This window comes from Antechinus flavipes, chromosome 1 (genome assembly GCF_016432865.1).
Source record: "Antechinus flavipes isolate AdamAnt ecotype Samford, QLD, Australia chromosome 1, AdamAnt_v2, whole genome shotgun sequence".
NCBI classification, from domain to species: domain Eukaryota; kingdom Metazoa; phylum Chordata; class Mammalia; order Dasyuromorphia; family Dasyuridae; genus Antechinus; species Antechinus flavipes.
The window spans coordinates 717,869,635-717,984,931 of NC_067398.1; the positions used below are offsets into that span (position 1 = coordinate 717,869,635).

Here is a 115,297-nt window from a genome sequence, read left to right on the forward strand (position 1 = left end):
CCATGTTCTCAGTGTCCTCTCCTATATTCTGTGTTTCAAGGGCCCTCCCTGTGAAAGTCCAAGTTCTAGGTGTCCTCCATATTGCATGTTCTAAGCATCCTCCCCACGTTCCATGTTCCAAGCCTGTCCTTCCAGCATTCTATTTCTAAGGGACCTCCTCCAACCCTTGGCATCCCATGTTCTAAGGGTCCTCCACAGACACCGCTGACATTCCCTATTCTAAAGGCCCCTCCCAACTTTGGCATTCTTTGTTCTAAGGGTCCTGCCCCCATATTCTCTGTTCTTAGGCTCCTTCTCCCATGATGTCATGCTCGGTTCCAAAGCCCCTCCCAGCGCCGACATCCCCTGGTCTAAGGGGGATCTCAGTCCCATCTCCATCACTCCCCACACTCTGTCATCTCTGTCTTTCCTCTCAGCTGCACCATTGCCCATTCCAGGTCCCTTTACCTCAGTATCCCCACAACCCCAGATTTCAGGGCACAGGAGTGTCTGATGGAGGCAAAGTGAGCAGAGACCCCCCTTTCCTCCCTCTTCCCCCCCACCTTCTTGATGGCCAGCACAGCCCCTTCCCACGGTCTCCCCATCCTTTAACTCCTGCACTGGGAGCCAGAGACTTCTTAAGAGGGTAGGATCCAGAGGGGAAGGAACCTTCTGAAATTATCCCAGCCCTCCCTTAATCTTCCATTTGGTGATACTGAGGCACAGAGAGAAGGCAAGTGCAGAGCTCCATACTCGTGCTCAGAAACCTTCAAAGGCTCCCTGCTGGCTGTGGAATAAGGTCACGGGGTCCCAGAAAATAGAAATAGAAATGACATTTCACACCCCAAAGCACCGGAGACATGCTAAGGGGAGGGGGGAGAGGAGCTAGAGGTGTCTGAGTGCCAAGAGTCCCAGGCTGGAGTCCCCAAGACTTGAGATTTGAACTCAGTTCAACCTATTTGCTGTGTGGCCCTGAACAAACCCTTAGCTGCTATCTGACTCAGTTTCCGGAGTGGGAGGCAGTATGGGACCAGAATCAGACATGGACAGACCTTCGCGACCGTGGGAGGAGGGGGAGACTTTATGATATATAGGAAGGAGGAAGGAGGGCGGGATAGTGGAGCTCCCCTCCTAACCCGGAGCCACTTTGCATCCCCTGGCTCGCCGGTGGGCCGAGGGCTTCTGGGAACGGTTCTGGCCAGAACAGGCTGAGCCTTTAACCGACCAGACTAAAACTTTCTCTTTTCTGCTGGGCCCAGAGGGTGCCAATTACAACCTGCCCACAGCACTGAAGCCACGACTCCGAGAAGGGTCTGGCTCTCCTCAGCATCGGGTGTTTGCAGTGATGCCCCATGACACCCGAAGGGCAAGCCTCGGCCCCCCGGGAGCCAGGACTCCAGGTGAATGCCAGCCAGCCCAGCAGAGAGCCCTGGAGAGCCCGGGAGGTGCCAGGGAAGCAAGCCCGGATGGGGTTTGGACAAAGTGGACTGTCTTTTATAGGAACTGAACTAAATGAAGTCAATCCCCTTCCCCTCTCCCAAGGGGGCTAGAGGGAAAATGGCGCAAGGGGGAGGAGCACTCCTGTGAATTAGACCATAAAAGCTCATCCAACTGCTCATGGCCAAATGGAAGTGGGGCTCAAGGAATTCCGCCCCCTAAACTCGGGTAAACCCCAAAAGTGGGGGCTGGAGCCATTGGCAAAGAACTATACAGCCCCTAACTCTTTTTGGAGGGGGAGGAGTAACATGAAACCATAGGTTAGTGAGGGCCAGTGTGACTGTGTTATAGCCGTGAGAGGGGGGGAGGAGGAGATTGAAACTTGGGAGAAGAAATTGAAATCCAGGACCCCACATCCAGTTTAAGCCAAAGCCCAAGGTATTGGTTCTCGCCCCCCCCCCCCCCTTAGTAGTCTTGCATCCTGCCATTTGAATTAGTCTATGGCTCAGTCACTCCCACCTAAGGAAAGTAACTAAAGGTGAGCCCTTTACCGCTGACCAACCCTTTTGTATCAAATGATAGAATCAGTCAAGGATCAAGGGCCTCCACATCCAGAATCCTCTGCTCCTCAGCTTCCCTCCCTCCCTCCCTTCCTCCTTTTTTTCTTCCTTCCTTCCTTCTTTCCTTCTTTTTTTTTCCTTCCTTCTTTCCCTCTCTCCGTTTTTCTTTCTTTCCTTTCCTTCCTTCCTTTTTTTTTTGTCTTGCTTTTTTTTGGTCTATTTTCTCTTTCATAAACCTGATACTTAGTAGGTTCCTAATTGGATCATTAACTTGAGCCATTAGATAACATGAAATGAGGCTACATGGGAAGTTTTCTGAGATTGGCTGATGGGACTAAATGGTGCCCTTGGTCTCTCATGTAAAAGACCAAACCAGTTCAGAATCTCAGTATCTCAGTGAGAGGCCTTCTTAGAGCAGTTTCATCTCAGTCTCTGTGAGGAAATTACTTTGAATTAAGGAGGAAAGAAAGCCTCGATCTCCTTTTCCTACAGGATCCCAGTTTGGGAACTTTGAAAGGCCAAGTACTTTGGCCTTCTATGGCTGTCCTAGCATCCGTAGAGGCTGATAACAGAAGGCTGGGATCAGGAACAAGGCAGACCAGCCATCCCAAGGAAAGGCAATGCCCAGGCTCTGTAAGAGGCCCAGCAGAAAGCTCTACGTATCATGAGGATTCCAGGAAGGGCGGAGGATTTCTGGCAAACAGGAGCTGGGAATTACCCCTTGGCTCACTATTTCCTCTAAGTTTCAGCTCCCTTTCCTTGGAGCAAGGGAGTGTGTTTTCAATTTGAGGGTATGGTTGGTACCAAGAAAACATTTTGCTTTTGTAAATACCCATTTCTACAAGCTAATTAAGTCACACTTACTCATTGATACTCAAAAGAAGGAGTATACCAGTAATGACTCATGAGTATAATTAGTATGAGAAACTGCTCCCAGCCCTTCAGGATTATCCAATTAAGTTCTAGGGACTTAACTTGGCTGCGTGAATGGGAGTAGGGGACAGTAAGCCCTTAAATCTTCTTTGTCTCCTGACTGCTGCTGAGTTTCTCCTGAGCTGCCTAAGAGTTTGGTCAAGAGGAACAAAAAGATCAAGAATTTCTAGGAATGAATGATAAGGTGTGGGAAGGGACCAAACCTTGGAAATCTCAGATCTCAAATTATACTGCGATTGTAAACATCATTAAAACAACCTGAGACTGGGGAACAACTGGAGAGGTTGACCAGTGATTAGGTGAGCAATATACAGAAGTAAATGAGCACCCGGGTCTGGTGCTAGATTAAGACAAAGATTCCATATTATTGTTTTCTATAAGAAACGACTAGTTGGATGATTTCAGAGAGGCCTGGAGAGACTTACAGGAACTGATGCTGAGGGAAATGAGAAGGACCAGGAGATCATTATACACAGCAACAAGACTATACGATGATCAATTTTGATGAATGTGGCTCTTTTCAACAATGAGATGATTGAAGCCAGTTCGAATACTGTTGTGATCAAAAGAGCCATCTACCCAGAGAGAGGACTGAGGGAACGGAATGTGGAACACAATATAACATTCTCACTCTTTTTGTTGTTCATTTGCAATTTGTTTTTTACTCGTTTTCTTTCCTTTTTGATCTCTTTCTTGTGCAGGAAGAGAATTGTACAAATATGTTTACACATATTGGATTTAACATATTTTTAACATGTTTAACATATATTGAATGTCTTGCCATCTAGAAGAGGGGGTGGGAGAAGGAGGGGAAAATTTGGAACACAAGGATTTGCAAGGTTCAATGTTGAAAAATTATCCATGCATATGTCTTGAAAATAAAAAGTTTTAATTGAAAAAAAAGACACCCAACAATCACAACCACAAAAAAGACAAAGATTCCAGCTATTGAGGAGCAAGAATTCACTATTCCATAAATACTACTGGGAAACCTGGAAGGCAGTCTTGCAGAAACTAGACGTAGACTAACATCTCACACCATCTACCAAGATGAACTAAAAATGGGTACATGATTTATATTAATGGATGAAATCATAAATCAGATCTATGGATAGAAAAAAAAATTTCTGACTAAACAGTGACAGGGTTCACAAGAGCTAAAATGGATATTTTTGTGAAGATTTCTCCATTCAGTTAAATGATCAGTTTTTATTAGAACATAGTAGAGCTGCAGTGATTTTTTTTTTTAAATAGGGTTATAAGACTGAAAATGGGAAGAGATGATGTACTCCAGGGCCTTCACTTTCCAGTTGACAACAGTGACAGCCAGAAAATGCCTTCCCTTGTGCCAGGGAACTAGCACATGTACCAAATGCCACTGTAGCTACTCTCCATGTCGAAGTGAGGGAGCCTGCTTCTGGGAGGGTTGTGATAGCTTGTAATAGAAGAGCAGTGGAGAAATTCTGGAGCAAGCTGAGATGTTTTGTCAATGGTTCTGACCAGATAACATAACGGAAAGTTACCTTTTGATTGGCTGGTGTTTCAGAGTAGGAACTTGGAGAATCTTCAAAGGAGGCAGGAGTCATTTAGGGACACTGATCAATGTAATGGCCAGCCAGGACTCCTGAGAGCTCGTTTGATAGATGCTGCCCACCTCCTGACAGACAAGGGAGGATTCAGAGTGCCCACTGAGACATAGAATTTTTGGACATCACCAATAAAGGGATTTTATTTTGCTTGACTGTGTAATGGGAATTTTATTTTTCTTCCTTCTCAATGTAGGGATGAAGTGGGATGGGGTGGGGAGGATGAGAAGGAGAGAAGACAGATTTTCATTTATTGAAAAACATGAAATTTAATTTTTTAAAAACAGGCCTTAATTAGCCTCCATCCTTCTGTTCAGATTCTCTGTCTTGGTTTTGACTCTTTAAATAAAAAATAAACAAATAAATAAATAAAGGAATGAATGAATGAATGAATGATTAAATAAGTAAATAAATAAAAGTTCTATTGAGAACCTTCTTTCCATTAGAGTCAGGTGCCTCAAAACGGATCCATGTTCTATATTTTAACATATTTAACATGTATGGGACTATCTGCCATGTAGGGGAGTGGAGGGAAGGAGGAGAAAAGCTGGGACAGAAGTTTTTGCAAGGATCAGTGTTGAAAAATTCCCCATGCATATGTTTTGTATATAAAAAGCTATAATTAAAAAAATAGATCCATGTTCATTCCCTGTCTGCTTTGGATCTTGTTTTACATTTTAGGTGAAGGGATAGGAGACTCTGCTCTTATACGTTTTAAAAAGGCCAGGAGACAAAGCCCTTAGGATTTGAGGTGGCTGAGCCCCGGCCTGATTTTTCAGCTAGCCTAACATCAATGTCCTGAGAACAAAGAGTGACCTTTGAGACCCAAGCCACTGGCAGCTGAGATGAGACGATCCGACACTCATGGCACATCTGGATATGAACTAAGTGGGACAAGTGTTATGTGGAAAATGTGCTCTGTCCCTAAGGTATTAGGAGGAAATATTTTTTCCTTCTATTCTTGTTGTGGTTTAGAAGTTAATAACCATTTGTAAAAGCCAATTGGTTTTAAAGAGTTAAAAGATATTAGCAAATAATGCCCCAAAACCACACAGTGGGGAAAAAGAAATATCCCTAGAACCCTAAGGGGCAGCAATGTAGCCAAGCTGGCTGTGGCATAGTGGGCTATCCCACATAAAGTGGCGTGGCTGGCCAGCCGAGACAAGCTTCAACCAAACCCCTGACAGAGGATAACTTGCTGTTTTTATGCCATTGACTGATATGGAAGGGAACTTAGAAATTGCCCATCATTGAACCCTGTGATTTTACAGATGAGGAAAGTCAGTTGCCCAATGCCTTTGTGTTTGGCAGACTTGAACCAATCCAATATTGCACACACTTAACAACCACCTACTATGTGCAAGGTTAGCCACTAGGAATATAAACAATGGATGAAATGCATTTATTAAGTGCTTACAGTGTGCTAAAGAAAAAATAAAATGAAGAACAGGCCCTGCTGTAAGCCCAAGAGATTACTTCCCACTCCAGGACACAGCATGTAAGCAAACAAGGCCATACATGACAAGTGAAAGAGAGAATAATGCAACCATCTAAGGCATTGGGGTCAAACTCAAATAGAAGAGGCCCTCCAAGGGAATATAAGGATCCCCTGGGGACATGTGCACTTAGAAAACCACACAGCAAAAAAAAAGAAAAAAAGAAAGCTATAAAGTAATATTAGCTATGTCTTACTGTATTTTTATTTATTTTGCCAAATGATTCCCAGTTATCCCAGTCTTGCTCAGGCTGCACTCAGGATCGCTGTGGGCTAAATGTGGCTCCTTTGACATCTCTGATCTCGGGAATCACGCCCTAGGTCTCCATATTCCAAATATGGTGCTCTTTTATCAGAAAAGTCTATGATCCTCATTTTCTTTCTTCTTTTTTAATTTTTAAAATATATATGTATATATTTTAATTAAAGCTTTTTATTTTCAAAATATATACATGGATAATTTTCAATATTCCCCCTTCCAAAACCTTGTTTTCTAATTTTTCCCCTCCCTTTTCCCCACCTGCTTCTCTATTTGGCAAGTGATGCAATATATGTTAAACATGTGCAATTTTTCTATACCAATTTCTGCAATTATCTTGCTACACAAGAAAAATCAAATAAAAAAGAAAACAATGAGAAAGAAAACAAAATGCAATCAAACAAGAAAAAAAGAATGAAAATGCTATGTTGTGATCCACATTTAGTCCCCATAATTATCTCTCTGGTGCAGATGGCTCTCTCCATCATAAGACCATTGCAACTGGCCTGAATCATTGTTGATGAGAGCTACCGCCAGCAGAATTGATCATCTTGCTGTTGCCATGTTGTGATCTTGATTCTCATAAGCTTCGTTCTGCATTTTTTGACCAAAGTAAAAGAACATCAGCTGAGGTTAGGGAGCTCACAAGGTAGATGAGATGAAAAGAGAGCTGAGGGCTGCTGGAATTGAGACTGGAGAGTGTCGGGAGGTAGGATGGGTAGCCCCGGGCACACGGGTGGTAAAGCCAGTGCTGGGGGGACTTTCAGGGAAGACTTGGGCCTTCCCCAGAAGCATCTGCTGGATCCTTTGTGAAGTCTGAATCCCCGGGCAAATTCTACATCTTTCTGAGGCCCACAGAACTTAGTTCTGGCTCTCCGTGAAGAAACATTGTGCTTTACAGTTATTTCTCTTTATCTTATCTTCCCACCAGCCTGTGGGCTGTAAGTAGCAACCCAAATCTTATCTCAACCCCGTGGATCCCCCAGAGTTCTGAGCTCACATATGTTTGCCAAAAGAGATTTGCACCTGTTTCTGCCATCAGCCTGAATTTCAGGTGCTTCAGGATCAGTCAAGATGGCATCTTGGCTTGCGGGGGTGAGGAAGGGGACCCAGCTGGGACAAGATCCTTACTCAGAGCAGCACTGGCTGGGGAGGTTCAGGCGGAGAGAGCCAGCTTTGCCGCTCGTGTTTAGGACAAGACCTGGAGACAGGGGCAGGAAGGGAGGGAAGGATGGATGACAGAGATGGCACAATTCTCTGAGCCTTGATAGCCTTGAGGGTTGGGCCGGGAGAGGTGGCCCTTTTTAGGTGAAATGTCATATCTTATTTGAAAGTTTTCTAAAAAGCAAACACAAAAAGCCCACATTTTTTAATATTAAAAAAAAATAAAAAGCAATACAATTATTTCAATACCATCTCTCCATTGCCCCCAATTCTGGTAGAAGATCTTGGTCTCTTTCATGAGTGGCTCTGGCCAAAGAATTCGTCCACCTGTAGCTGACCTACAAGGTCTGGTTGTCAGACAGCAGAGGTATCCAACCTGTGACCAGCCAGTCCTTTGGGAAGGACTTGCTGGAGCTTGGACTCGATGGCATACGAATTTTCCAGGGGCTTCATCCAAGGATAAAGAAGCAGATCAGGATGTGATTAGAATATGGGTTGTGTAAGGAACTCCCCACCAGCACAACCGCAAACCTTTTCCCAAAGCAGATCAGTAATGCCTTTGTGAGGCTTTCAATGAAAAAAACATTTAAAACAGAGGACCAAGCTTGGGCCTAAATGTCAATTTTCCTAATTGCACATTCTGAGCAATTGTAATTGTGTTGCTGACTTTTTGGTAATATAAACTCCACAAAGCCTTAGAGGAGGAGAACAAATGGACCTAAGGGAGCGTCAAATTTCCCTCAGATTAGAAAAAGATGACCTCATGGTTGTAGTCAGACTCTCCCTGATTTCATGGCACCCCAGACCTCTACCATCTCTGATTCTGACCATGCTCATGTTCATTACTTCCACAACATTACTAAACCACCTCGTTATCTGCCATCCCCCAGCAAAAGAACTCTGGGAAATGAGTATGAACCACTACATAGAATTCCCAATCCCTCTATTTTTGTCTGCCTGCATTTTTTATTTTCTTTACAGGTTAATTGTACACTATTTCAAAGTCCGATTCTTCTTGTGCAGCAAAATAACTGTGTGGACATGTATACGTATATTGTATTTAACTTATACTTTAACATATTTAACATGTATGGGACTACCTGCCATTGGGGGAGGGGATGGGAGGAAGAAGGGAACAAATTGGAACAAAAGGTTTTGCAACTGTCAATACTGAAAAATTACCCACGCATATATCTTGTAAATAAAAAGCTATAAAAAAGAAAGTTATCTTTGTATATATTTGGAAAACCAAAAAGTATTAAAATTGAAAAAAAATATTGACTGATTTGACCTCCTGGCTGTCTAAGGGACTCTCAAAAGTCCTCCAGCACCACAATTTGAAAGTTTTGATTCTATAGTACTCAGCTTTCGGTATAGTGCAGCTCTCATAGCCATACATCGCTAATGGAAAAACCAAAGGTCTAACAATCCTGACCTTTATTAACAAGATGATGTCCCTGCTTTTTAGTATGCTGTTCAGTTTGCTGTGGCTTTCCTTCCAAGGAGCAAATGTCTTAATTTCATGACCACAGTTGCTGTCTGTAGTGATCTTTGAGCTCAAAGATATAAAATCTGGTCTTCCTTCCATTTCTTCTCCTTCTATTAGCCAGGAAGCGATGGGACCAGTCGCCAGGATCTTAAGTTTTTTGACTATAAGCTTTAAGCCAATTTTTACACCTTCCTCTTTCACCATCATCAAGAAGCTTCTTAATTCTTCCCACTTTCTGCCATGAGAGGTATCATCTGTACGTCTCAGATTGCTGATGTTTCTTCCAACAAATTTGATTCCAGCATGTGATTGATCCAGCTTGCCATTTGGCATGCTGTACTCTGCATATTCTTGTTAACTGGTTGTAATTTGTCAAATCTCCAGAGACAAAAAGGGTAGGAAGGAAAAAGTGGAAAACATTGTCCTTGGTCCTCTTTAGTCTCTAAACAAATACTATTATTCCCATTTTATAGATAAAGAAAACTGAGGAGAGCAGGAACTGAATTTTACCCCATACATATTATGGGCACCCTTTACACCTGTATTACAGCAGAGAATTGGCAAGGATTGCAGAAGCCACTGAGCCCAACCTGCATCTTTTACAGATGAGAAAACTGAGACTCAACTTCAATAACTTGCCCAGGATTGCCCAGCTGCTAAGAGTCTGAGGTAGAGCTGATTTTTGGTCTTGACTAATATCAAGGGTCCTGTTCAATCTTCTATCTCGTAGTATCCTAAATCAATGACAGGGGGCCGGCTTGTCACTGACACAGAAACTAAGACCAGAATGAGGACCAAAACGTGGGATGACATCCGCAATAGAGAGGGCATGGTCTTGTGCAGAACGGTAGTGACCACAAAAACAATCAGAGACTCTCAGAGTAAGAAAAAGCAAAAAAGGAGTTTATTACGATCTCTGAGAAAGGGCATCTCCCATCTGACAAGGTGTTTGTCAGTAAAAGGAATGCAAAATACAAGATTAAATACCCTGAACCAGCCGCCATCCCCCTGCTTGGCCTTTTCTCCCATTGTTAAGGAGAGTCTCATATTTTAATCAGAAATCAATCAAACCCAGAAACAAAAGAATAAATTTCCTTTAACAGAGATATTTGAATGCTAATTAAGAGATGGTGGGAAACAGGAGAGGATGAACACCTGCAACTTTTTTAGTTATACCTCTGCTTGTTATTATAAGTCTCAAGTCACAATTAAGGTATAGTTTAAGGCTCTATCCCCATGAGGCCGCCCTCACTCAGTTAATTCCACACAGTTGGCAGGCTGGACCAGAGCAGAGAAGTCATGGTTGCTTAGCTGCATCAATAACAGAAAGATAGGAAGGGCCACCTTGGGATTCAATAAAAATACTTTTCAAAAAGTGAATTTACCAATGCTACTGAACACTGTGTAATTATAATGATCAAGTTTGGGCTTGGAAGAACACGGTCAATGTGAAGCTGAGGTGGAGGACTATGGGACAGAGTATAAACTATGCTTGATAAAAGTTGGACATTGATTAGTTTTGCTAAATTTCTTTTTCTTCTCTCTTCTTATTCTTTATAACAAGGGAAGGTTGGGGTGAGAAGAAAGGCACCTGTTGGGAAATGTGGGTGATGCAATAGCAATAAAATGGAAAAAAAAAAAAAAAGAAAGAAAGAAAATTATTCACAACCCCTTTCTGCCTTGGTTTCTTCCTTTATAAAGTGAGGGGTTGGACTAACTATACTCTAAGGGTCCTTCCCATGACTTTTCCATGCTGGGTCCTGAATCAAGACTGACCCTGCATTTGGACAAGGACCAATTTCCCAGCATACAGAGGAGTTGATCTGTTTGCAGTTGAACCAATCTCTCTCTGCATGGAGACCCCAGTAGAGCAGACAGATGGGTAATTAAGGGAATGAGTAATTTTTAGGCAACACCAAAAGTACTTTTTCTGTCACAAGTTGAGAGTCTTTGATTCATTTATTCATTCAGCAAATGTTGATTAAACATTTACTATGGGTGGAATTCTGTATGAGGCCCTGAGGGAGATTAAAAGTTTCAATAAGATCCTTGTCCTCGGCCTAATGGAGTATGTAGTCCAACCTGGAAATAAGAAACAGACATATATTACCAAAATGCTCTAAATTACACTATAAATGTCTTAGGCAAAGCTCTAATAGAATGGATCATCCCAGGAAGATTTCATAGAGGAAGGTATTTGGGATGATAAGAAAGGTAATGAATGTTTCTGGGCTGCACAAAATGGAGAATGGGAAGAATCCAAAAAAACTTGGGAAAACTGGTATAACCTGAGACAGAATAAAGGAAGAAGAATCAGGAACACATATCCACATTGATTATAATTTTAATGGAAAGAACAAAAGCAGCAAAACTACTTTTTTATTAAAGCTTTTTATTTACAAAACATACACATGGATAATTGCAAAACTTTCTATTTCAAATTTTCCCCTTCTTTCTCCCACCCCCTCCCCTAGATGGCAGGTAGTCCAATACATGTTAAATATGTTAAAATATATGTTAAATCCAATATATCTGTACATATTTATACAGTTATCTAAGCAACAAAATTATTGAAAGTAAATGTTTTGCAATTGTAACGTTGTTACCCCAAAGAAGAATATGAGAAGCTACTTCCCCTTACTTCCTTGTAGAGGTTGGGGGTAGGAAATACTGTATACAGTGTTTTTACATCTACTAGTGATGCTGAACTATATTCTTTCTCTTCTTTTTTAATTCTTTGTTATCAAGGATTGCTGAGAGGAGGAATACATTGGAAAATGCAGGTGGTGTAAAAGCAAAATATATCAGTAAAATATATTTTTTTTAAAAAGCAACACCCTTTCACCCCTACTCCCCACTCCCAAAAGAACTGGTGGGAATTCCACATGTAAAGAGAGGGAAGAGGGGCATTTTGGCACAGAGCAAAGCGGAAGAGACAGGTGAAAAGACAGTTTTAGGGACAGCAGTGACTCATTTAGATATTTTGAGCAAATGCTTCCCTCTAAAGAGGGGATTATCATGGAAAGTCATAAAGGTGAGATGAAATGGAAAAGGGGGCAGGACTAGGTAAGAGATTGGGCAGAGTCCAAAATACCAGGCAAAGGGGTTTAAACTGGTGAAGTGGGGAGAATGCTGGATTGCCAATAGCGGTTTTGTTTTTTTTCTTGCAGAGAAAACTTCATGGAAAGTTTCTTTCTTTCTTTTTTTAAATAATACTTTATGGTTCCCCCCCCCCATTATATGTTAAAGACAATGTTTAATATTCATTTAAAATTGTGGGAGGTGTATTCTAAGATGGTAGAGTAGGTTGGTGAATTTTAAGTTCTCCAGACGTCCTCTGTTATGGGCCAGAACTCTGAACTTGAAACAAAGGATTCTTACAAGGAGCTAAGTCAGTGGAATTGATAGAGACAATAATTATCTACTTTAGTATGGTTCAATATGATTGACTTAATCCTACAAGGAGATGTTATGGGCCAGAACTTGAAACAAGGTACTGAGTGGAATCGAGGAGACAATGGTTAAATCTAGTTTAGCATTGATTTAATCCTACAACCAATAATGGTTTCCTAGTGATATAATGATTGGTTTGTACTCAGTATGGGACATATAAGCTAGAAGCTCTCAGGGCCAAAAGGACAAGTGCACTGGAAGCTCTCAGAGGCTGAGACAGATTCATTCCATCTTTAACCTTTGTGATGGCTGGAGGCTGACGCACAAACCCGTGGGAGTGGGGGAGATTCAAAAGCCAGAGAAGGAGGCAGGAACTCAAGTTCTTGGAACCAAGGAGAGAGATAGGCCTCCAGAAAAACTACTTGAGCCCCAAGTGAAGGAGACAAGACTTTGAAGGAGACAATAAAGGATTTGGACTTTAACCCCGGCTGCACTTGTGGTGATTACTGAACTGAAACTAAGGCTGCCCCCAGAGACCCCAAGAAAATGTCAACAAGAGAAGATTATATTTTAGAGAAGAATATTATAGTCCCCCACAAATAAAACAAATTTATACCTCAGGGTGAATACAGAGTAGTGAAAAATCAAGATTTGGGGCAAAACTGGGGTCCTACAAGTACAATCAGAGAGGATCTGAAGAAAGACCCTGGCTGGGGATTAAACTGTCTGACGTGCAAACACCTCCTCGATAGCTCTTCTGAAATAGGGAGCCTTGGGGGTGAGCTGGGTTTAGCTGGAGCCTCAGCAAGAACTACAGAGACTTTTATCTCCAGGACTCTTTGTGGAGTCAGGGGTCTGAGTCCCAGAAGACTGAGGGAACCTTGATTGATTGGGAATACCCGGCCCAGCTGTGTTGCTGAGATACAGCCTAGGGTGAGAAGGAACCAGCACACTGGAAGTGTGCGGACAGTGGGGCAGGGACATTGCTGGCTGCAGGCACTTACAAGAGCAGAGAGTTTTTCTTTTGGAGTTCCTGGTCAGAAGGGAGAGCTGAAGTGCAGGCAGAGGCACCATCCCCCACCCTACTTAGAGATGCTTATCCAAAAACTTCTTATTAAAAAAAATGATGACAGAGAAGAAAGACCCCCACCATAGAAACTTAGTATAAGAACATGGAAGACCAGGATTCATCTTCAGAGGAGGACACTGAAGTAAGAAAAAAAGCTTCTACCCCAAAGAGTACCATGAAATAGCTCCCCACCTAGACAGAATTTATAAAAGAACTCAAAAAAGAATTTAAAAATCAAATGATAGACATTAAAGAAAAACTAAAAATATAAATAAATAAAAACTATCCAAGAAAAACAAAAAGATGATGAAAAAAAAGTTAAGAAACTAGAAAAGAAGGTACAGAGTCTCAAAGATGAAAATAACTCTTTGAAAATTATAATTGGGCAAGAGAAAGCTAGTGAAGTTATGAGAGACCAAAAAATAACAACAGATTATAAAGTATAAAAAAATAGAACAGAATATGAAATATTTTATAAGAAAAACAACATCTGGAGAGTAGAGCAAGAAGAGAAAATATAAGAATAATTGGGCTACCTGTAAGTTGTGTTCAAAAAGAAAACCTTGACACAATAATGCAGGAAATAATCCAAGAAAATTGTCCTGGAGTGATAGAACATGAGTGGAAAGTAGAAAGAGAAAAAATCCACTGATCACCACTTCAAAGAGATCCTTTGTAGAAAACACACAGGAATATTATTGCCAAATTTCAAAATCTCTTGATCAAAAAGAAAATTTTGCAAGAAACAAGGAAAAAATAATTCAAATATGTTGGAGCTACAATTAGAATCGTATGATATTTATCACAGCCACAATAAAAGACCACAGGTCCTAGAATCATATCTACCAACAATCAAAAGAACTAAGCCTGTGGTCAAAAATATCATACCCAGCAAAATTATCTATAATTCTGAATGAGAAAAAAATGGACATTCAACAAACTTGCAGATTTTCAGAACTTTGTATCAACCAAATCTGAAATTAACAGAAAATTTAATATATAAAAGTCAATATCAAAGGTCAATTTTAATAAACTGTTTAAACATGGAAAAATTGATCATTTTTTTACATGGGAAATGTATATTATATGTTTAAGATTCACAACCACAATAGGGCAGCTCAAAAGAAAGATTGGTAACGATAAGGTAAAAATAGTAATAATGTTATACAAATGAACTGCAGAGGAAAAATAGACACAGAGGCATGGGGGAGGGGGAGAAAGGCTTGTAATTCTGAAAGCCTATTCACATCAGGAATGGGTGCAATAGACAACACTACATATATACCATGAAGAGTATAGCACTCTCCAAAATCTATAAAGAAATAATGAGGGAGGGATAGGCAGAGGGGGAAGCAAAGGGTGAAGGAAAAAGATAAGGGAGGGATCCCTGGGTAGGAGGAGATTATAGCAAGGCAAATTATGCAGCAGAATATAATTAAAGAGGCAGCAGGGATAGGAAAGACATATGTGTGTATGTAGGGGTGTGTGTGTATATATGTATATTTATATACACATATATATTTACATATGTATACATAAATATATCTTTTCTTAACTGTAGCTTGCTTGGAGGGTGAGGAGAAAGCAGAGGGAAAAAAAGAACAAAATAAATAAGGTGACCAGCAGAGAACCAAAGAACAATTTACATGGAAGTAAAGAAAAAGTGGACATTTATAAATTATATTCATGAATTTTATATATATATATTGTTTTTTCTTGATCTGGTAATTCCTTATGTATTTTGAATCCTTTGTGATGTTCTGCAGGGCACATGACAATGTTTTCTTTGTTTTGTATTCCTTTTCTGTTTTTCTTTTCTCTCTCTCTCTTTTTTTTTACTATTTTTCAAATAAGATAAATTTAAAAAATTTTTTTTGAGTTCTAAATTCTCTCTTTTCTCCTACCCACCCCCTCCTTAGACAGTAAGCAATTTGGTAGAAGTTGCACATGTGCAATCTTGCAAAACATATTTCCATGTTAGTCATGTTATGAAAAAAAAGAACAGACCAAAAGAAAGAAAAACAAGTGAAAATAGTAATTTAGAGCATTTTTCTTTTTTAAAATAGTATTTTATTTTTCCAAATAAAGTTAATTTTCAACATACATCTTTGCGAAAACGTGTGTTCCAAAATTTTTTCCTTCTCCTTCTCTCTCTCCCCTCTCCAAGACAGCAAGTAATCCGATATGTTAAACATGTGCAATTCTTCTAAACACATGTCCATATTCATCACGCTGCACAAGAAAAATCAGATCAAAAAGGGAAAAAAGCAAGAAAAAAGTAAACAAACAACAACAAAGGTAAAAATTGCTGGCAAAGTAAACAAATAACAACAAAAATACTATACTATGATCCACATTCAGTCTCCATTGTTCTCCCTCTGGATACAGATGGCTCTCTCCATCACAAGTCTATAGGAATTGCCTTGAATCACCTCATTGTTGAGAAACGTCAGTTGATCATGGTTTAATCTGTACATTGTCCTCTTGATTCCTCATACTTCACTCAGCATCAGTTCATACAAGTCTTTCCAGGCTTTTCTGAAATCAGCCTGTAGAACATTTATTCATATGACTATAGATGGTTTTAACTTCTTCATGTAAAAATTGTCTGTTCACATTCTTTGACCATTTATCAATTGGGAAATAACTTTAATCCTTATAAATCTGATTCAGTTCTTCATATATTTGAGAAAAGAGATCTTTATTGGAAACATTTGCTGTAAAGATTGTTTCCTAGTTTTCTGCTTTTCATCTGTTCTTGGTTGCTGGTTTGGTTTGGGCAAAACCTTTTTTTATTTCCCTGAGGCAATTGGGGTTAAGTGACCTGCCTAGGGCCGTACAGCTAGGAAGTGTTAAGTATCTTAGTTCAAATTGGAACTCAGGTCCTCCTGACTTCAGAGCTGGTGCTCCATCCACTATAGTGCCCCCTAGCTGCCCCTGGGCAAAACCTTGTTAATTCAGTGTGGTCAAAACTATTCATTTCCTACTTGTCATATTCTCTATCTCTTGTATGGTATAAAGTTTGGTTCTCAAACTTTTGTTCTCAATATCTTCATGTTGTTAAAAAAAACTATTGAGAATCTGTTCAAAGAGTTTTTGTTCACATGGGTTATATTTGTAGCTATTTACTATATTAGAAATAAAAAATAATTTTGAATTTGTAGACCCTCTGAAAGGGTTTCAGAGACCCCAACAATTCTTTGGACCACACTTTGAGGACCACTATTTAACTCTTCTTCTCTGCAGATCTGACAAAGAGGATATTCCTTGTTTTCGGTATCACCCTTTTATATCTAAACCAAATGACCTTATCTTGGCAGATGGCATGAGATGGCCCACCCAGTATGTCACTCCAAGCCTATGGCATATTTGCTGCTACCCTGTTGTGTTTTTCTCAAAAAGTTTTCATTATAGACAGACGATGTATATCTTACTGCTACCCCTTTGTTTGCAGGGAGGAGGTCGTTGCCTGACAGGTGCATTCTCCGTGATGGAAAGTCTCGTTGGTGCAGCAGGAAACCACAGGAAAACCCAGCCTGGCATCCCATGGTTAACAACGGAAACCCTCCTCAGAGGCGCTATCTCAGAACTTGTCATCCAGCTCGTCGAAGTGGGGCTCGGAGAGAGGACAGTCATGAAAGAAATGCGGGACTGTGGAAAGCGGCCCAGACTCCATTCTCTTCAGGTCCCAGTTTCCTCACACATAACACCAGATGGCCTTGAAGCTCCTGTCCAGGAAGCTTTCTATGAAACGCTTTTGTAGGACTATTGAAATGCAATCTTTTTACATTTCATTTTACATTTCTTTTTCACCCAATAAGTTCGTTGCTAGAGACTTTGCTGTTGTTCAGTCAGTTCAGTTGTACCTGATTCTGAGTGACCTCATTTGGGGTTTTCTTGGCAGAGATACTAGAGGTTTTGCCATTTTTTTTTCTTCAGATCATTTTACAGATGAGCAAACTGTGGCAGATAGGGTAAGGGGGCTTGGCCAGGATTACCCAGCTAAGAAGTATCTGAGGCTGGATTTGAACTCGGGAAAATGAGCCTTCCAGCCTCCAGCTTGTGCTCTCCCACTGTGCCACCTTGCCAGGCCCAGGGGTGCAAGTGCAAAGAATGGAGCTGTGTCCCTCCCCCACTTCCTTAGTCTTCTCAGTGTGAATGTGCCCAAATCCTCCAATGGATCTTCCCCACCCAGGCTGCCTCCTCTGGGCACGCCCCAGCTTATCAAAGTCCATCTTAAACCCTGGCTCCCAGTGCTCCAAGATGAGACCTGCCGAGGGCAGAGGACGCGGGACTATCATCTCCCTGTTCCAGGAAACACTGCTCCTCCCAACAAAGAGCACGCTGGACGCCTTTTAAGTTCCTGCAGCAAACCCAGCACTCGATCTTAACCGATATTCCCCAACAAACTGCTGGCAAACTGAGGCAAGCAGATGGGGAGCCACTTGCCCAGGATCCCAGGACGCAAAACTATCCCCTCCACTCTCCAACCATGGTTAGGATGAATTTTTTAATCCAAGTATAAAACCTAGATTGACATCGTCCCCCACCCCCCGAATTTCAGCCTGTGAAATTCAGCCAACACGTTAGCTGGCTGTTGTTCAATCATGTAAGCTGAATTTATTGCATCTGAAAAATGTGATAAGCAGGAAGCCAGATGGGTGAGTTACTTCACCTTGTTCAGCCTCAATTTCCTCAACTGTAAAATGGGGATAATTATGGCACACCCACTTAGGATCAAATGAGATAATTATAATTCTAGAGCTTCGTGAACCTTAAAATGCTACATAAATGCTAGTCGTTATTCTTATACACAAATATTTCTATGTACACGGTGTCCTAAACATCTTTGTGTAGTTTTAAACTCCAAAAGGAAAGTAGAAAGAAAGGTTACATAGGAAAGTGCATCTCTTCAGGGAGATTAAGTTTTCAACATGGTAGCCCCCCAGCAGGGGTCCCCAGCCTTAGCGTGATGAGGAGTGACTTTGGTTTGCACAGTGGTCACTGCCGTGGGCAGAGGGAAAATGCCGGGATGGGAGACAGAAACTCGCGGAGAGTGGAAAGATGGGAAAGGACTGCTAAATTCAATCCCACCTTCTATCACTTAGTAAAGCGAGAAGTAATCTTCGGCCTGGATCAGGCACCTTTCCCCCCCCCCCCCCCCAGAAGACTTGGATGAACTGGGGATGAGGGATGGAGGGTAGGGTTATAATAACTGCCCGCTGGGATTGAGGAGGTGGGGGAGGAAGGACTGGTTTTGACTCTTATAGCCACTCCCCCAGCCATTCGGTGACTGGCCCCCATGGAAATGACCCAGGGTCAGACTTGGCTGCAGCACCCTGACATGTCCAGCTTCAGGAAAAGCTCCATCAGCCATCCACATCCAGAAGGCAGGAAAGAATCATGGGAATGAGAGTTTTACAGCTAAAAAGGGCCCAGAGAAAGGGACCTTCCTTGTGAGATCCTGGAAAGGAAAAAGCCCTGCTTTCCCTCCATTCTGCAGAACAGGACTGGAGCAGGCTCTTAAAGGAGCTGGAGGATGGACTCTGGGCAGAGGGGAAAGCACACATTGTGTACACACTGAGCTAAGAAGGAGAGAAGAGATGGAAGACAATCCCTAGTGGGCACAGTCAACTCTAAGAAGGGCTTTTTCTTTTCTTTTCTTTTCTTTTTTGGCCAGACAATTGGGATGGAGTGACTTGCCCGAGATCACATAGTATGTGTCAAGTGTCTGAGACTAGATATGAACTCGGGTCTGTATTCTAGCCCCTAGAAAGGACTTCCTTCCTCCTTCCCTCCCTGTTTCCCTCTCTGCCTCCCTTCCTTCCTCCCTCCCTTTCTTCCTTCATTTTTTCCTTCCTTCCTCCCTCCCTCTCTTCCTTCATTTTTTCCTTCCTTCCTTCCTTCCTTCCTTCCTTCCTTCCTTCTTCCTTCCTTCCTTCCTTCCTTTCTTTCTTCTTTCTTTTCTTTTTTCTTTCTTTCTCTCTTCCTTTCTTCCTTCCTTTTTTCTTCTTCTTTCTTTCTTTCTTTTTTTCTCTCTTCCTTTCTTCCTTTTTTCTCTTTCTTTCTTTCTTTCTTTCTTTCTTTTCTTCCTCTTTTTCTCTGTCTATCTGTCTGTCTTTTTTTTCCTTTGATGGCATTTTAATGGAGTCTTGAGGGAAGATGGTAGGGGCAATCTTCTGGAGAAGACAGGAAGGGGTGGTATCAAACATAGGTGGGAAGGGTTTAGCAAGCAGAAAGGACACCAGATCATCTGACACTGAAAGGAAGGAGGAATGGGGAGGCTGGGAGGGAGCATCAAGTCAAAGACACACCAGATAAGGGGGAAATGAGGAAAGCCATAAGCCACTTTTATGGGAATCCATTTCTTTTTTTTTTCCCCTAATTAGTCAATTTATTTTTAATACACATTGCTTTCTGAATCATGCTGGGAGAAAAAATCAGAACAAAAAGGAAAAACCACAGGGAAAGGAAAAAAAAAACAGAAAAAAAGAAGTGAACATAGAATTTGTAGATTTAATCCAATTTCCATAGTTCTTTTTCTGGATGCAGATGGTGTTTTCTATCCAAAGTTTATTGGGATTGCCTGGAATGGGAACCCATTTTTTGTCCACAAGGAGGAGTTAATTTCACCCAATTACAGAAAAGCAAATGAGTTGATTTTTCACAAAAGGGAAAAGAGTGGTATCTGCAATGGTGAACTGTGAGTTTGGCTTGGGTTTCAGAGAAAATTGTCGAAGGAAGCGTGACAGAGATAGTTAATAAATACTTAAAGAAGAGAGCAGGGATTACAGACCTAGTTGTTGCCATTGTTCAGCTGTCTCTAGCATGTCTGACTCTTTGGGGATCCCACTTGGGGTTTTCTTGGCAAAGATGCGGGAATGGCTTCAAGCACGAATTAACAAAGACAATGGATGGACTTCATGTCTTTTCTGGACAGGATCAATAGCTGGGTGGGTAGAGGGGGGAAGGATGTCACAATAGGAGATGCTACTCTCATTTGAGTCAAGTATTTGACATGGTGTCTTGTGGTCTTCTTGTGGACCAGATAGAAGGGTAGAGCAGTTTGCCCTCGCCCTCACCTTTCCTCTAGCTTCCTAACCATCCTCACTATCTCTGTTTTCTTCCCACTCCACCAATCCTCCCACAGCCGCCAAATGAATATTCCCCAAATCTTCTGGTACAAAATATAAAATCCTTAATTTGACCAGGAAAGTCATGGTAAGCAGGTTTGACCAGAATGTCAAGTATGTGAGGGGGAGTAAAATATAAAGAGAATGGGAAGACAGTCTGGAATTATCTGGGAAGTGTTTTATATGCTAAGTGGGACTTTGTGTTTTATCCTAACTTAACCAACTAATCAACAAATATGAATGTGCTACGGCAACAACAAGATTATACGATGATCAAGTCTGATGGACTGGGCTCTTTTCAACAATGAGATGATTCAGGCCAGTTCCAATTGTTCAGGGATGAAAAGAGACATATATATCCAGAAAGCGAATGGTGGGAACTGAGTGTGGACCACAACATAGTATTTTCACTCTTGTTGTTTGCTTGCATTTTATTTTCTTTCTCTTTTTTTTCCTTTTTGATTTGATTTTTCTTGTGCAGCAAAATAATTATATAAATATGTATACATATACTGGATATAACATATATATAAAGCCATGTTTAATATCTATTGGATTACTTGCCATCTAGGGGAAGGAGAAGGGGAGGGGGGGAAATTGGAACAAGAGGTTTTGCAAGGGTTAATGTTGAAAAATTATCCATGAATATGTTTTGAAAATAAAAAGCTTTAATTAAAAAAAAAAGACTGAAACATAAATGTGCTAAAGGAAGTAAGGAGCCAATGAGGGTTTCAGAGAAGGGAAATGTCACTGACCAGTATTTTGGGAATACAAGTGTGAGGGGGATGGATTTGGAGGAAAAAGAGAGATGCAGGACAACTAATTAGGAGGCCATAGGCAATGACCTGAGTATGATCTGAATGGAGAGAAAAGAACAGAACAAGAAATATTGAGAAGGTGCAATGTACAAGACTTGGCTGTGATTGGATAGGTGGGAAGGGAGAGCTGGGAGTTGAGGATGATTGGCATTTTGGGGCCTTAGTAATGGAAAACATGGTGGTGGTACCCTCTCCAAAACTGAAGAGTCAGGAGGAGGCATGCATTTAGGAGTATCAATGGCAGTTCTTAAAGCATCCTCAGATATTTAAACACATGAAAACTGCTTGACCTGTTGGGGGATCATTATGGAGTACAGGTCCATAAATAAGGTTCCTGTTGACCTGGAGACTCTAAGTAATGGGCTTAATCCCTTGAATGCATGTTCCTCTGATCCTGAAGGAAGAAACATCAAAATTGCCTGTTCGTACCCTTTGATCACTTATCAACTGGGGAACAACATTTTAGAGATCTATCAATAATCATGTAAACAAAATTTCCAAATCACTAATGATCGGCAAAATGAAAATTAAGGCAGTTCCAAACTTCTACCTCACGTGCATCGGTTTGGCTAAGCTGACAAAAATGGCAAATGACAGATATTAGAGGGACTGTGGGAAAACAGGCACATTAATGTGACATAGTAATGTTACTGGAGATATGGTAAGATCTGGAAAGTTGTTTGAACTAACCCCCATGGGGGCTACTAAACTGTACATGCCCTTTGACCGCAATGTCAATATTACAAAGAGATTAAAGAAAGAGGAAAAGGACCCATATTTAAGCAAATATTTAGAAATGTTCTTTTAGTGTTAGCAAAGGACTATAAACTACAGGAGTCTCTATTGTTAGAAATAATACTCTTGACACTGAAAATCAGATATCAAGGAAATTTTATTAAAGAAGAATCTTAAAAGGAATCATCTTAACGTTTTTGGCCAGAAGTGGGCCCCCCTCCTCTTCCGGAAGAGGGAGCACTGAGTAAGAGGGGGAACCTTTATACTTGCTCCTGGGCCGTAGCTCCTCCCTTCAGAGAAGGGATTGGTTCATTTTATCCGGGTTACAGTCTTTCTGATATGCTCACTACATGCTTCCCCTTAATATGTATAAAACATGCGCCCCCCCCATCATACATCCCATGTTCAAAAATGGCGGAAACTCCTCCTCTGAATTGTGTTGTTACATGTTCAATCAGCCTATTATGCAGGCAAAGTTGTGATCTGGTCAAGTCAGGTCACTGACCCCAACTAGTTGGGGCTGGATCACCTGTATCTTAAGTTTGTGGTTTCCTCAAAACCACAAGTCTTTCTGATTGGCTGAATCCACCTGTGCCTTCCGAGCCTCCCACTTTCTTGTTTGCTCAAGACTTCTTTTGATGGGTTAATTGTTCTGTGGAGTCTTAACCTTCCTTAATTCTCACATTCTGAAAAGCTCTTGGTTCGGGGTATTCACTATTCCACACTGCCTCAAAGCGTGCAACGTTCTGGAGACCCAACTTCTCAGTATTTCTCACACCATCAACTGGGAGATTACTGAACAGCTTATGGTACACGAATGTGATTAAATATGTGTTGTAAAAAAGGATGAAGGGGAGACTTGCATGAGCTGATACAGAGTGAAGAAAGTTTCTGTGGTAACAATGATCATATAAAACAGCTCGGAAAGACCAGATCTCTGATGAATGCAGAGACTCCCAAGGAGTCGCTTGTAATGAAACTTTCTATCCCACCTCCTGGAAGAGAAGAGAAAGACTCAAGGTACCCAATGAAACAGAATATTTTTGAACAGGACTAACACAAGCGTTATTCTTGTTTGATTAAGCCTATTTGTTATAAGAATTTTTTGTTTTTATTTTTCCCAATGTGGGGGGCAGGTGGGAAGGAGAGAAAATAAAGTTTTGTTAATTAAAAAAGTTGAATAAAAAATGCACAGAAGGATGTGCAAAAATGTTTGTGGCAGCCCTTTTCATAGTGGCTAGAAACTGGAAACTGAGCGGATGCCCATTGGTTGGAGAATGGCTGAATAAATTGTGGCCTATGAATGTTATGGAACATTATTGTTCTGTAAGAAACGACCAGCAGGAGGATTTCAGAGAGGCTTGGAGAGACTGACAGGAACTGATGCTGAGTGAAATGAGAAGAACCAGGAGATCATTCTACACTTCAACAATGATACTGTATGAGGATGTATTCTGATGGAAGTGGATTTTTTCGACAAAGAGAAGATCCAATTCAGTTCCAATTGACCATTGATGACCAGAACCAGCTGCACCCAGAGAAAGAACACTGGGAAATGAATGTGGACTACTTGCATTTTTTTTTTCTTCCCAGGTTATTTTTACCTTCTGAATCTGATTCTCTCTGTGCAACAAGAGAACTGAACAGTTCTACACACATATATTGTATGTAGGATATACTTTAACATATTTAACATGTATGGGATGTCTGCCATGTAGGGGAGGGGGTACAGGGAGGGAGGGGAAAAGTCAGAACAGGAGTGAGTGCAAGGGACAACTCTGAAAAATTACCTATGCACATGTTCTGTCGATAAAAAGCTATAATTAAAAATGTACAGAAGGAAATATGGACAAGCAGCACAGCACTGAAAATGGCATGTTGAAACAAGAATCAGGAAAACATTGTGCACAGCAGCAAGATTGTACGGTGATCAACTACGATTGGTGGTTCAGTGACCCAAGGAAATCCCAATAAATTTTGAATGGAAATCAACATCTGCATCCAGAGAGAAGACTGAATGAAAATCAACACATGTTCACTTTTTTTCTTATGTTTTTCCCTTTTATTCTGATTCTTCTCTCCCAGCGATTTATATGGAAATATGTAAAAAAAAAAAAAAAGAAAGAATGTGCATGGATAACTAACAAATGTTGTTTTACATGTATCTAGGGAAAATAAAAATAAAAAAAAAGAAAATGATGTTGAATTTATTATATACTTGCAGAGATTTGTGGTTCTAGAAATTTTTAAAAAGAACTTTTTTGGGGGGAAATGTTTTGTTTTGTTGCAGTTGCATGGCTTTATGCAGGTGGTTCCTTTGGAACTAGAAAAAGAAATTCGGGCCGGGTCCATATGGGACTTTAAAAACTAACCGGAGATTTGCTCTGATCCAAGGGGCAGCAGGTGATGGACTAGGGGGAGTGGTGAAGTCCAAACCGGATTTATGCCAAAATGACTGGCAGTGTGAGTAGGATTTGTGCCATGTGGACTTTTCTCAGGCTTTGGAGCCCGAGTTACTTGGGAAGGCACTTGGACAGACCAGGCTTGAGCTTCTCCTAAGACATCCCAAGAGTTTTGGGGATTAGGGGTTTAAATAATGGGTTTTAAACATGGCTCTTTTGCTAAGGACAGAAGTATAATGAGGGCTGCCTGGCTTCTGAGGCCAGACTTTGAAGTTTGCCCCGGGGTTCTCTGGTTAGTTTCAGTCTAAATAACCATGTGGAACCTTGAAAGGAGAGGATTTTGGGTTATGATGATGAAGAGTCTTCTGATTGGTTGTGGAGCTGGAAGACCTGATGACTCATGGGTTGCTAGCCAGATTTAGGCAGGTAGTGAAAAGCCATGACCTTTCCCTTCGTGTCTTAGCTTTGAACTTTCCAGTGCAGCAAAACGGCTTTAAGGTGGTTCTAAGAATTAGGTGAAGGAGGGACATCGGCCCTTTCTTCTTTTTAAAAAGTTAACATTTTATCCCCACCTCTTCCCCTGCCAATTACCTATAAAAACTTTTTTTTTTCCCCCTGAGGCAGTTGGGGTTAAGTGACTTGCCCAGGATCACACAGCTAGCAAGTGTGAAGTGTCTGAGATCACATTTGAACTCAGGTCCTCCTGACTTCAGGGCTGGTACTCTATCCACTGCGCCCCCTAGCTGCCCCTAAAAACACTTGAAAATTTTTTTTTTAATTTAGAGTTCCAACTTCTCTCCCTCCTTTCCCTTCCCTACATTAAAGCAAGTGACATGTGGTGTATCCCCCAAGGAAACACCCTCCCTCCCCCCCAAGAAAAATCTTTGATTTGCAAAGTAAGAAGACTATTTGAAAATACTGGTGGACAATGCACTGGATAGAATTCTGGGCTTGGAACCAGCAAAACTTGAATTCAAACCCTCCTGCAAGTGCTTACCAAGTGTGTGGTTGAGGCAAGTTACTGTACCTCTGGCTGTCTCAGTTTCCTCATCTGTAAAATGGGGATAATAATAGCACCTGCCTCCCAAGATTGATGTGAGGAGAAAGCGAGACCATATTTGTAAAGTATTTTATAAACCTTAAAGGATTACATAAATGCTTTCAGTCATGAACGCAGCTTCATGACCCCATTGGAGGGCTCGGCCATTTCCTTCTCCTGCCCATTTTACAGAGGAGGAAACTGAGGCAGACGGGGGAAGTGACTTGCCCAAGGTTATACAGCTGAGGTCACATTTGAATTCAGGTTTTCCTGACTCCAGTCCCAATGCTGGATCTATTGTGGCGCCACCTGGCGGCCCACATAAATGCTAATAGTTATTATTGTGACAAGTGAGCCCCGGGTTTCTTTTTGTTTTTCCCTTATTGCATCAAATGATATTTCTAGAGCCACAAATTTCTTCCTTCACACCAGACATGCATGCGGGGCTGCTTGGGCCGTGGGTCCCTGGATCCAAACGGCTCTCACCCCGGCTCCCAGGAGCCGCCCCCCTGTAAATGGGGTCCGCTCCAGGGCGAAGATAACCGAGGGGTCTCCCCTCCATCAGTGAGTAGGGACCGAGCCTTTGGGACACACCAGAAACCAGCTGATCCTTGGAACAAAACCAGACAGAGCTGGACAACAAACATACATGATTCATCCCCCCCACTTCAGGCAATCGGAGTTAAGTGACTTGCCCAGGGTCACATAAATGCACGTGATTTATATTATAGATGGGAAAGCTCTACCAGCTTATCAGCTAGCAATGAAGGTGGGAGATGGGAGGGAGAGGAAAGGGCTTAAATTCACCAGATCCCAGTAGATTCTCCCCCCCCCATAATAGCTCTTCATTTCCCAAAATACATGCAAAGAGAGCCCTCAACATCCACCCCTGCAAAACTCTGTGCTCCAGATCCCTCCTCCTCCCTCCTTCCCCCTCCCGGGACAGCAAGCAATCCAATATGGGTCAAACAGGCGCAACTCCTCCGGCCAGCCCCACATCCACCGAGCTGCCCAAGAAAACCAGCAGGTTGGGGACTGGTAAAAGGCCTGTAAGTGGCCAGAGCGGGCCTCAGGTGCCTTGAGCAGGCCTCGGGCGCCTTGAGCAGGTCTCGGGCGCCTTGAGCAGGCCTCCTGCCGCTATGAGCGGGCCTCGGGCGCCTTGAGCAGGTCTCAGGCGCCTTGAGCAGGCCTCGGGCGCCTTGAGCAGGCCTCGGGCGCCTTGAGCAGGCCTCGGGCGCCTTGAGCAGGCTCGGGCGCCTTGAGCAGGCCTCCTGCCGCTATGAGCGGGCCTTGGGCGCCTTGAGCAGGCCAGCGCCATATTCCGTTCAATAGTGGCTGGTCCAATGGAGTCTGGAACCGGAACATGTTTGCGCTCCCGGCCCTCTCTCCCAAAGCTCTGTTTTCTCTCCATGCCAACCCCCCCATTCCCATGATTCCTCCTTCCTGCTAAGATTCCACAGCCCAGGAATCCTTCAGTCCCTCCTGCAAGCTGGGGAAAACCATTATCCTCCCCTTTCCTAATAAGGGCTATGAGCAAAAATGAAATAAAAAAAGAAAGGAAATGCATGATTTCTCACTTAAATATAGCAAATACCCAGATTAACAGGACATAAAGTTAATTATACAATAGCTAGCATTTATCCAGCTCTTCAAGCTTTACAAAATGCTTTCCCGTTATCACCTATTTTATCTTCAAAATGACCGGGGGGTGGGGGTGGGTGCTTTTGTTATCCCTGTTTTACAGATGGGGAAACCGAGGCACAGAGAAACTCCAGACTTGCCCAGGCCGGCACAGTCGGGGTGTGAAACAGGAGTGAGTTCAAATGTCACCCAAACACAAGCTTGATAAATAACTTGACCTAATCTTAGAAAATGAAATTAAACAAGCCGTAAGGAACAACCCCCTCTCCGAGACTTGTAGATAATTGAATTAAATGTTTAGAAAGCAATGCGTGGATAGTGATGCTCCACACAAATTGTTCCAAGAATTCGTGTTACCAGATAATATGTTGCAAATGTCTAAACCAGGGAGAAATAGAGAAAGACTACAGAGCTCGTACCGCTAGGTTTGGCCCCGGTGGAGACACAACCCTCTGGGACTCAGTGGCCTCGCTTGTAAAATGGGCCCCCGGCAGCCACCCGGGGCTCGGGAGATCGAATGAGACATTTGCGAAGTGATTCCCACGGTGCAGGTATACAGTAGGCGCTTAATCGATGCCTATTCTCTCCCCTTCCCTTCCCTGGGCTTCAATAAATTCGAACGCAGAAAGGCAAAGCTCGCAAAGGCCCGGGGATCTGCTGCCCAGACCGGGGCTCCCTGCCCTGAGGCCGGAAAGGGGGCCCCGGACGCCGGACCCCAACATTGTCTCCACCCCCCGGAGCCGGTGGGAGCCGGGCTGGGCCCGCAGACGTGGCAGGGCGGCGGGACCGAGACAGCCCCGAGGCGGCTCCGCCAGAGGCGGGCTACGGAGCGGCTGCAGGCCGAGAGGCCCCGCCCCCCGCACCCAGGCCCCGCCCCGCACCCAGGCCCCGCCCCGCATCCCTACGGACGCCCTGGGCCGGGCGGAACGCGAGCGGCGCGGCCTCGAAGCCGGCGGAGCGGGATGCGTGGGACACCGGGTCTCCTGGCGCGTGCGCAGAGCAGAGGAAGATCAGGCAAAGTCTTCCGTGGCGGCGGCGGCGGGAGCCGGATCTGCCGGAGCCGGAGCCGGAGCCGGGACCTCGGCCATGGCCGCGCTGGGGCTCGCGGCCCGCGTGCTTGCTCGGCAGGGCCGCCCGGTGGGGTCCCGGGCTTGGTGAGTCCGCCCGGGCCGGGGAGGCTCCACGTGGGAGCCGCAGCCCCTCCCCCGGGTGACCTTGGTTGGCTGTCCCCGCCCCGCCCCCGCGGCCGCGCCTCAGTTTCTCCCTCTGGCTCCGTTTGCGTGAGGGGAGAGGGAGGGACTGCCGAGTCCGAGGCGGGCGGGGAGACGCTGGGCAGGGGGTTACCCGCGAACAGACCCAGCTGTGCCTCAGGACAGGCCCCTCCCCCCTCCTCATGGGTCCCTCCCTCTGGGCCTGCCCCACCCCCGGGGCCTCCTCTCTGCACTGAGGCCGGCAGGTTGAAGCGTCTTGTCAGTGTCCCTGGGCTAGTGTTGGAGGTGGGATTGGAACTCGGGTCTTCCCCCCTCGGGGTCTGAGGCTCGCTGCCGCGGGGGATCCCTCCCAGCCCGGGCGCCCAGGGTCCACGTCTCCGGCCCGGGTGGGCATCTTGGCCCTTGGGGACTCCTCAAATTGGGCTTGTCTCCTGCAGCCTCGGGCCGGTCCGGGAGAACCACCAGACGTCCCTGCTGTGGCTGCGGGCCGCCCTCCCGGTGAGGTAAGTCCCGCGGGGCGGGGGCACCACCGCCCGGGAGCCCTCAGAGGCAAGACCCCATCTGGTGGGAGGCCGCGAGCCCGAGATCCGCCCCCCTTGTCATGCATTTCGGGCTTCCCTCATTTTTACCGTCACTGGCTTGACTGGCCAGTGCTCCGTGAGGTGTGGCCCCGGAGGGGGCAGGGCTGAGGACCCCCCCCCCCCCATTTTTGGTACCTCAGCCTGGGCCCAGCAGGCTTAGCGCCGGGCTTTGGGGTCTCCCTATATTTATGGCTCTTCAGCGAGAGGGCGCTCAGCCCCCATTGGCACAGGCCCAGCTCCCCCAGCCCGCCGATGTTCTGCGGGTCTCCCCCATCTCATGCTCCCTTTCCCTGCTAGAGGAGAGCCCCTGAAGAAGAAGAAGAAGGTGGATCCTAAGAAAGAGCAGGCCGCCAAGGAGCGGCTGAAGAAGAGAATTAAGAGGCTGGAGAAGGCCACTCAGGAGCTGATCCCCATCGAAGACTTCGTCACCCCTGTGAAGTACCTGGCGGAGGAGAGGTAGGAAGGGGCGGGGCCTGCCTCCCCCTGCCCTCAGAAGCACCGAGAGGTGCCCGCTCTGTGCTGGGCGTCGTGCCGAGGCTTAGGGAGACAGCCTCCTAAAGAGCCAAGGTGCCCACTTTGTGCCAGCCCCCGGGCAGGGCATGCAGCTGGACAAGCGGGATGGCGCCTGTCCTCCAACAGCTTCCTCTGGGGGGAGATTGAATCAAAACAAAGCTCAGGGAAGGCACAAGGGTGTCCATTCCAGGCCATGAGCGAAGGCGGTGAGGGGCGGGGAGGCGCCCGGCCCCCCTCCCATCGCTGTTGTGTCCCCCCAGGCAGCGCCCGCAGCTGGAGCTCCCCTCGGAGGACAGCGAAAGGAGGATCTTCCTCATGAAGAGGTGGGCCTTCTACAAGCAGCAGGAGCAGGAAGCCGAGCGGGAGAAGATTGCCTCCATGCTGGAGGCCCAGCAGGAAGCCCTGCGGGAGCTGCGCCTCGAGTCCGAGCAGCTCTACCAGGCGGCCGCCCGGCGAGACCAGGGCTTGTTTCCCTTTGAAAAGGAGGGCCCGAGCTACACGCCAGCCACCCCCGGCTACCAGGCGCCCGAGGGCAAATACAACGATGTCACCAAAGTCTACGTGCAGGGGGAGAAGAGATAGGTCCCAGGGCCACCGCCGGGGTCAGGGCTGACCGTGTCCTTCGTCACGTCCCCTGAAGGGGCACCCGTCCTGCGGTCTCTGGGCCTCGGACCTCCCCCCGTGGCCGCCGCAGCGCTTCGAGAAAAGGCCAAGACGGCCCCTGCCACACGGAGCTCCCCTTCCTGCGTAGCTTAGAGATGGGGAGGTTCCAGGGGGCGGAGGAGCCGAGTTCTGGGGCTTGGGGGTCTCTGCCCTTCATACCAACGTAAATTGCTTTTAACAAACGAACAGTGATTTTAAATACTTTTAGCTACCGGAACGAGTTTTTATTATGGAGAAAATAAATGGAAAAATTGCTTTAAGGACCCCAACCTTAGCGAGCTGCTGCCCTGTCCGGGGTTACTTGGGGAGAATCTGGGCCTGGGGTGAGTTCAGGCCTCTTGACTGTAACACCTTCCCCGGGGGGTCCTGAGGATTGAGATGGCGAGTGGGGGGTGGGGCTGCCTCCCTGTGGTTTACCAGGTGTGAGCCAGTCTGGCACTCAGGCCCCTGGCCCCGGCAGAAGCGGGGTTTCTGGGGGCTTGCCATTGAGCCAACATTGGCTGCTTGTACTCTGGGCCAGTTGGTCTGAGCTGATTCAGATCAGAGTTGGGCCAAACTCTCAAAAGGCACAGCGTGGTCAAGGTGGATCCTGCCTGACCCCGGGACTGGTCCTGATCCCGAACCTGGCCTGGCACCTGCCCAGAGGAGCCGGGGCCCACATCAGGGCTCCAGGACCTTCCCTCCTCCCCTAGGGCCCCGTTGCTGGACATGAGTGGGACGACTTGTCACTATTGTGGGTGGAGGCAGGGGAAGGCCTTCCCAGGAGGGCGGGAGACCCACGGAAGTCTGGAGCCTGTCTGGGTGGCTGCCCGTTTATTTTCCATCATGGCCGCACATCTACAAAAGCAAATGATTTTTCAGCCCGAGGGCAGCAGTAAAGCAGGAAGATGGGAGGGAGGATGGGTTTCCATTTCTCTTCTAACTCTGATGGCGAGGGTCCTCGTCCGGCACACGCCGTGTGCTTCTGGTGGGGGCGGGCGCCAGCAAAGCGAGGCACTCCGGTCTTGCCTCCCGTGTGCCAGGGTGCCAGAGCTGGTGGGCAGGGCAGGCAGGGCTCGGTTGGGTGTCCCCGCTCTGGGCAGGCTGAAGGGCACCGTGGCAAGGGGAGACGGGCTCTTAGGGGAGGCACCTTCGGGATGACTCCAGGTCCTTGCCTTTCACAAACGTGAGGGGGGGAGCACCCTGACGTCCCCGAGCCAGGCACTCTGGTATTCTGGATGCCCTTTTCCTGGGGAAGTGGCCGGCTGAAGGAGGTGCTGGGGTTTGGGGCCCACCCTGCCAAGCTTAACTGAGGCGAGGGGGCCGGCAGGATGGGGAGCTGGCTTCCGTCCCCCTTGCGCTAAGCTGCTGCTTGACTTCAGCCCGTCTCCACAGTCACATGGCTCTCACTTGGATTTCCCCTCCCCAGGCAGAGGCAGGTGCCAGTCCCCGGGGGGGCTCTGTCTCATGGTCCACACCGGGGTGTGCTTCTGCTTGGCCAGGATCCGGGCTTGCTCGCTCCTGCAGAGGAATTGCTGTACAAACGAGAGGCCGGTTATGAGCCAGGGCTGAAAGGCCCAGCACCCCCCAGAATCCCTAAACCCCGCCAGGGGCCCTCGTGGGCCTGGGTCTTCTGGGTGGGTCCAGAAGCGCTGTGTGGCAGCCATCTGCTGAGCCCGGCTCCTGCAGCACCTTCACCTCCTGTTCAGAAAGGTGCTGGACAGGCAGCTGCTTCTCAGCCAACCCGCATCTATTTTCCCAATTTTCCTCCCTCTTCCGCTGCAGCACAAAGCTGTGGACTCTCCCCTGGCCCCCAAGTCCTGCCCCCTCTGCTGCCCCGTCTGGGCTCTGGACTCTCGGTGAGGTCGGCCTGCCTCCATTGCTTTTCCTATTCCCCACCTGCGCTCCATTCAGGGCATGTGACTGTTTCAGAGCCCAGAGCAGAGACACGCGCTCTTCCCTTTCATGTGAATCGGGGGACTTTACGCACCAACCAGTCAGATGTGGAGACCCCCAGCCGCCTGCTGGCAGGTCCCTCTTCACTCCAAGATTCCCGAGTGCTGCAGAGCCTTCCTGGCCCCAGCCCGCAGAAGGGCACCCAATGCTGCAGCTGTGGGGGGACCTCCTCCAGCTGATCCCACTCCTCTAGAGCCCTTGGACACACCAGCCTCTTCCCTGGGGATTATCTGCTCCCATGGCCCCCTACTCTGTGCAACACGAGGGTCCCCGCCCCCCATCACTAATTTCCATTGGCCCATCTCCGGCCCTTATCTGGGTCACCCCACTTTCTGCAGGAGAGCTTGGGGGACTTCCTTTCTGGGTAGCTCCAAGCCAGAACCCAGACTCGGGCCCCGGTTACCTTGGCTTCGGGACTCCCACTCTCCTCCCACTGCTGACAGTTTCGGTAGTCTCTCTTCCACTGGTCACAGGATGGGATCTCCCCGTAGATGTAGTAATGATGGAGGAAGTTGCGGATGGTCCGGCAGTGCTTCCATTCGGCCCAGTAATCCTCACAGCTGCGGGGAGGCTGCGGAGGCAGAGAGACGGACCCGAGGGACGGCTCAGAAAGAGGGCTGCGGCCCAGGGGATGCCCGGGCTGTGGGGCAGGGGCGAGCTGAGGGCTCTGGGTGTGAATGTGGGCTACAAAACATCAGGAGCGCAACTGAAAGCAGGTTACTTAGGATATCTGAGTCTTGGCTTTCTTATCTCTAAAATGGACATGATCTCCTCACAGACTTTGTTAAGAAAACCATCCCCCTATCTCAAATAGGTGATAATTCCTTAAGGTCATACAGGCCTTAAGGACATTTCAGCTTTTTTCCCCTGCTCCAGCAGCATCTGGCACATAGTAGGTCCTTAATAAATGTTTGCTGAATCATTAGTCCACAATAAGGACAGCCAGATATTCTACGGCAGTTAAAGACCGGCAACACGCTTTGCCAATATTCTCACTGATCCACACACTAACTGGAAGATGGCAGCCATTATGATCCCCTATTCCAGTTATGAAGAATCTTTGGTCAGATTTGAATTCAGTTCTTCCCGACTCCAGGCTCAGCTCTTAATCCATTTTGACACCGAATTTATCCACTTAAAAATCATCTTTTGGGCAGCTGGGTGTCTTGATAGAGCTCGAGGCTGGGAGAAGGGAAAACTCATTTTCCTGCGTTCAAATCCAGCCTCAGCCTTCCTAGTGACACTGGGCAAGTCCTGCCTCAGTTTCTTCATCTGTAATAAATCAGCTGGAGAGGGAAATGGCAAATCACTTGAGCACCTCTACCAAGAAAACCCCGAATAAGTTGACGTGACTGAAAAATGACAACTTCTAGTTTTAATATTCTCTGACTTTCCAAGGTTTTGAAACTTACCTTTTCCTCTCCCATTGCTTGACTATTTTCATCTTTCTTTTAAAAAAGACCCTTTTTTCTTAAAAATATTTGTCTAGGGGAGAAGTTGGGGGAAATTGGAAGACCAAAGTTTTGCAAAGATTAATGTTGACTAATTATCCATGCAAGGTTCTTGCCCATTCAAGAAACCAACTGTCAGTTTTCCCTTGGCCCCGCCCCCTTAACGGTCAGTTTTCTCTCTCGGCCCGCCCCCTTTAAAAACCCAACTGTCATTTTCTATCTCGGCCCGCCTCCCAGCCTCAGACCTGGTCCCCAGCATAGACCAATGCCCACGTCACCCCTAAGTCCAATTTTTGAGTTCCTCGGCCTCATGGGAAGTTCCCATGTCAATCAAGTTCGTCAACGCCGGCCCCTCAAGCTTAGCCACGCCCCTTCGTCTTCCTAGCTCTGCCGCTTACACCTACACTACGCCTCTCCTACACTCAAGAGTTTGGCGCCCTCTTTAGGCCCTTGCTTCTCCTAGTCCCCGGGGGCCTTTTTCCTCTCAACTGTCAGCCCCTACTCCTGGCGCGTAGCCACACCCCCTCCCGCTAGACCCGCCCCCTAGCTCCTTGTCCCTCCCGCCCACAGCCTCTAACAAAATCCCGCCCCATCCTTAGGCTCCACCCTCAGCCTGCAGCCCTAGACCCAGTTTCTTCCCTAGATTTGCCAGGCCTAGGAATGCCCACTGGCCCTCCTCCCGCCCCTCGCCGCGACCCCAGTCCGGACGTCGTTCCCGACTCCTCTCGGCCCCTCAAGCCGTCCCCGTATCCCCTCACGTACCCTCCAGAAGCTCTCGTCAACGTCCGCCATTTTGCAGCCTTGGCCCTCGGCGTCCCGCCTCTTTAACATATCAGCCTACGGGGGTGGGGAAAGGAGGGCTCAGACTCAGGATTGGCAGCCCTCCGAACCAATGAATTTCCAGTAACAAATCAGCCAATCGTGTCTTGTCGGTGAGGCGGGACTTGAGGCACCGCCTCCTGAGGGGAGCCCTTTCTCTGTAGTTCTGCGGCCGAGCACCGGCCTGCGAGCTGAGACAGTTCAGAGGGCTGAGGAGCCTCGTCCCTGCGCGAGAATCCCGCGTGACTTTGCCCTTGCCTCTGCTTGAAGGCCGTGTCTGATGGGGAACTCACTATCTTCTCGGGCACCGAACAGAGCTGGGAACCTGGAGAGAAAGCCCTCGAGGGGCCGGTAGAGACCCCGGAACTTTGCGGGGGACTCCAAATCCCTTTTTTTCAGTGACGGGATGTGGCGCCCCTTCCCTTCTCCTAGGCTTTGCATAGGCTGTCTCAGACACCAAGGGGGGTGGGGGGTGTCCTCACCTCTTCCCATCTGAACCCCTGGGGCCTTTTCCGACTCTGAGCTCGTACTGACCCCCCTCCCCCCCCACCTCACTCACTCTCCATATTTACCTGATTTGTGCACAAAAAGGACGTCCAGCTTCAAGCACCTACTGTGTGCAGTCAGTCCAGCAGCCTAGAGCACCTACTGTGTGCAGTCAGTCCAGCAGCATAGAGCGCCTCCTATGACAGCCTAAGGCCAGGCCCTCCCCTCGAGGTGCTCCTGAAGACTGAACAAGGACTCCGGGTCTGCCCCAAGTACACCCAATGTCTTCCAGCTCCGGCCCGCCAAGAGGAAATGCTCCTAAAGCAGTTGGCGCCGTGTGCGGGGGAGCCTGCAAGTTCTCCTGCCTCAGCCTCTCCTCCGGAGCTCTGTCGGTCCGGTGGCCATCTGGATCGCTGCCTGGAGATGGCCCCGATGCAGTGGGAGGCCTTGGCCTGGTGCCCTAAGGTCTTCCCCAGGCGATGCAGAAAAATGGCTAGTTCCCTTCCCTCCCGCCAAATGACCACGTGGGACGTGGCAGGGAGGGCCGGGGCGGCTCCAGGCCCCAGGGGCCCTCCCTTCAACCAATTTACAGGCAAGTCCCGGTCTCTGTCCTGGCCTCCTGGTCTCCGAGACTGAGCACACACTGCCACGCCTTTCAGGAGAGCCTTTGTGGGGCGGGGGCAGCTGGGGCTGGGGTCCAGCTTCTTTTCTCTGTTCCTCCTTCTGTCCCTTCCCTTCCCTGCCAGCGCTCTGCCCAAATGGGAGTTTTGGTCACTGAGACCTCCCAGCATTCTTTGGGTTTGCCGGCTAGGGCCCAACCTTCAAGCCAAATTGCTCTGGCTCTCAGTGGCACACAGCAGGCACTTAATAAATACCTGTCCCCTTCCTCTTTTGTCCGACCCACACAGATTAGATCCCTGTTCCGGGCAGGCTCCTGGCCAGACATCTCAGGAGGGAGGCCCAGCCTTCCCACTCAGTGCCAGGGGCCAGTCTGGGGCATGGGGCATGGCAGGGGCTCCCATGGTTCTGAATCCAGCTCCGGGGTCTTGGAGGGCCCAGGGGGTGTTCTGTGCATGGCTTCCCAACAGTTCAGTCCAAAGCAGGGGCTTGAGATCAGATGACCTCCCACCTCCAGATAACAAAAGCAGGCCCTGGAAGGCCTGGAATCCACAGCTGGCCTCTGCCCTTACTAGCTGGAAGTCCTTTAACTCTTTTTTTTTTGGGGGGGGGCTAGATAATTGGGGTTAAGTGACTTGCCTAGGGTCACATGGTAAATGTCTGAGGCCACATTGGAACTCGGGTCCTCCTGCCTTTAGGGGTGTTCTATCCACTATACCAATCAGCTGCAATAAACTGGGTTTATTTCAGCACCTCCCTCCCAGGAGGATTTTTTTTCTTTTTTGCTGAGGCAGTTGGGGTTAAGTGACTTGCCCAGGGTCACACAGCCAGGAAGTGTTAAGGGTCTGAGGTCCTATTTGAACTTGGGTCCTCCTAACTTCAGGGCTGGTGCTATATGCACTGCGCCACCTAGCCTCTGGGCCTCAGTGATCATGGGAATGGAATCTAGGATACTTGGCTGAAGACAATGCTGGGAATTCCTGTTTAGAAAAGGGGGGACCCCAGCAAGCACCTCCAGCAATTGGAGGCCGGTATCCATCCAGGACCAGACAGACCATCCATGAGCCATTGAACAGAGCTGATGGGACCCAGCGGCAAAGCAAGACGCAGATGTTACTTCTCGGACGTGGCTAATTTTTACCCGGCTGCCCTCTGTGATGGGGTCTTTGCCAAATCTTTGTGATTCCATTTGGGGTTTTCTTGGGGCTCACTTTACAGATGAGGAAACTGAGGCAAACAGGATCTCACACCGGGTCACAAAGCTAGAAAGAAGTCTTCCTGACGCCGGTATTGGCACTCTAACCACTGCACAGCTTAGCTGCTCCTCCATTAAAAGTTTTTTCCAAAAAGCTGTTTCTAATAGTGTCTATCGGAAGCCATATTTGAAAGCACTCGTGACATGGGCTTGTCAAGGCTTATCAAAGCTTTTTTAACTCTAAATTGGCTGGTTTGGGCAAGTCTGGATCGTAGGAGGACGTGCAGGCCCTACGCTAGCCTAGGAACCAACAACGGCATTTTCACAAGTTGCTGATATAGAAGCACATTTAGACTTGTTAAGGCCACAGAAGGAACGCATCCTGAGGAACGATCCCTCGGACGCAGGCGACCCCATTAACATTTGGACGATTTCTGCACTCGGTAGGTCCCGCGGCTGGGCCACTCTACCCAAAAGAATCCTGTTCCTAACAACCTCTGCCTTTCTATTGCAATCGTTCATATTCCTGACTGCAGTTTAGAGCTAGGATGATAGCTAGCATATGAGCATCCTTGCCCCCTGACCCTAACTGCCAAGTAGTCGGCCCGGCTCTTTGGTTGCCCGCTTTGGTAAAAGGCGGCTGTGACCGACAAGGAATCCTGTGTATGTCGTCACTTCGACTGAGCCACGTGTTCTCCCCAGCACGGATAGTTCCCATTTTAAGGATGAGGAAGAGGAGGGCGGGGATAAAACAGAAGCATTAAGTCAGGAGGGGTGCTGGCAATCATTTTCCAGGCAGGGAAATTTAGGCTAAGGGGTGGGGAGGCACCAGCAGGGCCATGCCAGTTGGGACCCCTTCTCCAGGAAGACACGTGGCACTCTCTCCCACTCCAGTCCCTTGGCTCTCTAGTGAGCGGCTGGGACTCCAAGAGAGGAGCACGAATCAGTCCGATGCTAAGGTAACGTCCTTTATTGTCTATTTAACCCTATGTGCAAATGAGTACTGCTCACCTATGACCTGTGTCAAATTACTTGCTTCTCTATGAAGGGGGTGGGAGGGGGAGAATTTTGAATCCCAAATTTGAGAAAAAATAGAATGTTAAAATTGTTTTTACATGTAATTGGGGAAAAACATTACATTAAAAAAAAAAGGCAAAAAAAAGCTCAAGAGCCATGTCCAGACAAACCAGGGTTAAATCAAGAGCAGAACTGGAGGATCTAGAATCGGGTGGTGTCCAGAATGTTTGCGTCACGCCGACGAGGCCGAGCCGGTCGTGATGACGGGGCCCGGGGGGCCATCTCCGACGTGTGGGTTCTCAAGGCTTTACAAGCATGGAGGCAGGCGCTACAGAACAAGTTTATTAAGGGGACACGACGAGTGCCACCGTCAGTCTCAACAATTATGGATTTGCCAATTATTAGCTGCTTTCTGCGGGATTTGTGGCTTGGCCGTGTCAACAGAAAACACCACGAGCAAAGCCTTTAACTTGAGTGTGTCTCTAAGGGTGACCACTGTGGGCAACGGCATGGAGTCAATCACATGACATTTTTAGGAGGAAATAAAGAACCAATCAAGAGAGGATACCTGGATCCTCCCGGTGTGGACCATGCTGTCCTTTCTGACAAGCGAGTCAAAGAGAAAGGACCCATGGCCCAGAACGAGCCAGCGGAGAGCCCCCAGCCGTTTGCCTGTGGCCTTGGTGCTGTGGAGACAGTCCAGTCCTGTGGTCTTTTCCCAAATCAAGCACACGACCACCAAGTCCTGAAGTTTCCCGGGCCAGGCAGAGGAGGGATTTCTTACGAAACGCTAAATGAAATGAAGGGCAGGTCATGAAGTATCCTCTGCTGATCATCTTCTGTCCCTGACAAATCCATTAACTAAAGCCAAGAGGTTGCAATAGATTATTTTATTTTCTAATTAGCCAGGGCCCAAATTCAAGGTTTTCTTCCTTTTTTGCGTAAAGACTGTCCTTCTCCTGAAAAGGCAATGAATCGGCCTCCAGCTTCATCCTAAATGGGAAGAGAAAGGTTCGATGCTGGAATGAATCCCCAGCTTCCTCCAACATCCCGAGGGGGTCCTTCCTCATCTAGCTCACCCCAAGCTCCAGGGATCCCCCTACCCAAGGCCGGCCGCTGCTGGCCCTCTGGATGAGCCGGGGGTGAGGTACCCCCTGGAGCTGACCCAGAGAGCCCAGCCTGGGAGGGGTGAGGGGGAACTGCGGGCACAAACTGGCAGAGAAGCTCAACTGTGTCCCTAGCTTTGTTTCCACAGGGTTGTACATTCGGTGGGTGCTGATCTAGGGGAAGGGGACACAGATAATAAAAAGTGTCACAGACCCGGCCCTCGAGCAGTTTAGAATCTACAGTAATCGTACACAGACACACATAATACAAGGTGTGTGGGGAGGGTAAAGGAGAAGACTGAAGCATTCTGGGAGAGCCGACACGCTGGGGGATCAGGGAAGTCTTCGCGGACCTGGCAGCTGAGGGGGCTTGAAGGAAGAGAAAGCTCAGGAGAGCGGGGGCTAAGCAGGGCCTGCAGCCCGGGCCAGGTGGGAGCTGGGAGGTGGCCCTTCGGGGGGAAAGCCTGCGCTCTGACTGGAACGAGGGGGAGGGGCGGGGGAGGGCCTTAACACCAAGGCAAGCAACCTGCAGCACATTCCTCCTGAAATCATTCGATCCAGAAGAGTGTCTGCTACTGCAGATCCTGAGGGAGATGACAAGAAAGGGGCCGTCACCCCAGACCACCACCGCCTGTGTACAACCACGGGACGCCTCCAGAATGAGGAGGCCACGGGTGGAGGCCCGGCAGCCTCTGCTCTGAGCACGCCCACGGCCTCTGACCCAGGGCTACCGTTTGGGTGGATCGGAGCCAGAGCGCGGCGGGGAGACTGTCTACACGTGGGCTCTGACAAAGGCCTTCGTGCTTATCTTGTGGACAAGGAGAGACACGGGCTGGTGACCGATCACGGGGACTAGGAACCGATCAATGGCCGAACCGAGGAAGGACGGCTCGGGGAGGCCTTGCCCTTGGAGGGGCTCCCGGCCGGCTCCTTTCTCAATGCCATGGATCAGAGGCACAGGGGCACCTTTATCATCCGAGCAGGCGACCCCCAGCTAAGTCAGACACCGGAATCAGACCTGGAATCCGGAGCTGAATCTAGAGGGAATTCCCTCTGGGGGGATTAAATTTAATACTAAATTAATCATTAATTAAATTAAGCAGGGCTGAATGGAAAGCCTGACCTGGGTTCAGAACATCCCCTTCACAAGCACAGGGGGAAGAGGAGGGTCTGGACAGCACTTTGTTTGGAAAAGACCCAGAGGTTACATGGATACACAAAAGCAAGACAGTCTGGGCCTGCATCACAGGAGGAGGAAGCGGCCATGCCATCCATACGGCAGACTACTTGTGGAACATTTAGTTATGGCCTCCAAGTTTAAAAAACACGTATTTCTGCCCCAATGAATGAAAATCTATTTTCTCTCTCTTTCCCATCTCCCCTCGAAGTCAGAATAAATGCACGCCAGGACCACGTCCAGCCCTCCTCCTTCCCCCTGCACGCCTGTCTTAGGAATGACTGGTAAGTTTTGGAGCAGCCGAGGAGGCGGGCAAGGCAGTGGGAGGCCCTGGCAGGCCATCTCACAAGACAGGCGGAGAGGGTGGGGGAGGTCTTGGATGAGGACGAGGCCGCTCCTTTCACAGCACTGGAGGGACAAGATGGGACGGAGAGGTGGCGATGGAGGCAGACCAGTCTGGGGTCACAACCTTCCTCCATTTACTGCTTGACCCCAAGTGGGAACGGGCTCTGCTCGAACCCTGGATTTCTCTTCACTAGAGAGATTTGGGGGGGTTCACTTGTCATTAAGGAAGTCCTGTTCAGGCACCAGCCATAGCAGACTCTTGGGATTCTGGGATTCTCTTCCCCCAGTGCCAGAGCCCCACGGCCCTCCATGCAGCAGAGGAGGAAGGAGTCTGACGACCCACAAAACTTCTTCCCAAATTTAAGGCAGTGTCAACTCTCTGGCAGCCTGGGTCAGAACGGGGCAGGCCGGAACCCCGAGGGAGGCCGCCGTCATGCCGGAGGGCTAGATGGAACTTTTCCAAATGAAGCTCTTAAGTTGAGGACAATGCACTCCAAGGACGGGGTGGGGATGCTCATGTCCAGAAATCCAGATGGCCAGCGGACATTTGTCTCGGCCAGACTCCCCCCGACCCCAACAAACACAACACTGGCCCTCAGATGCCCCGCCTGCTTTTAGAAACACTGCAGGACCCAGCTTTAAAAGGGATTATTCGTTCTGATCACTCCCTCCACAAGGGATTCTTGTGGCCACAGCGGTATGGAACACCCCTCCTCCCCCCTCCCCAGGGGTCAGGCAGCTTCTGGCACCCAGCAAGTTCCCTATCAGGGAACAATTCCTAGCTCATGGAAAGGTCTGGATCATCCTGGTCTAGACTGATCTACGGACTTGGGCCCTCCTTTTTTACAAGCGCAGCAGGGCTGGGCTACACGCCGCGGGTGCTACTGGGGGTGAAGTGGCCAAGCTTCAGGGCCCCAGGTTCTAGCCTCCAGGTGCAGCCCGACCTGGCGCCCCCCGCCCCGAGGCGAGGACGCCCAGAGACGCCGAGGGGCACCTGGGCAGAGACTCGCTAAGGAGAGGTGCTGGGCCCTGTGGGGCCACGGGGTAGCCATCTACTCTGCGGGGAGGCCTCAGGCTGGCTTTTTCCTCTCTCCTGGCCCCGGCTCGGACAACCGAGCAAACCCCGTAGTCACTAAGAACCCGAGAGAAGCCCGAGAACTCACCTCTTCCACTTTTTTGACCATTGGACGTGAATTTCGAATGAAAGTGATCTTACCAAGTTTAAAGTCATAATTAGGAATTCCTCTGAAGAGAGAAGGAGGAAGCAGCATTAATGGAAGAAAAACAACCCTGACCCCTCCCCTGTAGGCAAGCCCTCCTCCCCCCCATTTGCTGGCCAGCAGAGGACCAAGACCCCTGCTCTGAGGTACGAGAAACGGCTTCCCTGGCCCCAGAGCACACTGGGTAGGAATCCCACCCCAGTGTGGGCGGTGGGCTCATTGCATGCTCTCTACTGGAGAATCCTGCGGGGAGCCGGAGTCGGGGGGCCCGGCTTCAGATCCTGGTTCTGATGCCTCCTGGCTGTGTCGTTTTGGCTTAGTCACTTCACTTCATTTTATACCAGGGAGGACAGCCCCCGAGTCTCCCCTCCCAGGGCTGCTCTCCTAGGCCCTGGGCTGGGCCGCAGTCTGGGAGCCAGGCCAGCTCCCGACCAGACCCGAGGCCCAGGGAAGGCAAGGGGGCTTCCTCGAGGGGCAGGGGTGGGGGCCAATGCTCAGGGGCCGCAGGCACACACTCACCTTTTAATGTCTCCAGGCTTAATTGGGGAAGGGCTAGGTTCGATGCCTTTCTTCTTCCCATCTAATCTGTTCCCAGAACCGGAGAAGGCCTAGGAAAGCAAAGGGCAGTGAGACGCCCATAAGCGCATGCTGCCCGAGTGGCCACCTCAGGCCAGCCCAGGCAAACACTGGCAGAGGGGGGAGGAGGGCAAACCTTTCAGGCCTGGAGGGGGAGCAAGAGGAACAGTCCGGAGGCCTGTGCGGCCAGTTCAGGGGAGGCCAAAGGGAGCCACCCGGGCTGGAAGGGTCGCCTGGAGCTGGGCGGGGGGAGCTTTAAATGCTGGGCATTTGTACCTGGTCCCAGAGGGGATGGGGAGCACGCACATATGCATCAGCTGTGGGAAGGGCCTGGATGCAGGAGGGGATGGGAGCCCTAGGCTGGTGGGACCAAAGGGAAAGGCTTGTCGCCAGGCGCTGGCGCTCAGGAAGGTGAGTCTCAGGCCAGCTCTGGGCCCCGAGGGTTTCCTCGTGCAAAGGCCCAGATGAAGCCGCATGTGAAGGACACGAGGCAGTGCCGTGGCCGGAGCCCAGAGCTCAAATCGGGCTTCTGACCTGGAGGTCACTTGCACTCACCTAGCCTTAGTTTGCTCATCTAGGAAGTGGGCACAGAGGGAGCACCGACCTCTCAGGGCTGTGAGGATGATTAATGTAACTTCCCAACGAACCAGAAAGCACTATTTATATGCTAATGAGCCATAACACACAAAATCACTGCAGGTCTTTTTTCTTTAGTCATGTCCTACTCTCTCAGACTCCATTTGGGGTTTTCTTAGCAGAGATCCTGGAGGGGTTTGTCATTTCCTTCAAGAGCCCATTTCACAGAAGAGGAAACTGAGGCTAGGAAGAGGCTGAGATTGTGCTATGGCGCCCCCTAGCAGTTCCAAGGGTAACCACAAACTTCCTGAACTTGCGGGCAATGGCAGAGGCAGAGTGGTCACTATGGGCCTGGCAGTGATTGTGTGGGTCCCAGCCGGCCCTTTCTCCACGAGCCCCGCCCCGCACCCACAGGCCAAAGGGCCCTGGACCTGAAGAGAGGGCGCAGGAGGGCCAGGAGCACATCTCCTGCCCTGGTGCAGGCCCTTCCCGCTGGGGCCGCCCTTGCATTTCCCAGCCTATGAGCCGGTCCGAGGCCTCCGAGGCCCAGAGCGACCTCTGGTTGCCTCCCAGTCTTGGCTTCCACAAAGGCCCCTCTGCACACGCGGTTTGCCGGCCACATCTCTCCCCTCTGGGCCTGGCCAGATGACCCGGCCCCCCCTCCCCCGCACCCCTCGGCCACAAAGGAGCTGGGATTTTCCTCCCCCAAGTTCCTAGTCCTCTGCTGCACAAATGGCTTCACTTCTCGTGCCCCTGAGGAGCTAAAGATGGGCCAGGACGGAGTTCCCAGCGCTAGGGGACTGGCAGGGCCCGAGGGACTCGTGAGGAGCTCTTTGGGGCAGGTCCAGACATGGCCCAAGAGCGGACTTGCTCGGGGACCCAGCGGTTGTACCGCTTTAAGACCAGAAGGACGCGGGACTTACCCGGAATCCGAGCTCTCCCACGTAGCCGCTGTGGTCGGCTTCCACGTCCTGGGAGACAAAGGAAAACCAAAGTGACTCAGCTGCAGTGGCGCATCCCCCACCCCGAGGCCCTCCCTTGGAGACAAGACAAGGTCCGGGGGCTTGGGGAGAGTCCCCAGCAGCGAGCAGACAGAGGGTCGGCCGCCCCCCACCCAAGAGGCGCGGCCCCCCACCCCACTCACCGCCGTCTCCTCGTGCTGAGCCTGTCGCTCCGGCTCCTTGTAGCCCAGGGGGGCGTCAAAGTCCACCTGGAGGTCCAAAGAGAGACACCCTGAGGGGCAGGTCCGAGTCCCCCAGCCAGCTCTTCTTCAGATGGGTCGTCCCACAGCACCAGCACCGGGCACTGGCTTTTAGTGACGGGAAGAGCGTTCAGGACCGAGCCCGGGGCAGACAGGTGGAAGGCGGAGGACGTGACCTTTCTGCCCATCTCTGCTGGTTGGATTCTCACCTGGTTTTGCAGCTGCCGCCACCTGCACCATCAAGAATTCCTGGACACCCACCCCTCCCCTCTTTATACCCGGTGCCCTTGGCCTCCAATCCAATTTCGACAGGAGCCGACAGAGGGAGGCAGTGCCATGGGCCAGGGAGTGCCCAGGCCTCCGGGCCAACGCGCCCCCCTGGGAGGGGAACCCACGGCTCTGGTACTGCCTGGGAGGAAGGGGTGCGCGCAAGCTGAGCCCTTGCTAAGATCCGGATGATCTCCTCTCATTAAATGTATCTAGAAAGTCATTCCTTTCTACACAGGCCAGAGTACGGCTGCTCAGGGTCATCCGGGACCCCAGAGGGGAGTGTTTCTGGGAGGGGAGCCTTGCCTGGAGCCAGAACTAAACTTGAATGACAAAGACAAGCTCCATCTATTGGGCTGAGTGAGACCACCAGTTGAAGACCCGAGGTTGAGAGCCTTCCCTCCTGCGGGCTGACTGCTGCAAGACCATTTGGCAAGAGATGGGCCCTCGCCCCAAACGTGCCATCTGGTGGGGCGGGGCATTCCCTTCCTCCAGGAGCCACCACCAAAGGGCACCTGGGAGAAGGCGTTTTGACCCAAGCCTTTGCACATCATAGAACGTATGTAACAAGAGACTCGCTGGTCTAGGATGCAGGGTCACACTGGGCGGCTTCTAAAGACAAGGGAGCCAGTGCCAAAGACGAGGCCCAGAAACAGCTTGTGGTGTCCCCCTCCCCATGGCTCCTGACACAAATTTCCATCTCTTCTCCCCAAAAAGGCCTCCTGCAGACCCCGTGTAGTTCTTCTCTGGGACCCAGCACTTACATTCATGTCACATTCTATGATAGACACGGCTTTATCCGGCTTTGTCTCCATCACTCGAAGCTCATAGATCTGCGTGAGAGTAGAAATGTCATTGGGAGGGCAGTCAGAAAGCCACAGGGAGGCCTACAATGAGAGCTGGCAGGGGACCCTTTAGTAAACTGAGACCCACAGGCCACGGTCACACAAGAAATGTTTCTGGTGCTGGAACTGGAGCCCCATCCTCGAACTCCAGATCCTGCCCATGGTGAAAACTGGTATTAATCTCCCATTTTTTCCACATCCTTTCCAACACCTATCATTTCCTCTTCTATCATTCTGGCCAATCTGACAAGTGTGAGATGATACCGCAGAACTGTTTAGTTTGTGTTTCTCTAATCAAAAATGATTTAGAGCTTTTTTTCATATGACCAAGCATAACAGATTTCTTCACTGAAAAATTTCCATTCATATCCTTTGCCCATTTATCAATCAGGGAAGGATTTAAATTCATAAAAATTGTGCAAAGTTCTTTATATATCTGAGATATGAGACCGAGAAACCATGTATAAATCCCCCCCAACTCTCTGCTCTCCCTCTAATCTTATTTACGTTGATTTTACTTGTAGAAAACATTAAGTTACTGAAATCAAAATTATCCATTTTACATCCCACAATGTTCTTTGTCTTGTTCCTCTCTATATCCCATGCTCTTCTAATTTGCTTATGAGTAAATTATATCCCTTCCTAACTAGATCAGGTATCCCTTTTGATCTCATCTTGATAAACTGTGATGACCGAGTTAGCTCCCTGGATACCTTAGAATCAACCGGTCTTTATTCTTGGTCTTTAGAGGTAGGATTGGACTGGATGGACGCAGAATCTCCGCGACCTTCCTTCTCCTCGTCTACCGCCAAAGTGACCCTGGCTACTCTTACTCCACCCCCTAGTCCCTCCTACAATTCTCTGTATACACCAATTATCGAGTCAGCACAGAATAGTGGGAAGGGCCATTTTCCAAGCATATGCTCAGAGTATTGTCCAATTGGTAATTGGCCTTAAGTGCTCGGTTGTCCGACTTCAGTGCATAAACTCAAGAGTTTCAGCCTTCTACAGTAAATGGTGTAAAATACTGATCTATAGCCCAATTCTGCCAGATTGTTGGTTTTTTTCCTATAATGAATTCTTTTCCCACAATCCTTAAATCTTTATACTTGTCCGACACAAAGTTATTATAATCATTTACTACTATACACTGTATTTCTACTCATTTACTGATCTGGCTTTCTATTTCTTAAGCCAGTACCAAAGTTTTGATAATTACTGTGTTATAATCCAGCTTGAGATCTGATACTATTAAGCCTCTTTCCTTTACATTTTTCCTCCCATTAATTCCTTTGGTATTCTTTCAAATGAATTCAAGACTTTTTTTTTTTTTTGGTTGAGGCAATTGGGGTTAAGTGACTTGCCCAGGGTCACACAACTAGGAGGTGGTTAAGTGTCTGAGACCAGATTTGAACCCAGGCCTCCTGACTTTAGGGCAGGTCCTCTCTCCCCTGAGCCACCTAGCTGCTCCACTTTCAAGTATTTTTAAGAGCAGCGAGTGTTGTATTTGTCAAAAGTTTTTTCTGCATCTATTTTATTAAAAAAAAATGTAAGTAACTACATTTCAATAAACTTAGTGTCCTTTGTAATCCGATGTATTTTGTGTATCTGAAAACGCGATCCTGAGAAGGGCTCCATCATCCCAAACCGCTCAAGGGGTCCTGCTCCCAAACTAGACTAAACATTCTCTTTTTACTGAGGAAGAAACCGTACCAGTTTCACGATCAGAGAGTCGGCAAAGGCACGATGGAACCCCGGCTCTGACCTCTGCTCTAGCTACACAAGCCAATGCGGAGTTCAACCTCCCAATCGGGGAGTACATCTTGGATTTTTGTAGTGTAGTCGTTGAATAAGTGCCTGGTGTGGTAGTAATTTTCAAATGGGAAGGGAAAAAACATTTATTAAGCACTCCCTAACCCTCTGATCCTCACAATCACCTTGGGAGGTGGGTGCCATTACCAGCCCCGTTTTACAGTGGGGGAAACTGAGGCAGAGGTGAAATGACTTGCTCATGGTCAAGTAGCTACTAAGCATGTGAGGTCATATGGCCCAGGTCTTCCTGACTCTAGGTCTATCCATAGTAGCCAAGCTGTCTCCAAATAACTGCATTTTTAAAACTCTTTAGGAAGACTAGAGTAGCAGATAGGGTACCGGGCCATAGTGCTGGAAGCCCAGTCCAGAGGCCCGGGGTGCCACCGAGACTCACTTTTTCATTGTAGTTGATCGCAATCACATCGCCAGTAGTCAGACAGGCAAAGTTTCTCAAAGCATTTTCCAATCTGTAGACAAAGTGTCAAGGAGCAGAAACAACCGAAAGGACTGGAAGTCCCGGGACCGCATTTCCCGTCGGGCCCACCGAGCCTCACCCGCGAGCCGAGGGCCGACAATGACCGGACTCGGGGACCGCAGGAGAACCAGCCCGGCCTTTTCTGACCTTCCCACCCCAGACATAAAGCAGTAAACTCCAAATGAGTTACTCGGCAAATCGAAAGGTAAGCAGAAGGTCATTAAATAAACTCGAGGCCTTGTCCCAAGGGAGGAGGGGCCAGAGGCCCAGACAGCGAGCTCCCAGGACAGAGTGGGAGGATGGGGAGGAGAGAGGCCCTGAAGGCAGGTATGGGTGGCGGGTGAGAAGCAGTTCTGAGCATGGGAGAGGGCGCAGGGGACTGGGCGTGCTCCAGTCTGGCTGAAGGGGAATGATGGGAGAAGAGTCACTAAAGCCACCATCGAGTTACAGGCCCTTCATGGCCCCATGAAGCCTTTGGTCCTCAAGTGCCAATGAACCTGGGGCCAGTTTTTCCTGACATTTGACTCTATGTCCAATACAGGCCCTGGGGGCACGGCTCCCCCGGCTGCTGGCTGACCTCCCCTTCTGACCATCACCCCTCTCGCACACTGCAGACCCCCCGGCCAGCATCAGAGAGGCAGATTTCAGTGTCACTACTTGGGGATCATGGTGCTGGGCCTAGAGCTCCAGGCCTAGAGTCACATGGCTTGTCCCTCTTCCTCATTCTTTCTGGCCCACCAGGCCTGACTCCGAGGCTCTGTGCACGAGGAGCAAGTGCGTAAGAAAGGTTTCTTGGCTGAGGCCCCACGTCTTCCCCAGCTCACTCCAGCCAGGGGCAGCACCCACAACGGCTCAAGGAAGGAGGCAGGCGTGTGAGGGCCCTGGCCGAGGCTCAGTATCCCCACGGGCCTGCAGTAATGTGTCAACGCCCTCCCTGCACAGCTGACTTGGCTACGCTCGGGAGAACTGAAGCCAGTGACCGGCCCTTCCCGCTGAGGGTCATCACTTTTATTCTGTTATGAGAGAAGGAAGGTGCTGGGGAAACAAGTGGGCTATAAAAGGAGCAATAGAAACAGATGGATGCGCAGCTCACGGAGCCCCCACCCACCAGGCCCCCAAAGGATACACGGCCTTCGGGTTGGTGATATCCAGGAAATCTGGGCTCTGGGGCTGGAATTTGGAGTAAGTCGCCACCTGCAGGTTGACGCTCTCCACTTGCACCAGGCCTCCCTCCTCCAGAAGCAGATTCTGCATCATCTACCAAAGGAATCACAAGCAGGAGTGGCCCCTGGGCCCCCACAGCTGCCGCCATACTGGGACCCTCCCTTCACACCCCACCCAGGTTCCAGGGTTCTTCCAGCTGAGAGTCGCCACAGCCTGGGGAAAAGTCCTGCCTCCACCCTTGCCAGCTGCGTGACCCCGGACAAGGCCCGTCCCTCTGAGCCTCCGAGGTGTAGAGAAGGCACCGACCCTCACTGGGGGAGGCCGGGACCCCACTGACATCTCCAGGTCAGTCTCTGGCCTGACACCCTTGAAGGCAACAGAGCCTCCTGCAGCCAAAAGACTGGGTCTGGGTCCAAGCCAAGCTCTGCTCCATGCTCCCCAAGCCAAGCCACTGAGCCAGTTTCTCATCTGCAGAGAGGGCCGCACGAAGGCCCGGGGAGCCCAAAGCTCCCTTTGCTCTCATGCTTAGGGTTTTAGGGCTGACACAATACCCATTTTATAGAGGAGAAAACTGACACTTCCTTTGTGAGGTTAAAGTCACCCTTGGATGATGAAAAAGGCTCTGCATCTCCAGAGAAAGAACTGAAGGAGTGTGAACCATAGAAGCAGACGGTTTTTACTTAATTATGGTTTTCTGGCCTGCGTTTGCTTTTGCATCATGGCTAAAATGGAGACATTTTGCCTAATCACACATTTAAGGGTGAGGAGGGGAATAGGGGAGAGAATCTGGAACTCAAAAAAAAAGTCACAAATATGTTTGTTTACATGGAATTGAGGAGAAAATAAACTAAAAAAGAAATGTCCCCTCAGGGCCCCAAGTCTGGCACCCCACTCTGAGGCCCTGGAAGGGCTGGGATGTGCAGCACTGGCAGAAGCTGGGATTAGCAAGATCACGGTGGAGGGGAGGGGGAGTTTGCTTCCCCTCAGGCCTGGCCAGAACCCTGGGGCTCCCCTTGGCACAGACATCCACCGCGTGGCTGAGAGGCCCCTGACAGCAAGGGGCGGCTGTGGCCCCCGGCCCTGAAGCCGAGCTCAGTAGGGGAGGGGCGCTATCTAGGCGGCACGGGCTGAGCTAGGAGTTGAGGGCCTGGCACGGAGCCATGGTATTTGTGCCCCCCCGAGGCCAACCACAGCCTCTGGGCTGCAATCAGAGACATGATGCCGTGTGCATGGAGCCCGCCCACATCTCTGCCCTCCTCAGACCGACCGTTTCCTGCTCCCCCAAGTGGAGCCCTCCCCAAAGGGAGATCCAGGACCCAAAATGCTGCGAGTGGTGGGAGGCTTCTGTGACCTGAGACCACCCACCAGAGGCCACGAGGCGTTTCAGATCGGGGCCGCTGGCTGGGAAGCGGAGCACTGTGGGAGGGCTGGCTCAGGGGCAGCAGCCTCCCTGGTTTATGGGGGCCTCCTTTTCAGTCCTCAACAGAAAGAACGCTCAGGGGATCACTCACCCAGTGGGGAAGATAACAAATGCCCTCGTCTGCCACAAACTCCAACACGCCACAGTGAGTCATCCTGTCTGAGTTCTTATTGGTCAGTTTGAACAACATGGGATAGGTGATATTAAGTCGACCTAGGAGAAAAGAAGATGGCGTAAGATACAGACCCTGGGGGCAGCAGAGGTCCCTAGGAAACGTTCTCGGTCATTCCCCTCACCCCACCACTGCTCGTTTTCCTATACAGGAGGCAGAAGAGAGAACAACAGGCCATTTCCAAGCCCACTCACCCCACTCTCCCTCCCTGCCTGCCATCCCCAGGGCCAACGCCCCGCTGGGAGCGGATCATTCTGGAGCTCTGGGCAGCCTCACAAGAGTGGCTCCTGCTGGGGCCAAGGAGCCTCGGCCGGGCCTGCCTCTTCCCCAACCACCACCTGGTACCACTTCTGGTTCCCAGACAGAGCAATCTGAGGCAATGGGCTGGGGGAGGTGGGGCTGGGCGGAAGATGGTAAAGGAACAAGTCACCAGATCAAGGATCAGAGGGCTTGGGTTCAAATCTGACACTACTCACTACTGTCAGGTAAGATATTCCCATCTCAGGGCCTCAGTCTCCACATCTCTAACTGTGGGCTTCCGATCCCTAAGGCTTCTCTAGCCCAAAGGGGCGGGCCTCCGGGAAGCCCCCCCCACAGCTGACCCCCACTGACACTGAGGCAAGGACCACCCATTCTCCCAGAGTCGGTGCAGATCCTGGGCCCGACACCACCTCCTGACATCTGGGCTGTGTGCTGGAGAGGCCCACAACCATTCTGTACCCCCAAGGTAACACTCCTGGGCCTGCTTCCTCATTCGTAGAATGGGTGTGATCACACAGGCACCAGGCTGCTCTGGGGGGCCGGGATGCCCCACCTGGGCCAATGCTTTTGGGGCTCTCGAGGTGGAGCTGGGGCTGAGGAAGAGGCTGATGAAGCAGAGCAACTCCCAGGGGAGGCCAGGAATGAGGCTGTGTCTGTTATTTGAGTCCCGGCCTACTTAGGTGTGGAGAGGCCCATCAGTGAAGGGTCCCCTCGGAGGATTTCTCAGCCACAGCAATTCTCTCTTCTCCCAGACTATCAACTCAGCTGGAGGGGCAGCACCTGCGCAAGGGGAGCGGGCAGCCAGCCCGAGAAAAGCCCCATTCCTCCAAGTCCGGCCAATCCCTGCTTCGAGGGTGACCGTGGACAAAGACAAGAGGAGTTCCCGACTCTCTGGCCACCTTTTTCACAGCCCTGCCCATCTTATTTTCCTCACTAGCCCCCCTCACGGCCCTCACTATTCTGGAACCAGGAGCCCCTGACCAAATCAGCACTTGGCTGCTCGTGGGCTGATCCCAGACATCGATCTGCTCTCCTGGCACCACCCCCAGCCCACCGTGTGCGCCCCTCTCCTGGCCCCCCACTCCTTTGTCTTCAGACACTGGCGGTGCTATGGGCAGGGCCGTATATACTTGTGTTTGTATTCCCAGGATCTGGCAGAGCTTAACTGCTAGCTCCCTCGCTCATTCATAGGGTTCATTTGGTAATTTTGGTCTGGACAGACTCCATCAGCGATGTCCCATGTGTCCGGGTGACTTCTACAGCTTCTCCCATTTATACCAAATCTTGCAACCAGTTTCTTTTGCAATTACACGTGTACCTCCCAAAATGGAGTTGAGCACAGTCACCGATACAGAGGATTTCCTGGCCCCTCTAAGCGTTACAAGCCCTGGGTGAGGGAGAAGACAGAGCTCTGGCCAACACCAAGGTGGCAAGCCCTCTCCTGCTCTGCTTCAGCTGGTCCCCCACCCTGACACAAGGGGGCTTCCCTTCCCCCAGTCAGCTCCAACACGCTAAACCCCTTTGTCCCATGATCCTCTTCCTTCTCTAAACTTCTCCAGCACCGAGCGTGGGCGCCACAAGTTCGCCCACTATTCTATTCCGGGTTTTCCCCACAAGGCTGAGCTCCAGGAATGGCTATGAGACCCCATCCTTCCCTGGGGCCCTGAGATGAGAAAGGACAAAAATCAAAGGGCTGACATCCTGCCACAATATTATGGGCAAAGAGAGAAGAGGGCACTCATGGAAGCTGAAACTTTACCAAGCCCTGAGCCTGCCCGAATCCTGACCTCCGCTCTGGGAAGCAGGATAAATAGCTGCTCCCACCCCAAGCCTCTGACTTGGGCCTTGTGCAGAACCCTGATGCCAATCAAGCTGCCCTTCTGGCGGATCTTGCTTGGATCCCAAATCATGGACCAGACTTGCAAGCTAGAAAGGCTCTTAGTCCCGTGACCTGATTTTAGAGATGGCGAAGGCCCAGAGAGAAGGTCTTGACCATGGCAGAGGGCTCTGCACACAAACGCTCTGCATATACTATAGGTCCCATCACAGTCCCTGTGGGCGAGGCAAGACAGAAGGATCATGGGCATTCTTCAGTCACACAGATTGGAGCTGGCCCCTGCCACAAGGCACCTTCCTAAATCTCAGGAGGCAGCAGTGGCTCGTCGGGACACAGGCTCTGGAACTCCTGGGCTATGAAGTTTCCTTTGGAAACTTCTGCATCTTGGACTCATTAGCCCACGAGTATATGAACGCCCTATGTCCAGCACAAGACTGGCACAAGCAGCGATGGACAATGCATGCTGGAAGGCACCCTGGAGATGCCAGTTACTGTTATCATGGGCATTGCTGCCCATTTTCCTTTGCCTTCCTTATGCTCAGCCAGCATCTTTCAGGCATTCAGTACCCTCATCCCCCTGCCCACCAGGGCGGCTGCCCATGGCAGAGAAGACCCAGTTGCTTAAACATGACCTCGCTGTGCAGATGATGCCCCCGGAGAAAATGTTCTGCACCCACATGGTGGTGGGAAGGGAGACCTCAATCTGACTTCAAGCATTGCCCCAAGTGATCTTGGGAAAGGCTCTTCTTTCCTTTGAAGGTGAATTTCCTTTAGGAACTAGATGAGCTTGAAGGCTCTTCTACCCTTGACCTGCTGTTTGTTTCCAAGGGACCCAAAGGCTAAACTCCCCAGACATTCAGGCTGCTCCAGGAAACCCATCAGGTGCAGGAAAGACAACTTCCCTACGGGGTCCTGGCTCCAGAAGCCTTCTGCCAGCTCCAGGTTCTAAGTTCTTTCAGGGCACTGGCAGCTGGGCCACGAAGGGTTATTTTTAGCAGCTTTGGATCTCCCGCTAGCAGGAACACTCATGCGGGGCCCACTTATTTATAACTGCCTTGACTGCCTGGGGCAGAGTGGCTCAATGGAGAGTGTGTGAGCTGAAGTGTGAAATGACTATTTTTCTCTCTTATATTTAATCACTTTTGTTGAATTAGAACCCAAGTTTCCCTCCTTTTTACTTCCTCATCCAGAAACCAAGCAGTATAGGAAATCTTAAAAGTGTTACCCAGGCCAGATCTACTCAGGTAAAAGGAACCTCAGGTTTGAGCCGATGGGTGGATTGCTGCTCTTTGTGTTTGCGCAGCCAGGAGAAAGGCTGATCTTTTCGTTCGAGACAGGCGATGGCCAAACTGATGTCTCTTTGACCAAGATCTAGATGACACAGGTCATGTATCCCAAGCCCCTCATTTTAATATAACTCACCTTCCACTGTGTTATCCAATCAGAGCTGACTGTTACCCTGGGGACCACCTATTCTTTGAAGGCTACATGAACTGTGAACCCACCACGATTATCTTTGGTCCAACAGAGACAGCCATGTAACCAGATTTTCATTAATACTGTGCTGGCCTTATTAATATAGATGATTACATTACCCAGAAACTAAATATCTTGGAAATTTTTAATCACCATATCATCGAAAGTCCCCTGTAACATGTGAATATTCATGTCATACCATCTCCCCCCACCTCAGTTTTGCTGAAGATAGAACGGGCTTTATTTCCATTCTACCACCCTAAAGCTGCGGGTAAGAGCTTAAGCATCCTATAGAAAATAAAACTACTGGGATGCTCAGAGTCACAGTTTCAAAGCCAAGGGCCAGGGAGGTAATCACTGAGTTGCTCATTTTACATGTGAGGAACCAAACCGGGGGAAGGAAACGACACGGGCCAGAGCCCGAATATGGAGCCAATGCCTCTGATCCCACCCAGGGCTCCCAACGCATGTACCCACTGCAGGGCGGGCAATGGTTCTTACTAAACGAACAGATAATTTAGAAAATACTTACTAAGTTGATCCAGGGCCGAGGGTGGCATAATTACTGCAGAGAGAACAGGATAAAGATTTTTTTAAAAGGACAACATTAAAAAAAAGGAAGATTCCTATTTGTTACACTAAACTTTATTTTAAAAACAATTTCCGATGGCAGACAGAATTTCCGTCTCCAGGATTTTTATCGTACATGGTTTACTCTGGGGAGGTGCTTAGTCTATTGGCCAAAATGCGAAGTCCAAGTCTGTGGTCTGGTCAGAAATTTATGACCGCACTGTTCATAAACTGAGGCAACAAACGTTTTTCTTTGTAACTCGTGGTGCAGGTACCCAGATGTACAACAGGTACTTTTTGGAAGTTACTACAATTATTAATTTACGGGTCAGAAAAAGTTATTAGTCAAAATAAAAACAAGCACATACTCTTCCCTCCTTTCTCCACATCTGACCTGTCATTAGGTCCTGCAAGCATGGACACAGAGAAACACCGGTACTGGGTGGAGAAGCGGTTCTGGAACACGCGGGGGATGGGATGATCAAACATATTGAAAGAGAACTGGAGAAAAAAAAAGACACAGGCATATAAGCTCAGCACAAACTTCAAATCAACATTCTACTCAATTGGCGGCGGTTGGATTCACAACAGTAGCTGAAAAATCAGAACTGTGAGAACTGGATTAACTTATTGCTCAGGGTTGACCTGTCTGAGCTAAACGTATTTTCGGGGTGACTCCAGAAGCCCATCTTGCTGAGAGGCTCAGCCCACCTAGAGCAGCCAGGCCATGGCAGAGCTTGGGCCTGCGTGGCCTCTATGGCCTGGAAGGCGGGGGTGGGGGATGGCGCATCTGGGATGACAATTCCCCTGTGGTTTGCTTTTAGGGGGCATTCCTAGCAATCTGTACCAACTAAGTGAAGTGCAGAAGGCCTCGGGGAAGGGAGAGACACGGAGTGAATATTATCTCCAAGCTGAGGCTTTGCTACTTTCTAACTCAGGGCATATGAAACCTCCAAGAGCTTCAAGGTTTCCCCTCCCCCCAACACTGCAAGGAAAATAAGGGCACGCCTGGTCTCTGCCCTCCCGGAGGCAGCGCGGTGCCCAGTGACCACCCAGAGGGAGATGAAGCAAGCTTGGACTATGTCAGACCTACTGGATACGGCCCGACCTTAGAAAGCCCCGCGGGCAAACAGCCTCCACACGGCTGCCCAAACACTCGGTCTCTGGAGGCCCCCATCTGTGCCCTCTCTCTGCCCCTCTGGCTGTCAGGCCACCATTTGCCCTGATTTCCTCTTTGTGACAACTGGTACTCATTGTACTTAGCCCATTTCTAGGCACACAGTGAGAGCCCATTAAATGGCTACTGATTGGATTAGGATGCGAAGGATTGCCCAAAGGAAAAACAGGAGGGCCAAAAGAGGGGGGCTGCTTTTCTGTGAGACAGATGCTGTAAAACTAGCTAGTCGCCATATTGGATCACGGAAACTCAGAAGGGAAGCAGAGGTTCTTGGAGCCAGGGCATTTCACCTGGGGTCTGTGGGCAGACTGGGGGAGGGGTTGTCTGTGAGCTCTGATGGGAAAAAATCCCTGCAGTTTTTCCTGCCCTCTAGCTCCAATCCAGAGACCCGGGGGCCTGTCTGAGGTCATCATGCTCGTGAGCAGAGGGCTGACCCTCTGCCTCTTCTCCTCGGGCTCCATTAGCAGAAATGCCCATTTCCATGCCCTCACCAGGAGAGCAGGCTCATTCTAAATAATTAGGCAGCTCAGCCCCACCCTCCCCAGCTGACCTTTTCCTAGGGAGGCCATTGACCAAGAAAACATTCCTCATCTTGTGCTATATAAGAAGTCTGGGAGACTGCATCGTTTTGGGCTAATTAACTATGCTAGTATATAGTTAATAGAAGGGGTCAGTGCCATTCCGAATGCCAGGGACCCGTCGTGGAGCCCACTGAAGGCTTCAAAGTCCTCAGAACAGGGGTGTCCCAGAGGGTGGCAGTCAACTGGGATGGGTTAACAAGGAATGATGGAGAAGGAACTTATAAGAGGAGTTGGGGGATTCAGATCGATTCCTTTTCTTCCAGATCATCCCCACTGCGCAATGTAGGTCAGGGAGCTCCCCAATAGGTTATTTTATCCTCATTTCTCTCAGTGAATGCCACGCATATGTCCAGGGCAGCATTTTCCCTGGGTCACTCCTGGGCCATCACAGCTGGAAGGCTTACAAAGTGCTTTCCTCACAAGCGCCCGAGGGGCTGCATCTAAGACCACCCCATCCTACAGATGGGGTTGGATGACTTGGGAAAGCCGCAAAGGGGGGCCTGGAAGCTGATGACTCCGGGGCTGACCTAGTGCTGCCCAGGACGAACTCTCTTCCCATCATTCACCACCAGAAAAGCCCCTGGGAGTCTGGGAGGGGTTGGCTGGGCAGGGGAGAGTGAGCTGCACGGGGCCCAGAAAGAGATCCAGGGCCCGCCTCGGATCCAGGCCCCATCAGTGACCTGAGGCAAAGGTGCTGACTGGTCTTGGGCCAGGCACCAGGACCCGGGGCCCTTGGGTCAGAGCTGGGCCATCGCCATTCTTAGGCTGGCCAGTCTGCACACCAGAACTCTCTCTCCCAGGGCAGTTCAGTTCCATCTTCCGAACTTCTGGCTTTTCACCTCTGGGTGTTCTCCCTGTGTGACCCCCTCCCCCCCCCCTTTTCGTGTGGGCGAGTTTCCAGGGTCCCTCCTCATTGGGAATCCCGGCTCCTTGGTCACCTCCCAGCATTCCCTGCTGATCCCACATGCTCCACGGGGCACTTCAGGCTCCATCTTTTCTATGCCTGGAGCACCTTCTCGCCCAGTGTTCAATCCCAACCCAACCAGGACAGCTCGGTGGCTCCGGCACCAGGCCGGAGTCAGGACTTCCTAGCTGTGTCCCTGGGCGAGTCACTTCCCCCGTGTGCCTCAGTTTCCTCATCTGAGAAGGAGATGGCAACCCCCCCATTTCTGCCAAGAAAATCCACAAACAGGGTCACAGGGAGTCGGGCACACCTGAAACACCTGAACGAGAACAATCCTTCAAACCCAAGCCAATGGCCACCTCTTCAAAGAAGCAGGAAAAGAAACTTCTCTCTCTTCTCCTGGACTGCTGTCCTGTTAGAGCCAAGCTCCTGAGGGCTTCTCTTTGTGCCCCCGGAATTTAGTACAGGGCCTGGCACACAGAGCAGAACTCCCTGACTGCTTCTCACACACAAACGCAGGTTCGTGTTACCCACAATTCCCCTGTCCCCAAGGGCCCCAGCACTGACCCACTGTGGTCAGAGAAGGATGCTCCTCCTGGGCAGGACATGGAAATCCGGGCCAAAGGGAGGAGAAAAGTGGTCTTGAGAGGGCAGAGCTCGGTTGCACCCATTAAAGTGCGGCCATCACATTTCCTTCTCCCAGAGGGGCCGGAGGGGTCTGGGGACTGCCAGATAGCAAAGTGCCCAGACAGCAGGGGTCACCTAACGGATCCCTTTCTCTGACCCTTGGACTCAAAGACCAGGAGGCCTGAGGTCTGGAAGGTGCCCAGAGCTGGGGAGGAGTGATGTCAGTCCTCCCCATGGCCAGCAGAGTGCTCCCCTGAGCCCACCCTGCGCCTGGACACAAGGAGACCAAGCAGAGCCCCTGCTGCCAGGGACCTCACTCATGTCACCCTTGGGCAGTAGAGGCTCAGAAGCAACATCTGGAGCCCGGGATGTGGGTCCCCATTCCGCTCCAGGCAGTGACTAGCACGTGACTGCGGGCAGTGCCGGTTTGGGGAGGGGGCACCCCGTGCGTGCTGTCTCCACCCCCCAAGGGGCGGGAGGACCCCACAGCCCCCTCACACGGTCTCACAGTTTCTTTCTCTGCTAGCATTAACGTGACGCCTGCTGTGTACTCCAGCCTGGGCTGATAAATGAGCGCCTTTGATTCCCACAACAAGCCGGGAGGGGGGCGGGTCCCTGTTTTACAGACGTGGAATAGAAGCCTTCACCAGGAGGCTTTGGTGTGACACGGGGGCGGGGAGGGGGAAGGCATCGTTGAAGGGCGGCCCATCGTGACCAGGTGTCTCCTGGTCTTCTAGGTCCTCAATTAATGCGATGACCCCCATTTCGCAGAGGAGTAAACTGAGGCGGGCGGTGGAGAAGGGACTTGTCCAGGGTCTCGCAGCCAGGCCGTCTGCAGCTTGATTTGGACCCTGGGCCTGGCCCGCTCCCGCCGGGGCTCGACCAGTCAGCCCCACAGCGCTTCAGAGGGCCCCGCCCACCACCGGAGCTCACAGACAGGGGAGCCTGAGGCGGGCGCGGCTGCTTTCTCTTCTATGAGGGTTTCGGCCCTCAGAGAGCAAGGCCTGCGGGCCGGGGCAGCCTCCCGAGAGCCGGCAGGGTCTGGATGACCGAGTCCGGCTAAGGCCGCGGCTCCGGCTCCCCGAAGGGGCAGCCCCCGGTCTCGGCGGCCTGGTGCTCCGAGCCGCGAGCCCGAGCGCCTTGGTCGGGCCCCGGGAGCAGGGGTAGTGGCAGGGCGCTTACCATGGCGGGAGACGGTCCCGGGAGCTTGCGGTTCCTGAAGAGAAAACTACAGTCGAGCTAGCTAGTCTGCGAGCCAGCGAGCGACCAGCCGGAAGAGCCTCGGGCCGAGTCGCGCCTGCGCAGAGCTCGCCGGAAGGCAGTCATCTGGGCCCCGGGAGGGGAGGGGAAGGAGGAATTCGAGAATAAGGGGGAAAGACCTAGCGAAGAGTATCCCCATCCCCTCTGACTAATTGATGGATAATGGTTCCTTCATTGGGCATCCAGTAAAGATAGAAATTTTGCTTAGAGCCAAGATTTGAATTTTAATTAAACAACATTTCCCCCTACAAAAAATGCTATGGTAGTTCCCATTCTCCCACTGAAGACTACATTACCCAGAAGGCTAAGCACCCTACTTCTTCTCAACTGTGAACTTAAGCGGAAGTGAAGGGGGCCAGTACTTGCGAAAACATCATAGAGGTGACAGAACAGAAGAAGTCGGAGAAAGTTTTGACGACACGATTGCAGTGGCTTATTGATTTTTACCGAATAGGGCGTTGTTCCAAGTATGGTTTCTTCTATGGCAGCGTGCCGAGAAAGAGAAATCAGATTGTTTGCCCAGAACAAAGATGGCGTCTAAACTTCCGGCATGACAGTGAACTTCCGGCATGACAATCCACACAGCAAAACAAGGACCCAGAAGAAAAGTTGTTTCCTGAAGGGGCGTGGTCGCCGGCAACAACAGGAAGGAGGTTCTAAAGGGCTATTGGCTCGACGCTAAGGAACGACCCCCTCACCCTTTTCCAATCACAATTAAAGAAGGTCTGCGGTTCCGGCCGCGATTGGTGAGCGGCCTGCAGCCAATGGAAGGAGGTCGATTTTGGCGCGAGTGTGCTGTAGGTTCCGGGCTCCGTGCCTTTGCTCCCAGCCTAGGTCAGGGTCCGGGACCGGGTCCGAGTCTGAGTCCGGTTCTGATTCTGGGCTGGGCCGGGCTAGAGCCCACGGCCCCCCGCCCGCGCCATGTTCGTGACTGACTTTCGCCGAGATTTCTACGACGTGATTCAGACAGAGGTGAGTGAGGGGAAAGGGAGGGCGCCCGGGCACCCAGAACATGGATTGGTGATAGGCAGGGGGAGGGTTTAGAACCTAGAGCAGGGGCTATCCGAGTTCGGAGGGGCCTCAGAACTGGAGATATCGGAGGTGGAAGGGGGCTTAGAACAGAGAATGGGGGAGGCCCTAGAACAGGGGGTGTCAGAGCTGGGGGAGGGGGCCTTAGAACAGGGGGTTAGGGCTGGGGGAGGGGGCCTTAGAACAGGGGGTGTCAGAGCTGGGGGAGGGGGCCTTGGAACAGGGGGTGTCAGAGCTGGGGGAGGGGGCCTTGGAACAGGGGGTGTCAGAGCTGGGAGGGGGCTTAGAACAGGGGGTGTCAGGGCTGGGGGAGGGGGCTTAGAACAGGGGATGTCAGGGCTGGGAGGGGGCTTAGAACAGGGGGTTAGGGCTGGGGGAGGGGGCTTAGAACAGGGGATGTCAGGGCTGGGAGGGGGCTTAGAACGGGATGTCAGGGCTGGGAGGGGGCTTAGAACAGGGAATGTCAGGGCTGGGAGGGGGCTTAGAACAGGGAATGTCAGGGCTGGGAGGGGGCTTAGAACAGGAATGTCAGGGCTGGGAGGGGGCTTAGAACGCGGGATGTCAGGGCCGGGGGAGGGGGCCTTAGAACAGGGGATGTCAGGGCTGGGGAGGGGGCCTTAGAACAGGGGATGTCAGGGCTGGGGGAGGGGGCCTTAGAACAGGGGATGTCAGGGCTGGGGAGGGGGCTTAGAACAGGGAATGTCAGGGCTGGGAGGGGGCTTAGAACGCGGGATGTCAGGGCCGGGGGAGGGGGCTTAGAACAGGGGATGTCAGGGCCGGGGGAGGGGGCCTTAGAACAGGGGATGTCAGGGCTGGGGGAGGGGGCCTTAGAACAGGAATGTCAGGGCTGGGAGGGGGCTTAGAACGCGGGATGTCAGGGCTGGAGGGGGCTTAGAACAGGGGATGTCAGGGCTGGGAGGGGGCTTAGAACAGAGAATGTCAGGGCTGGGAGGGGGCTTAGAACAGGGAATGTCAGGGCTGGAGGGGGCTTAGAACAGGGAATGTCAGGGCTGGGAGGGGGCCTTAGAACAGGGGATGTCAGGGCTGGGAGGGGGCTTAGAACGCGGGATGTCAGGGCTGGGAGGGGGCTTAGAACGGGGAATGTCAGGGCTGGGAGGGGGCTTAGAACAGGGAATGTCAGGGCTGGGAGGGGGCTTAGAACAGGGAATGTCAGGGCTGGGAGGGGGGGCCTTAGAACAGGGGTAGCAGAACTGGGCGCCCTTAGAACGGGATGTCACAACCTGGGCTAGAAGCTCTCAAGCAGAGACTGTCCAGCCGGGAGCTCAGGGGTCGTCTCCACTGTCCCGAGTGCTCCTTCAATAGAGCTTTCAGGCCTGGGGCAAAGTCTGCAGCTGAGGGCTGAGGGAGGCTGCCTGGTTCTAAGGAGGCCGCCGTGCTCTAGAATTGGTCCAACAGCTGGGTGGGGAGTGGGTGGGACTCCCAGTGAGGAGCCTCCCTCCCTTGTGCAGAGCCTTTGCCCGCTGTCTGGGGCCCTGAGATGCTCATCCACCTTCCCAGCCTTTTACCAGTGAAGATAACACGGGGAGAATTTGAATTCGGCTCTTTGGGTCCCCGGGCCGGCCTGCCCTTTGCGGCTTCATCCCTGGCCTGGGACAGCAGTGCGCGCACTTTTCAGGGTGGGGTCCCAGGAGGCTCCTCGGCCTCAGGAGAGAAAGGGCTCCCCTGCCTTGTGCCAGAGAAGCTCGGGCCACTATGAGCCTATGCTCTTCTCTCAGAGGTGACTGGTTGATCGCCCCCACCCCCAGGGACCCTCCCTGGTGTCAGAGAGCACTTCTGGTGGCCTCAGCCAAGAAGCCTCTGCCTCTGGGATCGAGGTCTCAGCCCAGGGAGCCTTGCCCTGCCCCGCGGGACCCCCGAAAGCCTCTGGGGGATCGCCCCCCAGCAGCCCTGAGAGAGGGCGTCCTTTTTCCCAGTGAGCACACTGAGCAGGCAGCCAGGTTCGGGGGCTCGGGTGCCCAGACTCTGCAGACGCGGAGCCCCCCGCTGCCCGGCCAACCCTCTGGGCCGCCCCCTGCCGGAGTAGTTTTCCTTTCGTGGTGCATGTGTTTGTCACGCTCTGGCGCGAACTTGGGGAGGACGGCCCCCCTCCCACTTAGCCCCAGCCGGGCCTGGTGCTGCCTGGGGGAACCTGGGGTGCAGAGACAGAAGGTCCCAGCCCCTGCCCTCGAGGGGGTTCCAGAGGGCGCAGCATGGCCGAAGGCCTTGTCCTGCGGGGGACTCCTCTCCACTAGAGGCAGAGAAGGGTTTGGATGGGCCAGGACTCAGGAAGCCCTGAGTTCAAATGTTGCTCAGTTTGCTTTTCTGTAAAATACGCCTGAACCCCAGAGTTGTGAGGGTAAAATATCTGTGAAGAGCCTTTCAAACCCGCTGGTGCCCTGTGAGGGGCAGTTATCACAGTAGGAGAAAGAGCGACAGTGATAAACGACGGACCGGAGCCATCCCGGTGGAAGCGGCGTGGTCCTGGGGCCGGATCTCTGCACCTGCTGCCCCCGGAGCAGACAAAGCCTATGCCGGGCCTGCAGGGAGGCCTTGTGCGTACAACAAAGTCCCGTTAGCCCGGGAGGAAGAGGCCTCCCCAGGCCCCCTGGATGGCGAAGACTTCGTGGGGAGGCAGCCGGGGCCCGGTGGATGCCAGCCCTGTTCTCAGCCGTGTGCCTTTGCTCCAGCTCCAGGGGGAAGATGCTGCCTCCTCCATAGCTATAATGGATGCTCCCGGGTGTCAGGTCGGCCTCCGCCGGGCTCTCGCTGCTGCCCTCCCTACCTCACTCTCTTGCCCTCCAGAGTGGCTTTCCGAGCCCTTCTGTGGCACCTGCAGCTCTCTCATCCCTTCCTCCTTACCCCCTTCCCCCCCCCCCCCCGCCGTGAAGAGGGGACCTTCGTCCTGACCAACGCCAGCCCCTACCTCAGCATCCCCTGAAGTTCCTCTCTTCAAAGTGACCTTCAGCCTGCATCCAGCAGCCTCTTCTGCACCGCCTCCTGCCGGGCCCCCACTTCTCACGCATTCTCTGCTCTCTAGATTTTGGGGACCACCCTCCGCTGTTTCTCAGTCTCCATGGTCGTGGCTGCTCCCGGGGGATCCCACCAGACTTTGTCCCCTCCCCTTGGCAATGCTTCCTTTCCTTAGGATTCTGTGACTCTCATTCGAATGATTGTCTGAGCCTTGACCTCCCTCCCCACCTTCCGTCTCACATCTTTGACTGTTTGGACATCTTACAGAATTTTCCATCTGGCCTAGAGGGCCGGAATCCTGAGCATCAGTTTGTTTTTGCTCAGATTAGGACCTGGTAGAACTCACACCAAGGGGCAGCAAACAGACTTTGCCTTGGATCAGACCACCCTGAGAAGACTAAACACTTGCAAGTCCCCAACCTGTCCCTGATGCCCTGGAATAAACCAGCACCTAATACTCTAAGAAGGTAGCAGCAGGATCAGCCAGACCTTTTCCCCAGAAGTGCCATGTAGCCCATCCTTCACCTCAAGTCTGAAAGCAGTAAGTAGACTGGAAAAATGCGCCCCCCAAAAAACAAACAAACAAACAAACAAACAAACAAACAAAGAATTGCACCATAATGAGCAGTCATGGTGGCAACGATGTTCATGGAACACAGAAGAGAAGGACTACAGACTTCTACAAGCAAAGCCTCAGAGAAAAGCAGAGATTGGGCACAATCTCAACTTGTTTGAAAGTGATGAAGTAAGAGTTTAAAAAAAGTTTTTAACTCTAACCCTAAAAAAAAAAGTTTTAAAATGAAAATGTTTCGGAAAGAAAATGGAAAAGAAATGAGAGTTACGGAAGAAAGCATTGAGAAAAGAATTAATTTCTTGGCACAAGGTACAAAGCTTGCCCAAGTAGCAGACTCCCTGAAAAGCTGAACGGACCAACTGGAAGCCAGTGACTCCATGAGACAAGAAGAAATAGGAACTAAACAAAATCTAGGAACTAAAAAAAAAAAAAAAAAAAAAAAAATAGAAGAAATTTCATAACAGGAACAACTGACCTGGAGAACAGATCAAGGAGAAATAAATTTTAAAACCATTGCTCTGAACTCCATATTTCCAAGAGTCTAGACTTATTTCATGAAACTTTAAAAGAAAATTGCCCACATCTCTTAAAATGAGAAAACAAAGTGGGAGAAAAAATTCATTGGTTACCTCAAAAAAAAACCCCAAAGGGAAAACTTTGCCAAAATGGAGTTTTCAGGTTCTCATCTCTCCCACAAAAAATACTTAAAGCTGTTACAAAGAAGAAATTTATGTACTGAGGAGCCAAGGTCAGAATCAGATCTGATATAGAAGCCAGCACCGTGAAGGAGAAGCAAGCTCGGATTATGGTATTCCAGCACCGTGAAGGACAAGCAAGCTCGGAATATGGTGTTCCAGCACCGTGAAGGAGAAGCAAGCTCGGAATATGGTGTTCCAGCACCGTGAAGGAGAAGCAAGCTCGGAATATGGTGTTCCAGCAGCGCGAAGGAGAAGCAAGCTCGGAATATGGTATTCCAGCACCACGAAAGAGAAGGAAGCTCGGAATATGGTGTTCCAGCAGCGCGAAGGAGAAGCAAGCTCGGAATATGGTATTCCAGCACCACGAAAGAGAAGGAAGCTCGGAATATGGTGTTCCAGCAGCGCGAAGGAGAAGCAAGCTCGGAATATGGTATTCCAGCACCACGAAAGAAAAGCAAGCTCGGAATATGGTGTTCCAGCACCGTGAAGGAGAAGCAAGCTTGGATTATGGTGTTCCAGCACCGTGAAGGAGAAGCAAGCTCGGAATATGGTGTTCCAGCACCGTGAAGGAGAAGCAAGCTCGGAATATGGTGTTCCAGCACCACGAAAGAGAAGGAAGCTCGGAATATGGTGTTCCAGCAACGCGAAGGAGAAGCAAGCTCGGAATATGGTATTCCAGCACCACGAAAGAAAAGCAAGCTCGGAATATGGTGTTCCAGCACCGTGAAGGAGAAGCAAGCTTGGATTATGGTGTTCCAGCACCGTGAAGGAGAAGCAAGCTCGGAATATGGTATTCCAGCAGCGCGAAGGAGAAGCAAGCTCGGAATATGGTATTCCAGCAGCGTGAAGGAGAAGCAAGCTCGGAATATGGTATTCCAGCAGCACGAAGGAGAAGCAAGCTCGGAATATGGTATTCCAGCACCGTGAAGGAGAAGCAAGCTCGGAAGATGGTATTCCAGAAGGCAAAGGGTATCGATTTGCAGCCAAAAATAACTTAACAAGCAAAACTAAGTCTGCTGTTACTGGGGGGAAATGGACCTGTAGTGAAATAATGGACTTCCAAGCATTCCTAATGAAAAGACCAGGGTTGTGGAGAAACTTTGAAGTACAAAAATAGAAATGAAGAGAAACATAAAAAAATCAACATGAATGCAGGGTGATAAAGGACTGCATAAGGATAAATGCTGACCTCCAAGTGTACATGTCCCCTCTGAGTGTTGTCTGTCGGAGGTCATAGAGGGAGTTCAATTAGACAAGGCCTGAGAGTGGTACTGTTATGTCTATGGAAAGAGACAGGAAAAGGGGCAAGGGGGAGGGAGAGGGTGATTGGGGGAAATTATCTCACATGATGAGAGTGCGTGAGGATCTCTAGCTGTATAGAGCCATTATATAATGCTGCTAGACATCTGTATGAACAGGGAGGGTAGAAGGGACTCCTCACATTTTATTTTCACCCTCCTCTGAACTGGTCAGAAGAAGGAATAAACACACACACACACACACACACACACGCGCGCGCGCGCGTGCACACACACACACACATACACACACACACGGAAAGGTGGGCACTGGAAAACATTTCCTTCATCATTGAAGTAGGAGGGAAAGGAGAAGGAAGAACCAAGGGGAAGATAGATTAGGGGAGGGATCAGTCATGAGCAAAGCATTCTAAGGATACACAAATATTCATGGCTCTTTTTGACATGTCAGAGACTGAGGGGGCGCTCAGAAACTGGGGAATGGCGAGACCAGTTATGGAATGAGTATCATGGAATATTATTACTTTGCTAAATTCTTATCAGCGCGGTGATCAGCCAGGATCCCAGGAGGAAATATGAGGGGATGGGCCATTCCCATCCTGATAGGTGAAGGATGAGATAGGATGTGGCCCACGTGGAAATTTGTTTGGATTGACTCTACATGGTGTGTATAATGGGTTTTGTTTTTCTTGTGCCTCAGAGGAGGGTAAGAAGGTAGCTCTTGTGTGATTAAAACAAATTTTATGAATGTACATAAATGTGTATTTTAAAAAATGCAACATCAAAATAAATTATATACATACACATTGACGTGTTTATAAGTCTGTGTGTATATGTAGAAAATGTCCTTGTGAGTGTACACATCAACATAATGATCAATCACTTGAGAACTCATGCTGAACCATATTACCCACCTTCTGACAGGAGAAGGACTTGGAAGACAATTGACCTGACAGAGGTCAATTAAAAACCTTTGTTTTACGTGACTATATACCCTTGTACCAGGAGTTTTGTTTCTCTTGCTTTTTCAGTAGGTTGGGCAAAGAAGTGGGAGAAAAAAGGGGGATTTTTGAAGATGAAATTCAATTTAATTTTAAAAAATCATCTCTTTTTTGGCTTACCAATTAGTGAGCACTTGGTGCGTGTTTTTTTATTCATTCTCCTCCAGTAGTGGACATTATCCTTATTTTTTATTCTTCATTTCTGTTTCAGCGAGTTCTCCTCTTCGTTGCTTCTGATGTCGATGCGTTATGTGCCTGCAAAATTCTTCAGGTAAGCTGATCCAGTTTTCTTCTCGTGACAGGAATATAGAGAAAGCAAAGCATATTGATTAGGGGGGAAGAATTTGGTTGGGAACTTGTCAAAAAGAGAAGAAAGTGTATAGGGCATCCTGTTTTAAAGACTCAGAACATTTGAAATTGAATGCCTTTATTGTTATTTTCAGTTACAAGACTTGGTGACTCTGTGGTTATTTGCATCGTAGGTGGAAATATTGGGGGTTTAGCCTTAGAGCCCAAACGCAGGCCCGCCCTACCACACTGGAAAGACTTCCAGCCCAGGCCTGGCTACAGTCTGATTGCCTGGACCAGTGAATTCTGGGAAGGCTCACCTTAGACCGTTGGATACTGTGTGATGATGGGGGTTTGGATCATCTTAATTCAGAGAACAGTCTGCTAAGGCAAGAAAGTGTTCTGATTGTTCTCATCAAGGTCTCTGATAGAGAAGGAGGCTAAAACTTACTTTGTTCAGCCCCACATGGTAAAAGCAGGAACACTGGGAAAGCTCCCAAGGGCAAATCTTGATTGGTTGTCAGGTACAAAAGCCCTCTTGCCCTTATTGCTGCTCCCGAGTGGGCTGGGGGCCTTGGAAGTGGGGGGTTCTATTCCCCTTTCTCTGGGCCCCATCTGGAAGTCCTCAGCTAAAGGCCGCAGGCCTGCTTTGGTGGGGGATCGTAGAAGGTCTTTCTTCATTCAAGAGCGTCTTGGACTCGTTGGCTGCTGAGGCCCTTTCTATCCCTGCCCTTCAGAGGTGGACAGCTCTCCAGTGGCAGAAGGGCTAGCCAAACCAGTGAAAATTAGTAAGGAAAAAGTGGCCTTTTAAATAGGTGATGGGAGGAGGAGCCAAGGACACGGTGTCCCGGCTCTTGGGCCTCCCTCCCACCTATGGGCAGTGTGCTACTTCCCAGAACAGGTAAATCAGTGGGAATGATTGTAGCTGGCTGTTGACCACACTCACCCTTCTCTGCCCAGGCCTTGTTCCAGTGTGACCACGTCCAGTACACCTTAGTTCCCGTTTCCGGGTGGCAGGAACTCGAAACCTCATTTCTGGAACACAAAGACCAGGTATGAAGGCTTTATGTTAAGGTGACATTTACTGACGGGGCAGCTAGGTGGCGCAGTGGATAGAGCACCAGCCCTGAAGTCAGGAGGACCTGAGTGCAAATGTGACCTCAGACACTTAACCCTTCCTGGCTGTGTGACCCTGGGCAAGTCACTTACCCCCAACTGCCTCAGCACAAACAAATAAACAAAAAGATGACATTTACCTGAAAAAATCATTAAAAACCATCATTTGTAATTTCCAAGGGCTTGGTATCTATCAGCCTGTTCATCACATCATCACTGGAGTTCCAAGATGGCAGTGGCCCCTCGGGACTCATGAAGTATATATATGCCCATCCTTCAGCAGCATTTGCTCTGGCCTGGGACCTCGGCCTTGCATCCTTGGAACAGAGAGGTCATGGTACCACACCTGGAGAGGCCCAGCCGAAAGTCTCTGGGACCCTGGGCAAACAGTTTCTTCCCTTCCATCTTCTTGTGTGCCCAGTGGAGACACGCTGCCTGCCACCAACGCGGTCGTGAGACTCAGATGAGACCAAGTCGCTAGTGCTACGTAGAAATGCCAGTTATTCTGGCACTACGAATGCCAGGCGCTGAGAGGCAGGAACATTCACAGGGATTAGGGGTGAAATTGAAGGCTTGAACCATCCACTCTGATCCAGACAAGATTTGGTTTAAATCCTCAAATGTCTGATCATTACGCCCAGCTGTTCAAAAAGTAGTTTCCTTGGCAGCTTAACTCCCTTGAACTCGACATATAGACAAGACATGTTTCTTTTGCATTTTCATTGAAAATAGGCTTGGGCTTGAAGGCCCAGGCAACAGGAAAGAACCTTGGACTAGGCTTGGGACATCCTGAAAAGTTTATTTATTTATTTATTTTAGCTTAAAAGTATTGCAAGCAAAAAAGCAAAGAAAATATTGCAAGCCTGGGATTGGTTTGTAAGTTGAGCCAGATTTTCAAGGGATTCATGATGATGTGAATGAAATCATTCAGGACTCCAGGGACAAAGATGCAGGTGGGAGCTTGTGGGCCGGTCTGGGGCCATCATTAGAGAAGAGCATTGAGCCCCCAGAGAGTGTCCCACTCCCCAGGGGCAGCTGGGATGGGAATGAGTCTTGAAATCGTGGTCTGTGAGGATTGCTGGGAAAGCCTAAGGAGGGCTAGCCTGAAGAAGAGGCGGGTGGCTCGTCTTTCAGAATCCAAAGGGCTGCTCTGTGGCTAAGAGGCTACACCTGTGTGTGCAGGAAGTGCTTCCTAACACGTAGAGCTGGAGCCAAGGGAGGTGGGCTCCCCGCTAGCTGAGTCTGGCATAAAGGTCCCGTGGGGTAGGGAGAAGTCAGACCAAGTGCCCCCCAAGAGCTCCGGCTTGCCCTGGAGTGATTAGCCCCAAGGCCTGGTTTTCAGGCCTCCCTGCTAACAGCATTTTCTTTCCTCTTCCAGTTCCACTATTTTATTCTCATAAACTGTGGGGCCAATGTTGACCTCTTAGATATCCTGCAGCCCGAAGAGGACAGGATTTTCTTCATTTGTGATACCCACCGGCCCGTCAATGTCGTGAATGTTTACAATGACACCCAGGTAAGAGAACCCTCCACCAGGCTTGTGGAGTTTAGTTTATTTATTTATTTACTTTTAAGTTTCTTTTTTTTACTGTAGAATATTTATTTAGTTATTTTTTAAAATACATATTGCTTTATGAATCATGTTGGGAGAGAAAAATCAGAGCAGAAGGGGAAAAAAACATGGGAGAGATTTAAAAAAAAAACAGAAAAAAGAAGGGAACATAGCATGTATTGACTTAGATTTAGTCTCTTTAGTTCTTTTGTAAGAACTGAATGCAGGTTTCCATCCAAAGTTATTGGGATTGTTTGGGATCACTGAACTACTGAGAAGGACCAAGTCTTTCATAGTTGACAATCTCACATTCTTGCTGTTGCTGTGTACACATATTCCTGATTCTGCTTGTTTCCCTTAGCATTAGATCATATAAATCTTTCCAGTCCTTTCTGAAATCAGCCTGTTCATCATTTTTTATAGAACAATAATATTCAATCACCTTCATGTACCACAGTTTGTTCAACCCTTCCCCAGTGGATGAGCATCCACTCCTTTTCCAGTTCTTTGCCACCACGGAAAGGGTTGCTACATGCATTTTTGCACATGTGGCTCTCTTTCCCTTTTTTATGATTTCCTGGGAATACAGACCCAGTAATGGCATTGCTGAGTCAGAGGTTATGCAGTTTGATAGCCCTTTGGGCATAGTTCCAGAATCCTCTCCAGAATGGTTTTACAATTCCACCAGCAATGCATTGGTGTCCCAGTTTTCCCACATCCCCTCCAACATTTATCATTGTCTTTTCCTGTCATTTTAGCCAAACTGAGAGATGTGAGACGGTGCCTCAGAGTTGTTTTAATTTGTATTTTTCTCATCGATAGTGATTTAGAGCATTTTTAAAATATAAATATAAATGGCTTTAATTTTATCTTTTGAAATTTCTTCATATCCTTTGATCATTTATCATTTGGGAAATGACTTGTATTCTTATAAATTTGACACCGTTCTTTATATATTTTAGGAATGAGATCTTTATCAGAAATACTGGCTATAAAGATTTTTTCCCTCGTTTTATTCTTCCCTTTTAATCTTGTTTCTGTTGGTTTTGTTTGTGCAAAACCTTTTTAATTTAATATAATCAGAGTTATTCATTTTGCCTTTCATAATGTTCTCTAGTTCTTCTTTAGTCATAAATTTTTCCCTTCTCCAAAGATCTGATAGGTAATTTATCCTTTGTTCTCCTAATTTGTTTATGGTATCCTCCTTTATACCCAAAGCATATATCAATTTTGACCTTCTTTTGGTATGGGGTATGAGATGTAAATCTGTGCCCAATTTCTGACATATTATTTTCCATTTTCCGAGAAATTTTTGTCAAATTGTGAATTCTTGTTCCAGAAGCTGGCGTTTGGGGGTTTATGAAATATTAGAATGCTATAGGTCTTGATTATTGTGTTGTGTATATCTGGTCTATTCCACTGATCTACCACCCTGTTTCTTAGCCATTACCAAATGCTTTTGATGACTACTGCTTTATAATATAGTTTTAGGTTTGGTACTGCTAAACCATCATCCTTTGTATTGTTTTAAATTAATTCTTGATCTTTGTTATTCTTGACTTTTTGTTTTTCCAGATGAATTTTGTTATTATATTTCTAGTTCTACAAAATAATGTTTTGGCAGTTTGGTATGTCACTGAACAAGTAGACCAATTTAGGCAGAATTGTCATTTTTATTATATTAGCTCGGCCTATCCATGAACTGATATTTTTCCAGTTGTTTAGATCTGACTTTATTTGTGTGAGAAGTGTTTTGTAATTGTGTTCATATAGTTCTTGGGTTTGTCTTGGCAGGGAGAGCCAAGTAATTTATGTTGTCTTCAGTAATATTAAATGGAATTTCTCTTTCTATCTCTTGCTGATGGGCTTTGTCAGTAATAGATAGAATTACTGATGATTTGTGTGAGTTTGTTTTATATCCTGCAATTGTGGTAAATTGTTTCCAGTAGATTCTTGGATGGTTTTTTAGGATTCTTTCTCTTAGTGTATCAATATATCATCGACAAAGAGTGATAGTTTTATTTCCTTGTTGCCTATTCTAATTCCTTTAATTTCTTTTTCTTTTCTTATTGCTAAAGCCAACATTTCTAGTACAATGTTGAATAACAGTGGTGATAAATGAGCATCCTTGTTTCACCCCTGTTCTTATTGGGAATGCCTTCAGCTTCTCTCTATTACAAATAATGCTTGCTGTAGGTTTTAGATAGATACTGCTTATTATTTTAAGGAAAGTTCCCTTTATCCTTATGCTCCCTAGTGTTTTTAATAGAAATGGGTGTTGGATTTTGTCAAAAGTATTTTCTGCATCTATTGAGATTATCATATGATTTCTGTTGGTTTTGTTATTAATATGGGTTAGGGTAATAGTTTTCCTGATATTGAACCAATCCTGCATTCCTGGCATAAATCCCAGTTGGTCATAGTGTATTATCCTGATGATAAGTTGCTGTCATCTCTTTCATAATATTTTATTTAAAATTTTTGCATCAATATTCATTAGGGAGATTAGTCTGTAATTTTCTTTCTCTGTTTAGGCCCTTCCTGATTTAGGTGTCAATGTTATATTGCTTCTTTACCTATTTTTCCAAATAGTTCACATGGTATGGGAATTGATTGTTCTTTAAATGTTTGGTAGAATTCACTTATGAATCCATCTGTTCCTGGAGATTTTTTCCTAGGAAGTTCATTAATGACTTGTTCAGTTTCTTTTTCTAAAATGGGACTACGTAAGTATTTTATTTCCTCTTCTCTTAACCTGGAAAATTTATATTTTTTGTAAATATTCATCCATTTCGGTTAGATTGTCAGACTTGCTGCCATAGACATGGGAAACATAGCTCCTAATTATTTCTTTAATTTCTTTTTTATTGGGGGTAAATGTACTCCTTTCATTTTTGATATTGATGATTTGGCTTTTTTCTTTCCTTTTTCTGATCAAATTAACCAAAGGTTTATCTCTTGTTAGCTTTTTAATAAAACCAACTCTTAGTTTTATTAGTTTAATAGTTTTCTGTAGTGTTCTTGTTGGTTTTCTGGAGGTCTCTGGGACAGCCTTCTTTTCAGTTATCACCATGAGAATAGCCAGATGTTAAAGTCCAAATCCTTTATTATCTCCTTCACAATCTTGTCTCCTTTCCTGGGGCCCAGACCAGCTTTCTGGAGAGCCTTTCAGACTGGCCTTTGTGATGACCGCTTATTTTGAAATCAGCCGGAGTCAGGAATTCAGGTTAGGGGAAATTCGTCAATCTTTATTCTTATTGAAGGTGAAGAAGGATCGGAGGTGAAGGGGAGTTCGCGATAACAATGTGTACAGCTGCAACAAGACGCCAGCCAGCAGTCTCTATTTTCGCCTCCCTTTCCGCCCCCCTGCTTCCACCCACCAAAATCGTCATTTCCTATACAACACATCAGGACTTGCACAAAGAGTGGGTAGGGGCTATTCTTTCTCCAAGTATATAATATATTAATAGAGTATGGTCCAATTACTATTTAGCCTCACGTGCTTGGGACCTCAGTGCATCAACTCAAGCCTCAGCCCATTACATCTCCTGCTTTCTTTTGTTTTAGCGCACAGGTGGTCATGCCATCCCTGACTCCTCAGGGAGGTCAGAGCCCCCAAGGGGCGGTGATCACACCTTCCCTGACTTCTCAGGAAGGGAGGTGAAAGCACTAAAAAGGAGACAATCATGCCCTCCCTGACATCTCAGGAAGGGAGATGAAAAGCACCAAAGGGAAGTGGGGGTTGTTAGCGGGTTTCTGGGCGGAAGGGTCTTATTATGCACAAACCCATCAGCATGGGAGGTATTACACAAGCACATAGCAATAACGCAGAGGCTATTAGTGATGACCCTCCCCACAGTCAGTGCAGGCTTGATGTGGTGTAACAAACATGAATTGTACACGCAAATAATGTTATAATAAACAATATAAATCAACATAGTGTTGTAAAAGATTGTCAGAAGTCCTAAGAGGAGAGTATGTAAACAGCAGTCACACATACGCCTTCTTCAGCAGCCAAGAGATAGTCCAAAACCAATCTATTGTCCATTGCTTCACATGTCAGGGAATCCAATGATCCCCCCAAGTTTTTGAAGTTCTGCAAAAGTCTTTTTATGTGTTAGGAATTGGGGCCTTGGTCTCAGTGGGGGAAGTGCAGGAGGCCAGCCACCACAATGTTGTGAGATGAAGTTGAATGAATCTGGCTCTGACCCTGGCTGAGTTTGTCCCAGCTTATTATGTTCTACACTGAGTATAAACCAATCATTTTATCACTAGGAAACCATTATTTGTTGTAATTAAATCAATCATATTGAACTTAGAGAACTATTAATCACCATGCTAAATTGGATCACCATTATCTTATCAATTCCAGTGACTTAACACCTTGTAAGAATCCTTGTTTTAAGTATAGAGTTCTGGCCCATAACAGTTTTCTTGGTTTCTATTTTATATCTCTCTGCTTTGAGTTTCAAAATTTCTGATTTGGTATTTAATTGGGGATTTTGAATTTGTTCTTTTTCTGACTTTTTTAGTTGCATGCCCAATTCATTGATCTCCTCTTTCTCTGTTTTATTTATGTAGTTATTTAGAGATATAAAATTTCCCTGAAGAACTACTTTGGCTGTATCCCATAGGGTTGGGTATGTTATCTCATTATAATCATTTTCTTGTATGAAATTATAGATTGTTTCTGTGATTGGTTGTTTGACCCGCTTAATTCTTTAGAATAAGATTATTTAATTTCCAATTGGTTTTTAGAATATCATTCCCTGGCTCTTTATTGAATATAATTTTTATTGCATTCTTGTCTGAAAAGGAAGCATTTATTATTTCTGCCCTTTTGTATTTGATTGTGAGTTTTTTATGCCCTAATACATGTCAGTTTTTGTGAAGTGCTCCCCCAAAAAAGGTCCCTATTCAATTTTCTCCAGAGGTCTAGAATGTCTAAGTTTTGCAGGATCCTGTTAAACTCCGTAGTTTCTTTCTTGTTCATTTTGTGGTTAATTTGTCTGAGTCTGAAAGGGGAAGGTTGAGGTTCCCCACTAGAATAGTTTTGCTGTCTATTGCTTTCTGTAACTGGCTTAAGGTCTTCTCTAGGAATTTGCCTGCTCTACAACTTGCTGCACACATATTTAGTATCATTATTACTTTATTATTTATGGTGACCTTTATCAAAATGTACTTTCCCTCCTTATCTCTCTTAATAAGATCTATTTTTACTTTTGCTTTATTTGAGATCAGAATTGCCACTCCTGCTTTTTTTTCTTCAGCTGAAGCATAATAAATTCCATTCCAGCCTTTTACCTTTACTTTGTATGTGTCTCTCTTTGTCAAATGTTTTTAGAAACAACATATTGAAGGATTCTGTTATTCCCTTCCATTTTATGGGAGAGTTCGTCCCATTCACATTCACAGTTATGATGACTAGCTCTGAATTTTCCTTCATCCTATTTTCTCCCTCATATGTACTTTTGTGTTCTCTTTCCACCCTGTCCTTCCTCCTGTGCGTTTTTTTTACTCATCCCGCCTACTACCTTGTCTTCTATCTCTCCCTCCCACCTTCTCTTACTTTTTCTCCAGTGTTTCTGCCCTCCCTCCTATACTGTCCTTCCCTTTTCTTTTCTTATTTCTTTGAACGGTTAGATAAATTTTTATACCCAACTGAATGATTAAGTTATTCCCTTTTAAAGCCAAAACTGATGAGATAAAGCTCCAGACAATGTTTCTTCCCTTCCCTTGTTTCTCTCAATTGTTATGGTCTTTTGCACCTCTTCATGTGAACTAGTTGTCCCATTATACCTTCCCTTTCTTCTTTTTCTACCCCTTAATGTCTTTTTCTTTGATGTCATCGCATCAGAGTCCATTCATAATCACACTGTCAGTACATGTGATTACCTCTCCCTCCCCTGTGTACCCCAGTGGGAGATGCAGTTCACAAGACTTACAGATAGTGTTTTCTTATCTAGGAGGTAAACAATCTGCCCTTTAAATATACATTTTCCCCTGTTTACCTTTGTTTGTAGATTACATTTTTCTGTTTAGTTCTGGCTTTTTCATAGAAATGATTGAAAGACTCTTATTTCATTGAAGCTCCATTGCCTCCCCTAAAAAGATGACGCTGAATCTCACTGGGTGATTAATTCTTGTTGTAACCCCAGGTCTTTTGCCTTCTAGCATATCATATTCTAGGCCCTCCGATCCTTTATTGTAGAAGCTGCCAGATCCTGGGTAATCCTGATGTTGCTCCTTAATATTTGAATTGTTTCTGTCTGGCAGTTTGCAGTACTTTTTCCTTGAGATTATCATTTTGGAGTCTCTCAATAATGCTCCTTGTGGTTTTTCTTGTGGGATCTCTTTCTAGAAGTGATCGATGGATTCTTTCAATGAGTATTTCCTCCTCTGTTTCTAGAATAATGGGACTGTTTTCCTTAATTACTTCTTGTAGAATGCTATTGAGGCTCTTTTTTTTTTTTTGGGGGGGGGTCATGGTCTTCAGGTAAGCCTTTTTAAATTGTTTCTTTCGTGGATTTCTTTGACAAAGAGATCTAACTCAGTTCCAGCTGATCAAGGATGGACAGAAGCAGCTACACACAAAGAAAGAACACTGGGGAATGAATGTGAACTATTTGCATTTTTGTTTTTCTTCCCGGATTATTTTTACCTTCTGAATCCAATTCTCCCTGTGCAACAAGAGAACTGTTTGGTTCTGCACACACATATTGTATCTAGGATATACTGCAACATATTGCAACATTCATCATTTCTTCTGCCTCAGTAATATTGCATTATATCCATATACCACAGTTTGTTCAGCCATTCCCCAATAGATGCACATCCCCTTAGTTCCCAGTTCTTTCCTGTTCCAAAAAGGGCCATACCAAATATTTTTATATACATGTGTCCTCGTTCCATTTTGGTTTTTTTGGAGCTTAGGATTACGGGGTCAAAGGGAATGAACACTTAAAAGTTAGTGACTTTTGGGCCACCCATCCAACTCCTTTTCCAGAATGCCTAGACCAGTAGTATACAGCTCGACTGTGTTAGTATGTCCCTTCAATCATTAGCATTTTCATTTTTAATATTAACTTTGTTTGTCTCATTTCTCAGACACATAGAGAACTGAGTCAAATTTATAAGAATTCAAGTCATTCCCCAATTGATAAATGGCAGGGGATATGCACAGGCAGTTTTCAGAAGAAGAAATTTTTTTTAAAAGCTTTTAATTTTATTTCTTTTTTTTTTCTTTTAGATAAAGTATTTTATTTTCAAAATATATGCAGCGTTTTCAACATTCATCCTTGCAAAATCTTGTGTTTCAAATTTGTTTCTCCCTCCCTTCTCCCCCACCCCCTCTTCTATCTATTGGATAACATATATCCGATATATGTTAGACATGTGCAATTCAATAGAATATATTTAATCTCTAATTTTAGTTTTTTTTGAAATTTTGCAACTGGGTTTTTATGGAATCTCACTTCAAGAAATCTTTATCACTACCGCAATTCTTAGATTCATCATAAAATGCAAAAAAACAAAAACAAAATCCAACAGCAAGAATGTATTAATTGCCATCTCTTGATAGAGATTACAATTTAAAATGGAGGGAGATAATCCCTGTGTTTATAAGTTTCTATTGCACTAGAATAGATACAACATCATTAGGATTGAGGCTGAAGAAGCTCTTTAATCAATGGATTAATCACATGTCACTCTTTGTCATTAAAAGACACTAAGATCAGAGGGAATGATGTTAGAGCTAATCTTTTCTACACGTGTGCTACATTAAACTCATCACTCTAGCTTGTACTTAATAATATTGACATTGAACTACCTAGAACTTCCTTCTTAAAATCTCTTTCAATTAGATGTCTTTCTTCTTTCTGTTCCTCTACTTCCATCTGACCTCAGTACTCAAACTAGAAGATTAAGACGTCAGTTTGCCCACAATCCACTTGGTGATCTGTAACCAGTTTCAACTCACTTAATCTTACACTCTTAAATGGAAAAAAAAAATTGCTTCAGTCAAATCTCAGTTCTGGAAGCCCTCTATGGCCTCCTATTGGCATCAGTTGATATCATTTAATGCCTTAGTCTCTGAGTTATCTCTAAATATAATATTATGTTATATATTAATCTGACAAACCCAAGAAAATGATATATGTTAACTTGTTTGACCATTAAAACATTTACTCAAAGTTTAGATTTGAAGGGGGTGGGAACGACTCATTCTTTGCGTCAGTATTTTTTGTCATAACTTAATAAGAACATATATACTTTATTTTGTAGTCACACCTGCCCTAACTACATCCCACTTTGGAACATTGGTTTATATTATCTGCTTAAGAAGAGAACTGGTGGTAATTCATGAAGTCATTTCTGATGGAACCAGTATAATAGTTCTTGGTAATGTTATAGATCTCAGAAGTTACAACTAAGCAGAGTGTCAGGAGTCATTGGATGTTGCTTTGTGACTTTGACAGAATTAAGGGGTTATAGCCAAAGACAAGATTTAATCCCTAATTCTAACTGGTTTAACTCCTAATCCAGCATGGTGTCTGGCCCAAGGTAGACTGTTGATTTTTTTTTAATGGAAGATTTTTATTTTTAAAATATACACAAGGAGCAGCCCTGTTTGTAGTGGCTAGAAACTGGAAAATGAATGGATGCCCATCAATTGGAGAATGGCTGGGTAAATTGTGGTATATGAATGTTATGGAATATTATTGTTCTGTAAGAAATGACCAGCAGGATGAATACAGAGAGGACTGGCGAGACTTACATGAACTGATGCTAAGTGAAATGAGCAGAACCAGGAGATCATTATACACTTCGACAACGATGTTGTATGAGGACATATTTTGATGGAAGTGGATTTCTTTGACAAAGAGACCTGAGTTTCAATTGATAAATGACGGACAAAAGCAGCTACACCCAAAGAAAGAACACTGGGAAACGAATGTGAACTATCTGCATTTTTGTTTTTCTTCCTGGGTTATTTCTACCTTCTGAATCCAATTCTCCCTGTGCAACAAGAGAACTGTTCGGTTCTGCAAACATATATTGTATCTAGGATATACTGCAACATATCCAACATATAAAGGACTGCTTGCCATCTAGGGGAGGGGGTGGAGGGAGGGAGGGAAAAAAAAATCGGAACAGAAACGAGTGTCAATATAAAGTAATTATTAAATAAAAATTAAAAAAAATATATATATATATATACACAAAGGTAATTTTTCAACATTGACCCTTGCAAAACCTTGTGTTCCAAGTCCCCCCTTCCTTCCCCCCCCCTCCCCTAGATGGCAAGTAATCCAATACAAGTTAAACATGGTAAAAATACATGGAAATCCAATATAGACAAACGTATTTATACCATTATCTTGCTACAAGGAGAAAAATCTGATTAAAAAGGAAGAAAAATTAGAAAATCAAATTTAAGCAAACACAAGAAAAAGAGTGAAAGTACTATGTTGTGCTCTACACTCCGTTCCGTCAGTTCTCTCTCTGGCAGTAAATGGCTCTATCACAAGATCATTGGAACTGACCTGAATCATCTTATTGTTGAAAAGAGCCACGGCCATCAGAATTGATCCTCATATAGTATTGTGGTTGAAGTATATAATGATCTCCTGGTTCCCACATGTGGGTCATTTCCCCTTTTTCTATGATCTCTTTTGGATACTAACCCAGTAGTGAGACTGCTGGATCCAAAATTATGCACAGTTTGCTGAATCAAAAACCTTTTCTGCATAGTTCCAGATTGCTCTCCAGAATGATTGGATCATTTCACAACTCCACCAACAATGTATTAGTGTCCCGGTTTTTCCACATCCCCTCCAACATTTGTCATTATCTTTTCCTGTCATCTCAGCTAATCTGAGAGGTTTAAAGTGGTACCTCAAAGTTGTCTCCATTTTCATTTCTTTCATCAATAGTGATTTAAGCATTTTTTCATATGACTAGAAATGATTTTAATTTCTTCATCTGAAAATTGTTCATAACCTTTGACTATTTATCATTTGGAGAATGGTTTGGATGCTTAAAAATTTGAGTCAATTCTTTATATATTTTAGAAATGAGGCCTTTATTAGAACCCTTGGATATAAAGTTTTTTTTCCCCCAATTTACTGCTTCCCTTCTAATTCTGTCTACATTAATTTTGTTTGTATAAAACCTTTTGAACTTAATATCATCAAAATTATCCATTTTGCATTCCATAATGTACTCTAGTTCTTCTTTGGCCACCAATTCCTTCCTTCTCCCCAGATCAGATGAAGAAATGAAAGCTATCTAGAGTAATGTGAAAAAAAAAAAAAGCTCTAAATTATTATTGATTAAAGATAAATTAAAATCACTCAAAAATGCCACATCATGTCTCTCAGATTGCCTAATATGACAGAAAAGAAAAATGTTAAATGTTGCAAGGGAAGTGGGAGAATTGAGACACTAATGCATTGTTTTGTTTTGTGACACTAATGCATTGTTGGTGGAGTTGTGAACTGATCCATCCAATCAGGAGAGCACTGGGGAACTATGCCCAAAGAACTATCAAACAGTGCATACCCTTTGACCCAGCAGTATCTCTACTGGGCCTGTATCCCAGAGATCATAAAAGCAGGAAAAGGACGTATGTGTGCAAAAATACGTATAGCAGCTCTCTTTGGAATTGGAAGTTGAGGGAGCGTCTGAACAGGCTGCGGTCTCCGAATGTGATGGAATACTCTTGTTCTGTAAGAAGTGATGAACAGGCAGATTTCCGGAAAACCTGGAAAGACTTAGTCTGCTGGTGCAGAGTGAATTGAGCAGAGCCAGGAGAGCGCTGTGTATAGTGACAGCACCATTGTGCGATGATCGGCGAGGGAAGATTTAGCTCTGTTGGGCTCCACATCCAGAGGAAGAACAATGGAAGCTGAACGTGGGGCAAAGCAGGCGATTTCTGCTTTATTTCCTGCTTCTTTCTCTTGTTTCTTCCTTTTAAAGTGACTAATCTTGGAAATGTGTTTTACACATATGGGGCTTCCCTCCTGCTGGGCCCGGCCTAGTTGGCGCTTTCCCCAGCACGTCCCAATCTGCAGTTCCCCTTCCACATGATCGTGGGCCCGGGGCCCCTCTGGGGGGTGTCTGCCCCCTCACTGGGCAGAGCAGCTGCAGGGGCCACAAGGCCAGGGAGCCCCTTGCCCCCCACAGGTGGCCCGGGAGCCCGCTCTGCCTATGGAGACCAGCTCCCTCTTCTCCCTCTCTTGTAGTCCGTCATGGTGATGTTTGACCTGGCCTGGGTCATGTCTTTTTTATCAAACCGATGTTCTAGGGAGGAGGAGAGAAAATCTGGAACTCAAAACTTTATCAAAAATGAACGTTCAAAATTGTCTTTACGTGAAATTGGAAAAAAAAATACTATTAAAAGTTACCTTTGCTAACTTGACGCTGTGCCGGGCACAATGCCCAGCACATAGTAGGTGTTTAGTCAGTGTTCCTAGAAGATGGCGTGGCTGCGATCTTTCCCGAGCTGACATGCGGACCTACTGGCTCGGTGAAAAGAGCCCCAAATTTAGTCAGAGAACCTGGGCTCGAATCTCAGCTTTGCCAACACTTTCAGAGTGCCTACTGTGCGCTTTCCAGTTATTCTCTCATTTGATCCTCACAGTAACCTGATCACAGGTGAGTTGTGAAGTGTCTTGGGCAGGAGGGGACTGAGGCCGCCCTCTCCATCACACAAGGGACTTGGGGACGTGGTCCCTTGATCTCTGATCCTGGGATCCCGGAACAGGAAGGCCCAGAAGGCTCCCTCGCCCGCTCAGGGATCTGCTGGCCAGACAGGGCCCTGGTGGCTTTGTCCCTGTCGGTGGGAGACCCCTACTTGGGCTGGAACCCTCTCTGCCCTCACCACCCACCCTGTCCTTCAGATAAAGCTGCTCATTAAACAAGATGACGACCTGGAGGTCCCCGCTTACGACGACATCTTCAGAGACGACGAAGAGGAGGACGAGGAGGATGAAGAGCAGTCGGGCAGTGAGAGCGAGGGCTCAGAGCCTTCTGGGAAACGCACACGGCGTGAAGAGGTGGGGCCTGGGGCCTGGCTGGGCGCCCTCGGGCCAAGGAGCATCCTGAGGAGCTGGGGGGGGAAGGGGGTGTTGTGTGCTTGTGTGTGTCTGAGTGTGTGTGTGCACGTGTCTTGTGCACATGTGGGTGGGTGGGAGTGTGTGTCTGCACACGTGGGTCTCTGTGCACGTGTGGGTGTCCGTGTGTGCACATCTGTGCTGTTTCCCTCCATCCCAACGGCCAGGACGTGATCGAGCGCACCCTGAAGAGGAGGCAGCGAAGAGAGTGGGAGGCCCGCAGGTAGGAGCCGGCGCCGCCCCCGCCCCGATGCCTTTCGGTCCAGCACCGTAGCCCGGCCATGACTCTGAACCTGTCCCTCATCCCCGGCTCCCCCTGCCCTCTCCCCTGGGCCGGGTGGGGGCTTCTGGGCCAGCCTGGGAGGCGAGCCCTGCAGCTAGCAGAGGAGGTCGGGCTGGGGGCTGGGGGCGGCTCTCTCCTGCGCTGCCTCCCACCCCCACACCTCACGCCTGCCCTGCTTGGAGGACGCCGGCGTCACCTTCGGGCCTCCTGGGGCCTCTGGTCGGTCCTGCCTCCGCGGCCTTGACCCTCTGGCCTTGTGTCTTCCCAGGAAGGAAATCCTCTTTGACTACGAGCAGTATGAGTACCACGGGACCTCAGTGAGTACAGCTGGGGGCAGGGAGTGTTGGCCCCTGCCTGGGGGGCTCCCCGCTGCCTTTTGTCGCAGGTGGCCTGTGGCCTCTGTACCCAGAGGGACCCTGGGGCCGGCCTCCCGGCTTCCCGTGCCTCGGTTTCCCCATCTGGAGAAGGTGACCCCTGCGGTCCCACTCCCTGTCACTCCCTTGAGACAAAGCAGAGTGGAGACTGCGGGCCGTCCCGCCTGTGCCATTGGCTGCGGCACCGGATGGGGTGGGCCCTGTGGCTGCAGTCATCGGTCTGGGGCCAGCTGGGAGGCATCTTTCCGGCTTCCTCCACGTTTCTGGGCACACTGTTCGTTGCCTTTATGTTCCTCCGCCCTTCCCTCCCCCCCAGGGATGCTGCCATCCCTGGTTACCGAGACACTGGGGCTCCCCTCGGACATCCATCCCAGGACTTCCCTCCCGCTGGGCCCGGCCCAGTTGGTGCTTTCCCCGGCACGTCCCGGTCCGCAGTTCCCCTTCCACATGATCGTGGGCCCGGGGCCCCCTCACTGGGCAGAGCGGCCGCAGAGGCCGCAAGGCCAGGGAGCCCCTTGCCCCCACGGGAGGCCCAGGAGCCCGCTCTGCCTATGGAGACCAGCGCCCCCTTCTCCCTCTCTTGTAGTCCGCCATGGTGATGTTTGACCTGGCCTGGGTCATGTCGAAGGACCTCAATGACATGTTGTGGTACGTAAGCGAGGGTGGGGGGCCCTTCCCTGTCCCTGCTGCTGCCGGTGCCCGCTGCGGGGGTGGGGCCAGGAGCCCCGCAGTCACGGTCAGGGGGGTCATGGCCAGCGCTGGAGGTCGGGCTTCAGGAGGCCGGGGTCCCCGGGCCGAGCTCATGAGAGGGCGTGGCTGTGGCGACCTCCCCTCACAGGGATTCAGTTTCCCCATCTGGCCCACTTTCAGCCTTAAAGCTGGCAGGTTCCTCTGCGGCCTGTCTGGGCCTGGACTGGCCTGGATTGCCGCTTCTCGGCCATTTGATCTCCTCGCCCCCTCCCCTCTTAAGCAGGGTGAGGACCCCACCCCCCAAGAGCTTTTGTTCCTGAGTAGAGCCATTGGTGAGCACTGTCAGAAGCAGGTTCTTAACAAAGGTGCTTAGACCTTGGGGATCCCCTGATGGGCTCCTGGGCCCCCCAGAATGACAAGCCTCCCACCGAGAGCTGCTGGCCTGCGTGAGGAAGGGCCCCGAGTTCCAATTCTGTCTCTGCCGCCTCCCGGCTTTGAGAAGGAACATTGGGATTTCAGGGCTGGAAGGAAGCTTGAGCACTGGGAGCCGGTCTAGAAGGTCCTAGAACTCGCCAGCAAGCTTGGCTTAAAGACTCACCAGCCCCAGGCCGCCTGGGTCTGTTTTCTTAGTCACGATGATCGTTTTGTCCTGAGTCTCCCCGACCCCCCAGAGGCCAGGGTCGCCCCCTCCCCCCTCCCCACCGTGTCTGGGCTGAGGGGTCACAAGGGAAAGTGGCCAGAAGGAAATAGTCTCCGGGAGGTGACTGCCCAGCACAGTTATGGGTCCCAAAGGACCACAGCACGCTGCCCACTGACCGGGGCTCCGTGCCCTCCTCTCTCTCCTTCCAGGTGGGCCATTGTGGGGCTGACTGACCAGTGGATACAAGATAAGATCACTCAGTAAGGCCGTCTCCCTGGGGGCTCTGGGGCGGGGGGAGGGACTGGGGGTCTGGGCTTATGGAAGCATTTGTGGGCCTCCTTTTCCCTTTCAAGCTCTGGGAACAGGAGCCAGTGTTCAGTCTAACAACAGGCATTTATTAAGCAACTACTGTGTGCTAGGCCCTGGGTTATGATGGTGAAACAAAACCTCTGGGGCCTTCCTAGACCTGCCTTGATGAGTGTGTACCTGGTGGGGGCCGGGAGGAAGGGCTGCCATCCTGGGGGAGGGCACGGCCTGAGCAAAGGCGTGGCGCTGGGCTGTGAGCCCGGGGAGGGCACGGAGGCTTTGCTGGAGTGTGAAGTGTGACAGGGCAGAGGACCAGGGACTAGGGACCAGGACTCTCCTCCCGCCTCCACTCCCCCCTCAGGGACGAAGTCTTTACCTCTGTGAGCGCACACTCAGCTCCTCAGAGCAGCCCCGGGAAAGGGGGAAAGGGAAAGTCGGGAAAGACGCCTACAAAGACCGAGGGTGTTCTGCAAGTCGGGCACTGGCACCGGGGCCACAATCACTGTGGCCTCCGTCCTCAACCGGGGGGGGGGGGGGCAGCAGGGACCACTCCCGGCCTCCCCTGCGCTGGGACGGCTCCTGGGCCTCGGAGGCTGGCGGGAAGCCGGGGGGGGGAGGACGGCCCTGACGGCCCCGCCCCGTTCCAGGATGAAATACGTGACGGACATAGGGATCCTGCAGCGCCATGTCTCCCGCCACAACCACCGCAACGAGGACGAGGAGAACTCCCTCTCCATCGACTGCACGCGGATAGCCTTCGAATACGAGTATCCTTGCGCGGGCGAGGGGCCGCCCCCACCTGCCCACCCGGCGCCGGGGGAGGTGGCGCAGAGGGCCTCGGGCCTCGGACCTGCGTCTCCTGGAGGAGGCCGGGGACAGTCAGAAGCTGGAGCAGCCGGGGGGGGCCCCGGGGCTGGGGGGGCCCACATCGGGAAAGATGTCTGAGACCCAGGGCTGGGATCGAGGCGGGCTCTGTGGCAGGGTGAAGGCCGGGGGGTCCCAGGCGGTGCCCTCCATGGCAGAGGGAGAGCCGGGCACATCCCCAGACAATGGTCCCTGGTGTTGCCCTTAACCCCCCGGCGCCCAGCCTGCGGCTGGCCCTCTACCAGCACTGGTCCCTGTACGACAGCCTCTGCAACACGTGCTACACGGCCTCCAGGCTCAGGCTGTGGTCGGTACAGGGCCAGAAGCGGCTGCAGGAGTTTCTGGCGGACATGGGGTGAGTCGGGGGCAATCCCAGGGGCTGAGGACGGCTCCGCTCTGAGCTCGGGCGCACCTCACAGGGAGGGAGGCAGGGGCCTGCGCTCGCGCTGCCGTCGGAAGGCCAGGGGGGAGCAGGGGCCGGCTGGGGGGCTTCCAGTGCCCAGCGGGAGATTGCTCTGCTCCTGGAGGCCACGGGGGGTGCCCCAGCTGTCCCATGAGGAGGCCCCAATGGCCATCAGGAGCCCATGCATGGGCCAGGGAAGAGGCCCTGAGGGCGGGGAGGGGTGTGAGGGGGGCTTCTGGGAAAGGGGAGTGAGCCTGAGGGCAAGGCCAACGACTGACACTCTGAGCTTAGAAATGTTGAGTCTAAGAGACTGGAGCGTCTGGCGGGCGGTTGGTGGTGGGGAGTTCCGGACCGAGGGTGCTGAGGGCCCCGGGGCGAGAGAGAAGGGGGCAGGAACAGGTACTCGGGGGGTACCCACCTTTGGAGGGCAGAAGGTGACCCGGCCAGGAAACTGAAGACGAGTGTCACCATTCAGGCTTTCCTGACCTCAAGCAGCCTCTCTCCGCGTGTCCCTGTCCCTCCTGCATGATAAAGCCCAGCAGCCAGCCAGCCGCCTGCCTGTCCGTCTCTTTCTGTCCCTTTGTTCGCCCACCTGTCTCTCCTGTTTGTCCATCTGTTCTCCCATCCATCTCTATTCTCTGTCCATCCGTCCGCTGGTCTCTCCTCCGTCCCTTCCTCACAGGGCACTAGATTGCCCCCCTTGTCCCTTGGGGTTCTCGGTGTCGGTCACGAGCCCTGCCCCTGACTCTCGCTCTCTTCCCAGGCTCCCGCTGAAGCAGGTGAAGCAGAAGTTTCAGGCCATGGATGTTTCCCTGAAAGAGAATCTGCGGGAAATCCTCGAGGAGTCCGCCAACAAATTTGGGTAAGAGAGGCTTGTCTGGCGGGGCGTCCTTCCCCTCGGTGGGGCTGGCTCGGGCCCGGTCGGGCTTTGGTCCTTGAGTCCGGTCCCAGCACTCAGAGCGTGGAGGCGCCTCGGTGGCCTCGTGGGTGTCGGCCATGGCTGCGGGCCGAGGTCCCCTCCCCCCCCCTTTCCTGCCAGTCCCGTGGCCTGGAACCGGGGGAGGGGTGACAGAGAGGATTGGCCGGGGCGGGCGGCGATTAGCCATGGGAGATGCTCGCTGGCCATGGGACACTGGGAAAGTTACTGAACCTGCCTGTGCCTCGATTTACTCATCTGTAAAGTGGGGATAGTAATGGCGGCCACCTCCAGGGTCTTGTCAGAATCGGCCTCTGCCAAGAGACAGCTCTCCAGGTGATGCTTTTGGTCACCTCCTCAAAGCCCACCTGGGCGGGGTGGAGGGGCTGTGACCGGCACTGGTGAGAGGACCCCTGGCAGCAGGGACGCAGGCTCACTGCAGAACCGCTTCCTCAGGTGCCCGGACCATTGAAATCCGATGGTGTCCCCTGAGAAAGGGATTGTCCTCGGTGGCGCCCTCTGCAGGTGGGAGGGCGGCCCAGGGGAGAGAGTCCATCTCGGTGGGACTCTCCCGGCTGCGATCTCGGGGGCACTGGAGCAGGAGGGCTCTCGTCCCGCTCGCTGAGCGAAGCTTGTAGCCAGCCCGGCTCCCCTGCCCACGGCCCGTCACGCGCCGTCCCCTGGGCACCTCCGGGCCTTCCTGCTCTGACTGCGGCGCAGGGTCCCGCTCCAGGCGGGATGTCTCCCGCGCTCCCTTTTTCCAAAGCCTGGACTGAGGTCCCGAAATGGTCTTTGTTCCCGTATCTCGGTCATTTCCCGCTGAGCCCTCCCCAGTAACAAAAGGCACGCTCCCAGGATCCCCGGGTCAGAGATCCAGTCGGGGAGGGGGTGAGGGTGGGGGTGAGGTTTGAGATCAAGGAGTCTGACTGACCCACTTTTCAGATGAGGAAATTGAGGTTTAAGTGGTGTGCCCATGTCACAAGCTGGTCATCCTGCTGGTCATTGTGCCAAGCACTGGGTACAAATGGGCAGGATTCCAGCGGAGGTCGGGCAGGCCAGCTGGAGGCGGGATCCAGAGGGAGGCCCCGGCAGGAGCCCCTGGCATCTGGGAAGGAAGCCAGGGAGAGGCCGGGGGAGGCTTCCAAACTGGCTGCCGAGATGGCCGCTGTCTGGCAGCGTATGCCGTGTCCTGCCCCTGCAGCCCCCCACCTCCGCCACGAGCCAGGGACTCGGAGCTCCCTTTCAGAGAACAGGGAGGTTCCGTAGGGTCTCCTGGTGTCCTTGCCCGAGGACGGCGCGTCCTCCGCCTCCAGCTGTCGGGTGACTCAAGGATCCCCTCCCTGGTCAGACAGACGGGGCCTCGAAGGAACTTCTGGCGTGGAGTCCGACCCCGAATCTAAATTTAGGCTTCCGAGGCGCCGCGTGATTGTTTGGGGCCGTGACTGTGTCTGCTCCTGCCCCGAGCAAGCGGGGCCTGTTTACATTGAGAAGGGACGGCTTCCTGGAGCCCGGCCGGCCGCCCTTTGAACAGACAGGATTTGAAGTCGCAAAGATGGGGGCGGCGCGATTGGGGCACCGGGGCCCCGGGCCTGGGGGAACTTTGGAGGCCGGTCTCTCAGAACCCCTCAGGGCGGGAGTTCAGGGTCAGGGGGCCTCTGTTCAAAGGTTTCTAGTGACCTCACTACCTCCCCAGGCAGCCCCGCCTTCCAGGCCGGCCCCGGGGCCACGTCCCTCTCCTTCTGGAGACTGGAAGTGGCCAAATCACGGCTGTGGCCGGCGGGCTGGACCCCGAGCCTGGCGGGACCAATGGAAGGGGAGCACGAGCTCCAACAGCGCCCAGAGCAGGCGAACCCGGCACCCTGGGGCCCGCGGGGATGGGCTCTGTCCCTGCCTCCTCCAAACCCGAGCTGGTTCTTCTCTGAGGTTCTCGCAGCCAGAGCGGGGGTTCCGGGTCTGCCTCTGGCACGGTTGGCCCTGGGGCTGGGCAGGGCCCCTCAAGCTCTCTGGGCCCAGGGCGTCCTGGAAGGCCGAGGGGATTCTGGGCTCCGTCCCTGGCCGGAGGGAGCAGAGTGATCGCCCGGGGCCCAGCCTCGCCACCCCCCGAGGTTGGCAAAGCTCTCTCCTTGCCGGGTCCCTGTGCCTTGGGACTGCCGGGACTTCTCATTTGGGGGTAAAGGCGCAGAGTGAGACCCCGGCCAGCTCTCCCCCAGCCGGTTGCCTTGTGAGGGCTCGTGGTGGGTTTTCTAGAACCAGAGGCTCCCAAGGCCGGCCTGTTTTGGGGAAATCCTACCGTGTCCTCCCCGCTTCTCTATCAAATAATTGAGACCTTACACAGCCGGTCCTTGGCCCTTCTGGGGAGCGACATGCCCAGTTCTCCTGCCGGCCTGCGGGCTACCCTGTGGGAACCTAGAACCTGGAACGGCAGAGGCGGGAGAGTGTGGGTCATGAATGTCAGAGCCACGGAGGCTTTAGAGAGAACAGCAGGGCAGGGAGGGGGCTTAGAACAAGGGATGGCAGGGCTGGAGGGGGGGCTTAGTACAGGGGATGGCAGGGTGGGGAAGGCGCTTAAAACAGAGAACCTCTCCCACCTTGGTTAAAAAAGAAAGAAAAAGAGTCTTTAACAAATATGGATAATTAAGCAAAGCCCATCCCCTGCATTGGCTGATCCAAGACTTGAGGTGCTCCCTGAGCCCCCGACTCTGTCAGGAGGGATAACTCGTTCCGTCCTGAGCCCTGGAATCGTGCTGGCCGTTGCCCTGGTCGGAGCTCCTGGGCCTTCACGGCCTCTGTCACCGTGTCTGTTGTGCTTGAGGTTCCACATGCTGGTCTTGGGCTTCTCGGACACCTCCCCCCCAGTTCCCTCCTCACACTTGGGCGCCACGCCCGCTCCCGCCCATCCCCCGCCGGAGGGCGGTGAGACCCCGCCTTGGAGCCCAGTCGGCCCCTCTTGGTTTTCCTGCCTCCTCGCACTCGAGCCTCCTCTTGCTCCCCCGTGACAGGATGAAGGACATGCGGGTGCAGACTTTCAGCATCCACTTCGGGTTCAAGAACAAGTTCCTGGCCAGTGACGTGGTCTTCGCCACCACCTCCCTGCTGGAGAGCATCGAGAAGGACGCCTCCGGCACGGACAACTTCATCCGGGCCTTGGACAGCCTCTCCAGGTACCGGGCCTCCGGCCCCGGTCAGACGCCCCGTCCCCAGTGGGGTGGTTGGAGCCTCCTGGGAGCAGCCCGAGGCAGATGGAGACCGTGCTCACGCTGCGCCCGAGGCAGGATTTGAATCCGGGTCTCCCCGCCGCCCATCCCAGCGCTGTCTCCCAGTGACTGATTCATTTGTGAAAGAGGCCGCGCGCCTGGTTCTGGGCGCCAGGAGAGAGCGAGGCGGCTCTCACTCTCAATAAGGCTGGGGGGGAGGAGGGAGGGGGCAGAGAAGGGGGGGAGGGGGCGGAGGAACGCAGGGAGGGGGAGGAAGAGGATGGGCCGGTGCCCCTTAGGTCACTGCCCAGGGCCTCCCGGACCCGTTGGAGGTGGAGGGGGGCTCGGGGGCAGGGGTTTGAGGCGCCTCTTATAGAGCAGACTCTCTCTTAGCTGCTCAGGGCGGGGTCCTTGTGGCTAGCCAGAGCCAGTTCTTCATGACTCTCCCACTCACGGCCTCTCCTCCGTCCCAGCGCAGGCTCAGCCAGGGCCCCACGGGGAGGGCTTCCGAGCAGGGCCCCGAGAGCGACCTGACTGGGGGTTATCCGGGCACTGGCCCAGCCCGGTCTGGGGGCAGCCTGGCAGTGACCGTGGGCGGCGCCTCCCCAGGCCCGGGCCTTCCCCTCGGAGCTCGCGGAGGGCAGGGGCCGCGGTGCCTCCGCCCACCTCCCGGCAAGGTCGGCCCACGCTTGTTGTCCCTCTGCCCCGCAGGAGTAACCTGGAGCAGCTCTACCAGGGCCTGGAGCTGGCCAAGAAGCAGCTGCGGGCCATCCACCAGACCGTGGCCAGCTGCATCTGCACCAACCTCGTCATCTCCCAGGGGCCCTTCCTCTACTGCTACCTCATGGAGGTACCTGGACCTCGCTCCTCTCCGGGGCCGGGACCCACTCGCTTCTCCCCATGGCTGGGACCCCCTCGCTCCTCCCCATGGCTGGGACCCCCTCTCTCCTCCCCGGGGCCGGGACCCCCTCGCTCCTCCCCGGGGCCGGGATACCCTCGGCCGGGACCCCCTCGCTCCTCCCCGGGGCCGGGACCCCCTCGCTCCTCCCCATGGCTGGGACCCCCTCGCTCCTCCCCGGGCTGGGAAGCCCTCGCTCCTCCCCGGGGCCGGGACCCCCTCACTCCTGCCCGGGCCGGGACCCCCTCGCTCCTCCCCATGGCTGGGACCCCCTCACTCCTCCCCGGGGCCGGGACCCCCTCGCTCCTCCCCGGGGCCAGGACACCCTCGGCCAGGACCCCCTCACTCCTCCCCGGGCTGGGACCCCCTCGCTCCTCCCCATGGCTGGGACCCCCTCACTCCTCCCCATGGCTGGGACCCCCTCGCTCCTCCCCGGGCCGGAAGCCCTTGCTCGCTCCCACTCCCGCCTCCTCTCTCCTCAGGGCACGCCGGACGTCAAGCTGTTCTCCAAGCCGGCCTCCCTGGGCCTGCTCAGCAAGTACCTGCTGCAGTCCTTCATTTGTTCGGTACGTGCGGCCGCGGGGGCCGGGGGCGGGGTGAGCCGGGGCAGGCGGGCACCGGGGCAAAGAGGCCAGCCCGGCCCTGCCCGTCTGACAGGGAGACGATGTGTAAATGACCAGGCGCCCACATGGCCGATGGGAAGTGGGGAAAGGTCCGAGGGGGGAAGGGCTGCTGGCTGGGGGGCCTCCTCCTGGAGGCGGAGGGGAGGGGAGCCTGGCGGACAGCCCGAGGAAGCGCCTGGAGGTGGGAGATGGCCGCTCGCGTGTGAGGAACTCCAAGGAGGCCGGTGCCCGTGCTCCCTGGGGCAGTGGGGAGAGGAAGAGGCTGGCAGCAGCCGCCATTCCTGCCCTGTTCCCAAATGCCGCCGTCCGGGCTCAGGAAAATGGTGGAGGCCACAAAGGAGGCCAGGGGAGTCACACGATGTCCCCAGACCTCAGCAGACCCACTGGAACGGTGGCAGAGGCCAGAACGTGCGCAGGAGGTGAGGGAGTGAGACTCCGGGAGGAGCACGTGTCGCCGTGGCAGGCGCCTCTCAGCATCCCAGTAACGGCAGGGAGCCCGGGACAGCCGGGGGTCTCGTCCTTGCTTCCCCCGGGAAGCTCCCTCCCGAAGGCCCAGACAAGCCGCCAGCCTGTGCCAGATGGAGATGCCCTCGAAGGCCGCCTTGGGGCCGGACACCTGAGCTTGAGGCCTCTGGGCACTTCGGCTAGAACGTGGGATCGCTTTTTAGAAGAGAGGCCCGAGAACTTCAGTGCGCTCCTGACACGAGTGAAGGGCTTTTTCCTCCTTAAAGAGAGAAATAGGAAAGAAAATGTCAAGTGACAAGACCTACCCAGAATTGGCAGTGACGTGGCTGAGAGCCGTGGCCCGCTGGGGGAGAGCTGGCAGAGATCCCCCCCGCCTGCCTGATTGGCCTCCAAGGAGGGAGTCAGCTTTCCCTCCCTCCGAAGCCCATCTTGGAAGTTTCCTCAAGTGGCTGGAGCCCCCTCGGGCCCTCCCCAGCCGAGCGGGTCTTGGCATTGGGCCCTCTGGGAGCTCTCACTGGGCAGGGTTTGGCTCAGGAGTCTCGGAAGACCCTCGAGCTCTAAGATGCTGTGATTAATTAATCAAAGGCTGGGCCCCCCAACGGACTCTGCCCACCCCGATGCCGTCAGAGACACACGACGGCCACTGGCTCTTCACGCGTCCTTCTGCAGGGACCACGCGGCGCAGAGCAGGCGGAAGCCACCGTCCTTAGCATAACCGGATGCACTTGGTGTGGTCTTTGTCCACTGACCGAAGAGGGGGGAGACGTAGCTAGAAGAATGTATTTACTTATAGACTGATCCACAAGAGCAAATGTGGAACCCTCCAGACTGACCCACGAGGGGAAATGTGGCTAGAACAGAACGCTCCAAACTGACCCAGGAAGGGAAACGTGGCTAGAACAGAACCCTCCAGACTGACCCAGGAAGGGAAACGTGGCTAGAACAGAACCCTCCAGACTGACCCACGAGGGGAAATGTGGCTAGAACAGAACGCTCCAAACTGACCCAGGAAGGGAAACGTGGCTAGAACAGAACCTCCAGACTGACCCAGGAAGGGAACCCTCCAAACTGATCAGCGAGAGGAAAGATGACAAAAAATGTAGTCCCTTCCAGTCTGAGCCACGCAGGGAAACATGGCGGCGCCACTGCCCACCTCGCGTCTTCACCAGTGAAAGCAGAAAAGTTCAATAAAGGCAGGCTGGTGAGACGAGAGGGCGGCGGGGAGCCAAGTACAGGGGTCGGGGTCAGATCGAGGGAGGAGATCTGGGCCTCGTTTCGTGGGCATCTTGGTCCTCTCCCCCGTGGGGTTCCCGGTCCCCATAAAGGCACAGCTGAACAGGAAGTTAACCCCGCCTTGTGTCTCAATAAAAGAGAAACTCCAGAACACAGAAGGGTCTCCCCACCCGGCTTTCTTGGTAGCTTCTGGTCACAGGATTTGGGCCCCCCCTTTACTTTAGCGATCTGTACTTGAGGAAACAGCCCCAGAGGTTCCAGGACCCGCCCTGCCCTTCGGTGCCCAGCAGCCTTCCTACGTTGGGTGGAAGTGCACCTAACAGGATGTTGGAAAGTTAGCTCCACGATCAGAGCTTCAAGGGGCCCGGACCCTTGGGAGCCTCGAGCTCGGGCATCCGCGGACGCTTCCCTGGAGAAGCGAGTTGGAAGGCGCCGGTCCCTACAGAGGGGCTCCTCCTCCGGCAGCCGTGACCAGGAGAAGGGTGCGGGCCGCAGGAGCGCTGGATGAATCCAGAATCGGGCGAGCTCGCTTCTCGCCGGGGAAGACGGAGAACGTGCTGAGCTCCAGGCCTGCTTGGTGAAAGGTCATTAAGTGCCCACCCTCCGCAGAGCCGACCCTGTGCCATCCTCTGCCACCTGCCCCCCCCAGCCCTCCCTTCTGCTCCTGCTGAACCTCGTGTCCTTCGTGCCCCGAGCAAGGGGCCTTCCCTGTCCTCGAGGACTAACCAGGACATGGGGTTCGCGGCTCCTTCCGGGGCTGTGCTTCTGATTACGTCCTAAGGCTCACGCCTTGAAGGAGTCTCTTTGGGCCCACCTTTTGCCCAGTTCAAATGGCCTGTGGGCCGGGGGCCTCCCCTCCCTGGCTCGATGCTCTGGAGACAAGGAAAACCCAGAACGATCGGCCCTGGACGTTCTGCCTCGGCCATTTTGTCCCCTCCTTGTGTGTGAAAAGAAGGGGGCGGCCTCAGCAGCCTTGGGGGCCCTCCCGGTTCTAGGGCTAGGATTTTCTGTCCGGTGACTCTCTGGCCACCCTGCCTTTCGTGCAGGTCCGTCAGTAGCCCAGGAGCGTGCCAGGGCGACCACGTTCTGGGTGAGCCCGGAAGGTGGACCGGACCTGGGGAGCCCGTGAGGCTCCCGGAGGAGGATGGGGGGGAGAGAGCGGTACTGTCAGCTGGGGGTCAGCGAGCGGGGGCTCTCTGTGCCTTGCAGACCAAGAACAAGCGTTGTAAGCTGCTGCCCTTGGTGATGGCGGCCCCCATGAGTCTGGAGCGCGGCACCATGATTGTGGTGGGGATCCCCCCTGAGACGGAGAGCTCCGACAAGAAGAAGTGAGTGCGTCCTTTGTCCTTCCTCTCGGGGCGGGGGCGGGGGGAGGGTGCGAAGAGCTGTTGGGCCTTTGAGGCCCACGGTGGGAAGCCTCGGCCTCGGGGGTGACCGTGGCGCCGGGAGGGAGCTGAGCGGGACGGGCCTTTGAGGCCCATGGAGGCTCACCCTTTGTCCGGACGGGACAGGAAAGCCAGGGGCCATCACCACATCCCCAGCCCCGAGCTCAGGGTCCTGGGCCCAGCTGGTGCCTAATAAAACCCACTCCTCATGTGGCCTGAGCAGATCCTGGGCTTAAAGTGAGATGAGACCCGAGAGATCATCTTGGGCCGATCGCCCCATTTTATAGATGCACAGACCAGGGCCTGGGAGTGGAAGGGGGTGACCCGAGCTCCTTGGACCCAGAGTCCTTTGCCACTGGTCTTTCTATTTTCCCCGGGGTGTCCAGCCTGGTGTCCCCCTGAGTCAGGGAGGACAGACCAACCGGCCCCACCTTTCAGAGGGGGGAGATACCCGAGATCATTGTCCACCCCCTCCCGGAGCCTCCGGGGCTCCCCCAGCCTCTGCTGCCTCCCCTTGGAGAAGCTCTCGCCCTTAGGAGGCTGTTCCCGGAGGCTGCTCGGGCACTGGCGGCAGTGACAAACGTCTCGGCTCCTTCAGCCAGTCCTTCCCTGAGTTCGGACGTTGCCCTGCCCCCTGGTGGTCACAGGGGTGACAGTTATAAACTCCCTGGGTCTCAGTTTCCTCATCTGTAAAATGAGCGGACTGGGTTGTTGGTCCTTGAGGTCCTTTCTGTCTCTAGATCTGGGACCCTAGGTCATTTAACTAGCTTGTGCCTCAGTTTCCCCATCTGTAACGTGAGGGGCTCTGACTCTGGAGTCCTTCCCAGGGACCAGCTCCCTCCCCCCCACCCCCGTGACCGCTGTGTGGCCAGGAGCTGCCCGTGCCGGCGTGAACATTAAGGATCTGCCGGGCCAGGCCGCCCACAGGCCAGACGGGCTGTGACTGTAGGAATCCCGTCCGCTGGTTGGGCCTCGGGGCCGCTCCCCGGTGTTCTGCGCCCCAGGCGGTTGTCTCCTCTAGAACTCGCCGTGTTTCATCACGGAAGCCACAGGAAAAGAGGGTTTGAGACCATGTTTCACATGACCTGGAACTTTTAAGGAATGGGGTTATGCTGCACATGAAAGGAAGCTCGGTTTTTAGGGGAGACAGAGGACTGGGCTGGGTGCCCCCTCCTGCACTCTGCTCCTGGATGGGGGGAAGGGATGGGGTCAGGGAGTGCCCCCTCCTGGGCTGGAGATTGGCCCACTGCAGCTGACCACGGAGGATGCTAAGGCCCTGAGCTCCCTGCGAGCGCTTGCAGACCCCCGGGCGGGGGAGGATGCGGCAGGCTGGACTAAATGAGCCTCACCCTCCGGGCCGGCTGCTTGTCTCACAGCTTTTTCGGGCGGGCGTTCGAGAAGGCGGCCGAGAGCACGAGCTCCAGGACTTTGCACAATCATTTTGACATGTCTGGTAAGAGACTTCCCTTTCTGCCTCCACAGAGGTAGGGGTCAGGGGTCATCCTCGGGAACCATTGTCGGGGGTGGAGGATTTGGGGACTTCCCCAAACTCAGCTTCCACCCTGCGAGAGGCCCTGGAGAGAAACCCCACGTGCAGGTTCTGTCAGGGAGCGGGAGCACGGCCGGTCACAAATCTCCTGAGCTTTCCCCGGAGGAGCGAGAGCTGGTTGGTGAAAGATCGGGGCCCTAAAGGCCACTGAGCCTTCGCTGTCCCCGCAGGCTCCCCAATTCCCACGTTCTGACCCCCAAACCACGCCCGGAGTACATGCTCTGCCTTACCAGGACCCTCCTAGCTCTTCCTATCCTGCTTCTTCATCCTTAAAATGGGAGAATCAAATGTAAACTGCCTGCCTTCCCACACTGTCCCGAGGACAGAGCCTTGTCAGGCACAAAGCACTATGGGAACGGGGGGCGGTTCTTCTCCTCCACCTGGGGGAGAGCACCTAGGAGTGGAAGCAGGTCCTGGGTCCCCACGCTGGCTCACCTGCTACTCCCCTGTGTGACCCTGGCTGACCATAGACCTTCCTAGACCTCAACTTTCTCATGTAAAATGAGGGGGACCAGAGAGATAAACCCCACAAGCTCCCTCCCAGCCCTGACACTCCCTGTTCAAGCCCCTCCCTCCCTGACACTCCCTGTTCAAGCCCCTCCCTCCCTGACGCCCCCTGTTCCAAGCCCCCTCCCAGCCCCAATGTCCTCTGCTGTCCCACCCTGGGCCTGTGGTCCTCTCCCCGCTCCGAGCCTCTGAGGAGCGCGCTGTGGGTCCCAGCCAGGAGGGGGTGTCCTAGTCTTTCTTTTGAAGAAAGGCCCGGCTCCTGCGCGCAAGGCCGGGAGCTCCTCACTGACCCCGTCCGGGTTCCCTCCCCTCAGTCTGGGGCAGAGCCAGAGCCCAGCAGGGGCCCAGCGGCCGCTGTAACTGGGGGGCACCTTCCCCTGCGGGGCCTGGCTGCCCCCTTCACATCCTCGGGCCTCCAGGCTTCGGGTGCGTTTCTCCCCAATTTCCTGAACCTTCTCATGGCCTGGGTCAGATACGGCGGCTGCCCCCAGGAGGGAGCACGTCCTGGGCCACGGAGACGTAAGCCGGACGTGGCCCCTGCCTGGTGGGGCACAGAGCGCGGCCTCTAAGGGGCCGTGGCCACCCCCCATTGACTCTAGAGCAACAGCTGCCTTTTTATAAAATGCAGAGACAGAGACAAAGAGGGAGACACAGGGACAGACAGAAGGAGACAGAGACACTGAGGGAGAGACAGAGACAAAGAGGGAGACAGACGGGGAGACACAGGGACAGACAGAAGGAGATAGAGACACCGAGGGAGAGACAGAGACAAAGAGGGAGACAGACGGGGAGACACAGGGACAGACAGAAGGAGATAGAGACACTGAGGGAGAGACAGAGACAAAGAGGGAGACAGACGGGGAGACACAGGGACAGACAGAAGGAGATAGAGACACTGAGGGAGAGACAGAGACAAAGAGGGAGACAGACGGGGAGACACAGGGACAGACGGAGATAGAGACACCGAGGGAGAGACAGACAGGGAGGCAGAGAGACAGACGGACAGACATGGAGAGGCAAAGAGAAGGGAGAAAGGAGGGAGGCCAAAAGAACAGGGAGAGGCTTGGGCTTGCTCACTTGGCCCTGTTGGGTGTGTGCAGAGGCTTCTGGGATTGGGTGTCCCGTGGGCTCCCCTCCTTTTCCAGGGAAATCCTGGGAATTTGGGGCTCTCAGGTATGTGTTGAGGCTGGGGGGGGGGATTTTCAGAAGGGCCCAGGTCCAGCTACTTCATGGTGCAGCCAGGATAAGTGGGGAGCTGCCTCAGTTTCTCCCTCTGTGCAGTGAGGGCCTACAGGCTGTGTCCCAGGCACCGGCCCATGATCCTCAGGGCTACATTTCATGGGTTGGGAGCCGAGTCCATGGCAGATGTTCCCAAAAGCCCCCTTTGATGGCCGGTGCCCCTGTGGCTCCCTCGGGGGACCATCCTCCTAGTAATCTCCCAGTCCCTCTGTCCCTGCGGGGCTGCTCCCTCCCAGCATGTCAGGCCGACATTGCAGCTCCTGGGGATGATGAGGTGGGGGGTGGGAGCCATGGCCCCCTGGGGGGAATTATGGGAAGGAGCGGAGATGCCCATCTGCCTTGTGAACTTGGCCTGGGGGCTGGGGGCTGCTTCCTCGCCCCCACCACTGTCTCCATTTATCCAGTCATTGAGCTCAAAGTGGAAGACCGAGGCAAGTTCCTGGACGCCCTGATTTCCCTGCTCTCCTGAGGGTGAGTGCTGGGGGCGGGGCGGGGGCGGGGCCTCGAGAGCAGGCCTTTCCATGGTGGGAGGGGCCACATTGATGACGATGATCAGCAGGTTTATAACCCACGTCCTGTATATGGGAGAAGGGGCTGTTGTCGTCCCCCATGGTCATCCGGTCTATAACCCTCGCCCCGTACGTGGGTCGTTGTCCCCATTTTAGAGATGAGGAAACTGACTCTGAAGAAAGCAGTCAGTCAGTTGCTGGGTGTCCCCTCAGTGATAAGGGGAGGAGACAGGTTTTGAACTCAGATCTTCTAGGCTCTGAGTCCGGATGGGAAGATGGGCCCAGAGAAGCTAAGAGACCGACCAAGGGCAGGACCTGAACCCAGGTCTCCGAGGCCGCCCCCCCTGGGGTCAGCTTCCCTGCCTTCGCCTCAGAACGTGGCCTTCCAGCACCTTTGACAGTCTGGTCAATCGGCAGACATTTATGAAGCGCCGGCTGTGTGCCAGGGGCTCTCCACGAGCCTGATGGATAAAAGGAGCGGCCCCTTCCAAGCCGCCAGGCCTGTGGGCCTCGGTTTCCAATCGGTAAAATGGGGGCACCGCGGCCTCCCGCTCCTCGTCTCTGAGCTGACGCTTCTGTGTCTTTCTCCTCCAGCTCTTGGAGTCCTCCCGACGCTCTTGGAGTCCTCCCGACGCTCTTGGAGTCCTCCCGACGGCTCTCTACGTTCGTCTGGATTGTAAATACTGGCTGCGCGTTTGTGCCGCTTTTATGGACTTGCTTTTAGAGACTGTAAATTATTCCTGAGATTTTAGCTCCAGGGAAGGCCATTCTACCCTGGAAATGCAATAAAGTGTCCGTGGACTTGGATCCCTTTTAATTCCCCCCAGTCCTGGAGCCGCTTCCATCTTGGACCTCCTCAGTGGAGACGCGGTTCGGCCCGGGGCCTGGCCGGGGCCTGGCTCAGGGTGGGGAGAGGCGGGGGTCCGGCCCAGTCTGCTCCCAGGGAGCCGGGGACGAGTGCGGGCAGCCTCTGATCCCTGGCGCACCCCCCTTTGCGGGCCTCCCGACTGGAGTCCTGCGAGCTGGGCCTGACCCCACAGCCAGGCTAGAACCGCCCCCCTCCCTTGGTGTCCCTCGCTGCCCGGCGCAGAGGGGCCTTGGCTGGGCCAGGATGGGCGGCCCCGCCGGGGTGTTTTTGTTCCCCAGCAGGGCTGGGCTTCGGGTTATCTGTCCAGCCAGGGAACGTGTTTTGGAAAAGTTCGGGGCTGTGACCTGCAGAGATGCCCTTGGGGAAACCCAGGCCTTCGGTGATTTATGGCTAAGTTCTGGCCTCCCACTTGACCCACTTTCCAAGGCTGGAAGAGCGCCTCCCTCCTCGCCCCCCTTCCCTGTGCATGCAGGGAGACAGATAACATTGTTCTGCGCTCGGATGACCGCGTGGGACCTGCCACTGATGAGAAGGGCATCGGCCGCTCGCAGATGTCACCATGTGGGCAGAGACCTCCACTGAGGCCGCCTCGGGCCCAGGAGCCTCCCCTCGTCTCCTGGCTTCCTCTCTGCAGCTCCGAGAGGCCGGATACAGTACGGGGAGGGCCTTTGCAGGAGGGGTCGGGGAGCTGGCTTGACCCCATCCCGACCCCGTCCCTTCCCCACCATTTTTCTCCTTCTCCCTCTCTGTGCCCTCCAAGCTCTGTCCCTCCTCGGCGAGGTGTTGTGGGGGCCAGAGCGCCGGACCTGGGGTCAGGAAGACACTCTCACAGCCTGGCTCTGTGGCAAGTCATGTGATCCCTGTCTGCCTCAGTTTCCTCCTCTGTAGAGAGCATGATGGCGCCCGGCTCCCCGGGTTGGGGCCGTCAGCTGGGACCATCTTTGCGAAGCCCTCTGTGAGCTGTCGGCGCTGTTAACGATCGCTCTTATTTCTCGGCCTCCTCGGCCCATCGCCTTTTCCCAGGCTCCACCAGGCCTGAGGACTGAGAGCCGGGGCCCCGAGGGCAGCTAAGCTTCTCGGAATAGAGGCTGGGGGGGGGGGGCGTCCACACCAGCCCCGCACCAAGAGGGAGACCCACCGCCTTCGTCCCGTACGAGCCAGGGGACCCGCTGAGGTTTGGTCTCGGGGTCCCCGGCCCACTCGGGTTCAGAAGAGAGCAGAGGGACGCCGGAGCGAGGAGGGGACGGTCAGCGCCACACAAAGGGCCGGCCCAGGCCGCGGGAGCCGGGGCTCTGTCCCCGAGGCTGCTGTCCCTCGGACTGTACCTGGTTTGTGTCAGACCCAGGCTCGGGGCCTCCAGCCATCCCCTGCCGCCCCCGTTCCCAAAAGGAGAAGCCGCCGCGCAATAATGCGAGGGCTCTGCCGAGGTGATTTCTGGCAGGGGGGCCTTCCGGATGGCGCGGCTGCCCTTCTGACCCCGGGAGCCGGCGGGGATTCTCAGCCCAAAGCTGTGCGGGTCAGCGGCTACGCCCTGGTCCCTGTGAGGGCCGGACAGGGCACAGCCGGCCCCTCCGCCTGCAGTTCTGGCCCTCCCTGCTCCTTTCTTTCCCATCCCCCTCTCTGTCCCAGGCCCTGCTTCCTGCTGGTCCCCTTCCCTTCCCATCTCCCCTTCTCTTTCCCTGTTTCTGTCCACCCCTTTCCCATCATTGCCTTTATTCCTCAAAGCCTCCTCCTCCACATCCCCTCCTTGTCCCAGACCTGAACCTCTCCTTGGCCCCTCTCTCCTCTCCCGGCCTCCTGGGCCTTTCCTCCTGTCGCTTCCCTCTTCTAGAGCTTCTCTGGCTTCTGTAAGTTACCCTTCCCTTCCATCTCCCCCTCTCTCTCCTTTTCTCCCTCTCCTTTTCCCTCCTATTCTCCCTTTCTCTCCTTTTCTCCCTTTCTCTTGTCCTTTCTCTTTTTCCCTTTCTCCATCTCCTTTCCTTCTTTCCTCCCCTTCTCTCTTTCCCTCTCCTTTTCCTTCCTTTCTCCCTTTTCCTCCCTTTCTCCCTTTCTCCATCTCCTTTCCTTCTTTCCTCCCCTTCTCTCTTTCTCTCTCCTTTTCCCTTCCTTTCTCCCTTTTCCTCCCCTTCTCCCCTTTCTCTTGTCCTTTCTCTTTTTCCCTTTCTCCATCTCCTTTCCTTCTTTCCTCCCCTTCTCTCTTTCCCTCTCCTTTTCCCTTTCTTTCTCCTTTTCTCCTCTCCTTTTCCCTTTCTCTTGTCCTTTCTCTTTTTCCCTTTCTCCATCTCCTTTCCTTCTTTCCTCCCCTTCTCCCCTTTCTCCATCTCCTTTCCTTCTTTCTCCCTTTCCCTCCCTTTCTCCCTTTCTCTTGTCCTTTCTCTTTTTCCCTTTCTCCATCTCCTTTCCTTCTTTCCTCCCCTTCTCTCTTTCTCTCTCCTTTTCCCTTCCTTTCTCCCTTTCCCTCCCTTTCTCCCTTTCTCTTGTCCTTTCTTTTTTCCCTTTCTCCATCTCCTTTCCTTCTTTCCTCCCCTTCTCTCTTTCCCTCTCCTTTTCCTTTCTTTCTCCCTTTTCCTCCCTTTCTCCCTTTCTCTTGTCCTTTCTCTTTTTCCCTTTCTCCATCTCCTTTCCTTCTTTCCTCCCCTTCTCTCTTTCTCTCTCCTTTTCCCTTCCTTTCTCCCTTTCCCTCCCTTTCTCCCTTTCTCTTGTCCTTTCTCTTTTTCCCTTTCTCCATCTCCTTTCCTTCTTTCCTCCCCTTCTCTCTTTCTCTCTCCTTTTCCCTTCCTTTCTCCCTTTCCCTCCCTTTCTCCCTTTCTCTTGTCCTTTCTCTTTTTCCCTTTCTCCATCTCCTTTCCTTCTTTCCTCCCCTTCTCTCTTTCCCTCTCCTTTTCCTTTCTTTCTCCCTTTTCCTCCCTTTCTCCCTTTCTCTTGTCCTTTCTCTTTTTCCCTTTCTCCATCTCCTTTCCTTCTTTCCTCCCCTTCTCTCTTTCTCTCTCCTTTTCCCTTCCTTTCTCCCTTTCCCTCCTTTTCTCCCTTTCTCTTGTCCTTTCTCTTTTTCCCTTTCTCCATCTCCTTTCCTTCTTTCCTCCCCTTCTCTCTTTCTCTCTCCTTTTCCCTTCCTTTCTCCCTTTCCCTCCCTTTCTCCCTTTCTCTTGTCCTTTCTCTTTTTCCCTTTCTCCATCTCCTTTCCTTCTTTCCTCCCCTTCTCTTTTTCCCTCTCCCTTTCCCTCCTTTTCTTCCTTTCTCTTTTGTCCTTTCCCTTTCTCCCCTTTCTCTGTCTCACTCTCTCCTGTCTCCCTCCCCTCTTTCCTTCCCACCTCACCTCCCTCCCTGATCCCCTCTCTCCACGCACTCCAGAGATGCCCAGGGCAGAGCCCTGGACCCCGGAGCCAGGAGGTGCCTGCGGGGGCAGGGTGGGGCGGAGCGGGCAGAGCAGCACTTCCCCTGCGTCTGGCTCCCATTGTGGGCACTGGCCTGGTACACGGTGTTCTCGCCCCGAGGGATAGGGAGGGGGCCCGCCGAGGTCCCCAGAGGCCGGAGGTGTATGTGTTGGGAGGTGGGGCCGGGAAGGGAGGCAGCCCACTGCATCTCCTCCTCCCCCACCCCACAGCCTGGCGTGGGGAGTGCCGGGCAGCCTCCTTGGGGGGAGGCTTCTGGCCTCTCCCCCACCCCGGCCTCCCCCGGCCAGACGGGCTCCGCTCCGGGAATGTGCTGAGTCGTCTTTCTGAAACTCCTGTGTTCCTAAGCACATTCCTGCGGATCCCTCCTCCTTCTCTACCCCGGGCCCTCCCCTTCCTCTGCCTGGGGAGAGGCCACCAGGTGGCAAAGGGGGTGGACAGGGGACCCGGACTCCAGGGACCTCAGAATCCTGCATCTCCCTTCCCCCTCTTACTGGGGTCTCTGACGTACAAAAGCCTCTCTGGGGTCCGGGCCGGGGATCTGGCTGAGATCGTAGCTGAGTGATCTTGGGCAGGTCACTTCCCTACCGAGCCTGTCTTCTCCACTCTAAAATGGGAGGGATGAAAAAGGCAGTTCCCACCTGAGAGAGTTGTCACAGGACTGACACCTTCACGGGGGGCTGGGGAGTTGGGGGGAGATCTGCTCCTCGGTTCTAGGACTTAGAAACTAGACGGCTGCACCTCATTATACAGAGAAGGAAACCGAGGTCCCGGACTCGGTGGCAGCGCTTGCCATGGAGCCTCTGACTCCAGAGCCAGGGCTTACCTAGGCAGCGGCCTCCTGGGAGTGGGCAGCAGGCAAGGATTCTGGAAGGGGTGGGAACCTGTCCATCCTCGTGCCCCAGCAACCCCTGCCCTCCAGCTCAGCACTGCCCGTCTGGGATGTGTCTCAGTCCCAGAATGCGGCAGAATAAGTGCACAAGCAGGGGTGCGGACACGTCCTGTCCAGCTTTGGCCCTGTTCATTTCTGGAACCCCCCAACCCTGCCCCCCAAATATGAGCTTAGATCTAGGAGTCTGCCCTTCTCTAGACTGGCCCTTTGGGCCCATCAGCTGGTTCCTCCCAGAACTTCTTGGAGAAGGAAGATGCCGGCCATATTCCATCTTCTCCGGCCTCCACTCCCGGCTCTGTCCCCGTAAGCCCCTCCTTCCCTTTTCCCATACTCCCTTTCTGCGCTGTCTTCTCCCACTAGAATATAAATTCAGAGCAGGGCCCGGCTTTCTGCTTACATTGGTCTTCCCAGCCCTTGGCCGGAGGTCGGGTTCACAGTAAGCACTTAATAAATGCACATCGACTTGGCCCGGGACTACGCTCTACCCATCACTAACTGTCAAACGTTTGTGGGGGACTTTTTTCCTCGGGGATGCATCTGTAAAAAATTAGGTGAGTCAGAATGAATTCTAAGCCATAAAAGAGGCATAGCGATTGACCTTGAACCCGGGCCAGGGGGGCTGCAGCCAAGGAACAGAGGGCTGCCCCAAGAGTCCGCTGCGGGGCATCCGCGTCGGGCAGCCTACCAGGCAAGACCGGAGGCTTCACTCATAACATCTGGGATCAGAAGGAGAAGGAAAGAACCATTTTATTTTTTACAGCCGGCATTATTCCGAAGGATTAAACGATTCGATTTTGTGTTGCCGAAGACGATGTTTATTTTTCCAATTATGTGTGAAGATGGTTTTCATCCTTCATTGTGATAAGATTTTGAGTGGCGATGTTTTCTCCCTCCCTCCCCCGCCCCCCAAGACAGCAAGCAGTTTGATATAGGTTATACATGGGCTAGCATAGGACAATTTCTTAAAAAAAAGATCCAGCTCCCAAAGCTACTTTCCGCAGGGACCTCCGATCCGATATTTTATCGTGGAGGATCAGGGGAAAAAAATCCCAGGGCTCCCCAAGCAACATTTTTTCAAGTAAGCTTGGGCTAAATGACAGTTGCGGTCCCTCCGATTCTGACGTTCTGTCCTGGTTGGATGTCCAACCCCACCCCACCCATATGGGCAGGCAAGCCCGGGCATCTGAGATGCCGTCCCACTCGGGCTGCCCTTCTCTTGGGGCATCGCCAGCGGGTCTCACCCCCTCCTCTTACTGGGGAGGAAGACCCAGAGAGGAGAAAGCAATGCTCAAAGGATGAGGGAAGGGCAGGGATGTGAGCGGCTTTCCACCCGGAAGTGCTCTTTGGGGAGAGCTCCAGGTCTCCAAAAGGCCACCCTCTAGGGCCAGGTTTGCAGCTGCCCCCTAACGGGCCTTCCCCTCCCGATTCTGAGGGCCCTGACAGAGCCGTGGCCGCCCCTCCTCCCATTCCCACGCAGCCCTTTCAATGGACTGCTTTGCCCAGGAAGTGACTAGGAAGGAAGCGGCAGGTGCCCTTCTTTCCAGCAACCCTGGGAAGCCTCAGACGCCCAGAATCCCAGACTGGCAAAGGAGGAAGGACCCATGGAAAAGAGCGTTAGAAGAGGAAGGAGCTTTAGAACAGAGAACATCCAAGCTGAAGAGAACTTGGAACTAGAACATGGTCTGAGCTGGAAGAGACAACGGAAGAGAGAAAGCTAGAACTGAGGAGTGGCTTTGGAACCGAGAATGTCGAGCCTCAGAAACTGTCTAGGGCAAGCTGCGTTTTCCATAGGAGGAAACTGAGGCCGGATGGGGAGATCCAGCACTAAAAAGATGCAGGGAGAGGGGGGAGAGGGGAGCTCGAGAAAGAGATGGCCTTGCACCACGTCCCCAGTTCTACACCTAGTAGCAAACAGAGAGGAAACAACCGAGATAGAGCAACATTGAAACTTTTTGCCGAGCACAGTTAACATTCAGTGCTAGATGGACTCCCTTGTCCCGCTTCCCTCCCTCCCCGAGCACCCCCTACCCCAGGCACAGCCCCTCCCCAACAGCCTTCTCCCACTCGGAGTCAAGGCTGGAAAGGCCCTTGCTATCTCTGCGGAGGAAGGGGGCAGCCGTCCTCCCCAGCAAGAGAGGGAGGGGGCTGGGGCTCGGCCGCCCTGAGAAGGAGACTGGGCGCTCCGGCAACGAGACTGACCTCCCAGCTCGCCCTTCGCCTGGAGCGCGGGGTCCTGGGCTTGTGGCCGGCGGGAGGCGGGGAGTCTCAAAAGTCAAAACTCTTCTTCAGCATCTCAGAAAACGAAAACTACTCGGCAAGAGGAGCTGGTCCCAAATCCTCCCCAGGGGAAACGGGGAGCGCTCAGGCTAGCGGTTTCTGTTCTCCCCTCAGGGGAGGGGGAAGCAGGGAAGGAAGGAGGAAGGGCTGCAAGGTTTGGGCTCAAATCTAGCCCGGGAAGAGTCTGGGGGAAGTTTCCGAGGCAGACCCCGAAGGGCCGGAGGAATAATAGCTGCTGGCTGGGGAGCCCAGTTCAAGGGTCTATTATTCCAGAGAGAGGCACAAAGGGCGCCCCTCCCCCCGCCTTGGGGCAGACCCGTTGCCACCTGGTCTTCAAGCCTCGGCCCCAAAAGTCGGGTTCGAAGAGTCCTCAAAGTAACTCCCTCGATTCTCTTCTTGGATCCCAAAGCGCAACTGGGTCGTGGTAAAGCAGGAGGGGAAGGTGAGGGAGATCTGCCTCTTGGGGTCCTCCCTCCCTCCTACACCCTGTGCCACCTGGAATATCAAAACTAGGGGTATCGAAGAGATGGCACCTGGTCGGAGAGAACAATCTGGAAGGCTGGGACCCCCGGCGGGGAGCGGGGGTCGTGAGTTAGGAAGGCGCGGTTTCGTTGCGCGGGTCCAGGGCAGAGCCGCCCGGGGGGGCAGTGGGCGGGAGCGTGCCCACCAGGACTGCTCCCTTCCCCCTCGGGCTCCGTCGGCTCCCGCGCCTCTCGCTCCGCAGTTCTCCAAGCCGCCGGCCCTCGAACTCCGTTTTGGGGTTCTGGGCCTCGGTGGGCGGCGGAGTGGGGCGGGGAAGGTGTCCGCAGCCCAGACCCCGCCCTCTCCGAGGTCCCCGGGGAGGCCTTCGGCTCCCGGCGTCCCGGGCCGGGAGAGGGGGCGTGGGCGGCCCCGGGTCCCGCAGGGTGAGCGCCGGCCGGCGGCCCGGTTGTGTGCGCCCGCGCCCTGGCCTCCGGGCCGCTCCCTCGCGCTCCCCCGGCCTCCGGGCGGCTCAGACGTAGTTCTTCTTGTCGTAGTCCCCGTTCACCGTGGGCCGCCGCGGGGCCGAGTACTTGACCGGGAAGGGCAGATCCTCGCGGGCCGCGGCCGAGCAGGCGCCGCAGCAGACCAGGCCGCCCCCGAGCAGCAGCAGCGCCGTGGCCGCCCAGCCGATGTACAGCGCCGAGCCCATCTCGCGCTTCTGCGACGTGGGCACCGTGGGGTCGTAGAACTCGCTGATGACGATGTTGGCGAACCAGCAGAGGGGCACGAGCGCCAGCAGGCCGCAGAGCACGTAGAGGGCGCCGCCGGCGGCCGCCACCCGCGCCTTGGCCTTGCCCGGCGCCACGCACGTGGTGCACTGCGCGCCGGCCACGGTCACCATGAGCGCCACGAGCCCCAGCAGCGCCACGAGCACGGTGAGCGCGCGGCCCGCCTGCACCTCGGGCTTGAGCGCCAGCACCGAGTCGTACACCTTGCACTGCATCTGGCCCGTGCTCTGCACCACGCAGTTCATCCACAGGCCCTGCCAGATGGTCTGCGCCGTCACGATGTTGCTCTCCAGGAAGGCGGACACTTGCCACATGGGCAGCCCGCACGCCACGATGATGCCCACCCAGCCCACGATGCACAGCCCCAGCCCCAGGATCTCCAGCGCCACCGAGGACATGGCCGCGGGGCAGGAACCGGCAGCTGGCGGGAGGAGGAGGAGGAGGGGAGGGAGCGGAGAGAGGCCGCGGCCCCGGGCTCGGCGGACGACCTGGGCGTCGGTGCGTGGGAGCGGGCGCTGCGGGGCCGGGCCGCCCTGAAGCCGCTCGGTTCGTCGGGGCCGGGCTCCGGGCTGCTGCGCTCGGCTGAGGCTCTGGTCGGTTCGGCTGCGCTGCTCTCCCGTCTCCTCCCGTGCGCTCGCGCTCTCTGGGGCTCCGCTCCCGACTAGCGGCTCCGGCCGCCCCGGGCTGCGTATTTAAAGCTTCGGGGGCCGCCCTGCCCAGCCCGGGCGGCCAATCCCTGACCTCCGCGGCCGGGCCACGGCCAATGGCGAGAGCCGGGGGAGGTAGAGCCGGAGGCAGAGCAACAAAAACGCGTGGGAATCCTGCCCCAGAATCTCGGAGAAGTGACTGGGGGACTGGGGGAAAGGGGGGGTCCCGGCGCTGCCCGCTCCTCCCCGCAGCCGGGCGAAGCGCCCCCTCGGACCTCGCCTAGACTCCCGGGAGCCAAGATTTAGCTCTGGGTGGGGCCTCCAGTCCGCCAAGCTCTCCCTTTTAAAGACGGAGTGCTGGGCAAGCGTCCTGAAGCGCGAATCGTTCCCCTCGCGGCCACCTCGAGTTCCTTCGACGGCCGGCCTAGAGACGCCCCGATGAGGCTCTTCGTGGTCTGAAAGACCCCCCTCCCCCGCCTCCTGTGGCCCGCCACCCCGCCGGGGCAGAATCGGAGGGACCACAAATGTCATTTAGCCCAAGCTTACTTGAAAAAATTTCACTTGGGGAGCCCTGGGATTTTTTCCCCTGATCCTCCACGATAAAATATCAGCTCGGAGGTCCCTGCGGAAAGCAGCAAACCCGGCGGTTTGCGTTAAGTGCCTCAGTCCGGGGCACTAGCGTCCGGAGCCCAAGACGCCCCCAAGCCCCACTTGGGTCTGGGGCGCGCTCTGCTCCCCACGTTTCTCTGCCTACGCCAGGTAACGGCGCACGCACCTGGGGCGCGCTAGAGAGACCCACGGGTCGGGTTGGCGCGCGCGCTCAAAGCACACACACACACACACACACACACACACACACACACACACAAAACAAGCATCAGTCGCACCAGCAGACAACACTGACCGCGCCCCACAAGGGCAGCGAAATAGAGCGACTGGCCTTGCGGCTTCATGGGCGTGGGGAACTCCAATGAGCTTGGTCCTTTACCAATTAAATCGGTACTTTGAGATTGAATATAACTCAATGTGCTCTATTCACTTCTTCTTTTTTTTTTCCTTCTGTTTTCCCCCCTCTCCCTTGGTTTTCTTTCCCCTTTTGTTCGGATTTTTCTCTCCCGACAGGGCTCATAATGTGTATAATTTTTTTTAATTAAAAAACAATCACTACTTTTGCTGCTGAGGATGCTAGAAGGTGCCCGGGAAACTTGGAGGTCAGATGAGCCCCCCCTGTCGCCCAGCCAGTTTGAGTCAGGAGGAGGACTCGAACCCAGCTCTCTCCATGACCATTCCGTCTCTCCAATACCATGATCCAGCGATAGCCTGAACTTGGAGCGATAACCGGGAAGAGAGGAAACGCCCTCTGTTGGGGCTGGTCCGCATCCCAATCTGGGCGAGCCCTGAGGTGGATGACTGGACCAGGGTCACCCAGCCAGGATGGGGACTGCCTGGCTGGAAGGTCAGCTCTGCGGCTCCTCGCCTGCCTCTCTCTACAAAAAAACAAAACAAAACAAAACAAAACAAACAAACAAACAAACAAAACAGGTCAAGGTGCCAATGGCTTTAGATTTTATTAGAGCTTAATAGCAGCATGGTGCTGGGGAGCTTGTGTGTTGCTCGGCATAGAAGCCGGCACATAGTAGGTGCTTAGAAATGCTTGCGGTTTGGTGGATTCCGGGCCTCCTTCCCCTCTTTTACGGTGAGCATCTCAGAAGGCCAGCAGCCCCAGGCCTGGCTCCAGCGGCCCTGAGGGCCCCCAGCCCTCCCCCTGTAGGGCCCCGGCCCTGGGAACTGGCCTCGCATCTGCAGGCTGAGAGGCCGCCCATCCAAGCCCGGGTCACCCCCCTGCAACCCCCCGGGGCCCCAGGCTCTGGCAAGAGCACCGGGAACAGGCAGAGCTCTCCCCTTCCGCTCCGAGTGCCAGCGCCCGCGGCACCCCACCGCCTCCCTTTCACCTCTCACTCAGGAAATGATCAGCAAATCAACATCACCTTGACTACAGGGAAGGGCGGGACCCGCCAGGGTTCCCAGGGAATTCGGGTGATTCAGAGCTAAAGGCAGCTTGGTCCCAAGCCTCCCTCCCTGCTCCCACTGCCCCTCCCCCCCCCAAGCCCTGCTCCCACTGCCCCCCAAGCCCTGCTCCCACTGCCCCCCCAGCCCTGCTCCACTGCCTCCCAGCCCTGCTCCCACTGCCCCCCCCAGCCCTGCTCCCACTGCCCCCCCAGCCCTGCTCCCGCTGCCCCCCTAGCTCTGCTCCCACCGCCCCTAGCTCTGCTCCCACCGCCCCTAGCTCTGCTCCCACAGCCCCCAGCCCTGCTCCCACTGCCCCCCCCAGCCCTGCTCCCACTGCCCCCCTAGCTCTGCTCCCACTGCCTCCCAGCCCCCACCTGCAACATCTGTTATTTCCTGACCCCCTCTCTCCTTCCTGCTTTTACCTTCTGAAACTCCCTCCCGATGTTAAGGATCTGACCTCCCTCGCTCTCACACCTTCCATCTCCTTGTGGGCACACACACACATACAGATGCTTTGTTATTGTTGAGTCATTTTCCAGTCATGTCCAACTTCATGACCGCATTTGGAGTTTTCTTGGCAAAGGTACAAGAGGTTTGCTACGTCCCCGTGTGTGTGTGTGTGTTTGTGTGTGAGAGAAGGCCCCGGATGCGGGGGAGACCCGATCTTCTTAAGTGACAGCCTCCACCACTTTCAGTCACCTGCAGTTGTCTTCTTGTTCCCTCTGGGAAAGCGTGAAGTCCCCGAGGGCGGGGCCCGTGTTTGGCTTTCCTCCTTTCCCCAGAGCTTAGCACACAGTAGGTGCTTAATTAATGCTTGTTAAGGTGTTCCCTCCTACTCCGGGCTCAGTTTCATTCCTCGTCCCTCCAGTCCAGCTCAGGGCCGCCCCTTGAGCCAGAGTTCCACCCGCGCGACCCAAGGCTCCATTGCCCGCGTGCAGAAAGCCCAGAAAGTGGGCGGGGCCGGGGGGCGGCCGATGTAGAGCGGCCTCCGGGAGAGCCACGAGCTCCGAGCAGAGGGAAACAGATTCTTTTCGCCTTCTTTCTTTTTTCTACTTTCTTCTTTTTCCCTCTTTTTCCCGCAACACGGAGGCTAAAATGAAGCTGCGTCTCGTCTGATTTTACTTGTGTAACTGATGTCCCATGACTCCCTTCTCAATGGGGGAGGGGCGGGGAACAGCGGGAGTTTGCCTGTTCACTGGCTGTTTTGGGGATCACTTCGCGCACGTTGGGTTTACTTTTCTGGGCAGAGCTTCCCCCCTCCCCCCCCCTCCCGGTACAACGTAACTTCCCTGAGATCGGTCTTCGGATCCCCGGGTCCTGGTTCCGGGCCTGGCGCCCAGGAGGGATTGAACCGCGAACAAACGAAAAGCATTTGAAGCGGAACTCGACGCTTTAAAAAATGAGTGTCCAAAAGATAGACAGAAATAATGATTTAAAAAACAAGCAAACAAAGAAACAAGCCTGGCTCAATGAGCGCCCTAAGGGATCCTTCTGTGGCCGTTAGTGGCCCCGCGGGTCCTCCACTTTGACCTCTGGTTCTGGAGGATTCCCAAAGGAGGGAGGGGGCTGAGGGGAGAGTGAAAGCCCATCTCTGACATCACTCAAGCACCAGGGTGATTATTCGTTCAGCCAGCATTTATTAGGCACCTACAAGATACTGAGATTTGGGAAAGCCCCCAGACAGCTTATACCCTGAAGCAAGTGACGTTCTCATTGTTGTTTTTCAGTCAAATCCTGCTCTAGGGGACCCCGTGGGCATGCTGTCCTTGAGGTTTTCTGAGCAAGGATACCCGAGGGGTTTGCCATTTCTTTCTCCAAGTGTCTTCCCATTTTACAGATGAGGAACTGAGGTAAATAGGGATGACTTGCCCGGAGTAACCAAGGATACTGGAAGGGTTTGCCATTTCTTTCTCCAATTATCTCCCCATTTTACAGATGAGAAACTGAGGTAAATAGGAGTAAGTGACTTGCCCAGAGTAACACAGTCATTCTCTGAAGACGGCTTTCATCTTCCTAACTCTGTGCTCTATCCACTGCACCCCCCGGCCAGCCTTTACCTTCTAATTGCCCTCTTCCAGTGATGGCTGACCGGGTTCCTCTCTCAGCTCATTTCCGAGGCCCGCTATTCCTCCCTCACAGGGTCATGAATAAGTGAATGAAAGAGTGTCTGATGAGGCCGAGCTCCTTCTGCCCCCGGCTCTTGTCCAGCATTTGGCAGAGCCCGGCACACAGCAGGCTCTCATTAGGTGCTTATTTATTAGGCTTGACTTATTGCCCGAAGGAGACAGTGAAGACCTGAGAGTAGAGACTTTGCTTCCGCTCCCAGCATGAATCGTGCTAATCATTCGTTGCATCCCTAGCGCTTAGCACAGAATCTAGTACACAGTAGTCACTTAATAAATGCTTACGGGATTAGATCCTCAGAGCACCGGCTCCTCTTCCAGCCCCAGCCTTTATCCAGGAGAGCAATTCTGCTGGAGCTGGGGTCAGCCATCCCCACGAGGGCCGCCCCTCCCCCCCAGGGGAGCAAGCCCATCCCCCCCAGGAAGCAAGCCCATCGAGGCACTCTGATAGAGAAAGGGACCAGGTGAGGGGAACCACGCCACCATCTCCCCAGACCCTGATAGAAATAGCCTGGGACCCTGAGCCCTCAGTCCTGGAACCTGAGCCCCGAGTCCCGAACCCTGAGTCCCGAGTCCCGGATCTTGAGCCCTAAGGAATAGCAGCCGCCCCTTTAACCCCTTGAGACCCTGAACTCTGCACTCTGAACCCTGGGATCTCATCCATCCGACCCGTGGCTGAAACTTCCCGGGGCGGGGTGGGGGTGGGGTGACCTCCGGGAGAACCTGCGTTCCTTAACTTGCCATCCGCGTCCTCGCACTTAGCAGGGACTTCCACAAGCACTTTGCCCTTTGTTCATCACAGAATCGCCGAATGTTTGCGGGCATACAGCAGGTGCTTACTCTGGGACGCTGGGAGGAGGGAGATCATGCAAAATTTCTCCCCGTTTCCCAGAGCCGGGACCCGGAGCCCCCAGAGGAGACCCCCCTCCCCCGTGAGTGTTTTGAACTCAGCTCTCCAAAGGGCGGGTGGGAGGTTATGGGGAAGCGGTGCCCACTGCGCAGCCCGGCCCTGCTCCCCTCGGGCCCGGGCCCGGGCCTCCCGGGTGACATCAGCAGCCCCGGGCGGGCGGCCGCGGGGCCGCGGCTCAGGCGGCGCTTCCTGGCAGGAGAGGAGCAGATTCCCATCCGGGATTCAGGAGGCGAGAGGCGAGGGATTTCCGCTCATTCTTCTCCACAATGGCTCGGACGGCTCTCCAGGAGGACTCTGGTCGTCGGAAGGAGGGGGCTCTTGTGTTAGTGTGGGCAAAGGTGACCGTCGGCCGCGCCGCGAGACGGGGCGCCCGGGAGCTCGAGGCAGAGGCCGCGCGTGGGCAGCGGGGCAGGCGCCGAGCCTCGGGTGTTACGGAGCGGGACACCGAGGCCCGCTGGGACCCGTGACCTGGTTATTCGACGGAGAAGCATCGAGCCCGGCTCTCTGGACTCCACATTCCCAAGGCTGCCTTCCAGGAGGACGGGGAAAGGCGGACATAGACTGGGGAGAGCTGGGAGGGGTGGGGATGGGGGCGTGGCGGCGTGGATGCTGATTTCACGCCCAGCAGTCTATGCGGCGTCTGGAGCATCCCCGGCAGCCCCTCTTTTCTAGTGCACATCCTCACCTGCCCTCAGGCAAACCATCTCCTCTCCCCTCTCCCTCCCGCCTCCTCCACTTCCCACCCCCAGCGCTGCCGCCGTGGTCTTCCTCGAGCACAGTTGTGGTGAAGGGCAGCGGTTCTGCAGTCACATGCCACCTGCATGACCTTGAGCTTCTTGGAGTTGCCTCAGTTTACTCAGCTGTAAAATGGGGGTCATAATAACATCTCCCTTCCAGGGTTGTGAATATCAAATAGATAATATTTGGAAAGCACTCAGCATGATACCTAACAGATAGTAGGTATTTATTTAATAAATGCTTATTTCTTCCTTCTTTTCTTCCCTCTTTCATTCTCTTTCCTTTTCCCTTCCTTCCTTTCCTTTCTCTGTCCTTTCCTTCTCTCTTTCTCTTCTTCCTTCCTCCTTCCTTTCCTTTCCTCCTTCCTTCCCTCTTTCATTCCTCTTTCCTTTTCCCTTCTTTCCTCTTTCTCTCCACCCTTTCCTTCTCTCTTTCTCTTCTTCCTCCCTCCTTCTTTCCTTCCCTCTTTCTCTTCCTCTCTTTCCCTCTCCAGTATCTGACAGTGAAGTGACCCTTCTCTTCCCCCAGGCAGCCCGCTATTCATGTCATCCTCACTTCCTCCTGCCTCCTGCAGTGGACTCTCTTGTCAACCATCGCTCTTTCTCTGATCCCAAATCTGTCCCTCTCTACAGGCTCCTGTTGGCAACCCCAGGTCTCCCCGTTCTTTACACAACAAAGCAAAGCCCTTCCCTTGTCTAACTATGCCCCCAAGGTTCCATCCAGTGCCTCTCCTTCCTTTCCACTCACTCCTTTCTGTCTGTCTTGCTTCAGCTGGAACCCTTCTCTCCACAGTGATGGATGACTTCCAAACTGGCAACTTCAATGGGTTGACCTTTACTGATCTAGCCTATAACCTTTGACTCTGGATCCCGATCTCTTGCTGTATGCTCTCTCCTCTTTGGGTTTTCAGGATACTGTTCTGTGGTGGTTCTCCTCCTGCCTGTCAAGACTGCTTCTCTGCAGGTCGCCATATCCAAGGTCCTGCCCTAGGCCCTTTTCTCCTCCTATACTATTGCACTCAATTATGTCACCAGCCCCCCTGGCTTCAATGGTCAGCTCTATGCACAAGATTCCCGGCCTTGTCCTGGTTCCAGTCCTGAATTATACAATATAAACCGTGCTTAGAGAATCAGCTGTTCCCCTGGCATCTTACCCTCAACACATCCAAAAGAGAGCTCACGATCTTCCTTCCCTGCCCTCCTCCCCCATCTTCGGAACTTTCCCATAACTGTTAACATCCTTTCTCCACTGCCCCAGATTTGCAATTTGGATTGATGGCGTTCCCTGGGTGTCATGTCATTCTCACTCAACCCTCACATCCCATCGTTCATGGCTCCTATTTCCACCTCCACCCCACTCACATAATTGCCCACCGCTCAAATCCTCATCACCTCTTGCCCTTTAATGGGTTCCTTTGCCTCAAGTCTCTCTGCTCCGACGCACTGTCTTTCCAAAGGATAAATACAAGTTTGTTTTCTTTATTTTTCACGCAACAAAAGTCAGTCTTCTCTTCCTCCCACTGCACACCATTCGAGAGAGGAAAACAAAAGCCTTAACAACCATATATAGTTAAGCAAAACCAACTCGCGCATTAGCCATGTCCAGAAAACCACCCCGGTTTGCTGTCTGAGCTTGCTCTCTGAGTCCGTCACTTGTCTACCAGGGAGTGGATGGCACGTTTCCTCATGGGACTTCTGCAATCATGGCTGCTCACTGCGCTGAGGAGAATCCTAAAGCTTTCAAAGTTGTTTCTTTTGAAAATATCTTGTTATCGTTCTGCAGAAACAATTCTGGTTCTATCTATTTGAATTCCAAATCAGTCCAGGTTTCTCTAAAACCATCTCCTTCGTGATTTCTTATAGCACTATCACATTTATATGACATAATTTACTCCGTCGTTACCCAGCCGCGCGTGCCATTAGTTTTCCAACACATATGTTGTAAATCTTCAGTTAGAGTTGTTGTGCTTAGAATTAATCATTCCCTTAATCTTCCCTCCTTCTAATCCCCCCTTCCCATTTCTTCTTCTTCCCTTCTATTTCCTTGTTGAATAAACTGTATTTTTGTGCCCAATTCTCCATTCCTTTACCTCTCCCTCCTTTTCCCTCTCTCTCCATCTTCCTCTCCTCTCTTTCCCCCTTCCTTCCTTTGACCATTTCAGATGACATTAAGGTTGAAGTATCAACTATTCGCCCCAACTCTTTCTTCTTGTTTGTATAGCTGTAGATGCACACACACTAATTATGTAAGATGATGTTCTCCGATTTCTCTTAACCTGTTTTTTCGATCATCGAGACAGAACAAAAGCACCTTTAGGTCAGGTCTACTTAAATTCCCTCTATGACTCATGATGATAAGATTCTAAAGGGACACATGTATTCTCTCCCTTTATTAGAATGTAAATAGTTGGTTATGTGATGATCAACTATGACAGACTTCGTTCTTCTCAGCAATTCAGTGATCCAAGAAAATTTCAATAAACTTTGGATGGAAAATGTCAGCTGCATCCAAGAAGAGAACGATGGATACTGAATGTGGATCAAAGCATATTATTTATACTTTACTTTTATATTTATACTTTTTTCCCTTCTATTTGTTTCTTCTGTGGTTTTCCCCTTTTGTTATGATTTTTCTCTTCCAACATAACTCATATGGAAATATGCAAAAAATGATTTTATATATATATATATATTTAAATTTTTTTAAGTTAAAAAAAGAATGTCAATAGTTTATCCTTATTGGGTTTGCTCATATTTACTTTTCTGTCTGGTTTTCTTTTGACAAAGAATGAAATGGTTGCACGTCAAAGTTTCTTTCCAGCTCTGGTCTTTTCATC

General features: G+C 51.6%; 5 protein-coding genes across 8 annotated transcripts; 2 read left to right on the forward strand and 3 right to left on the reverse strand.

Annotated features, from left to right (window-relative positions):
• The first annotated feature begins 28,168 nt into the window (after nt 1–28,168).
• MRPL40 (mitochondrial ribosomal protein L40) lies at nt 28,169–30,369 on the forward strand. The gene is made up of 4 exons (XM_051973203.1): nt 28,169–28,286; nt 28,781–28,846; nt 29,222–29,380; nt 29,698–30,369. Exons 1-4 carry the CDS (start codon nt 28,219–28,221, stop codon nt 30,017–30,019), a joined length of 615 nt encoding a protein of 204 aa, XP_051829163.1. The 5' UTR covers nt 28,169–28,218; the 3' UTR covers nt 30,020–30,369.
• C1H22orf39 (chromosome 1 C22orf39 homolog) lies at nt 30,303–34,489 on the reverse strand. Its single transcript, XM_051973204.1, has 3 exons — nt 34,249–34,489; nt 32,439–32,606; nt 30,303–31,614 (listed from the first exon to the last, which is right to left on the reverse strand). The coding sequence occupies exons 1-3, from the start codon at nt 34,315–34,317 to the stop codon at nt 31,486–31,488; spliced, it is 366 nt and encodes a 121-aa protein (XP_051829164.1). The 5' UTR covers nt 34,318–34,489; the 3' UTR covers nt 30,303–31,485.
• Nucleotides 34,490–37,551: 3,062 nt separating this feature from the next.
• On the reverse strand, nt 37,552–59,220 carry UFD1 (ubiquitin recognition factor in ER associated degradation 1). Of its 2 annotated transcripts, none has more exons than XM_051973201.1 (12): nt 59,118–59,220; nt 54,490–54,622; nt 54,084–54,116; nt 49,897–50,018; nt 48,348–48,478; nt 47,141–47,213; nt 44,854–44,922; nt 43,766–43,831; nt 43,545–43,592; nt 41,989–42,077; nt 41,413–41,494; nt 37,552–38,614 (listed from the first exon to the last, which is right to left on the reverse strand). In XM_051973201.1, the coding sequence occupies exons 2-12, from the start codon at nt 54,608–54,610 to the stop codon at nt 38,540–38,542; spliced, it is 909 nt and encodes a 302-aa protein (XP_051829161.1). In that variant the 5' UTR covers nt 54,611–54,622; nt 59,118–59,220; the 3' UTR covers nt 37,552–38,539. The 2 variants fall into 2 exon arrangements, with proteins under 2 accessions (XP_051829161.1, XP_051829160.1); XM_051973200.1 differs by lacking the exon at nt 59,118–59,220 and adding an exon at nt 58,593–59,019.
• A 244-nt stretch (nt 59,221–59,464) lies between these two features.
• Nucleotides 59,465–98,161, forward strand: CDC45 (cell division cycle 45). 3 transcript variants are annotated; one of them, XR_007949811.1, is made up of 20 exons: nt 59,465–59,642; nt 66,413–66,472; nt 67,450–67,542; nt 68,984–69,121; nt 81,064–81,219; nt 81,444–81,499; nt 81,828–81,876; nt 82,520–82,581; nt 83,473–83,523; nt 84,217–84,336; nt 84,657–84,788; nt 85,600–85,698; nt 88,752–88,913; nt 89,658–89,796; nt 90,327–90,410; nt 93,375–93,493; nt 94,927–95,003; nt 95,270–96,032; nt 97,250–97,316; nt 97,949–98,161. XR_007949811.1 is itself a non-coding variant. In XM_051973192.1 (19 exons), exons 1-18 carry the CDS (start codon nt 59,592–59,594, stop codon nt 97,312–97,314), a joined length of 1,713 nt encoding a protein of 570 aa, XP_051829152.1. In that variant the 5' UTR covers nt 59,470–59,591; the 3' UTR covers nt 97,315; nt 97,968–98,161. The 3 variants fall into 3 exon arrangements, 2 of the variants coding, with proteins under 2 accessions (XP_051829152.1, XP_051829151.1); XM_051973192.1 differs by lacking the exon at nt 95,270–96,032 and having other exon boundaries at nt 59,470–59,642; nt 97,250–97,315; nt 97,968–98,161; XM_051973191.1 differs by lacking the exon at nt 95,270–96,032 and having other exon boundaries at nt 59,471–59,642.
• A 7,518-nt stretch (nt 98,162–105,679) lies between these two features.
• CLDN5 (claudin 5) lies at nt 105,680–106,527 on the reverse strand. The gene has a single exon (XM_051973205.1). The coding sequence runs from the start codon at nt 106,429–106,431 to the stop codon at nt 105,775–105,777; it is 657 nt and encodes a 218-aa protein (XP_051829165.1). The 5' UTR covers nt 106,432–106,527; the 3' UTR covers nt 105,680–105,774.
• Nucleotides 106,528–115,297: the final 8,770 nt, after the last annotated feature.

Bases quoted from the DNA above. Each gene is read 5' to 3' on its own strand.
- UFD1 (XM_051973200.1), bottom strand. The intron at 47,214-48,347 runs GTATCCTTTGGG...CTTTGTCTACAG, and splicing joins ATCACCAACCCGAAGGCCGT to ATTGGAAAATGCTTTGAGAA. The intron at 43,832-44,853 runs GTAAGTGCTGGG...TTGGACCTCCAG, and splicing joins TCATAGAATGTGACATGAAT to GTGGACTTTGACGCCCCCCT.
- CDC45 (XM_051973192.1), top strand. From the start codon at position 59,592: ATGTTCGTGACTGACTTTCGCCGAGATTTCTACGACGTGATTCAGACA. The intron at 81,877-82,519 runs GTGAGTACAGCT...CCTCTCTTGTAG, and splicing joins ATGAGTACCACGGGACCTCA to TCCGCCATGGTGATGTTTGA. The intron at 90,411-93,374 runs GTACGTGCGGCC...TGTGCCTTGCAG, and splicing joins TGCAGTCCTTCATTTGTTCG to ACCAAGAACAAGCGTTGTAA.
- MRPL40 (XM_051973203.1), top strand. From the start codon at position 28,219: ATGGCCGCGCTGGGGCTCGCGGCCCGCGTGCTTGCTCGGCAGGGCCGC. The intron at 28,287-28,780 runs GTGAGTCCGCCC...TGTCTCCTGCAG, and splicing joins CCGGTGGGGTCCCGGGCTTG to CCTCGGGCCGGTCCGGGAGA. The intron at 29,381-29,697 runs GTAGGAAGGGGC...GTGTCCCCCCAG, and splicing joins AAGTACCTGGCGGAGGAGAG to GCAGCGCCCGCAGCTGGAGC.
- C1H22orf39 (XM_051973204.1), bottom strand. From the start codon at position 34,317: ATGTTAAAGAGGCGGGACGCCGAGGGCCAAGGCTGCAAAATGGCGGAC. The intron at 32,607-34,248 runs GTACGTGAGGGG...CTGCCTCCGCAG, and splicing joins TTGACGAGAGCTTCTGGAGG to CCTCCCCGCAGCTGTGAGGA. The intron at 31,615-32,438 runs GTAACCGGGGCC...TCGTTTGTACAG, and splicing joins GTGGGAGTCCCGAAGCCAAG to CAATTCCTCTGCAGGAGCGA.
- CLDN5 (XM_051973205.1), bottom strand. From the start codon at position 106,431: ATGTCCTCGGTGGCGCTGGAGATCCTGGGGCTGGGGCTGTGCATCGTG.